Source organism: Oryzias latipes, chromosome 15 (genome assembly GCF_002234675.1).
Source record: "Oryzias latipes chromosome 15, ASM223467v1".
In the NCBI taxonomy this organism is placed as follows: domain Eukaryota; kingdom Metazoa; phylum Chordata; class Actinopteri; order Beloniformes; family Adrianichthyidae; genus Oryzias; species Oryzias latipes.
Window position 1 is genome coordinate 18,561,303 of NC_019873.2, and position 107,446 is coordinate 18,668,748.

The 107,446-nt window shown below is 38.5% G+C and overlaps 7 protein-coding genes across 16 annotated transcripts; 3 read left to right on the forward strand and 4 right to left on the reverse strand.

The window, feature by feature from the left end:
• Positions 1-2,323: 2,323 nt before the first annotated feature.
• Positions 2,324-9,277, reverse strand: ubac2 (UBA domain containing 2). The gene is made up of 10 exons (XM_023963426.1): positions 9,093-9,277; positions 8,634-8,758; positions 7,118-7,237; positions 6,644-6,750; positions 6,308-6,431; positions 6,126-6,173; positions 5,102-5,210; positions 4,145-4,287; positions 3,894-4,040; positions 2,324-3,784 (listed from the first exon to the last, which is right to left on the reverse strand). Exons 1-10 carry the CDS (start codon positions 9,121-9,123, stop codon positions 3,677-3,679), a joined length of 1,062 nt encoding a protein of 353 aa, XP_023819194.1. The 5' UTR covers positions 9,124-9,277; the 3' UTR covers positions 2,324-3,676.
• A 4,116-nt stretch (positions 9,278-13,393) lies between these two features.
• On the reverse strand, positions 13,394-37,054 carry LOC101166329 (dachshund homolog 1). 8 transcript variants are annotated; one of them, XM_023963420.1, is made up of 11 exons: positions 36,205-37,054; positions 30,433-30,542; positions 28,017-28,097; positions 23,401-23,579; positions 21,373-21,490; positions 21,164-21,298; positions 17,435-17,631; positions 16,745-16,895; positions 15,289-15,417; positions 14,980-15,098; positions 13,394-13,966 (listed from the first exon to the last, which is right to left on the reverse strand). In XM_023963420.1, exons 1-11 carry the CDS (start codon positions 36,786-36,788, stop codon positions 13,898-13,900), a joined length of 1,872 nt encoding a protein of 623 aa, XP_023819188.1. In that variant the 5' UTR covers positions 36,789-37,054; the 3' UTR covers positions 13,394-13,897. The 8 variants fall into 8 exon arrangements, with proteins under 8 accessions (XP_023819188.1, XP_023819190.1, XP_023819186.1 ...); XM_023963422.1 differs by having other exon boundaries at positions 14,980-15,062; positions 27,987-28,097; positions 36,205-37,052; XM_023963418.1 differs by having other exon boundaries at positions 27,987-28,097; positions 36,205-37,051.
• An 8,266-nt stretch (positions 37,055-45,320) lies between these two features.
• On the reverse strand, positions 45,321-47,892 carry mzt1 (mitotic spindle organizing protein 1). Its single transcript, XM_004077068.2, has 3 exons — positions 47,540-47,892; positions 47,289-47,434; positions 45,321-45,804 (listed from the first exon to the last, which is right to left on the reverse strand). Exons 1-3 carry the CDS (start codon positions 47,589-47,591, stop codon positions 45,781-45,783), a joined length of 222 nt encoding a protein of 73 aa, XP_004077116.1. The 5' UTR covers positions 47,592-47,892; the 3' UTR covers positions 45,321-45,780.
• Positions 47,876-53,117, forward strand: bora (bora, aurora kinase A activator). Of its 2 annotated transcripts, none has more exons than XM_004077325.4 (12): positions 47,876-47,996; positions 48,224-48,378; positions 48,539-48,645; positions 49,176-49,221; positions 49,327-49,405; positions 49,508-49,552; positions 49,671-49,727; positions 49,802-50,073; positions 50,257-50,419; positions 50,507-51,057; positions 51,142-51,282; positions 52,350-53,117. In XM_004077325.4, the coding sequence occupies exons 2-12, from the start codon at positions 48,229-48,231 to the stop codon at positions 52,368-52,370; spliced, it is 1,632 nt and encodes a 543-aa protein (XP_004077373.1). In that variant the 5' UTR covers positions 47,876-47,996; positions 48,224-48,228; the 3' UTR covers positions 52,371-53,117. The 2 variants fall into 2 exon arrangements, with proteins under 2 accessions (XP_004077373.1, XP_011482673.1); XM_011484371.3 differs by having other exon boundaries at positions 50,561-51,057; positions 52,350-52,611.
• Positions 53,118-53,384: 267 nt separating this feature from the next.
• Positions 53,385-59,858, reverse strand: dis3 (DIS3 homolog, exosome endoribonuclease and 3'-5' exoribonuclease). The gene is made up of 21 exons (XM_023963783.1): positions 59,327-59,858; positions 58,901-59,058; positions 58,551-58,732; positions 58,373-58,446; positions 58,110-58,277; positions 57,828-57,992; positions 57,517-57,630; positions 57,276-57,413; positions 56,992-57,138; positions 56,772-56,888; positions 56,576-56,677; positions 56,249-56,313; positions 56,041-56,125; positions 55,764-55,891; positions 55,563-55,649; positions 55,334-55,490; positions 54,912-55,126; positions 54,647-54,815; positions 54,405-54,563; positions 54,179-54,301; positions 53,385-54,031 (listed from the first exon to the last, which is right to left on the reverse strand). Exons 1-21 carry the CDS (start codon positions 59,543-59,545, stop codon positions 53,963-53,965), a joined length of 2,841 nt encoding a protein of 946 aa, XP_023819551.1. The 5' UTR covers positions 59,546-59,858; the 3' UTR covers positions 53,385-53,962.
• A 176-nt stretch (positions 59,859-60,034) lies between these two features.
• Positions 60,035-76,084, forward strand: pibf1 (progesterone immunomodulatory binding factor 1). 2 transcript variants are annotated; one of them, XM_004077069.4, is made up of 18 exons: positions 60,037-60,503; positions 60,584-60,684; positions 60,888-61,086; positions 61,191-61,310; positions 62,911-63,044; positions 63,830-63,938; positions 64,025-64,144; positions 64,244-64,305; positions 64,493-64,618; positions 64,708-64,806; positions 67,946-68,111; positions 68,580-68,730; positions 69,001-69,091; positions 70,060-70,162; positions 73,293-73,423; positions 74,322-74,406; positions 75,513-75,656; positions 75,909-76,084. In XM_004077069.4, the coding sequence occupies exons 1-18, from the start codon at positions 60,249-60,251 to the stop codon at positions 75,960-75,962; spliced, it is 2,250 nt and encodes a 749-aa protein (XP_004077117.1). In that variant the 5' UTR covers positions 60,037-60,248; the 3' UTR covers positions 75,963-76,084. The 2 variants fall into 2 exon arrangements, 1 of the variants encoding a protein (XP_004077117.1); XR_002291837.2 differs by lacking the exon at positions 75,909-76,084 and having other exon boundaries at positions 60,035-60,503; positions 69,987-70,162; positions 75,513-75,605.
• An 873-nt stretch (positions 76,085-76,957) lies between these two features.
• klf5 (Kruppel like factor 5) lies at positions 76,958-86,650 on the forward strand. Its single transcript, XM_011484372.3, has 4 exons — positions 76,958-77,584; positions 78,376-79,471; positions 80,456-80,515; positions 84,400-86,650. Exons 1-4 carry the CDS (start codon positions 77,423-77,425, stop codon positions 84,576-84,578), a joined length of 1,497 nt encoding a protein of 498 aa, XP_011482674.1. The 5' UTR covers positions 76,958-77,422; the 3' UTR covers positions 84,579-86,650.
• The last annotated feature ends 20,796 nt before the right edge of the window (positions 86,651-107,446 follow it).

Genomic DNA, 107,446 nt, shown 5'->3' on the forward strand with positions numbered 1-107,446 from the left:
CAAACAAACATATTTCTATGTATCTAGATATATCCAACTTGAGATGAATAGTCATTGTTTGATTTTGATATGAGCCTTTTATCATTTTTTTGTTATCTAAGTTGTCTTTTTCAATTAGTATTAATCTTTTTGCAGTGAATTGACCCCCCCCCCCCCCCCCCCCCAAGAAGGTTTATTCTAACAAGCAATTACTGCCATGAAATACTGTAAATCAGGGGGAAAAAACATTTTCCCTAATTTTCTGGAATTTAAGTGAAATAACTTACAGGATTAATAATTGCATCATCTTTTCACCTTAGTAACCCTGTTGCTAATACTAAAGCATCTAAGGAAGACATATTTGGGTAAATGCAGTGTAATGATGTGGAACCCGTTTGAAATGTCCAAACCACACATCTGTCTGTTGATTTGTGAAAATAAATAAAGTACATCATTTGTAACAAGCAGCTAAACCTCCTTTGTTTTCTCCCAAACTTGAGATACAGACACCACTCTGTTTCTATGCAGTATGTCAGTAAGGTCCAGTAGACCTTGGTTAAAAGAGTCACTACTGGTGAACCTGAAATGACATTTAACTGTACACAACTGCTGAAGCTTCCAGCTTCTAGGCACTTCTGGATAGTATATAAAAACACAAAGATGTGTGTGGGTAAAAAAAAACTGACATTGAATTGAATGAGTTCCATTAATTACAGCCATGTACCTCATTATTTGAATTGATTTCAAGAAGGTATTGCAAGAGAATGAAACTCCAGCAACTATAAATCACGACCGTTAAGCCAAGGATTATTTTTGCTGCAGTTAACAGTTTACAAAGATGTTCTCCAAATGAGCCTCATTTTGTCTGAGTTTTAGCTTTGATTTGATTGTATTTTCCTAAAATTTGAACGATTATTCAGAGAATTCTTGATCACTTTAATCTGTTTTTCACTGCTCAATAAGTGCAAGCTGTTGCATGTGACTGGGCTCAGTGACAGTAAAGGTTGGATGAGTGTGGCAGCCTCTTGGTAAAAAACGTGGAGGTTTATATGAGCACTAAAATATGACGAATGGAAAGAAAACCTAAGCAGCTAAAAACAAGCTTCCTGAGTTTTCAGAAATTGGTTGGAGATTCAGGGAGGTTTGGGAATCTTTGGCTTAAAGATGTGCACAATCCTTTGCAATGCTTAACCGCCCTGGAGCCAGACTATTTAGTGGAGCTTTCTGTTCAGTTGAATGAGATCTAGTGGGTGTGGCAGATGAATTTTCCTCCACAGCTCCAAGCTGCTGTCTCCATCTAGTGACCAAAGGGGCGAAAACATTATCAAACTCATTAGTGAGGAAGGGGCTTTAAAATGCCCTCGTGCTATCATAGATGACCCCACCCTTACATTGAGGTGTTATTCCTACCATGACAAAGGTGGATAAAGGTGGAAAGATTTCATGTAATCCATGGACACCAGTGAAGATCACAAATCATTGAAGAAAAAAGGTTCAGAGTTCTGTCTAGTGGGTCTAGATGACCCAACTCCCAACGTTAAAGAGCCTAGGATAGCACAACGGTTATGTTTACACCCATTCATCCATTCTTTATTTTGCAAATTCATCCTTTCATTTAATCAAAGGGTAGTTGTAAAATGGCTTAGAGATACCGATACAATATAACCGGAAAAAACTCAAAATAATTTTAGTAACACTTTAAATTTGCCCAAAATACAAAATTGAAAAACATACCACAGAATTCAGGATCTATTAATTTGTTCCCCTCAGCCTGACTTTGTTTAAAAATCAGTTTATTACCTTCAGCTTTACTCTGCAAAACGAATGTATTTTTAAAATTTTTGCTCTTTAAAAATTACTAATCATCTCTGCTCATACCTAATATTTTTTACATCATATAATCAACCATTGTAGTATAATAGGATAAGAAACAGAAGTATTTAGTAGTATGTATTTTCTGCATGGCAAATATGTACTTTAAAATTATCCTTAACAGTTAAATAAATTTTTCTCTCAACCATTTTTTCGGGCAAGGTGCACTTTTACCTTGATAAAAATCTCAGAGCGCACAACCAAAAAAAAAAAAAAAACTGCAGTCTATATGAACAATACATGTACTTTAATGTCAACAATAGTTTATGTTAATGTTGTTTTTTTTTTTAAATCAGCAGTCTCAGTTATTAGTTGAGAAACTTAAAATCTTACTAAAAAATAAAAATATGAACAATTTGGGGGGGGATATTTTTTCATAAAATAATATGATATGATATATAATAATATAAATAATAAAAGATAATCTATAAAGACTATAAACAAGACGAGCAACACCAAAACAAACACAGTATTCAGTCAGGAAGTCAATTTATTCCACTGATTGTTTGATTTGGAGTTCATCCGAGAGTCGTCCATGCAACAACTTCTTCATCACACCTATAATTAGAATCATCTCAAAAATATTTACACACACAAAGAACTCATTTCAGTGGACATATATTACACGTATTGTTACAGGCAAAATATAAAACTAGCATTTGTCTTTGACATCAGTACACAGTGGCTGTAATATAAGTTCTCTTGCATGTAAGTTTACACACAGTAACTATGTAGTGCATAGTTTCCATTCATTTCTCATCTTGATATTGCATAATAAATATCAACAAACTGTTAAGACTTTAAGAATTCCACCAGAAGTGCTATGACAGCTCGATTAAGACAGCAGAAAGAAACCAAAAAACATCCCCCACAATTGAAAGTCACATTATGTGGCCCTGAGAAAGCCCATCTAACCTGGCTGCAGCTGCAACCAAGTACCTGCACAGGTAAAATGGGTCAAACCAGTTAGATCCATAAAGTACGTGAAACTTATAAAGACTTTTTATGTTGGTTGGGTTTTACACAAACCGGGGGTTGGGCGACCTGCATTCTTTGTCTGTCTGCTTATTAAATTTTTTTACACAAACCCAACCAACAATGTTAAAATCTCACTAAAGTAGATTACAATGTTAAGAGGTTTTCTGTTAGGAACATAGGAATAAAGTCTCCTGGCCAAAAAGGTTTTTCTCCAGTTACCCGTAAAATTATTCAATTTAGACTAATTTTGGGATGTATTGTGCCCCCCCCCACTCCTAATCCTTGCAATGTAGCCATTTTGGACGTGATGTTATATCAAATGAGGATACATAAAACTGTATTTAATATGCTGTTACATACCTTTTTTTTCCTCTCTCGGTGGGACAAAAGCCTGGTGTTTTGAAGATGTAATAGACTGAAATCTGTATGATGTATTTTTCAAAGGAGATACCTGGGAATTGGAGCTCCAACTTTTTTTTCCCTTGAGCAACAACACCCGCCTCCGACAGTAACAGCCAGTAGGCAGCCGTGACGCAAACGGCTTTCACTTTGTGCTTCTCACTTCCCCATCAACCAGCCTGCGACTGGCCTCAGTTCAGGCTGCTTTAGCCAAACGCCGCCTCAGGGGGGCAGCGGCGAAGCATTCAGATTGTCCAAACAAAATCCATCTCTTCTTTTATTCTGCATTTTACTATCCACTATTTCCCTTTCACTTTCCTCAGATTTGCTTTTTTTTTTTTTACTCTGCTTTAGTTTCTTATTAGACCTGCATTCTTTGTCTGTCTGCTTATTAAATTTTTTTATTACATTTTGTGTTTGTTATTCCCCATCTCTGAGCGTTTTTCCTTCAGTGCTGGAGAAGGAAGTTCGTCGCAATATTAATATCATTATTCGAAGCTCTGAGGGCCTCCAGGGCATCGGTTCTGGAAAAGCCCATTTCCACTAACCGTGCCACCTGTGGAACAAAAATGACAGATGTACGGATTAATATTCAATGACTTTGTGCACCAAACTTTAAAAAAGTATATAAACCCAACACGACTAAGGACAAATAGGACACAAACCTGTTCCTCTGCAACAGGAGAATTGTTCAGTGATGGTGGCTGAGGGGACTGGTGTGTCTGAGCCTGAGGTTGGGGCTGCATTGGGGGTCCATTCTGCCCACGGTGCCTCAGAGAAGATAACAACCTGGTCCACTGTAATAGCCCAGCCTACACGCACACACGTGTACACACAACCCCCGCCCAGAAAGGAGTTGACCATCAAGATTCCACCAATGCGATCCCTTCATTTTGCATTCAATCTGTGCACGGACCTGAGGCTGACGTGTGGCGTTCCTTCCAGCCTCGTTATATTGGGCCAAGAGCAGCTGCTGGTCCAGCAGATCCATTCTCTGCTGCCTCTGAATGTCCAGAGTGGCCCCCATCCCCAGAGGCGTCTCATTGCTTGGCTGGGAGCCTTGAAAAATAACGATTCAATATTAAGATACCGTCAAGAAAACTTGCTAATAATACCAATATTTTATGTTTACAACTTCATCTCCAGGAGTTGGAGGAGATGGGTATCACTTCTACAAATCAACCTACATCATTTTTTGAACACATGCCTTCAAACTTGATGGCTTCAAATCCAGGTTGCTGGAACGTTTTCTTTTTATTATTAGGAAAAAAGTTGTAAACTTTGACATGGTCATTTTTATAATAAAGAAAAAGCATGCAATGGTAAAACTATGATAACAAAGTTGCTGTACTGCATTTCTTTACATTACTTTCTTTAAGTTAGTTATATTAATATCAGAAAAACAATGAAAATGATAATTATTGTTCATGATAAAGAGAAAGTTTACTTTGACAGATGAAATTACCTACTTATTCATTATGGTAAGAATTTTGTCCTCATTTTGAAAGTATTTCATAACAAAGCTGAATACATGTCTTGACTGCAAAAATATTTCTTTATTTTTTGTTTTGTTAATATTTTTTGATTGAGTTTGAGTATTTTCATACATATGTAAATTTTAGCCTCCACTCTAATCTAATTTTTAACTCCATCAATTGCTTATTACCTTTAATGTTTTAAGTCTTTCGCACCATGTCTGCTGTACTAATACTGCTGGTACATGTTGAGTTTTAAAAACTTATCCTTTGTTGTATTTTGGTATTTTTATTTAAAAAAATAAATCTTACTCTGTACCAGTCTATGTCATTTTCTTTCAGTAGTATTCAAGACATCTCATTTTGAATTTCTGTTTGCACTCAACAACTGTCCTCACTTGAGACGATGGGCTCCAGAATATACCGGGCGATACGAGACACCCATGCAGGAACAAAGAGAATCTTCTGGACCCACAAAATATTGGAGAGGTACAGCCCGCCCGAGACCTGAAAAGCACATTCAAGAAAATGCAATCTCAATAAAACGAAAAAGAAAAAAAACATCAGTCAGAAGTGATTTTAGCAACAGAGGAGCAAGAAAAATAAAATAAAAAATAAAAAAGAGTCATAGCCAGGCCATAATCTAAACAGAGAAGTATGTTAAAACACATTTCTTTTAAGGATCAAAACCTTTCATGAGAACATGCACTTAATGTGCAATAAATGGTTATTTATTGCTAGCTAGTAAATTGTACGTGAATTGAAGCATCTCTACAAGTATGTTTACGTTAAAAGTCTCAAACAACTGCTGTGCTGAATTTAAGAAGGATTTATTTATTGTTTTATTACATTAGACTACTGGTAAGCTTAGCTTAAGCCCTTACTTGCTTATTAGCAAATAAAAAAAAAATAAAATAAAATCAAGATGTCACGTTTTTTGTTTGTGTTTTGTAATACACAAATCACATATCGAATCAAAATCATGACCCAAAAATTGAGGTTTTAACCGAATCCTGGGGAAAATGAATTGTTGGATCCCTGCAGCACATACATGTAAGAAAGACAAAAATGCTGTTGATTCAGTAAAATTAATAAACAAGAATTGTAAATTCTCCCTAATATTTTTGTATTGTCAAAGTAGCAGCAAAAAAAAAAAAAAAAAGCTTAAAAAAAAACTAGTATGGCAGACCACAAACGAATGACACTTAGGTTAAGCTAACAGGAGCAACTGCTGAGAGTGATGCTCATGACATCCGTTTATGTGGCTGAACTAGCAAACTGTCAACTATTTACGCCGATTTGCCATCAATGTGAAATCTGTGATATTATCGGTGATAATAGTTGAATAACTCGAAGCACATTCCATCATGAGTCATCAAAACTAGTACTTTACAGTAACATTCAGGATTGATGGTAACTCACCAGTCCACTAAGAGCAAGGAGCCACATGAAGGGGCTGGAAGTCAGTAGCTGCATCACAGAAGGATTCAGGGAAGAAGACAGAGAAAGCATGTAACAACTCCAAAAAAAACAAAAAAGAAAAACCAGCAGGAGATAAACTACGATAAACATGCTTAGTCACAATAGCAGAATACTGGTTTTACCTGCAAGCCAACTATGTACACCAGAGATTTGTTGGTGATGTGGATGTGACCAAGTATTTGGGTGACTGGCATCCTGGGGATTGACAGGTAGAAAGGCACGAACAAAGAAAAAACTGGTGCAAGCCTGTCAGGAAAATAAAGAAGGAAAAGAAAAGAAAAGTTCTAAGACGAAGGAAAAGATTATTTGAAACAGCAGTCTTTTTTTAACTGACGCACAATTTGATCGTGCCTTTAAACTCTGCAATGCTCAAAACTTATTAGCAAAAGTGTGATTGTCAATAAAAACCTCTGCTTTTCAGAGATGTGACACATGGATTAGAATTGTAATGAACTCACAGTCCAGCAGGAAGTTCTTCCACTTCATAGTCAAACAGATGCTGAAAAGCCTGAACCAACACAAAGTCTGTGAGGGCAGAGAAACACCAAGTGCCCAATAGAAAGGACTGAAAACAAAAACAGCAAAGAGTCAGATGACAGGAGTAGTGAACAGCATCAAATACAATCATCTTCTTTTTTTTAAGGCAGGTTTGGAGATTTAACCGCAAATAAAGCTCAGACTCATCCTGCAAAACAGTTCTCAATAATAATTTCTCCGCACACTGACTGAATCTGTCATTTCTTTCCAGTTTTGTGCTCATCTTTAGGTGGTTTTTCGAAAGACTAAATCTGCAATGCTACCCAGAACCAAGAACTTGTATCTTTGTCCAGCACTAGAGTTCAAGACAAGGTTTCATCTCTGCCCCAAAAAAGAGAAACTATCCAAAGAGAGAAACTTTAGTGAGGAAGAGCATCCTCCACTTAAACACTCACGGCAAACTTCCTGGTGCCGAACCTCCTCTCAAAGATCCTAAAGTTGTAAATCAGCAGGCTACAGCAAAAGCAGTCCTTAACATCTAGACAGACAAGTCTTCCACACAACAACCTCCACACCTAGAAAACATGGAAAAAAATAAAATGTAAAAAAAAAAAACATTATGGAAAACATAAAGCATATACAGTTCAATTTTCAAAGCATTTGGATGTTTGTGTTCTTTATCATAGTGAACAGAACAAAAAGGTTGAACTAAATAAAGTTAGAAAATTGAAGTACAGATATATAAAAAAAACACCTGTTAAGTAACCAGAATTATCTCTAAAAATGTGGAATAAACCACAAACTAATTGGACCACAGAACACATTTCTCATATTTTTTCTATTACGCTGAGGTCAACATGGTTAACATGGGTTGTTGTGAAAACAAAAAAAATAAAAATAAAAAATACTAAATGAATAAAACTAAACTGTCAGAATCATTTATTGTCTTCACAATTGTTAAATGCAATGAGATTGGAGCAGCTGAAGACAAACAGAAGAGATCAATGTGCAAAAAGTGGTCATGGTGTAAATGAGGGCTGCACGATATGAGGAAAACTCGCGATACGCGATATTAATGATCAATTTTGCAAAGACAATATAACGTGCGATATATGACCATCCGATTGGTCAAATGCATAAAGGGATTTATTTGATTGGCAAAACACTTTGAGCTGGTATAAGATTCTTAAAGCACATTTAAAGTAACCGTTTATTGCTAATTTTTGCCGTCTTTTGTGATAACAATAAATTTGTTATTTATTGTGCAGGCCTAGTTTAAATCATTTGAAGAGGAAGAGGTACATTTTAATAAATAAAAAGAGTAAAGAGCAGTAACAAGTAGAAAGTCCAATTTCCAACAAGGGTATATGTACCTACGTCATAGAAAGTACATAGCTAACCACTTTAATTGTACACAAAACAAACTCATTTAAAAAAAGAAGGGATGCAACCATTGATATATGTATATACACAATATAATAATATATATCAATGGATCCAACTATTTTTTAATGAAACAAATCTCATTGCCGTGTTTGCAGTGTACAGAAATAAACATTTATATTTCTGTTTAGAGGAATATTTTGAAAAAAAAAAAAAACAATTTTTTTGGGTTCTTGTTTGTGCTGCACTATACTTCCAGTTATTCTGCAGTTTCTCAAAAACCAGCTTCTGAAAATGGCAAGTGGAGACATATGAGCTGTTAGCAGGCCATGGATTACCTAGAGTTCAGATGTTGCTGCACGAGTTTTGTTCAGCAAAAGTTGAGGGAAATAGATGCAACGACATCAAAACAATCCTTAAACCTTTTCAGGAGATTCTCACAAATAAGGTGTTTACCTCCCTTTCTTATATTTATTTCTGTTCTTTCTTATCTTTTTAGCTATTTTAACTTATGATTCCATGTTTTTATTTGTTTTTAGATGTTGTGTAAACAGTGCATTTGACAGTGTAGCTCCCAAACAAACATACCTGCTGCTGTTGTGTGAGAGCCTGCAGGTTGTAGATGAAGAGTTCTTGGTATTGAGGCAGAAGGATCAGCATCAGAGTCAGTCCATTGAGGACTAACAGAAGGCTTTTGGACAGAGGAGCCTTGTCTGCAAAAACACAATCGCTTTCGATTAAACCGTGATAAATGGGCTTGCCTAATGTTTGAGTTCATTCCGTTTCCTACAACTGTAGGTAGCACAGTTCACATTAGTGGAACTAATAATAGCCAAAATTCACATTATTGAAATAAAGAATTGAATTAAGAGGCAAATCATCATATATCAGATATTTTCTTTGTTTCGACTAAACACGACGGTTCTAGCTCGGGATATCACATTAAGTAAATTAACGACAACGCAATACTAAAGTAGGCTAGCTTAGCTTAGGTGCTGGAGGAACTGAAGGAAGCGTTCGAGTTAACTTGTCACCCGGTAAACTTACAGAGGCCCCGGGACCCGGTGGTGGTAAACATGGGGTCTATGTGGGCAAAGGAATCCAGAAAATAGCCGATAATCCAGTACCAAAACAAACTAATAATAAAACATTGACATAAAGTTTGTGAAAGAACCCATGCTGTCACTATGACGGGAAGGTGGCAGGGGAAGGAGGTAGCTACGGAAGCCTGACGTGAACAAAAAGTACCTTGTCAAAAAGCAGAAATACGTTTGCAAGGGAAATACCTGTAGATGGCGCCGTTGCTCCGTTCACCAAAGCACCTGTGTTAAATTAAATCTAAAAAATTACTTAAATTAAAATACATGTTTTTTAAACGTACAGAAGTATTTAAAGTTTAAATAAACTGACGAAAGACTCATCAAAAAAAGTTTTTCTTTTGTTTTCATGTTTGATCATAAAACCAATCAATCAAAATGTAACTTATAAACACAAAAAATAGATTTTTTTGTTTGAAAGAAAACAGTGTTAATAATAATAATAATAATAATAATAATAATAATAATAATAATAATAATAATAATAATAATAATAATAATAGGTGGAAGTTCTGGCTTGTTACTGAAGTGAGGGAACAATATTTTATAATGGGAAACTGTCCATAGGAGGGGCCATCCCACTCATGCTCTCAGAGGCTATCATCACAAGACCACCCAGATTACAAGGAGTTGGGGCCCACATGAGGCTGCAGTGCAGGATACCTTACCATACAGATTAGGGTGATCCCACAGCCCCGATCAAATGATCAACTCACATTCTAGCAACAAGTAATCAACAAATCAGAAATGAACCAGAAAGAAAACAAGTATGTATTAGCAAGTATTCTAATTTATGTAACATGGCCTTATTAGATTAATTAAAATATACATCACTATTATAGTCATGATCAATAGAAAAATTGTTGGTTTTGATCTGATTTGAAAGCCCAGAAATGTAAATAGAAAAAACATGTAAAAAAATGTTACATGAGATATCTTTAGATGGAGACACATCAAATGTATTACTCAACAATGTAAAAAAAAAGTTCTAAAATCAAGAACCAAGTCTTTAAATAAAAATATGTAGGAAGTTAGTTTTTACTTCTGTTTTCTTTTTCCTAAACTGCATTTCTGCTGCAATGGAAGCCGAACATTTCAATTTGTAATTTAACTAGTTATTCACCAACATGAGGTATGTATTCATTGGTTGCAATCCACTGATCTGACATCTACAACTTCCCTACAGCTAGGGATTTGTATCTTATTCAGCATTTTATGAAGGCAGATAAGGTACCCAGATTTCTCACTGAATGAAAGGTCATTTTACTAAATATCCAAATCGGTGTCTTTTATTAACCTAAGACAGAATTCCATGACCCTTAAAGTTAAGTCCTAATCATGTTCTATCTTGAGGCATATCATCAACAAGTATTTGCTCTGTGTGTAAAATTAATTTCATGTCAGCTATGCATCCAAGCAGCATGAGGAATGTTGCACGTCTCCAAGTTGTGTGAGTTGGTTTCTGACAAAGTGGTAACAGCATTTTAGTCTGTGAGCAGGATGTGGCTACACAAAGTCCAGATTAATTACTTTTTCTTATGGTCTTCTGGCTTTCTGCACACAGTGTCATATCTTGTCAAGGTCCAGACTTCCTTTGCAGATATCCTGCTCTGTCTTATTTTCAATTGGCTGCCGGTTTTATTCACATCAAAATGTGAGTAACACTTCCTGCCTGGCCATGCTTGCGCCTGAGCCATTTGATCCACGGCTCGTGTTTTGTCCAAGTACATACGAAAATGTTTGGTGAACAGCTGTCTAATAGAGTTGAATTTCCTCATCGGCCACAGATGCAGTTGTGTTATTTTCCATTGGTTAGTTCCCACACATTTGGTTCATTTGGCTGCCTTTGGTCAGATGTGACTGCAAAGCAGAGCTCAGTAACAGCTTGCTAATTGTGTTTCAGACCTTCTCTGTCACTGATGTGGGACTGAGGTCTAAAAAGGTTGCTTTGCCCCTGTTCTCAATCAAAGATAATCAGATTAAACAGTGCAGAATTGTGTGTGTGTGCGAGTTTGTGTGCGCTCACCAATAAAGGGACCCCAGATTTGGAGACAGCCTTGACTCCTGCTGTTTGCTTTGTTCATTAAGAGGAGATGAGCAGATGGTTTGCTGGTCTGTTGTGCAGTGCACACACGCAGACACACGCACACACACATGCAAATACAGGAAGACACATGCATGCTCAGTCCTGTCACCTTAGCTTTATCCTCCATTTATCTTTTCCATTACACATCTCTCAGCAGGACAATGCTACTCATTGAATTGTGAGGAATGTGTGTGTGTATGTGTGTGTTTATGTGACACAGTGACTGTTACAAGGGAGCATGACAGAGGAGAAGTAGCACCGGATGAAGTCACCAACGCTTTCAGTAAGCCAGCCTCTGAGGTGATTTTAGCAAAACCCGGTGACTCATTCTCACACATTTCTGTAAATTCTTACAATTCACTGGAAATATTTTCAGGAAGCACTTGTCCGTGTCAGAGGCTTTTTTAAGTCCCGCTCCACAGTTTGTCTGATTTTGCTAAGGAAACTGAGACATTTTTGACAAAGTTAAATGAGTAGAAACCTGAAGATTAATACGTAAAAAACTTTAAGATAACATTTTGCTGACTCCAGAACAAACTCTAATGCATTCAATTGGACTGTTTTTCAAACGCATTCACACTTTTTGTTTCTCTTTCAATCCTTTAAACTTACACATACTCAGATATTCATTTTAAGATTGTGTAATAACCATCATTTGCTAGACTGTAGTTTGAAAGCACTAAAAATAAAGACTCAGCTTATTATTGGTGCTACAAAAGCCAATGTTTTGAAACACACATATACAACATTTTAAATGACAGCTTGAATCGGGCTGCAGAAATATTCAATTCGATGAACGGCATTCTCAAAATCAAAACAAATTTATATAGAAATCTTGATGCAAGTTGGAAGAAAAATGTGATTGTTATCTGTAATTAAACAGGAGTAAGCTCAGTATCAAGTTTAGGTCTCTTACATCAGCAGGGCACTGTTCTGGTCCAGTTAAGTTTGGGTTTTTGGAGGGTGTCTAAGGTCATTGTGTCCCAGAATTATACCAACTCCTGCTGCTGAAAAGGATCCCACAAAAAGAGCAACTCTTAATGTAGTGTTATTGTTTTATTTTACAGATAGCCTATTTAATTTAATATTTGTATTAAAAAAAGCGCTCTACGAATCCTGAATAAAACCATCATGTTGTCCCATTTACAAAACAAATTAGTTTTGTCACTAGTAAAAAAAAAATCTTCTGAGATCCTTATGGCCTAAAACAGGGGGTCTTCAACCTTTTAACACAGAAAGAGCCATGTGGAGCAGTTTCTTTCTGACCAAAACCCAGCGAGAGACACAACGCCCCACTTAACAGTTAGAAAAATACAAAGTTTTTGTGGCCATTAAGCCATTCATTTGTATCATATACAATATTGAATTATAACAGGATTAAATTTGTCAACAAATGAGAACTTTAAAGTCTTTTAGTTTTCCCAGTACTGCATCCTTTTAATATTCAACCCCCCCGTGTCAAATAAGATCCTCCTTTTGCAATAGATTTACTTGAATAAAAAATTAAAAAAGCCAAATCAAACATGGTCAGACAGTAGATTAAACCTTTTTCTCAGTTATTTAACATGTTAAAAATCTAAATATAAAAGGCAAAATTTAATTAATTAGCATAAAACTACAAACCCATTATTTATTCAAATCATTTGCATGTTTTTTTCAAAGGCAAAGAGTCATAACAGAGGGCTAAAAGAGCCTCAGGTTGCAGACCCCTAGCCTAAAGGAATTACAGAAAAATATTTCCACATTTATAAAAACATAGTGTTTGCTTTGCTAAAGGAGACTCAGAATGATCCACAGTTTAATCAAATTAGAAAGGTTTTACGTCAAAATTCTCTTTGCATTGCAAATCTATTAAACCAAAGGGCACTTTCAATGCCAGCCAACAAACCGACAATCTTCCTGCCAATATGTCAAAAAGGGCATGTATGTTATTTGGAAGAATATAATCGATGCATCCTAATTTTCCACACGTTCACATACATTTCTTTTTTGCGCTATACCAACACAGATAAAGTAGAATTTATTATAAATTTGTGAATAAGAGGTAATGCTGTAGATTAAAAATGTTTAAATACATCTCTAAAATAATATTTGAACAATAAAGTTAAAAAAAAAAACTAAATCAAAAGCATCACTTTAAAAATAAAGAAACAATGAGCAACACAGTTTATGAAAAATGATCTGTATTGTTTGTATTGTCAAACTGCACTACTGCATAACATACACAATAGAGGTCATTACCTGAATGTACAACATGCAGTTAGGATTTTCTTTTTTTTACCATAATAATAATAATAATAATAAAAGTGATCACTATATATATGTACACATCTCTGTTACAAGTTATTTTCATCACCTGTGTCCAAAAAAAAAACTGCACTGACAACAAACAACTATGATCTTTATCATCTAGTAACTATAAACCGTGATTAAAAGAAAACACAGCCAAACACAACATCAGAATAAAGTTCTATTCCAGTTGGGATTTGAAGGTAAATGCAATAAATTAAAGAAGAGAACAATGATTAAAGTTCAGGTGTCACCCTTGAAATGAGGAGGAAGCTGGAGAATTGTTTCCCACGTGCCACGGTGGGTCTGAGCGTGTCTGTCAGCTATATTGGTCATAATTGAAGAGTCTTCATCGCGCTCTGCTCCGGTCTTTCCATTAATCATTCATCTTTCCACTGCTTTAGCTTCTTCTCAGAACAGTCCGGTGGTCTGAAGGAACACTCTTCCCTCTGAAATCCCCCATGCAAAAAAATAACAATGTTACTCAAAACACTCAAATGTTGATTAAAAAAGAAAGAGATAACGCAATCCTTTTATATAAACTGTGGAGAAGGTAAAAAAAGCAGCAATATTCACAAAGAAGCATTATAAAGTTCAAAGTGATTTTTCTGCCCTGATGCCCATATTTGGAGGAAAAAACTTCCTGGCACAAAGGAACAACATCCTGGTTTGCTGTCTGACAGACAATTCCCTCTTAAATGATTTATTACTGGGTGTTAATTATGCAAATGATGTCCAAACAAACTCGTCATGAGGACAATTAAGACAGCCATTAATTAGTGGCCAGTTCTCTTCTTGCTTCACTGACGTTCAATTAAAAATTGCTTTTGAACAAGCACACTGTCTGCTTTGGTGCTCCTGGCAGAGTCCGGAGCAGAGGTGGGCCGGGACCACGCACTCTTTTGATAAGGCCGAGCCAGAGATCGCGGCCGTTTTTCTGTCTGTCAAAGATGTGGCAAGTGGGATTTTCCCATTAAACTGCCCCTATGAAGACAATAATGCAGGCAAAAATAAACATATTAAAATGCCTGTCTCCATTAAAACAGTCGCCCCAGTGAACTGCCTCATGCTTCATTGCATTTTGTTCAATTTCTCAGGAGCGAGCTCCATGTGAAATCTTTCAAAACCCTTCCAGCAGACTGGTCAGTTAGGCATCAAAAGCAGTGAGTAGGTGAAATAATGAAATCTGTTGTCCTAGCTCAGTCAACAGGAGCATAATAAATCTCAGGCAGCAGGTTTACTGCTATTCTTGCCGTAAAATTGAATTTTTTTTCATAACGGAAGAACCAATTCATCACTGCCTACAATAATTCTTGCAAACTCTGTGTAGTGTTTCACAAGCGCAATAGTCTTCTGAGCTTCAGGGGCTCTGTTCTTCCATGAGTAAATATAGAATATCCTTGTTAATCTAAATGTGAGGCTGTCCTCACAGCCGCACACGGATTGCAGCAGAGTTTGTCACCTGGACAGCTCTACCTTGTACTGTCGCCTTGCTGTCCAGCCTGCTGTCGTCGTGGCTGCTCCCGTCCACGTCCTGGGTCACAGCTTCTGTGTGAGGAAGGACTGCGGATGATTGATGGCCTGCAGTTTGGTCATTAATTAATAAAGACCCTTAATTAGAGGATGATAAGCAATCAAGATAAAGTTGCTTTGAAAGTTTGTTGACATTCAAGATGAGGATTAAAATAATTGCTGTAACGTTAGCTGAGGTTTGGAGTCAAATGAGAAATATAATATGTGGAATAAAAAAAAAAGGATTCAGTTTCTGTACCTAAGTGAGTGTTGGCAGTATGCAGCAGGCTGTGCTCGGCCTGATCGCGCAGCTTGACCTCTTCCTCAAGGGCTTCTTGAAGTCGCCTCTTGCTTCTTTTTTCTTTTTTGAGACGCTTTTGAATCAGAACTAAAAAAAGAAAGAAAAAAGATTTTTAAAAAAAGCAATAAAAAAGTTATTTTCTGTGTGGTTTTCCTTTTGATGGTGTTCCTTATGACACTTCTCAAACACCCACTCCACTGAAAATCGTGTTTTTGGTATTTGTAATGTATTCTTGTGGCATTTTTACATGATGGAGAACATTTATAAAGAAAATGAAGATTAAATAAGATTAAAATTGCATTTCTGAGTATTTCTTCATTCAAATTGCAGACGAACAAAGGTCATTTGTAAAAGCTTGAAGCTGTGATAGGTGCTACAGTAAGCAGGCCACCAGCTCCCTGCTCCACTCCATTCTGATGCATCCACTGGCAGATGACTAAATAAATGCATGTCTTTATTTTCCTCGTCTAAGTTGGTATCTGGCTCAAAACTGTACGGCTGGATAACTCCAATATTGCTCGCTATTTTTGTTGCACCACTAATGTTAGGTTGGGGTTGTGAGGGGCTGAAAGCTTGCGGGAGAGAGTGCAAACAGATGGAGGATGGGAATTGAGGACAGGCTCACTCAGCGCCTGCAGTCCTGCCCCCATATTAGAGGCAAATTTCTGATGAACAACTCTTGTTCTACAGAAACTATGTCCTAAAAAATGACACAGGTTTTTTGATGCTATTATTATGCTGTTTTTGCTAGAAAAACGGTATTATCATGATGTAAAGACCATGGGGAACACTTTTACAATAGATTAATAGATGATTGGACTGGGACTTTAATATCTAACGCTATTTTAAAAAAAGCGATTAAAAAAACCTTTTAGAGAGTTTTTTTTTTTTAAAGTGGCTTTATTTGTTTATTCATTTTAAATCCTTTCTTCTATTTTAGTTTGGAACAGTCACAGCTGGAATTTGATAGGTTGGGAATAAACAAGGAATTTTAAACTGCAAAAACTATGTGACATAAAAGAAGCTCTTCTCCACCTGATGTAACATCAGGAAAAATGTCCTTGACTGGAATTTGTTCTGACGCTACCTTTTGTAAACTTGGCAAACTTGATTTAGTTTGACGCTCACTGCCAACTTAAGCCTAATTCACCTCTGCAGCTGCTTTGAGGGCTAATATACAGTGGGTGTCCTCACTTCCTTATCTGATTTCCAACTTAATGGACACCCTGTCAGCTCAGAAGTGGATTAAACCAACCTTGTTTAGCAGCACAGCAGAATTGTCAGAGTTCAGGTGTTAAAACACGTGCTGCGCCAGTGTGGATAAATTCAACAGACAGCACAAAGTTTCTCGTCATCGTGTGGCGTCCACATGAAAAACAGTTTTTTTTCTTATCTTGTTGAAACTTTGATGCACCTCTATTTTTCTGCTCCATGCTCAACTGTCTTTCCAGGGTTTCCCTGAGCTCCCTCTCTCGGACAAGCTCCATCTTCAGCTCCGTCCTCTCCAGCTGGTCCTGCTTCTCCTGCGCCCGGGCATTCTCTATGGCGACCCTCAGCAGGCCCTGCTTGGAGTCACACAGGCGCACACCAACAGGTTACATGCTGGACAGGAGCCAAGAGGTGCTTCATCAAAGAGACGTGTGCACCTCAACAAAGGCACTGTGTTTTCCAGATAAATGGACAAACTAAAGCATCGGCTTATGGTAATGGGAATTAAGTACGGTAAATACTCCCACTGTGGAAATATCCGTTACTTCTTTGGGCAATATTTCAGTTTATAGTTTGACTTTTTAATGCCTTGATGAAAGTCAACGCTGATCCTTTAACAACAGGTTTAAAAAAAAAAAACAGGAAACTGCTAACACATTGAGGTCACATGAGGTTGTTTTCCCCCCTCCCTGTGAAAATCTGAGTGGAGAAGGATTTTATTGTGACTGCGTTACAACAAAGACGAGTAAAATCTGAGAAACAGGTCAACACATGCCCAACCCAATTACTCCAAATGTCTGCTATTTACCATTTCAGGAAATCCCAGAGGGCGGCTCATCTCTTTTCCTATTCATCTTAAAAATATGATAACAATAAAGCCCCAGCAGAGCCTCACCTGGATGTTTGTGAGCAGGGTCTCTATGGAGGACAAGCCTTCCGGGAAGATGAAGGGAGTGTGGTGAAGACCTGCTGGGAGCTTCTGTCCTGCAGGGTAAGATACCCTCTCGCAGCTCTCCTTGCCTGATGGGAGCTTTTGGTCAACTTGTCTATCACAGCTCTCCCTGGTAGACTGTGCAACCAAGTAGCTGTTATCTGGAGGGCAGAGAGACAGTTTGAAGTCAAACAGTGAGGCTGAACTACACTCCTGACAGAATGCGTCAGGAGTGTAGTTCAGCCTAAACTACTTGCACACTCCTCAGAGTAAAAACATTATAAATGTTCATTTAATTTAAAAAGATCAAGTTTTCACACAAAGGAGGTTCAAAATTTAAAAAAATAACTAAAACTTTGAATTTCAAAAAGAAAAATCTTTACAACATTAATTTTTAAGCAATAGTTCAAGATTCATTACTTCTTCTTTTTGCAAATTTAAAATTTAAATTTCTTTTCACACATTCTATATATTTTACCTGGTTTTAGGTTTTTAATTTATCTTTGCTCTACATCTTTCCAAGCTTTTCTCAAAAGCATCACAGATGAGAAAGTTTTGTCTCATTGAGAGCTAGGATCTAGGCATAAGGAAATTATTTTTAGAATGAGTCAAAATCCTTTGACTCTTGACAATAGAAAAACTTGTTTTGAGACTCAAAAACACTCAAATTTCACAGAAATCTTTGGTTTAATTTTAAGAATGTTATTTCTAAAGTTTAGGAAATGCTGACAAGTCGTCATCAATTTGGACAAAACTTTGGATTTATGTTTTAGGAATAAGTGCTAGTTTACGATCTTATGAGAATTAAATAAAATGGGCCAACTAGTACGAAGATCATATTTTTGTTTTATTCACATTTTGATCTAAAATTAGTCTTTTACGCTTATTACACTTGTTTTGTGTTGCTGTAATTAAATTGAACTACAATTAGGTACATAAAAACAAACAAAAAAATACAAACCTTTTGCTTAGAACCAGCAAAAAAGTACTTATTATTAGGCTATAAAACATTTCAAGTGATTATATCCAAACGTTACCTTTTTTAGCTTATTTTTCCCTTTCTGAATGCTTGTGTGGAACTCTTTGTTTTTATTATATATTACAAGATTTCTTGTTAAGTAAAAAACACTTGTTCATCTTATTACTTCCAGGTGATTTTCTGTGTAAGATTGGAGTTCTTTCTTTTCTTTACAACAATCCCAACTTTCCGACATAAATCTCCTTTCTTCTTAAATTAAAAAAATAAAAATCACACAAAATTTGGCTATTAAGACACTTTTAGCAGGCCATCAGGTGTATTAATAATCGCAGCGCATGCAAACATGAATCATGACTAAAGTGTTATGCTAATTTTTAACTTTGTGATCCATTTACAAACTCCATGTCAACATATTCAGCCAAGCAGAACAGGTGTGTGCCGTGCCGTAACTGCTATGTGCAAAGATAAGTTTTAGTTTGTTTTTTTTAAATGTGGTTACCCTTTATTAGATGGCAGTGTGCCTATTGATTATGCGTCACAGCTTGACATCTCCCACAAAAGCAGCTAAGAACCTGCATTATGGATGACCATCTGTTTGTAAACCTGAGAACTCCATGTTCCCTTATTGGCGACAGAGATGAAGATTAGCTATTTTCTGTTTTACTTTTTTTTTTCCTCCACTGCATCAGTCTGTTCTCCACTCTGCATAGCGGCTGTCATCTGAGCCGCTGAGGACGGAGACGTCCTGGGAGGCCGACGGTTATCGGAAGCAGAGACGAGCGTGAAACGTGCGGTGCGATATTTGCTGCTTTTCTCTCCGTCTGTGACAAATGACGCTGTTTTCTCTACTTAGCTGACCACAGCATCTTCGGCTCCAAATCTGCCCACCTCCCCTGCTCTGCCACGGCCCCACGTCTTGGCAACTGTCACGTTCAAGGTGTTTCACAGATGAGAAGCAATACCTCCCCCTCTTCTCCCCTTTTCTCCCTCTTTCTTGCTAAAAGCATTGCTCTGTAGAGAAAGGTAATTAGCAGGTGCTGGTGAGCTCAGCGGAGGGCATCCAACTACACTCCTGTGGCTCACACACACACACACACACACACACTTGAAGCCGCTGAAGTGCACAGTCAGCAGCGTGGGCTCCCAAAGCTCTTTGGATGTGACTGATCCTTTATTGAGTTACTGTTTTACGCCTACTTTACTTCACTCTGTCTCACACACACACTGTCACACACATACCCACATGGTTGCCAGCTTGTTTGATCATTTACCCATCTTCCTAAGCAAGGTCACTGTCTATTTTTCTCTTTTCTCCCAACTTCATCCACCCACCCCCCCACCCCCCTTCACTCTTATCCCTCTCCCACCCATCCCCAAGGCTAATGAACTTCACCACGTGAAGACTGCCAGTCAGCGGAAGCGAAGGAAAAGGCGACGGGGGAGAGAAGGAGAAAGACAGAGAGAATAAAATTCTGCTGATGTTTGGTTAATGGGAGTGAGATGTCAGGGATGGCCTCTGATCTTTGCTGCATGGAAACATTGTTCAAAGACCACTGAAATAGCATACACAGCTAAAACGGTCACTCTCTCCCACATATGCACACACACACACACACACACACGCACACACACACACACACACACACACAAAATGATTATCCTACAATGGATTGACAGAATGACAGCTCTTTGAAACTGTTCAATCCACGATAAACCTAGCCTGTGATGTTCTAGGTCAAATACAAAAGCCTTCAATTCAGCAAATGTACATGTCTTTCATTTGCATGCAGGGAAATCAATGGGGAATCAATCGCATAAGTGCGACGTGGAAGCCGCTGTTGGGACCATCACTTTTGTCCGTACGCCTACTGATGTTCAACTTTACCTCAGAGGCCTTTTGTGATTTTTCTATTCAATTACTGAATAATGGGATTTCCTATTAGAAAACAGGCGAGCGCACGAAAACTAACATGCAAACATCTCTCCCGGCTCCCTTCCTCTTTCTCTCGCCGTGTTTCTGCTGACTGTTTGTCCTTCAGCAGTCCTCATTAAGCTAATGCAAACCTCCCTGACAGAGAGAACCAAACTACTGACGTTGCAGCGCCGTGGCAACGTGGGCCCTAACGACAGAGAGGTGGTCGTTATGCAGATTAGGTCCAGCTGAGAGCGCGGGAGGCCGCCTGGCTCGTTAGGCCGCGGCCCGGCAAATGGCTCACTCAGTAACACTGCTTTCTTGTCTAGTGAAGTCCTGTTTTGTGGAATTATTTGTCTTTGCTCTCTGTCTGAAACCAGAGGGAGGGGCCCGGGCAAAGAGGAGGGGCGGGGTCAAAAGGCGAGGCGAGGTAAACTTTTTTGACCTGCCACCAGACTTCATTAACTTGTTGTTTTTTAAGCCAAAGGGATGACTCAAATGGATGGAAAGTGAACGCTTGTTGTTCCATATTGACAGCTTTTGTCCAAAGGAGATTGATTTTTTCTGAGAAGCAATCATTACTCATTATTATTACAAAGTGATTAATGACTGTAGGAAGACGTTCTGAGAAAACAGCAAAAAGCTGACCTCTAAATTGAGGTTAATATTCTAATTCAATAAATGTAAGTAATGTAGACAAGTCATCAAAACGGCAGAAAATGAAATTTTTTGATCTGTAAGCTTTCTTGAGTCAGAGCAGTGCTGCAGCAAAAGCCAGGCAGCAGTGATGCATTTGTCTTACCCCTGTCAGAGTGGCTCCTCTTGTTCTCCTTGTTGTATTCCACTGAAGTCACATCAGCCTCCTTTGGTGCCTGCATCAGCCCAGGAGAGTGTCCCAACATGCTGTGACTTGACGACAGGACGTCATGAAGGGAATCTAAAGAGAACTTTTTTTTTAATTCAACATTTTCAGGTAAAATAAGGTAAAAGTACACATGAGTCAGTACACACGTGTGGATTCTGCAGTCCGTTCTGTCTGTGACGGTGAATTTGAACTGCTGCTGTGATTTGATGACATCTGAGCTTCCTCTAGGGAAGGAGCAGGCGAGGGGCTGCCCTGCACTCGTTCCTAATTATCCACAAAGTAGGTTAAAGGGCACACAAGTTAGTGTACTTACAGATGAAAAACAAATAGGGACAGCACTAAAAAAAATGTAAGTGGTGTCAAGGAAGGCATTAAAGGTTTATTTTATTCACATAAATCTATTTTTAATAGATTAATTTTTTAATAATTTTATAAATATACTAATTTAAATCTTTAATATGTTTCAATAAATATAAAGTTTAATGCATTTTCATTTATATTTAATCCACAACTCTCAATTACACTTGGATGATGCAAAATATGGTGCTAAATTTCCCAGAAGCCATTTCACCTGAGCTCAAAAAGTGAAGGACTGCTTTTCTATGTAATTCAACCCTTTGAATTTTTGTCTTTCAATACGTTTTAAAATTAATGTCAACAGATTCAACTCTAATGTAATACAGGTCATTATTATCATTTTTATTATTATTATTATTATTATTATTATTATTATTATTATTATCCCAACAGCAGAAATTTGCTATTTTGTACATTTTAGGAGTAACTTTAGATTTTTACCATAATTTACAGTGAAAATGTTATGAATAATTGCAAGACCTTTTGCCAATCATCACGATTGATTAAAGTAAAGATATCACTCCACCTCAAGCTGCTTTGGTGTGGACTCAGGACTTTTAGCAGTCATAAAAGTGTCCTATTGGTTATGTAATATTGAAAAATGTAAAATAACTACCGTATTTTCCGGACTATAAGTCGCTCCAGATTATAAGTCGCATCAGCTCAAAAATGCATTATAAAGTAGAAAAAAACACAGATAAGTCGCACTGGACTATAAGTCGCATTTTGACGGGAAATTTATTTGACAAAATCTGAGACCAAGAACTAATAACTTGCACAAACTCAGATGACACAATCATAGCAGACTGTTTATCTCATAATTTCACAGTAATTCTTTCTCATACTTATTTATTTATTCCTTTCATGAAGCATCATTGGCCAACTAATACTCTGTTTTCAGCCTGTATTTGTAGAATGTAGTCATTTTTATTGCATTTCTGAATCTATGAAATCATTGGAAAATAGAATATTATGTTGTTAGCCTTCAAGATCTTACTGTAAAAAAGGTTTGCTGATTCTCTATGTCACTTAACATACTCTTAACACTTAACATACCTCATACATCAAATTTAGCCAGGAACATCATCTCTGTTCCTCACAAATGAACATAACAGGAGTATTAACAATGTATTTATTTCAATTTATTTCTAATATAAGTCGCTGCGGAGTATAAGTCACACCCCTTGCAAAACTATGAAAAAAAGGGCGACTTATAGTCCGGAAAATACGGTACTCATATATCATAATGGACAAAAAGATCTCTGTCTGAAAGCCAAATAAAAGACTTTAAAAGACACATGAATTGGGAAAATCTAGTCCTAAAAAGAGCGATCCATTGTAAAAACATATTGATTAAAATTTACTATAAGAGTAGTGCTTGAACCTTTATTATTCTTGTAACGTAGTTATTTTTTACCCTTCTTTTTACCTCTTTATATTAATATTTCTGGGAAATTTTATTAATTATTATAAAATGTTAGAAAAGGAATAAGTGTTTTTTAATTAAAAAAACAGGGTGGCAGATTTTTGTCATGCTGCTTATATCCCATAAAAGTGTAAAAATATATCAAATTGATGTGAAAGAAGCTGAAAAAACAGTTTGTGATACCCGCAGGCAAACATTTGCTGGATTTTAGCCATAACTGAATCCTAATTCCTTTATATAAAAAGAGAAAAAAGTAGTTATCATCATTTTGGAAATTATGATTTATGCCCTGGATGTTGATGGTTTAAAAAGTTTTTTCTGGAACAAAGGTGAGTGTTCCTGAGACTTCCAAGAGTTCTGGCTGGCGAGGCTACTGGACTTAGGAGATCACCTTAATGACAGAGGTGGGAGCCCTGCAGCGGGAGCTGGCGCTCAGCTGGGCCACGTTCGCCATGCTGGCCAACGTGCTTAGTCGGTTCATCTGGCCCATCGCCATGGAAACCGAGGCCGGCGCCAGGCTGGCCGGGATCAGGGGGTGTGACATCATCATGAAGGGCAACTGATCCAGAACTGGAGAAGAAGAGAACAGGAAGAGCTCAGAAAAATAAGTGTACTTTTCATTTGGTATATGCATCCAAAGCTCACTGTTCTGATCCATCAAAGCTTAATGACCCACAACAATCATCTCTTGAGCCATTTTAAAAATGCTACCCCACGCAGAGCAGCAGGAGTTCGTTAGAAATTGCCTCCAAGTTGTGGGCGAGACCGTTGGCATGGAGGAACCTCACCCTAACCCCCCATCCTGAGGAAAACAAAAATGTACACAAATCTATCGTCTCCAAGTGGATGCATCAGAATGGAGCAGAGCTGGAAGCTTGTGGCCCGCTCACAGATACACTACTTTTCAAGCTAAATTGTTTCATCTGCTCCTGATTCCCAAAGATTTGTTTAGAGAAATAATCAAAAATGCTACTTTGTAATAGAAATGCTTAGTGTATGTCCTCCTATCAGAAAAATGCCACAAGGACATGTTAAAAACATGAAAAACGCAATTTTCATCTGGGTGGGTCAATAAAAATGACACTTTTTGTCATTAAAAATGAAGCTCACTTTGATTTTAAACTGTGCAGAAGTGGGAAGAAAGAAGTGTTGGACAGAACAGGACAAGTTTAGAGAACTGTGCCTAAAAGGGTTCAAACTGAAAACCACTTGTTAAACTGTTTTTAAAATAAAACCAAGATTTTTTTCTTTTAATGTTTATGGGTTATACGGTTCGATTTCTTCACTTGAAACTAAACTTGCACAATGCCGGGCAAACTGTTGTCCTGTCTTTAGGAAAAGCCCCTCACTATCTGCAAAGAAAATCTAGTCCTCTCAAAGTGCGGTAGTGGGATGTTGCAGTGACTCTATTCATGTTACAAACAATCCTGTTAGGGGGAGGGATAGAGTGACATAAATATTTATCATTTAATAAAAGAAAATGCAAAAACAAAAGAAACACAGGGAGGAAGTGGAACAAAAGAAGCTGATGGCAGTCCTGGTGCCGGGCCACCGATGCACGCTGGGTAATTATAAACACAAAGGCAAAAAATATCGGACTCCATTCTGCACGACTGTCACAAATAATAGAACGAGAGGAAGTAAAAGAGCGATGAAAAAGAACAAATAAATGAGGGAAATAAAGAGCGCATGGAAGAAAGGAAAAGAAAAGGAAAACTCTGGAAAAAAAAGGGGAGGTGTTGACTTTATGAGGCGGCCTCGCCGGACATATGTGCAGGGCTTTGTGCGTTTTGGCAGATTAGTCTGTCACTTGCCCAGAGCAGAAACCAGTCGAAACAAAAGATCCGTCTGAATAGAGTTGAATAACCAGATGCTCCGACAATCAACTAACAGCCAAATATTAAGCCTTGGTTGGAAAGCGGCGCTCCACTTTTTGCCCCTCTGTCCAGCCTCACCTGCCTCCATAATTACATTTTTGCTCTCTCTCCCCCTCCCCCTTCCCCATCTCTTCACTTTCGCTGCCCTCCCATCTTTTTCTCTTATGTTTCATTAAAAAACATCAAAAGTCAAAGTGCCTCTCTTATGTTTATCCAAACAAACCATTACTGTAAACAAACAGTTACTGTAAATTTCCCAGAAGATCTTGTTAAATGCAGAAATGGCTGCTCCCCACTCTTCCACAGCCCATAAGGTGTCACACTCAGCATTTGTGAGTGTCTGTGTGTGCATGTGTGTGTAATTTGAGATTGCCTTTGTAGTGGTTAAAGCTCTGGTTGGGGCCTATACTTCCCATAAGGCTGTGGGTGGCAGCGTGAAAAAAAAAAAAAAGACAACAACAAAAAAACACACACACATGCTTAGGTCTGTATCTACTGTATGCCTGTGCTGGCAGTGTGTGTACCCACTTGACTCTGTCATTAACAGTGATTAAGCTTTACAGGTTTATAATGGCTGGTGGTAACCAAGCCACCAAACTGCGCACAGATGCTGACAGTTGTAACCGAATGTATACAGTGGTAAACAATGCCTAATGCTGCTGCTGTTTACTGACAGAGATGAAAAAAGAAAACACTTCAAAGTAAAGACTGTTTTTTGTATCTCTGTGTCATTTTTCAGACACAAGGGCGGTTTCTCCTTTCGTTCTCAGAGCTACAGTGTTAAGCGTATTCCACGCAGACCTCCAGAAGCCCTGTCATCTGTCTAAACCCACTGATGTCGCTTTAACCTGTCGATAACAGCAGGGGCGGCGCGCCCGATCTGTTTGCTTGTCCCCGTTTGTGTTTGTGCGAGTGCACGCGTGCGTGTGCGTGCCCCTCCAAGCCATCGATTGCCCGGCGTTTGTCGTTTGCATTCAGGATAGTGAATTAGAGAGAAGACTATTGATTTGGCTTCAGCTTCTCATCTTATTCATCTCTCCATCATCCCGGTGTGCTTACCCTGCTGCTCTGCTGCTGCACCCTCATTCCAAAGCTGGGGATTAATGCAGTAAAGGCAACAGTTTTTAATAAGAGATGATGAAAACGTATAGCCGCAGCTGAGATGATTTCACTTTTAGCTTTTGGGCCTTCCAGGGACTGAACTGTAAATAGGAACTTACTGCTTACCAAACTTTGCACACAAAAAAACGGCAAAAAATGATTTACATTTATTCCATAAGGTCGGCAATCAAATATATCAAACTTGGCCTTCAGTGGGAAAAAAAAGGAGGATGAATAAACATTTCTGAACTTACTTTGAGGATTTAGGCAGATCTGAACATGATGGCAAAGCTACTTTACCTTTCTTCTGACACTAATGTGACATTAAATGTTTCACAAAACCACCCAACAATTGAAAACATTAACCTGCATATGCTTAGAGTCACGGAGTTTGATCTCCAAACACAGATCAGAAGAAGCAAACCTCAGAAGTAGATGAAGGAATGTAACATAAAAACAAACCAGCAGCCACAGTAGTAAAATAAAATAAAAAAGCACTCCACATCCGCTACCTAACAGAAACGATTTAAGAAAACACACTAAGAAAACAGAGCGGCAGCTGTGCGTGACAAAATCTGATGTGGAAGCCCCACTACAGATAAAACAGTGGAAGTCTGTGATACGGGTGAGAACACAGCTATCTGCAGCCAGGCCTAAACAAAAGTTAAAGCATGCATCATAGATGCGTTACTCTGGATAAAACAATCTGTTCAATTCTTCAGTCTCAGCGAGCAGTCTGTAGTTTTGTCATCTTGTTTGTTTGGATTTTCTTTCTTTATATTACTCATGCCTGTACAGGGTCTTTTCCACATGTACAAATGAATAGTTGTTTTAATAATTTAAAAATCACAAGGTATCCAATGGTATGACTCAGAGGATTAATAAAGGCAGCCTTAAGCTTTCAGGAAATTTAAAAAAAAAGTTGATCTATAATCTCCTCACGTGGACCCCTGTGGCTCATTGGTTCCAAATGCAGTAGTTGCAGCAGTAATTTGGACAAAACTCTTCCCAAACCAGAGAAATCATGGTAACGTTTTCTCAACATTTAGGGACGCTTTATTGGCTTCTTGGGGATTAAGTCAAGCAGAATGGTCAGGGATACTCTGACAAACCAGAAACAAATTTATAGATGCTGAGTAAAAATGCAAGAAAACATATTTAGCTAACTATGTCCTCACTGCATGTTGGAAACCAGGCCTGACGAAATACTGAATCTATTTTATTTAGGTTTACAGTTGAGTACATTTACATTCTAAATTAATTTTAGTTGCTTATGAAACACAATTTTCACTCAACTATTGATTTAAACTGAACAAAGGATGAACTTTTTACTAATAAAATCATAATTATTTCTGTTAAAAACCAACTGAAAGGGGAAAAAAAACAAGAATTGATCTGAAAGAAAAGGGATTAATGGTATTGTTAGATTGATTTCATTTGTTTTTAATTTGATATGAGTTAACTGACTCTTACAGCCAAGCCTCACTAGAAACGAGTCCTCATCTCACATTACAGAGAAATGGCTGCATCTGTCCAGTTAAAACTGGAAAATAAGCTGAACAGATGCCACCTTAATGAACAGATATGTTCTCCTGGAGGGGAAGTTTATGTCTGTACTTTGTTTTCTGTTGTTTTAATCTTTTAAATATGAAACAAATTCAAGTTGGAGAGTGGGTTCCAGCTCACAGTTTTTCACCATAACGGAGGAAAAAGACTTGTGGGAAAAGACCCAGCTCCATGTGTTTTGATGATTTAGTTTACTTAACCCAGATGTTTATTACTGAACTGCAGGAGTGACTCAGCACTGCTCTGTATTGCTTTCATTTTCTGTCTTTTAAAAGAAAACAAGGAGAGCTGATGTCGAATCGCAGTTTAATCAGCCTCAGCAGCTGCTCAGCGCGCTTCAACTTTTGTACGGAAAACACCTTTAAATAAAAAAGATACTCCTCACACGCCTCGAAGTGCAAATAGATTTAAAAAAAAAAAAGATGACACTCACCCAGTCCAGGGTTGTGGTCACCATTCTCACCGTTTGTAGCGCCATGTTGCTGGTTGCTGTGGTAACTGGCTATTGCTTCTAGCTTGATCTTTTTGGCCAGGGCAGAGAGATCTGAGAGAGGGTCGGACAAAAAAAGAGAAAGTCGGGGGAAAAAGAATCAATAAGAGCCAGATCAATGACCTCTGGTGGAGGATTAGAGCCGTGGGTAGGCTGCAGGTTGTCATGTGAAGACAGAAGCCAGCCATTCATCCTGACTGCACCGCTGCACTGGCCATTTAGTCCGCCAGCCAGTCAGCAGTGATAGGAACAAGCCCAGACATTCATCTCACCCACACAGGGATATCACATCCCACAGCACGGCACCCGGGACGACACCCAGCAGCAGCAGCACCGCCACCTTTTAGCCACTCAGGCTTTTTAGCAGGATAAACGAAAGAGACAAAGAGCGAAAACATCTCTTAATAGAGGTTGTACACTTTAAAATAAACTGTAATGGATAGTGACAAAACGCGCCAAAGAGGCCAAAGCCCATTTTAATTTGTGACCTGAACCTCAGAAGATAATATGACCTCTGGGGCGGCCTTTAAAATAGAAAATTAAATATATCTTGCATTAATACAGACAAACACAGTGAATTATTAAAGTTGGGACAAGCCACACAACTGTGCAAACACTAGTGAGGAAACACAAACAAGCCCTAAGTCTTAATTTCCTGATCTTGGATACATCTAAACATCTGAAACAAACGCGACTGCTGAGAGCTTTTTCCCCCCTCAGACAATGGGTGTCTGAGGTGAATAGTTTGTCTGCCCAGGACGTCAGCAGCCACAACAAATTGTTCCTTTTCTTCTCATCTTCTCATCTCCTTCTTTTTCCTGCCCTATCCCCCTCCCGCCCCTTATCCCTTCTCCTAACTTTACCTTTTCAAATGTCAGCATCACAGCGGGACATAAGCCACTGTGTTGCAAGTGCGTATGTGTGCGGGTGCACGGAGGCGAGAAAAAGCGACTAAGGAGGATCACATCAAAGATCTTTCCTGCCTTTTACGCTCAAATGTCCTCTCACTCTCCGTCTCCTGCTCCCCCCTCTCATGTGGCCAGTTCTAATCAGTGACGCTGACATTGCCGCCGTGCCCTCTCCTTTGGTGGAAAAAGACTCTTTTCCCACTGAGAAAGATGCTCTTGAACGCTCGCACAGACACAACACACACATGCACAAATCCACTCACAAGCTCTCCAGCACCTTTGAACAGTGAGAGGAAGCGGAGGCTAACAGAAAATGGCTTCTTTTGAGGTGGGGAATGAAAAGATCAGGTTGCAGCGAGGAGCACAAAGCCAAGGGCAACTTTGAGAGCGGTTAGGTGCCAACAATTACTTTTCTCCCTTTCACACACACACACACACACACACACAGGCTGCAACAGACGCTCCAACACAGAGTTGTTTGCAGCAAAACAAGCAGCCATATGACCTTTCCCAGACGGTTGACTCACACCACTTTCAGAAACAGCATAGTTAAAACTGATTGATTCTTATTTCAGAAACACAGAAAGAATCACGCTCTAATTAAACTCTTAATCGTGTTTCAGTTTTCACTACCTATTCCAATATTTCTTTGAAGAAAGTTTGCAATTGTTCCTATGAATCATCAATCAACATGTGGGTATCCTCCCACAGTCCTACCTCTCTGTGCTTTTGATGCAGAGGAACGTGACAAACTGATAATTAGCTAACACTGAATTTATTTTGTATGAAAATATGCTAAAGTTTCAAAAATAACCCATTTTTATCTTTGCTAAAAATGGAATATGATTTAAAAATAAGGTTTTGTGTCCAAAGACCTATGTGCAAAGTTAAATTGGTAAAAAAAATGTATATGATAAATAATTTTACTAACTAACATTTTAATTACAATTCCAGAGTTTAACCTTTTTTTTTAAATGAACATAATTTGGGTCTTTTTTTGTTATGTTTAATTTTTCCATCCATGTTTACACTTTTAAAATGTGTTTTAACCATCATTCATCTTGTTAGCAAAATGTACATTCCTTTTAGATTCCTTCCTCTGCCTGATATGCAATTCATTTACTATAAACCCTTGTTTGGCTCAAGTCCAGAATGACAAATTGTTAATCAAAGCTAAAAATGTGACCAGTAATATCTGCTGAAAATCTGACTTCAACTTTTAGATGATTTCCTATCAACTTCAAGCTTTAAAAAACTAAGTTTGAAAGCATATATTACTGCATTAACTCAAATTAAGCCAATCAATTACAAACAATAAGGAGTAAAAGTTAAGCAGCATGAACATATCTTTAAAGGATAGAAGTTTGCGACCCCCATAAAAAAAATGTTTACATTTCATGCAAATCATGCTTCACTTATGTTGCATTGTTTCTGCGATGCTTGCATATGCTGAAGGAATACAACTGGGTGTGGGTGGTCACCTGCAGGAGGCATGATCCCAGCATGCAACAGACCACTGTGGGGTAGCATGTGGTGAGTCCCGCCCTCTGTGGCACTCTGCAGCCTCTTGGGCGGTCGTCCAGGCCTTGAACTGCAGGTAGAAAACACAGGAAAACATGATCTATTAGGGCGTTTTCCATGCTGAGACTAAGATGGGTGGCCTGATTAGAAGAAGTGTCCTATGGTCTGCAAACGTATGTTTCTGCTGAAGTGTCAATGAGCAAAACAGAGAAGCCTGACTGGTTCCAGGAAGTTGGTTGAGCAGCAAATGTGTCCTCCCTGTGGATAGGAGCTAGCAAAAAAGGAGTTTCCCTATGGCATCAATAAAGCACCTCATTACCGTTCAGCTTACTCATTCGTTTTGTTTGCTTATTAAATGCTCTCCTTCCTTTTTCTTTCAATCCTCTTCATTTCCTCAATCACTTCTCCTTGACTGCCACGTCACAGGTGTCCACAGTAACGGCTTAAAGCAGATTCACATTGGTTCTGGTGTGTGCGCGGCTTGACTACGCCCGGCACGCTCAATCAATCCTCGAGGAGGTACGACAAAAGCTGTCAGACATCACTTCCACTCTGACTAAACGGTGTGAATGTCCTGACAGTGGAAATGACACGGGCCACATCGGGCCTAATGACAGCCAGCGCACCTCGTCTCCCCTCGCAAGCCGCTTGACATAACATGAGTTTGCGAGATGTTCAAAAGACAGCAAGAAAAAAAGCGGTAAATGAAACTGCAAGGACAATAAGAGCAGAAAAAGGAAATGATAGCAGGTGTAAAATATGAGCCAGAGATGAACACATGTAGAAGAAAAGACAGAAAGGTGTAATAAAAAAAATCAGGGAGATGGACTAGAAGCAGCAGCTTCCTAGCGTGGGGTGTCTTTGAGCAGATTTTAATTAGAATCTAATCCAGCCGTCATTAAGGCCCCATAAACGAAGCTGTCAGTCAGGAGATTAATGGTGCCTCATTTGCATATTGCATATAATTCATCAATTACCCACCAGAAAGGACCAATCCCCTGTTGACACACCCACTGGCTGAAAGGGGGGGTGATGAAGAGACACCAAAAGACAAGAGAGAAAGATTGTGTAGTCACTAAGTGTGAGAAAAAAGGTAGCTTGTGTAGGTAGTGTGTGAGTATGTGCACACTGCTGTCTGTGTGTGTGATAGTGTGTGGGGTCGGGTCTGCGTTTGTGTGTGTGCGCGTCTGTATGAAGTGTTCAAAGGTTAATTTGATGAGCCGATGAGCTCCACAGTTCCTGCCCTCGGTTTTAATGAGTTGTTATTATTGTCTCTTATTATGGGCCCAGACCGACTGGGATGTGACAGCTGACATCAGATATCGTGAGCGCACACACATGCACCCACAAAGACAGCGGAGATGCGCACACACACACGCACGTGGACCAGGGGGAAAAACACACTCAGGTAGTGTCACACAAGCATTCACAACAGGGAAAGACAGACGTGTGAACGCTGACGCCGTTGCGTGTATGGCTGTATTGGATGCATTTGAATTGCAACATGATATTTGTTGGCCTCTGCAGCACACTGAGCTTGACAAAAGCAGGAAAAAGTATTTTTAGGTCCAGAGTTTGAAGGAAAAGCAGCTACCAACACTGAAACACCTCAAACTTGTACAAAAGTGAACATCAGCAGGGAAAATAAAACACACAGAGACCAAAGACGGAGTTTTTTCTTTTTACTGCAGCCGCTTCCCTTTCCCTTGCAACTGTTTATTTGCACTCACTAATTAATGGCCGCTGCGTGTGTGTCTGTGCATGTGTGTTTGTGCCCGCCTTTGTATATGTTGCATTTTAGGGGGCATAAAAACGGGGCCTAATTTTGTGTTTAGTCTGCAGTTGCGTTGATACATCAAAGTGACCCGTGGAGGGAGATATACAAGTGTGCATGCAAGTGTGTTTGTGTGTGTGTGATGTTGGAGAGCACCGGTTCCCTGAGGTAGGATTAATGAAAAAGCCTTTCATGGAAAAGTCATCAAGCTGAGGGGATGGAATGAGGGAGAGGAGGGGGGAAAGAGAGAAAACACTTCATTGTGTGTGTGTGTGTGTGTACAAGGTGTGTAGAAGAGGGGGTGTATGGCTTATGACCTCTTTGTCTCAAACTTTAATTAAAATCTCACCCAGACGTCCTCCCTCATGCCAACACTTTGGCCACACACAAATCTACACACACACAAATTGTTTGATTTTTTTTTTTTTTTTTTTTTTTTAAGAAAGGAACTCCGTACATTTAGTTCTGCCATCTAAGCTTAGCGAGTGTATGTTACCTGAAACATGAAACGCCAAACATGGCAGCTGGAGCTTAGCACAGGTGCAACAGAAACAAAACACAACAAAGATGACAGATCTCTCTCTCCTCCTCACACACACACAGAGGCAAAGAGAGAAGTAATGAAAGAAGAGGAAGTGTTACAGTCAAAACAGTGAAGCAGCTACTGGCTTGGAGGGACTGAAGTGCTGATAGGCAGCAGCTGTGAATAAGAGACGAGGAAAAAAAAACATGGACTTGCTTAAACAAGATTTTGTTTGGAATACATTAGCAGCGGTTTACAGCTCCTGCTCTCCCGTCCCTTCCATCCGTGTTTATCACATGAGTTTTGTATTCGCCGTCACGGTCCGGTCTGATAAATCATAACGTCATCACAGTAAGCAGGAAGACTTATGATGCCGGTTAGAGGAGGCAGGGAAAGATTGATGTCGTGATTTCCCTCCGAGTTCTGAAGCTTTGTGTGCCACTTCTATTAGGAAAACCTCTGTGATGATGTCATGAGAGAAGTAAGCAGGACAGCGCACACAAAAGGATCGTGGAAAAAAGAAAAACCTGATCTCCAAACTTGATACTGTCCTGCATTCCTCTCACACATTCCAGGGTCAAGACGAAGCTGAGAGTCTGTAAAAGTATGTGTGCACGGACTTTCCATTATAACCTGCCACAGAGGAGGAGGAGGAGGAGGAGGCCCTCTCTATCTGGTCGTCTCTATAAAACATCAAAAGAGTTCAGAGGTCAGAGTTGAGCCAGCCGCCCCGCCCTGACGCGAACATTGGAGGCAGTCGGACACCCAGCCTCCTCCTCTCTGAACAGTAAGGATTTTGACAGTGAGTTATGGTTTGGCAGCGGGGCTCAGCTTTTGAGGAGCCCACCTTCCCATGCACACAAACAACACACTCTCACACAACAAAGGATGCCAACTCACAAGGCTGAATTGACCCTCAAACATTGTTTTTTCTTTATGTTGGTCTCCACTTCTGTTAATGTGGCACACTTCGGTTTTTGTCTTTTTAACAACTAAAATCAGAGCAAAGTTTTTAACTAATATAGATAGTGACATGACCTTTCAAGAGTTGTTTTAAATTTAAAAAAAACTTTTATTACTGTTAAAGTGGAAACCTAGAAAAACATTTGTTCCTTTTTTCACAAAAAGTCAAACTTACCTGTTGGTCCTCTTCGGCTAGAAGTGAAAAGGGTAAATATTGGCAAAAAAGATTTCTAATTATGGTATTTGTGTGTTTTTCAATAGCAACGTGTTTACTCCCAACATTGTAAAGTGTACATACAGTATGTTTGTAATGCAATCAGTCAGTTTGACCTGGGTGAGGCATTGGATGTGTGTTACTAACAGAGAATGAAACAATTTCTTTGTGAGGAGAAAGAAAGGGACGGCGGATCAGGTTGCCTCCTACACGCCATGTTCCCTCTGTGGAACTAATGTCATTTTGCAGCTAAACCTGCAAACGCACAGGCGTGACCGTGCGACTCTGTGTGGGTGTCACCTATGCATGAATTATAACCAAAGCATGAATGAAGGTGAAGTGGGCCCTTCTTTATGGTTTGATGACGCCAGGAAGAAAGAAGGGACGGAAGCGAAGATGGATGCAGATCATTTTGGAAAAGTCTGCTGCAAACACAACAAATATATACGAAACAAATGAATAATGAAATAGAATTTCTGTTAGTAATGTTAAACTGCCGGATCTGTTATTTCTCCTCCAGCCTGGCTGGTACAGAGCAGGAATGTAATAAGTGATGACTGTCTTAATCAGTAACAGAAACTTCAGTGAGCCTTTAAGCTACAAGAAAGCCACATCATCATATTCTTGGAGATGCACTTAAAACTTTTATGGTTTGGTAAACTGGCTTTCCTTGCTTTAAAACCATCTCGAGTACCTGCTAGCAAATGCAGTTTCCTCCACTTTACGGTTAACTCTGAAACTTCCAATGTTGGCGGCTGATAGTAATGGCTATTTGACGCCCTCAGACAAAGACTCAGGCAAGTTGTTTGAAGTTTTCAGATGAGTGATGTTTTCAGATCTCATTAACTAAAGGCTGTTTAAGTGTTGTGTGGGTAATTAGAGATGGCAGAGGCTGTATATTTTCAGGGGTTGTATAACAACATTCCCATTAACAGCAGGCATGGAAGAAATCCCAAAGCAGCCAGGAGATGCATCTGGATTTTGTCTTGGTTGGAGGGCTGCAAAAGCTTAGGCACAGGTGTTAATCCACACACATGGAGCTTGAAGATGATTCTTTAAACAGTTTGCACAGTTGTTGTGTATTTCTGGGTTGGCTCAGAAAATATCTTTAAAAGAATTGACTAAAGAACATCGGGATAAATAGTTACAAAGGACTACAGTAATTTAAGTTAAAAAACAAAACAGAAAAAGTAGTTCAAATCTTTTTTTAGGGGATTTATCTGTGCACATCTTGATGCATCCTCTATCTGCAGTTAATGGCAAGTGTAAATTGGATCATTCATGCTCGGAGGAGTGAGGATTAAGGATCAAACAATATAAATTCCCCAAACTAAGGCTAATCCACAACTCCTCTGGATGCAACTCATGCTGTTATGAGCATGTGGTCCGCACAACAGCAGACTGAGGCACCAGGAAACCACAAATCCCAGCCAATTTAGCCCCTTTATCTAAACATCGCTGTGCCACACTGGATTGATGACCCATGTAGTTGGTCACCATCAGAGTTCTGCAAAACAGCTCATTTACATAATCGCATCATAAATACCGAGAATTCATTTAATCATCTCCTCTGTTCTGATGCTCTGGGCTAAAGAGTGTTGATATGATAAGACAGCAAGTTATTAAGGAGGGAGAGGGAGGCAGGGAGGAGAGAAAAAGCAAAGGGATCAGTGAGTGAGTGAGTGAGCATGTCCTGATTTAAACTGCCGCTTGGGGCCAAATGAAAATTAATTAATTTCTGTGAAGAATCAATTTCTCAGAATGACAGTGTCAGATTCAATGTGTGCAAGTGTAAGTGTGTCATGGAGAAAGAGTGCATGTGTGTGCACATCAGAGAGCCACAGATCGCAGGCGGAGATAATGTCACAAACTTTTAAGGGTGTTTTATTATTATTATTACTATTAGGATTACTAAATCTTCAACAGGACTTCAGAGTGTTTACTATGCATTTGAATTATAGTTAGTGGGAGATTCCAGGGGTTACATGGACAAAGGTGTTTTCAAACATCTACATTTAAGTTTTTTTTTTTTTTTAATAGTTGGTTTATCTTTAATTTGGTTGCTTTTTAAATAGATAAACTAGTTTCTGGTCTTAAACCAAGTTGTCATAATGTGAAAACAAGTGGCCTAAAATGATAGGATTTTTTTTTTTTAAATTAAGGTCTTTTACTTGCAAACTCACCTGGTATACCTAAATCTATGCCTCTAGGGCCCCCACTTTTACCCTACCCTCTCTAACTGCCCCACGCCGCCTCACCTTGCGTTGGTACAGTCGTTGTAGAGCGTCTCAAAGTCCTGCCTGGAGATGAGTTTGCAGCGGTTCACTCCGGGCTGGATGGCCCCGAGCCCCCGCAGCACGCGGACCTGCTCCACGTTGCACACCACGGGGGTGATGTCCAGCCGTTTCAGCTTGGTGTAAACGGTGTGCAGCCCGCCAACTAAGTGCTTGAGGAAGACGTCGAAGGCTTGCGGCAGGCAGATGAGTTCCCTGTCCTTCACCGTGAACGAGGCCAGCTTGGCACCCTTCACCTCCACCAGCTTGCACTCGTTGTTCTGCGGCGTGCTCTCCACCGGGGACGCGGTGGCGTACACGGGTTTAGCGCCGCCGGTCACCGCAGCTCCGCCGCTCTTTAACGGGGTCCCGTTGTGCATTAAGAGGTCCGCCCGGAACTGGTGGAGCAGCGCGGGGTGCGCCACCGGAGGAGCCGGGGAGGAGGCGGCGGAGGTGGCCGCAGGTGGCGGAGAGTTAGTAGCCGGAGAGACGGAGCTCGGTGCCGGGTGGTGTCCGAGGGGAGCGGCGGGGAGCAAAGCCGGGGTAGCTGGGGTTGCCATCGTGGTCATGTCGGACAATTATTGTGAGAAGTAAAAACTTCAAAAGTCAACTAGTGAACAAAGTATGACACGCGTGCGCCTGGCGAGTGTGGAGTGCGCATGGAGTCTTTCGAGGAGGGAGAATGCAGAGACAGAACGCCTGCGTGGGGGAAACAGATCACATAATCAGAATGAGCGGAGCTTGTCTCCAAGAGGAGATGCTACTGTCACATTATCATAAGAGGAGGAGTCCGGACATATTCTTGGAGAGACTCGCTGGAAGAGAGGAGGAGAGAGCAAAGATCAGCCCACGTAGACTTGATTTAAGCTTCTTTATGCCAAAACACCTTCACATTAATGCACGTGGAAGGACTTAGTGCGTGTCTGCCACACAATCTGAGATATTCTAGTTCATCCAAATCACATTACTTCAACCAATCTGTGGGATTAGCAGTAAATTATCCTTTAAAGTTAATTTAAGACTTCATTAATGATCCCCCCCCTCCAAAAGCAAACAGGGTATGGGTATGCCAAAAAGACTCCCGAAATAAGCACTTTGCATTATTTCAGTTATTTATGAAGATAAAAATGTTTAAAATGCCACAATTAGGAGTGTTAGGATTAACCAATGAATTGATTCCAACTAGTTTAATCTGTCTGAGGAAAGACCTGTACCATCAAAAAGTCTTTCAAAATGACATAAACTGGTTAAATGGATACTGGAAAATACCGTGTGGACTGAGGCGCGTTTATTTTACTAAAAAATCACAAAGTACATTACAGCGGACAACACACATGTGATGGCCGCAAAAACTGATCAAGCCATCAATCCAGTCCAATGTGTGGAAACACTTTGAATTTTACAAAGTCATGTGACCATACAGTGTGGAAGAATGTTCTAACAATGTTCCCATTGGATTATTTAGATTTGAAAAAACAATGGGACGAATTTTATGAAACTAAAATGTTCTGCATGTGTACTTGTTTGTTTGTACACATATTTAATTTGCACTTCATTATCTTGCAAGAAACGCAAGGAATCTGAAAAACTTTACCTGGACTGTTCAGTACCAGGTAAGAGTCACATGGGTTGAAGTTTTTGCTAAAGATGTCCTGGATCAATAGTTTAGGTCAGTGAATTGGATAGTTCAAAATGAACTAATATCAACTATAATTGTATCGCCAACAAATTATGAATCAAATCACTTTTTAAATGAAGTGTTACTCTCAAAAATGTTTGCATCCTTCAGAATTTTGTAGTTTATTATTGTTATAGTGGATGTAAAAAAAATACACTCAACGTTTTTTTTATTTCCCAAAAAAAGAAAACTGGAGCATTTCCTAGAAGAACCCTCATTTCATCAAATCCACATTTGACGTCATCTCTTTTGCTTTGTGCTGAGATGGAAATCGGAAACTCGAGGTTTCTACTGAAGCTCACGCGGGGGACACCAGCCTTGTTTTGACAAATTGATCTTTTACCTGCTCCCTGCACCGCTCTCTCATCTGCTGCACACATACACACACACTCCCATCATTTACATAGAGCTTGCAGTCCTTTGAAAGTGGCTTTCACGGAACATTGTGTTGATAATGATCTTCTGGGAGAGAGAGACAGATCTCCAGAGACCATCTCACCAAAAGACAAGGGGGAAGAGGATAAAACTCCGACTGTATTCCAACTCAAAGGCCTCGAACACTCTTTCTCCTCCCAACACCCCCACCTCTCTCGAATAAGCCCTCTTGTGTTTTTTAATTGGCAGAAATTAATCTTTAGGATGTAGATGGTAGATTTACATTCATTAAAAGTCAAGAGAGGAAGCCAGGCTTGATGCTAATCAAATCTGCTTAATTATGCTTAACATGAGTATCTCCAGGGGAAGAGAGATGGGGGGAAACAGAGAGAGAGATAGCTAACTCGAACTTTTTACTTTTTGCCTTTGATAACTCCTGCTGAGTATGGCCTTTTCCTCGCCTAAAAGAAATGTCACGACTCTCTCCATCTGTAGAAAACACACAGATAAAGCCATCGGTGCTAAGCGGAGCTGATTCATGTGCTGAATTCCCACCTTAAAGTCTCCAGAATGTTCAGTTTTAACCACACCGCTTTGTAACTTTTAAGGCTTGTGGCACCATAAACTCTGTTAACTTTGAAGAACAGACTCATTAATAGTGATACTCTAGGAAATCATTGCTGGTGTCACCCCTATGTGAGGATAACTTGGCAATCTCCTCACTAGAGACCTCAGTTTGATTTCAATCAGGACCCCCCTGCTGTAAAGGGACATAGATAATCATCACACCTCAGTGTGAGTCTTTTATTTAAAAAAAATAAATTATAATTGTGTTATATTTTGGCTCATTTCAGTCAAGCTGTACTTGTCACCTTTTAGTTTACACAAAAAAAATGGCTACACTATAAAAAAAAAGGCGACACTACATTTTCCAGGTCTTTGTACCTTCAAAAGGCCCATATCAACACTCTCCCATCACCATGTTTGAGAGCTGATGTTGTTTAGTTTCATTGAAGACCGCAAAATCTAACCCAAGCAATGTGGTAAACATTCACACAAATAATTTGTTTTTCCTTTTACACAATGGACAAGCAATTTGGAAGTGACTTTAAAAGCCTCCAGTCATATATAAAACAAATAAACAAAAATAACTGAAGCAAGTTTCTGTGTTAAAAATGTTGCTGTTTTAGTTGAAAATTACACACAATTTCCAAAAAATGTTATCTGAAAATGGTAATATATATATTATTTTAGGGAAATATATATTATTTCCCTAATGTTATCTTACCAGACATTTGACATTTTATTTTTATTACTTTTATTTTGAAAAGATTTAACAAATTGTAAATATTGCTTGGCTATACAAAACCTTACCGCATACATAGGTTAAAAGTTTGTTTTCACCTTTCTTCAAATCTATTTGAACATTTGTTAATCTAACATGACTAAATTCCATACCTGTCGAGTCACTGTGAGGACTACGTGTGATTTAGACAAAAAAGAGTGGTTGGAAGAATAGGAAACTTTGATTTTTTTTTTTGTTAAACTTTTTCTCTTTTTTTATCTTCTATTGCTACAGACTTCATCGGGGAATTATTGGAGTCTTTCGCCTTTGAAGTGTTTTATGTTCCTGAGATATTCTGTGTATCTTCCTTGCATAGAAAGACTGCATTTTCACTGAGTTAATTAATGTTTTATATCTCATGTTTTGTCTTTGATTTTCCACTTTCTTACCAACTTATCTGCTTCCCTTAATTTCTCATATTTAAGAATCATGATTCTCATTGTTTTTTCCTTGTGAATCTACATTATGCTGCTTTGATCTTAGAAATGATTACAAAGATTTGAAAGGTTTGTGTCACTCAAAATGGATTCAAACACTTCATCCTTCAAACATCCAAACTTTCACTGTACATTTCCAATTTATATTTGCATGAGCGTCTGATTCAATCATTTGTCATAAAGACAAAAAAAATGAGAAAATCAATACTGTGTTTTATTTCAAAAGCTAAGCTTTGGTCTTTTCCACATCTCTTTTATGGCTAGTAAAGAGCAGAGGGAAATGTGTAGGTGGTTAGATCAGCCGATGAAGTGTAAATACCACTCAATCTGTTCTCATTAGAGGAGCAAAAACATACGAATCACTTCGCCTCTATTAAAAATGCCCCCGGGGTCTAAGTATGTGTGTGCATGTGTGTTTTGTGTGAGCGGTTGCTCATATATGTGGTTGTGTACAAGAACAGGATGGGGAGGGGGTGACAGAATGATGTTTTGGCATTTGTGTCTGCAGTGGGGATCTGAAATGCCACCACCATCAATGCTGCTTAATTCTCAGAAACAAACTCTTAATCTGAACAGACAATCTGTTCCGACAGGCCCTCTGTTATGATTCAAATCAACTTGGAGTGAAGGGTGTTTATGTGCTCTTATGAGCGAGAGTCATGTCATTGTGTTTTGGTTTGTGATTAGGTGTTTGTGCTCATTTCAGGTGTGTGTGTGTGTGTACAGCTAAGATATCACACATCCATTCTGCGTTGCCCTATGATAATGTGGATTGATTATGGATATGATAATGAGAGGCCGGCACGGCGTCGCGACCTTCACAAGGTCTAATTGAAACAAGCGTTGGTCCTCTGAAGCACTTATCAAGTCACACAGCACATCATTAATCACGCAGAATACAAGCTGTCAGTGAAACACACATGCTTACATGCACACACACCCTTTCGGTTTTTCTATTTTCTTAACATACCCATATCTTCGCTCTTCCTCTCACACACAATGCAAACTGTCATCACAATATGCCTGGCATTGTCCCGTTACAAGGAAAGTGGACAGCTCTTCCACCCTCCATCTCTATTTTCTCCAGGAAAAGACCAACACGCTGTTGGAGTTAAACCTAAAAAGGAAAAAAGCAAAAGAATAGGAGGGCGGATTGTTAAAATATTTCCACAAATATGAACAGCTGCACCCAAAACGCGTCTGAAAATTCAATTAGCCCGAGTTGTTTTACTACCTGCTTTTCATGTGGAGACGAGTAAAAAATAAAGTGTGATCCCGATGTCTGATTAAGGCTGCACCTGTGGCCTATACCTGTTTAACAATGCCTCACTGAACTACTCCAATAAATGAATAAGCTCTGTGTCATATTAGTCATTACATAGTCCAACAAACAAAATTTCAATCTGATAAAAAAAAGTGGCTTGATTATTATCACAGGGAAAACACAAGGGAGTTTGGGTGTGTTGTGCTGACACCATCATCAACTTTGCTAATTGTTATTCAATTAACTGCTTTTGTTAATGAAAACAATTAATACATTAAAATAAGCGAGGAAATATATGATTACTATGCAGCTAAGCAGAGTGCAGCTAATTACAACTGTAAATCAATCAATTTTACATTAATCGTGTTGGAAAATGTCCAAAAGCAACAAAGTCACGAAAAGACATTGAAAGTTTTTTTTTTTTTTTTACATATTTTGATTGTCATGCCATTATTGTGTCTAATGGCTTTTAATGATATTTTCCATAGTTTATGATCCAATTTTCTTGCTCTGAATTTAATTGGGAGCTGCTCACTATCTTACGGTGTAAAACGGTGGCCTGTATCTAATCAAAAGTGATGTATTGGGGGAAAAGCTCTAACAAGGTCACAAAACTCCTCATAGGGCAAAAACAGTCCCTGAAGCTTCGCACTGCTGAACGATGAGGGTCAAAGAGGCTTGGCCAGTCACAGAAATACAATTAATTGATCTCTTCTGTGACAGAATACACACCCACACCTGACGTCTTTGGGAAACATGCTGCTGGATAACTGGATGTCAGCGTTGAACGTCACTTTGGCAAAGGCAGAGACACAAAAAAATTAAAAAAAATTTAATACATACCATTATTAACTTTCTAAAGAACAATGGAAGCACATTTTTCTTTTGATATGTAAATCCTCTTTGACAATTAATGTATTAATAATAGTTGTTTGGAAAAGCATTTTGATGCATGTGTCCTCTGAAACTAAATCCGAAATATATATAAACGAACTTTTTAATCTATGGTAATTGTTTCTCTTGATCACCGATTTCACTATTTTCAAGATTCACTGTTTTATGTTTCAGTATTTTAATTTTAAAATGTTATGTTGTCATATTTTTTTATCATGTTTATTATATTTTTATTGTTCTGTTTGAATATATCTGTGAGTTATAAACTGACTGTGGCTGCCTCTTGGCCAGGATTCCCTTGCAAAGGAGGATTTTAATCTCAATGGGATTATCCTGGTTAATAACAATAAAAAAGTTAAAAAAGGGTGCCCAAAAAGTTACAGACTCCTTGATGTGTCAAAAAAAAAAAAATGAAAGCCATTAATTTAAGTTAAAACTGAGCAAAAATAAGACATTTTGACTGAGAATTTCAAATTTAAAATTAAATTAAATCTCATAATCAGGAAGACACAGCAGCGAGAGCCACACAAATGCAATAAGGTTATCTTTGAAAAAAGGAATAAAGGGTAAACATTTCTGATAAGTTCGGTTCTAAAGGATAAAAAAAATGAAATGTCAAGTTAATTTCTTTTAAAGTTGCAATTGACTCCACCTACAGGTCTCGCATCAAGGCCACAACTCAAGCAGCGTTTAACCATCAAAGCTCATTTGCACCTTCTTTTCCTGCAGGTTGGACTCACTTACCAGTCTTTCATTTAGTCTTTATAAACAGACAGCTGCAGCTCATTCAGAGTTTTTAATGGAATCTGGAGATCTGAACCCACCACTCATATTCTGCACAGACTTCCAGTTAAATATAGAATTGATTCTAATCCCCCTAAACACATCTCTGATCTCCCTGTGGCACACAGACTCAGCGGGACTCTGGGATCTGTAGGAAGCAAAAGCAAAGGCAGCAAAGATGCTGCACACAGAAAGAACCAGCTTCCTAATGAGCCCAGGTCTACTAAATAAAACCTAAATTCAAACTTAAAATGTGCTGCTTTCTATGACTTTTGATTAACACAATACAGTACTTTACCAGCTACTTTTCAATTTTTAAATATTTCATAGTTTTAATGCTATTTTTACACTCTAAAACGTACTTGAAAATGCTGCTATGTCACAAAGCAAGTTTTAGGAATCTAAAAGAATGTTATCAAGCCAAAGTGACAGCACTGTCAGGTCACAATCATGCTCTTTTTGTGCTAATTAATTTTTTTATCTTTTTCATCTTTAATTTCTTCAATAACACTAAACTTGTAAGTAACTGATCATGGAACTTTACATTTTTTCTTATTAATTTTTGATTTTCTTTTTTAATTTTTACTTGAAATCCTGCTGTGCCAATGATTTTGAGTATATAATGGTGAAGATAAGACTATTTTAAAGGTTTTAACAGCTTTTTTTGGTAAATTTAAAGTCTAATTTCAAAGTTTCACAAATGCATGGATTAATTTTTTTGATTGCTTAAGTGCACTTTGTCAGAACACAAGTATCTCCTAAAAGCAATCTTAAAATATCAACAAAAAAAATCCCAATCAAAAGCCAAAAAGTAGGCACAACAAGGTCCAAATTTAGGTTTAGAAAACATAAAACTTGGTGAACCTCTGAGCAGACCAGTCTAATTATTATCAAAATATTCGAGGCACATACCTTAAATACAACAGCTCCACTCAGATCTTTCACTTTTAAATGAGACTGCCCTCATTTATCAAAGAAATAAACCTCAGCCCGGATAATTATCAGACGTTCGAATATAAACACCTTCAGAAGTTTGGATGTGAAGACCTGCTTGCCTGTTAGGTTGATATAGTCATGTGATCTGTCCAGTGCCCTAGTTCAACACCTCTTAGATGTTTATGCATATGTGGACGCTAATCTCTGCAAGGACTGTGGGATTTGGGAATATTTTGTTTAAGAGAGATCAAAGTAACTCGCTTGGATAAAGAGAAACCCTCCAAACAGATCAAACAGACAGCAATGCATCCTGAATCCCACGCCCATAATAGCCAATCAAGCCCTGAATAACTCCAAAAGAAAAAGAAATTTTGTTGTGGCTCTTTCTCCATCAACACCTCTCCGCTCGCCCCCCACTGAGACCTGAGGTTGCTTAAGTTTGTGAACTGTCAAGAAGAAGGACTGCACCACGTCTGTCCTGCACGCCTGACACGGTGCTGGTATCGAAGAAGAGGGAGAGAGATACTGTTTTAAGAGATCAAAGCAGCGATGGGGAGATTTAGACTCGCAGGCCGCCAGTCAAGATGGCGAGACAAAGCAGAAAACAGAAATGCTTACACACACAGTCCTGCACATGCTGGCTCTGCCTGTGAGGAAGGAGTCGGGCTTAACTGTCAGATGGCTTAAGGGTTACTCATTTGTAGACATCTGCAACACTGTACAAACACGTCTCTAACAGGGAAAGCCACACACGCATTACTGAACTGAGCCTGTATGGATGAGGGGTTGGTCATACATTGGCCTGTGGAGAAATGTTCTGTGATCTCAGCATTTTCCCTTGTATGGAAGATGAATAGTTACTCTAAAGACAGCAGAGAAACAAAACAATGGTGTTTGGTTAGACATGTGATCTAGGGTCTCTATTACAGCTAGATCAAAGTTGTTTTATTTTGTCAAGTTTGCAGTATATCTTAGATCCTTTAGGTGGATGAAGTGCAGGCATAAAGGAGCAAGGATTTACAGGATATCCTGCAGTAAAGAATGACCCTTGCTTGTGTCTTTTTTGTTGTGAAGTATGTTGTTGGCTGGAGAGGCAGCCACTCCTCCATTGTTTCTGTATTTATGCATTGTTCTTCAAGTCTGTTCTCCCTTTCACCTGGTCTGACAGGAAAGATTGTTTCCGTTGTAAAATCCAACCAAATAAGGTTATTATGTTATACTGCTGACCCAAAATTAGACCATGACACGTACAAAAAAGAAACTAAAGCCAAATATTATTTTTTTAAATGTATATTACAGTTTTTTTTAATCAGAAATAATATAAAGTGGTATTTGTTTTAAAATCCCAACAATTAAATAAATACTGAGAACAAAGACTAGAACTCCCCCTTGTGGTCACTGATGGTAACATTTTATTTCCCACAATTCCATTGAAAACTTACAGGACCTTCAGAAATAGATTTGTGCCAATAAATGACCAAGAAAAAAAATGATAGTGCAATAATATACATTGAAAAAAAAAATCAATAAAGATTTTAACATATAATGTCCAACATGTTTCTGATATAAAACATTCTGACAGTCAAACCCAACATCCATGCTGCTTAGAGAAAAAACAAAACAAAAGAAGGCTTAAACTTGACAGTGCTGCTCAGATCTGTGTCTTGTGTGTTTGAAAAACAACAAATGTAAGTCATTTTCTTTTAAACAACAACAAACAAATGAAAAAAGTAGAAAACATTTGAGTCACTGTCAAAATGATTGGGATTGAGGCGGGAAAGCTGGTAAAGATCCAGGAACAGGGGATGATCTTATTAAAGTCCTGCACAGATGGGCTCCGATTCCATCTTCAGGTTGTGCAATTCTCAGAAACCTGAAAATAAAAAGTAATAAACCATCATGATTTATTGTTTGAAATGGTGTGGCTGTGGCTCAGGTGGGACACAAGGCAGTCTATTAATCACACAGAAAACAGTTTGATCCCAGTCCCTCTAGATGTCGGTGTCTTGTTGGGCTTGACGTTTACGCACGAGGTACTCCAGATGAAAAGTCTAACAGCTTTCATTTCGGCATGTGGATCATTGGGTTTTGCAGCAAGTGTGTATGTGAATGGGAAAGAAGCTGTAAAGCACTTTGCAAAACCAGACAAAGCCAGTTCTGTAAAAGTGCAAATTGAATGCTGGACTTATGTTAAGTATATTTGAGCTTTTCTGAAGCTCAGAGAAAATTTAATTAATTACATTTTCTTTAAAAAATAAACTCATGTCTATATTTCTATTTACAAACCATAAGGATCTGTTTTCAGGACGTTTAGTAACAGAATTAATTCATCTGTATGCGCCAAATGTTTTTCAGTCCTCGGCTTTTCTCATTCATAGATTTAGTTGCAGGTTTAGCCATTTTTACATAAAAAAAGCAAGATATTATAAATTAAAATATTTGAGTTTACACTTTAAAGCTTAGAGTATCGTTGGGTTGATGTGGCAAGGATGATAAAATATTTAATAAATTTAAATAGTAGAAAATATTCTAAAGAGAAAAAAAAATCAAGTTTAAGGATTCACTAGTATGTGGGCATCAATCAAACAACTTGTGTTAAATAAAAGTCAAAATACTGAAATACTTTAATACCACAGCTCTATTTTCTAATGATGGGACGAGCGACACCTTGTTTACACTCTCCCGCTAACTGAGTCCCTGACAACCCCAAGCTCACACTAGCGGTGCAACAAATATAGTGAACAATATTTGAGCCATCCACCTGAACAGCTTTGATCCAGATTCCAGCTCAGACGAGGAAAACAAAAATGTACATAAATTTATTCATCTGCCAGTGGAGGCATCAGACTAGAGCAGAGCAGGGAGTTTGGCCTAATGGCTGTTGTTTCTATGTCACAACTGCAAGTTTTTCAAACTGCATTATTTGACTTCTCCGGTTTCTTAATTAAGAAATAATCAAAAATGCTGTTTTAATGTTAATTTTCTATTATATGTAATCAATCATAAAAAAGTGCTACAAGAACATGTTAAAAACACCAAAAATGCCGTTCTTATTTTATTTACCTGCAATGATTTCAGAATTACTGCAGGGGTCACTAGAGAGGGAGCAACACTATGTCAGAGTCAACAGTTTGGGAGATGTGTCAAACTCATTAAAGCATCATCAACCCATCACTACTATTTACACTGATATGATGTTTATCATTACAGACTTTAATGTAAAAATAAAAAAACAATGACACTCAAGCTTAACAAATGGTTTCCAAATGGTTATAGAACTCGCGATAACACTAAAAGAAGAAAAAAACACGGACATAAGTTTTGGTCTGTAATGAGATGTGGTAGTTTCTCTTCTACCTTCAGAGACTCTGAAGCTTTTCGGAGCTCCTTGATGACAGCAGACAGAGCTTCAGGGTTGATGCCTTGCTCACACAGCCTCACACAAATGGACAAGGACTCCATATCCAAACCAGTGTTTAGCAGTCTTGAAATCTCTAGCAGAACTGTTCAGGAAAAGCGAAAAGTTTAAAATTAATAGAATGATTTAATGATAATCTTGAAATTCTTATTAAATATGCTAATATGTGCACACAAGTTAAAATATTTACCGTCCATAGTCTCCCGGACTGCGTTCAGGTTAGCATTAGCTGCACTTGCCATTACGATGACGCTAGTTAGCTAGCTAGAACTTGCTAGCAGATACACAACAGCTTATATGTTACCCTGATAAAACGTTGATGAAAACAATTCAATTAAACAACACGGCCGCGTTTAAAATATCTCATATTTGCTTTACTCGGATTCTGACATACGATAAAATGCCGCATTAGCATTTAGCTTGCATCAAAGTTGATGCACCGTCCGCAAACTAGCAGCGGAAATGACGACACAGATGTCGCTATTGGTCCTCAACAACTTTCTGTAACGATTCTATTGGTTGGCTGGCTCCGTGGACGAAATTGAAATAAACGTTTGAATTGTTCTCTTCCTAATACCACTGTGGAGTCGACAGGGGAAGACTTTCTCTTGATTTAGTCGCTTTACAGTCCAAGTCAGATAAAACATGTAAGTACCAGGGGCGGAAAACAATTACATAGTCAGTGTCGGTAAGGATTAAATTATGGGTGTTATGTTGTTTTTGAACTGATTTTAAAACTGTTGTTTTCCTTGCAAGCTAACATCACAGCTAGCTAACGGATCGAGTAAAAAAAATACATGTTGGTTTACACTTAAAATGTTTTTAAGTGTACTTTGTAATACATTTTCTTTATAACTTGAATTTGAATTTTCAGCCAGGATGGGGGACCGTATCGAGCTAGAGATAACTCCAGAGACTCCGGGCAGGCCTTCCATAAGAAACCCCTTTGAGAGTCCAAATGATTACCACCATCTCCGGGAACCCTTGGTTCCAAGCCCATCTGTTTTTAAATCCAAGTCCTGTAAAGCTGTAAGTTTAATTTCTTACCCACAACTTATACTAAAATTGAATATTATTTACACAGTCAAGCTGAAACCGGTTTTTGCAAGTGTGTTTTGCAATTTTTACTTCGAGAAATGTGTCTTAAGGCTGCTGTGTAGTTTTGTCTCATATCTTGTCTTTTCTGTAGACCCCTCCAAGATTTAACTGGTCTATTGATGAAATGGCCAGCCTTCTCCCAGTGCACATAGACCCAGAAGAAATCCAGCGACAGTCTTTTTACCTCAGCCAGACAAGGTGTGTCCTGAATCCCTTATTTTGTTAACAGTGGCAAATCTTTGATTGCATTCCAGTCTTAAATATTTGGCAAATTACAAACTGTAATTAAACTAAGGCTGCACGATATCAGGAAAACTCGCGATATTGGTGATCAATATTGCGATGACGATGTGACTTACGATACATGAACCCAAAGTAAAACATGAAACAACTAATACATCTTTTTCATTTCACTGCAACAGTTTTATCAAAATAAAAGTCAGTATAACTTGATTTATACTCCAAATGATCTTTTACCTGATAGGAGGGAAGCATCTAACATAAAAGGGCTCCATCCAATTAGTCAAAAGCTTAACAGGCTATTTTGAATTTGAAACACTTCAAGCTGCCATAAGATTGTTTAGGCATGTGTGTAAACATTTATGGTATGATTTATTGCACTGTCTTCTGCGATACGCATACTGCACAGGCTGATAACAAGATGGCGATAGCTCTGTGATTTATTGTGCAGATCTAAATACCTAAATTATTTTCTTATTATATTTCAGGACCGATTCTGATGTTGAAGAAAAATTTCAGAGTGCTATTGAGCAGGTTTTGGACTTTAAAAGCAATCTTTTTTTAAAATTGCAATAATTCAGTAGAAGTCTTGTTGACAATTTACTGATTTACTCATGTCTTTTGTCTTGCTGAATAAAGTTTTTTACCAAAGGAGCCATAGTGCCTTCTCCTTGGGCAGCAGCAGAAACTCGCAGAGCCCCTCATATTTATAAGAAAAGTAAGATATCCAACTGTTTGGAATAATAACTTTCAAGTATTCCTTGTTTTTAGTAATATTAATGTGTATTTAACCATTTGTTGTTTTGTCTTGTTGTTTTAGGTCCCTTGTCTGAAACAGCTGCAGAACAGACAGAAAAAATCTCAGGTTGGTGCATGTTCGTATTAAAAAAAAAGAAAAAAAGAAGGGATCTAAAATTATTAGAATTTGTTAAATTTGTTCATTTGCTTTAGTTTTCCATAAACTGCATCTTTTTATCTTACAGTTGGTTGCCAGACGGTCCTTTCGCTGCCTTCAACATTTGATTTGGAAAAACTACTTGGTAAGCTTCTGTTAAATGTAAGAGGAGAATCATTGAAATGAAAGTTTTAAGTCACATTTCTTTCTTATTCTTAGGAGAATATTACCGTAACGATGAGGCTTGTGATGCAGTGCAGGAGAGCCTCAGTTCCTCCTCCTTGAGGAGAAAACTCTTTCTCGATGGACAGTTTAGCTACAGCAGCTCTGACAGCTCCACTCCACCGAGTCCAGAAAGAGCTCATGTCCGAGCTGAGAGGCTTCCTACCAAAAGACAAGGAAGCGGACCGAGACCCATGTGCTCTGAGGGAGAAAATCCAGTTTTTTCTTCTCCTTTGTCATGCGGGATCTCTGCCCCGACTCCTTCTACTGTAAGTTTCAGTGTGTCAAAAAATAGAGAATTGGGTTGCCAGGTATTTTTTTTTTAAATGGGTCATAGGATAGAAATCATGTAAAGCTGTAAAAAATGAGTATCTTTTGCCCCTTTAAATGTTTGCATAAAAATAGATGAAGACATGCATGACTAAAATTAGCTTTACTTCTCTTAAACGAAGGGCCAGTTCTCCTCTAGTCCTATCCAACATGGCTGCATCAGGGACTGTAGCCTTGGCAGTATTGGCAGCCCTCTGTTTCCTGATAGATCATCTCCTGCTGGCCATGGTTCCCCAACAATCTCTCCAATTCTTGCTGATTTTGCACACACTCCTGTAGGCTCAGGTAGAGCATTTCACTGTTTTAAAAATGTAAATATTGCTGGATTATATTTGGCTTTTTATCCTTAATCTGTGCCTGTTCTCGTGTTAGTTGAAAGAAAACAGCGATGCAACGTGACCCCACTGTCTATTCCCCTGGATGTAGATGTCAGCTCCTGCAACGAGAGTCCCTTTGTTGAAGGTTGCTCTCCAATTCGTAGCTGCTCCCCACACCAGCTCCAACATCACAAGGAGCCTCCGCGCGTCTCCAGAACCAAACCTAGAGTCCGTGTCTGGGCTTCCCCTCCACTCATTTCTCCAATTCTCAACCCAAAGCTGCAAGACAGTCAAGAGCCAGAAGAACACCAACATTCAGACTCTCCATCTTTTCTTCCCTCTATGGATTTTGATCCATCCTTCCCTCAGTGTCAGGACCTTCACCCAACTAAAAGTGACAGAGTTTATGTGGATACTGTGGAACATACAAAAATGGAAGAGGATAAGGAAATGGGCAAGGAAGAGGAGGAGGAGGAAGAAGATGAGCGACCCTCGGGACAGCTGACCAGCTCTCGCATGGGCAATGTGTCTGGGACAGAAAGCTCTCAGATGTTTCTGTCACTTTTGGCAGAAGGAAGCAGCATCCGCTATGACTCCAGCATGCAGGTTTTTTAAACAAACATTTGCTCCAACACAAACTGTAATTGTTTAATGAAGGTCTAAGTGAATGTTTCCCCTTCTTTTGTTCAGGTGGATAGCGGCTATAACACTACCTCAGCAGGCACTGCTAGCCTCATTGACGGCCTAGGCTCTGACCTTCAGAGCAAAGAGTCCCTGAACTCTAACATGGTGGAAGAAGCTATCCCTATTATTCGACACACAAAAGTTAAGGTAAGGTCGTGTATAAGACTGTTTTTTTTTCGCCTAAGCTATTAAAAAAAAAAATTGGTAGCAGTGGGATCCCAAGATCAGTCGATGACTTGAGCTACTTGAACAACATTTTATTATTTGATTTTTACAGCTAGTGTGACGCAATGGTACTAATACAAATGTATATTTTTCATAAACTGGAAACTTTATCATACCTTAGTTGAATTACTGTTTGATCTAAAGAAACGTCTGGACCAATCACCTCTGATGTTATAGTAGGATTTTTTTATAACACATTTTGTTAATATGAAAACATAACAAAATGAAGATATTTATAAATAAAGACCCTCTCCAACCATCCTTTGATTTTTTTTTCTAAAAGCATTCCCAGTGTTTTTTTTTTGTTTTTTTTATTTATGATTATGCAGTTTTTAGGCAAAACAATAAAAACCTGTGTAGTTTTCTAAGACATAGATTCTGCACAGCGGCAATAGTTCATCAGTGATTTGCCTCTGAGTTTCGGGCGGAGCAACCCCACCCCCCTTTTACACGTTCTCCTACGAGGTTACAGCCCCCTCACACCCCAAGTGGTGAGAAATATTGGAGCAATCCAGCCGTACAGTTTTAAGCTAGATGCCAGCTTAGATCTATTTGTCTGCAAGTGATGCATCAGAATGGAGCAGAGCAGGAAGCTTGTAGCCCCTCCCAGCATATTTCCTATGTAATAAATAAATCATAAAACAAACCATCTGCTTCACACCAATTTAAATAAATACTAAAAAATGCAATTTTAAGCTTAATTTTCTTTATACATGTCCTCTATCATCAGAAAAATGCCACAAGAACATGTTAAAAACACCAAAATACGATTTGGAGTGGGTCTTTAGCTGGGGAGGCTTACCAGAAAGCATGAAGTGGACTTTTAGCACCCCCTAAAAATGAATTGGCTTCATCTCACCATTATTTGAATCACAGTGAGAACACACTGTGAAGTAAATGCAATTGTATTTAATGTTACTGTTTAATAGAAATTACTTCAAGAAAACAGTCTGTCACGCTTAAAACTAAAAACTGCTTCTTTTTTTCAGGTCTTGTATTCACACCACTGAGTTTTTTGCTTCTCTGCGACGGACTCTTCAAGAGGAAGAAAGTTTTTTTTCCCCCTAAGTTTAATTAAGAGTATGATTTTTTTTTTTGTGGTGAAACTTGAATGTTTTGATGTATTTTTATTGGAAAGGTTAAAAGTGTTTGACTTTTGCAAATGCTTTTTTTGTATACTTGATGCCAGTCTCAGAACTAGCCTTGCTGTAAGATACTGAAGATTATTACTTTACATCAGCAGTCATTTTGTATTCAATTACTGGTGTAAATAAAAGAGGATCAAAAATATTAATTCTGTATTTTAAATTCCACAACGGTAAAATGCTTGTAAAATGCCAGTGTCTTTTTTTAAATTTTTTTTATATATATATATTTAGTGTTGAAATGACAAAACCCTTGAATACCAACTAAGGTGGGAGAAATTTTATGCTTTCTTGATGTTTAAGGAAAAGTTTTTATCATGTTTTTATTCCATGTATGATTGAGAGGTTAAATAATTCCGATTATCTGTGGAGATCATTGATATTTTCCAAGTTCTACAGTAATCATACAGCATTATATGTCAAGAGACATGGAGCAGGGACTTTTTAAAAGCTTTTTTTTAATCCAAGAAACTTGAGAATTTCTTTTTAAGCTGCTCTGTGCCATAGTAACTGATGGTTTTTCACAAATGCTGTGGTGAATTCAAGGGGTTTCTTTGAAACGAAGCGTTTAGTTGATGTGTTTTCAAATAAACTCTGCAGTCCTTCAACTCAGTTCTAGACTTTTTTTTTCTGAAACTTTCTCTATACAAAGTACCGGTAGTTAAAAAAAATTGTTTTTGTGTTAAACCATAAAAAGACTAGTGCGAGCTCTTAACTGATCATGTAAGAAAGCATAGCTAAAATCTCTCAGCCAATTAAATTACAGGATTTAAAATTTTATATTGGCCATTAAAAAAATGGACTATTTAACAATTGAAAGTGAACATACAGGGTTACATATATTTGACTAAGATTAAAGAGAAACATCAATGACTCAGGTCCCACAAAAAGGCCTCAAATACAATTTAATGAAGTGGTCACGGTTAATTCTACTAACCCATTCCGTTCTGCTGTGCTTCTGATCTGAGGCTGTTGGTTTAGTTTGCACAATTTCTTGCATTTGTTAAACATTTTTATTGCACATTTGATCTGTTCTGTGTGCATACATTTTTAGAAAATACATATCATAGTTGCTAAATACAACTACAAGAGGGCCCAATCCAGGGTTTTTGTGTGCCAGTCTCAAGTCTGGGAAAAGGCAGAGCTGCACACTTGAACCTGTTCATGTCCTGGACAACTTCAACATGTATGACAACCATCATAGTTGCTAAAAAACAAACAACCTTTAATGACGTTTGTGCTTTCTGTTATATAATTCCAATTTGCCATCTTTCAGTCCATAAAATTGTCAATACATCAATTGTTTCTAATCACTAAACTGCATTTATTTTAGAGATGTTCAAAATGACTTTGGAAAATGACTCAAAGCCTAAAAAATATTCCAATCATCAAACCCTCCAGTCCTATTGTCCTTTTGTTTCTGAAGTGTCCTTGTCCTGGTGGCCCATGGAGACACTTTAGTGGTCCACTTTTGGTTTTTTGGCTTGAGGTTCAACATCAGGAGCAGCAACACTCACACCTGGGATCTAAAACAAAGATTTCCTTTTCAAAAGGGCTCTTTTGGTTTGAACTGAATCATCAATCAAGTTTTCTAAACTACATTCTTATAAAAATAAAAAATAAATCTAATCAAAAGAAATATTTGTCACTTAGGCTTGCTTGTCTGTTCTCACCACAGGCTCTGTTAAAGCCATCCGGATCTTCTGGTGCTGGATGTTCGAGTCATCCAAACTGATGGTGACCTTAACCTTATCAAATATGTGGAATGTGGTCTGCTCCACCTTGAGAGTAGGACCCTACACGTACACAACAATACATTTTGTGGTGTCAGTAAAGTACTGGATAGGAAAATTCCACGACTATAAATAAAACTATTTAAGAATTGAAATCAAGGTTTACCTCCTCGTCAAAAACTAGGCTGGGACCGGCTTTGTCTTTCGAGTCAAAGAAAACTGTTCCCTCCAAGCCGAACTTCGGGATAAGAACGATGATTGCATTCTTCCTCACAAACAGAACAAATCCTTCTTCATTCAGTATTCCTCTGCTCTTGAAGAACAGCTGAAAAAGGAACATTTATGAAATCGTTAGTCCCATTTCAGAATGGAATTTTTAAGGCTACAATAGAGTTTGTGGATGTTTACCTGAGTGTGGAAGGCCACAGAAGCTCTTTGAGCATACTGAGACATTTTGTGTCTGTAGTTCAGATTGTTGCAAAGGGCCGACTGTTTGTGCTTATCCATCAAATCTGGATAGGTTATATCTGCTCCTATGGCTACTGCCAGCAGGCGGTGCACTATGATATCTGCATATCTGTTAGAGACGCAGACAAGGAGGGATGAGATTTATGTGGAGACAAAAAAAAAAAGAAAGACCCAACATTTTCTGGCTACGATTATGTTTTTGTACCTTCTAATAGGGGATGTAAAGTGGGTATAGATGGGTGAAGCAAGACCATAGTGGTGGAAATCGCTGTCCATCCCAGAGCAGAAATAAACGGCTTGCATCATGCAGCGAGTGGCCAAGATGCGAAGCAGCGTGTTGAAGTAGGAGAAACCGTCCACTTTGGCCACATCAAGGGAGTCGGCCAGTGCTTTAGCTGAATCAGTGTGAATCTCCACATTCTGGCAGAGATGAAAGGCAAAAGGGTTTAAAAAAGCAAAGGAAAGCACAATATAATGATTGTATGCCCTTGGGCGGCTGCTTACTATTAGCAATACTGCAATAGAAAAGATTTTGTTGACAAACTGAGTTAATTTTGAGTTTTTTGAGTTAAACTCTTAATTTTGAGACTTAAACAGATCCAGAAAAAACGTTTATGTAAAACTCACCATGGACTTGGCTGCTTTGAGCAAAATGTCATAGTTGGATGGAGGTGGTGCTGGATGTTTCCTCAGCAAAGCACAATCTGGAAATTCATCATAAATCTTCTGTGCGACTGAGATGTTGGCCAGCAACATGAACTCCTCTACCATGGAGTTTGTCTCCCTAGTAACAGATTTTTCATAGGTGAAGCAGCTTTATTTTATTCACAAATGCAATTGAAGTAAAAGGGCTCACATGAGTTCTTTGGTCTGAAGGTCTATGGGGTCGTGAGTTTCACTGTCGATATGGAACCGGACCTCTAAGGACGACAGGGTCAGGGCCCTGAAAAATGAAAGAATTGAGTTAAAACTCTATTTGCATCGTTTAACTTTTTTTCCCCCAAAATCATTTACACTGCTTTGACATATTTCTTCTCAATAGGCTCAAGCTCCTCACCCGTTCTCAATCCTCTTCCTTTTGAGGATTTTAGCCAGTTTATTCAGACCCCGCAAACTCTCTGTGATGTCATCTTTCTTGTTGGTGTCATCGATCCTCATCTGAGCCTCGGCGTAAGTCAAAGATGCCTGGAGCAAATTTTAACAGAAAAGAGAAAAACAAAGTTAGAATAACTAAAACATTGTTTTTCAAAACTTTTTTTAAAATTTCCTTTGAAAGGAATTGCATAAAAGAGTGTTTTTTTCTTTTCTTTTGGGAACCGATGTGGATACTTTACCTTGGAGTTAATGACACTTTTTGTGAACTGAGTCTTCAGGATTTCTGCATTGTGGTTCATTTCCCAAATGCACGAGAAAGCCAGCCTGGTGTAAACAAAAAAAACTAGAATGAAAGTCTCCATATTTATCGGAGCAGAGACTTTAAATCCAATCACACAAACAAAAAATACTTCATTTCATTTTTAAGTGTGTGTGTTCAATCCTTACCTTTCCACATTTGACCGTAAAGAACAAAGATTGGAGCTGAGAAGCTCAGGAACCATATCAATCCTCTGTTGGACACAATAGTTAAAACATTTTAATTGCTTCCACATGGGATGAGGTAACATCAAGTGTTCTCTGTCATATGTCCATATCTATACTGTATTCTTTTTAAAATGTCAAAAAAAGAAGAGATAAACAACTTTTTTTTAGGATTATAAGCCTGAACTTCTCTTTAAGAGTCTATATTCTTTTTACAATTTCAAGATTCTTTTTTACGGCACACACATCCAGTAAATGTATTGGCAGAAAGAAAAAAATAACTTTACTTACTTTACCGCATAAGTAAACAGTGGTGCCCCGATTAGCAGCCTCTTTGTCCAGAGCATTGCCAGGTCTGATGAAGTGACTGACATCAGCGATGTGAACTCCAACCTACAGCAAACGGCACACCAAGAATTATCAATGTGATACCAACCGCAAGGAACTTGGTGCTGATACCGACAGTATGTGTGCCCAAGATCTGCACCTCGAGGTTTCCATTTTCTAGCTCTCTGCAGTGCAGAGCATCATCTATGTCTGTGCATCCAGGAGGATCCACGCTGCACACTGTCAAATGCCTCAGGTCCTGTCTCTTTACCATGTCCTGCAGGGTCCGAATGTATCAATTGATTTATTTACAAACCCACCAAAGAAAACGGGAACCAAACAACCTGCATTTTGGTGTGAGATTCTCAGGGACAACTAACCTCTGGCGTGATGCCCCATGGCATCTTGGGGAGGAAACTAAGCACATTCTGAGAGAAGGCCTGATGTGGAACATCATGTTCAAGTAACAGCACCGCCTCCTCTGTTCCCTTCTCTCCTGCACTTCCCAGACTGCGGACAAAGTGACCCTAAAGAGAAAAAGGATGGAGAAGTATTTTCTTTATGCTCATAATTTTTAATTACTTGTCAGTAAAGCTCACCTACACCAATACAAAAAACACCATCTAGGTTTTGCAAACATCAGTCTGAAGGGATTCAAGCTCACATTTGGATATCTGGAGTTTTTGGGCCAGCCATCGATTGCCACCATGATCCTCTGGCCTACAAGTGTGGAGGCCTGACGTGTTTCAATGCGAATGCGGGGGATACGGCGGTCTGCAGGGGTGAAGAGATGTCTGGTAGACTGCAGAAAAAGAGAAAAAAAAAGAAAAACACTGTCTGTCAATACATGCTGAATTTGAAATGTATATAATCTTAAACAAAACATATGCAGCAGTTTTACGGACCTCTTTAATTTGCGAGACATTCAGCATGCCACAGAATGGCCTCCAGTTCCTCTTGATAATTCCCACTATTTTTCCTGTGGGTTTTCCGGCTGCTTCTGCTGCTGAGATCCTCAACTGTGCAGATCCACACAAGCATGTCATTAAGACATATAACCTTAAGCTTTATATGTGGTTTAGGCTTTTGTGTGTGTGCTGCATCAGCACACACCAACATAGAAAGAGATTCTAAAAGTAAAACATGAAAGAAATCTAATCAATTTTTCCTAAAAATAATATACACATATATATATTTAAAGAAAAAGAAAAAGCACCGCTTTCTCCTCCTCATCCTCATCCATGTCATCATCCTTTGCAGCGCCATCATCCTGAAGGACAACAGAGGACGGGGACACCCACTGATTGCGCGGTAGCAGCTGTACAGCAACCACGTCCTGATGTACGGCTCTGTTTAGATTCTGAAGACCCTGAATGAGAACCTGGCAGCAACAAAAACAGCAATTTATTGGACGCGTCTCTAAATGGCTTTTGACTGACAATCTTTGTAACAAACATCAAATTTCAAAAACACTTCATGGAAAAGCATCCGAGTGCACCTCTGTGCTTTCTGCTCCATCTCCCTGGACAAATACTGTGGCTTCCAGATAGTTGTCTCTGCTGGCTTTGAAGGTGCCCTGGAGGAACGTGCCACTTTTGATTCCTGATTGGATCTTGGACAGAGGAAGGTGTTCTGGAAACAACACTTTACTGCTTATGATTTCCGCCTAAGAACAGTCAGAAACAGATAAGATAAATAAGAAAACATATGGCACCATAAACAAATAAGTTCAGCTTCCCAATAGTCTGCTACAGTGTTCACCTTATCATCTTTTGACAAAGCCAGGCGATCCACTAACTCAGGGTTTGCTGTCAGGTTCTTCACATATTCATCAACTAGGATGTTAGAAAACAAATATTTGTGATGAGTTATCAGCTAATGAAATATAAAAGCAGGCTTGGATTTCAACACTATTGTAGCAAGGAGGGATGTTAATTACATTTGTACACCACTAGGCTGTTCTCCTCAGCTTTTTCTTTGTTCCCTTGATCGTCAGTGAGAAGGACGACTTTCAGCCCATCTGCTTTCAGATGCTGGCTGTACCACTTGACGGCCACACGGATTGCCCGATCGTTGCGGTCGTTGGCACTTTCCCCCTGTTCCCGTTCAATGTACGTCTCCCTGGTGACAAAATAATAGAAAAACAGAATTTTCATGTTACTTTTCGCTTTACAAAGTGTTTTCAGTCTTTAATAACTAGTAATCTTTGTGTTTGTTTACTTAGTGCTTCCCTAAATTTACTTTTTTTCTCCTTCTCGCTCACTACAAGACCAATTGATATCTTTGTACCTGTGGTGTTCATTGGTAAAAGTGTAGACGAGTTTCTCTTTCGCCTGAATCATGTCCTTTAAGCGCTTGTACACAGGAGCACTGCGGTGCCGAACCTCCTGGAGTACAGTCTGCAGGATGATCACGTTACGGATCACAGGATCTTCTAACACATCGATCTGCAGGAAAAAGAATTGACATGTGAAGGGAATGGCTAATGCATCCAATATACTTACTAGATCTAACTTAATACTTAAATATAAAAAAGACCTTCATCACTACTAAAAACGTAATATGTAGAAATAAGTCTAAATATATCATCCATTCATATTTGTCGTAGCTTTTGGTTGAATGAAACCAACATCAAATCTGAGTAGTCGAATCTAGTTATAAAACAAAAGGCAAGCTAAACAAGATGAAAAAATATTGCTATCTTTATAATATCACCTGGTGCAGCACCACATTCGTGTCAGGGACCACATAGTGAGGATAGGGGCACAGGTTGCTCTCAATGCACGCGTCTGCCTGTAGCACAGTGGACTCCTGTTTGCATTCTCTGCAAGCTTCACTTCCACACCAAATATCATCTCTCAAGTAATGTTCGCGCACTATTTTCATCACGCCGCCCGCCCGTGTCTTCTTCACAAATGTTTTCGACTTCAACATTGTGAAAATAAAAACTCCATAAACATAAAATCCTGATGTTTTTTATCCAACCACCTTACGTGATGCCAAATTTCTTCGCTGCACATGTGTAAATCAACTCAGTAGAACGACAAAAACGTTTCCAAGAGTTTAAACATTAACGCTTGTAAGAAAAGACTGTTCAGACTGTTACACTTTTCTTCGTTCAATATATACAAATTTAAACATTACTACAAAACTATTGATTTAAAACAGCCGATTGTTTTAGTTTCACCTAATACAAGACAAACAGTTTGTAAGGTTTTGGTTGTTCAACTAATTTTTCAATGAAAACAAAGTAAAGGAAGGCAAACCGGAGACAGTTGAAGTGGGTTTAAGTTCAATTGTTTAGCGCCATCTATCTGTTTGGAGAAAGTACTGAAGAGTTTAGCATTGCGTCAATCAGTTGATGGCGACAATGCGCACTTCCTACCACAAGAGGCGCTGTAATCGACGCTTTTCTTTAGGTCACCCATTGGCGGTTACAAGGCTGCTTAGGGCGGGACTCTTAAAAACAAAACAGTGTACCGTAGATTGTAGCCAGCTAGCTGTTGTCCCTCTTTTTACCCGCGTTATTATTATTAAGCATGTTGAAAAATAATGGATAATTAACTCTTAACTAAATTTGCAACCGGTGTGCCTACTGTCTTAATTAGAACAGAACATTGTTTGGCACCTTAGAAAAATGCCTCCGAAGAAGAAGCAGGTCGCAAACATCTCAAGTTCCCTAGACCTGGAATCTGAGGATGTCAGCCTGGAAACCACGATGCCTACCACCGAGGATGTGTCCTCCTCAGACGAGCAGCGGCACGGATCCCAGAAGGTGACCCGCCAGCTCATCGAGAGAAAGGAGCTTCTGCACACCGTCCAGCTGCTGAAAATCGAGCTGTCTCAGAAGAATCTCATCATTGATAACATGAAGGCTGATCACATGACTAAGGTGGGAAGAAGGGGCTTTAAAAGCAAGATGGACTTTTGATCGAAAGAGCTTCTTGGAGCTGAGGTTTATGCTGTTTTTAGGTGGAAGAATTGGAGGAAAAGCTGAATGACGCCTTACATCAGAAACAGGTGCTAACCATGAGACTGGACAGCCAGCTGAAACTTGCTCAGGAGGACAACAGGTTGGAAAAAATAATAATATGTAATAAAAAAAATAAAGAAAAAGTATATTTTAAACCCTAAAACTGTTGCTTTTGCATATTTCAATTCATTGTACACAATTCATTTCTTTGTTCTTTAAATGCATCTTTTGCAGTAGTTATAAGCAACTTATAACATGTTTTCTGCATATCTACATTATAATAATGACTATTGTCATCATTAGGAAGCAGCAGGCTCTGCGTAAACAGGAGATGGAGACCATCTTGCTCAGGCAGCAGCAGCTGGAGGAGACAAACCGCCGCCTGGGCGAAAAAGCTGGAGAGCTGCGGAGGTTGCTCAGAGATCTGGACATCTCCACGGACAGGTACCAGGAGCTCCGCGGCCTCCCCGATGACCAAATCTCCATCCAGGAGTACGTGGCGGTAAGTCCATCAGACCATACCTCCTTTGTTTAATGTCAAAACACCGCTGATGGCCACAGGATCTTCACACGCTGACTGCTGCGGCTTCTTCTTTGTCTTTCTAGTTGCGCTTCTATGAGGCTGTGACTCCCCTGCGAGCGGAGGTGGCTCAACTCACTGCGCAGAAAGGCCGATTGACAGATGAGCTCGACGTGCACAGATCGAACATGAGGACTTTGACAGAGGTACAAAACGCAAACATGAGTTTAAGTGCTTAAAGATAACTAACTGCTTTTTTTTATTTGAATTTTTCTGCTTCTAGAATCATTTCTAACACCTGAAATCCTACATGAACATCCAGCCATCCATTCTCTGAACTCGCTGAATCCCTTTCAGTGTTATGGGGTTGTTGAAGCCTATCCCTGCTAGTGTTCGACAAAGGCGAGGTATCGCCTGGACAGAACGCCAGTCAATTGCAGGGGCACACAATCCCACATTCACACCTAGGGATCACTTCAAATCAACTATCAATGAACTTATGAAGCATGTTTTTGTCTGGGGAAAACCCACACATGAGAGAACACGCAAACTCCACAGAGACAAGACCCAGCTGGGATTCCAACCAGGCCCTTCTCCCTGTAAGAGTGCTAACCACTACACCACTCCATCATGCATAAAAGAAAGAAATCTTACTTGTGTAGCACAGAGCACTACTTCTGATTCCTATTTAGCCAGTTATTGATGGAAATAAATCTAAAATGTTACAATAAACCCTTTCTGAATGTTTTCATTTCTAGATGACTCGTCAGAAAAAAAGGAGAATCATAAGAATAAGAGCAGATTTTGTCTAAAAAAAAACTGAAATCACAGCTAATGTAGATACTGATCTAATAATAAAGCCATATAAAACACACCTGAAACAAACAGACAAACAGCAATCTTAAATTCTGAACATTTTTTAACTTTTTTGACTCGTCAGAGTCAAAATATAGTATTATAGTATATAATACAGTTAGTAGTATTGCTACCTTAAAGTAAATGTCATCATACTGAAGAAAAGTTAAAGAACATTTACAGTATCTCCTCAAAAAAGTTGAAATCATGTAAACTTTAAGGACATATTGAATTTTCCTTTGATTCCACATCAAACTGTCTAACACTTCTCTAGAATCATTTTGTCGATGTAAACAATTATCGCCTTTAAAAAGGGTCTTTTTTTTCATTCAAGGTCTATTTTATTTAACAAATTTAATTGTCTGCCACTTCTTATTTCATTTTTTTGAGTTTTGGTTATCTTTCTTTCATGAAGGTGTTTGTTTTTTTTAGCTACAAATTGCTGATCAAAGTATGAACACACTTTTTTGTTCACTTGAAGCTTCCCTCCTTTGTATACTTTATGCAAAACTCTTTTCTTTGTTCTTTGTGCATTCATGGGAGCATTTGTTATCCTTGTTGCCACATGTTTATACTTAGTTTGGTTTTTATCCATTCTTGAAAAATCCCGATGACTTTTAAATGCAATGTCATTTTTTTCACAACCTTGTTTTCAACTGATGAATGTGTATTTTCTAAAGGAGGCGTTTTTTGTGTCACATATTTGCTATTCAATCATTAGAAAACGGTTTCTTCAGCTGCTTCAATAAACATTTCTGTTTCTGGTTAACATTCTAATCGTAAAATCTTGTAACTGAATCATTGCACAGGATGTAAAACTTTGGTTTTTAGCAGGTGAAATCGAATCCATCTAAATGTGGGGGCAGTTTTGTAGTTTTTGGTTCAGTTTTTGTGAGGAGTTGGTCATTTTGCAGCTGACAGTAATCTGGAAGTGTGTGTGTGTTTCCTAAGAACTACGAGGAGGAGCGCCGTCTGCGCACAGACCTGGAGTTGAGGAGCCAGAGGCTGACCTTGGAGTTAGCTGACACCAAACAGCAGATCCAAGAGGGAGACTTTCGCCAAGAAAACTACCCAAAAATGAAACGGTGTGTGTTTTAACTTTAAACCGAAGTAGATTTGTGGAAGCACTGACACTGCAAGTCATCAGTTAAGGTTTAAATTCACTTATTTGCTCTTTTCTTGTGATGTGATTGACTGAAAAACTTTACATTGTCGTCTCATTGCAGTAGAAAAGCCAGTAATGTCCTTAATTACTCTGCTACAGTTACAGAAGATATTGCAGTATCTGTAATACAGTTTCTAAGGCAGGAATAAAAAAAAATCCTAACTCTGAAAATGCAATAATGATTTATTTAGTCACAAATCTTTTTTTAATTAAAAACTTTTACGGTATTTTTCAGATCAGTATTTAATGTAGGATCATGCAATTTTATTCATGAAAGTTCCACCTTTGTCCTTTTTAAATCACTAGTTTTATTGAAACTTTCCTTTAAATCTAACAAATGTGTTTTTAAATAGAAAATTGGAAAAATAGATAAATATTTAATAGAATCTATTCAATCATATACAATTGTAAACTTGTGAATGAAAATAAGTCAGGTCAGCAATTTAAGTTTAAGATTAACTTTATTAATCCCTGCAGGGAAACTCGGCACTGTAACACTGGAACCTTGCTTTCCTGAAGCCATGTCCAGACTTTCTCTCCCTGATTCTCCGGCCCATAAATGGGGGCATTGAATAAACATTTTTGAATAAATGTATCTTTTATTTTTTAAGTATGTTTGGTTGTAATATATGTAATTTACCAGAAAAATCCCTTCATTTTTAAAAGGCTGACATTTCTTCTTTTTTTCTCCATTTTGGTTTGTAGAGAGCGGGACAACTTTGAAGCTGAGCTGAAAGAGTTAAAGAGGAGATTTGACACCGTCGACTTGGCTCACGCAGCACTGACCAGAGAAAGAGACACACTTAGCAATGAGGTGCACAACAAAAAAAACACCTGATTAAATTGAGTCTATATCTTCTCTGAAACTCCTGGATTTGCTTTGCTCTTTTCGACCTCCAGGTGGCGACATTGCAGCATTCTGTGGCTCTGCTGCAGAAGGACAAGGAGTACCTGCATAGACAAAACATGGAGCTGAGCATCCGCTCTGCACATGGAGAAGACCGTTTAGAGAGACTGCAGGTCTGTGCAGTTCACTAACTAATACAAAAAAAGCATAATGTAACAAGAGGAAATGACCTAATCTGTCCTCATCTTTTTTTTTTTGTTTTGGTTGTACAGGCACAATTAGAAGATACTAAGAATTCCAGGGAACAGGCCTATGAGAAATATTTAGCTTCCAGGTCAAGTTCTGCTTTTTCACATCTATACCTTAAATTCAGGAGTTTTTAACTGTGTTTAAGCATCTGTGTAGCACCACTCAATAAAATACTTATATTTCCAGTTCATCGATGCCCTAAGACAAGTCATCACTTAAATAGCACACTTTCCTCTATAAAGTTGACATTTTGGTGTATTATTCTTCTACAGAGATCATTATAAGTCAGAGTATGAGAACAAGCTGAGGGAAGAGTTGGAGAACATTAGGTTGAAAACCAGCCAGGAGATTGAAAACCTTCAGAGAACCTCAAGAGAGATGTATGAGAGGGAGAACAGGTATCAAGCAGAAAAATCTAAATACAGTAGTCCTCAAAAGAATAAAGATTAGAATGGAACACTGCATTTTTTGGTGGTCTTTTTTACAGGAGCTTACGCGAGGCCAGAGACAACGCCGTGCTGGAGAAAGAGCGAGCGGTGGCTGCAGAGAGGGACACGCAGTCCAGATATGACCAACTTCTGGAGCAGTAAGTAAAAAATAAAACACACTAGTTCTTCCAAAAAAATATATTGAAATACTTTGTTTATGTTGCCTGAGATGAATATATATTCAAGTTTATTTATAAAGAACAAGTTTTTCCAAAGATTAATAAAATCCAGTAAGTTGTAAACAAAAAAGATGATTATTAAACTCTAATTCAGTCCAGGTATTTTAAAAAAAAGGCCAGAAAAGGTGTAATCATCTTGATTTAAAGTCTTTTTTTGTGTTCTCCATCCCTCCTTTGGAGACAGAAAAGAGACAAACGCACAATCACTTGAACCAATATTAGAAAACAAGAGCAATATGTTAGCAACTGTAACAATGACTTAGATATGCGTAGACACGAGGAAAAGTACACAGTGTGCAAGAGGAAGAAGCCCCCAGTTTATCTTAAGACGACCCTCTGAAGTTTTTAGCAGCAGAATGAACCATGAAAATGGCCTAAAAAGCAGATAGGCACAGAAAAGAGTAGGGCTCTCACATTTAGTGGAGCTTCATAATGTTCTTTTAACCCTTTGTCTGTGATTATAAGTCATATGGTGAACTGAGGGGGCAAAAAGGTCACCTTATTCATAAAAAGAAACATATTTCTGCTCATTTAGATTTTAACAATATTTTAGATCAAATTCAAAATCCTGTTGCATTCAAGTGCAAACAATAAACGCAAAGGACCCAATTGCATGTTTTTCTAAATGTCATATTTGCAGTGGAAGTGTTAAAAAAAAAAGTCTGCAGTCTGTTCTGAGTTGTTAGATACTCGAGTGCAAAACAGCTCCAAGCTTCTTCTTCCATAACAAGTCCGTGCAGATGCTTTTTAATCACCTCTGTTTTTTTTGTTTGTTTTTTTGCTCTGTAGTTGAGCTAACAATGTTTGAGTTGGTGTGACTTTAAAAAAGCTTCAGCAGCGATGCCCCTCCAGAACCGGTTCTCCGCCTTGAAAACTGGTTCTATTGTGAAACACAAAGAGCTTCAGATTGGACACTTTACCTCAGGCAGCACTGGAACCGCCTCCGTTTAAAGAGTTCGCACTGACCTTTAGATGTGGTTGTAGAAGTTGTGTTGCAAGAAAAAAAAAACGCACTGAAGTTAAATGGAAGTTCCTTTTGAGTTTTGAAATATGTCTTTTTTTTAATTAAATAAAGGCACAAACAGGTTTTTTTTTCTTCACTGGTGACACGAGATGACTCCATGTCATTTTGCCAAAGGGCTTTAAAAAATTCCAGCTACAAGTGCTGTGATTACGTTTTAACACGGATTATTGGGGACAAATGAGGACAGGTGTAACTATTCGCTACTAAATATTTTATCTGTTGAAGTAATTCTATAGATGGACTTGTAAAGTTTAAATGTGTGCCATAAAAAATAATAAATGTGAAATCAATGCTTGTGTTTACTGAGCAGTGATTTTCCTGTTGTCCGCATGCCAAAATATTTATGTAATTTTGTTTTATTGTGTTTTTTTTTTTTAGGTTTTAGACAGTTTACTATATCTTAAGAAAAGATTTAACTTAAAAGCCCTCTACTTTCTTCATAAGTTGAGTTTCTGACTTTCAACTCTAAAGTATTTTCAGTTTTTTGAAATATGCTGAAGGAGTTCATAACCTTTTTTTGAGTATGATTATGATATTCATTTGTGCTTTTTTGAAGAGCATCCTTCAAAAATGTGTTTCCAACACATAGTCTTTGTTTTTAATGACATTTTTTTTGTATTTTATGACATAATTATAGATATAATTATGGACATATGTTCACAAACCAGCAGCAGCAGCAGCAGTAGTCGTAGTGTCCCTGTCATGAGTTTACTACTGCATACCGGTCGTTTCTCTGAATCCAAACCACCAGCTGTTGGTCTTTCCATAAACCCTCACACACACACACACACACCCCTCTCTCTTGCACTCTCCCCACTGCAATCACATTCCTTTTCTGCGTCACATCACAAGCCAGAAATGACAGATGCTAGCCTCAAGCCCTTAACCCCTCACCCCATCAATGCCCCTATTTTTGGGGCCGAGAATCAGGGAGAGAAAGTCTGGATACGGCTTCAGATGATTGACCTTAAATCTCTGGACCCTTGTTTCCGAAAAGAAACGTTTGCAGTATAGTCATGTTTCCCAAAGCAAGCACCCCGTTGATTCGTTTTTTTTTTTTTTGCTTCACTTGTCCAAACCACCTCTGGATAGAAAAAAAAAAGAGTCTGCGCTTCTGAATGGCAGCTGACGTTTATAAAAGAAGGCATAAAATGTCAACCATGTGTACACGTCTGTCACTGTGAGCCCATGGCTGAGGGCTGCGCACTAAGGATGATGAAATCTTATCAGGTCAGCTGTAATCGAGAGTTATTAATATGATCCAACCATCCTTCGTAGCTTGATGGAGCTTGTGTGTACATGCCTGAAAGCTGCCTAAGGAGGAGCACCCAAAAAAAAAAAATCCCTGCTGGTACTGCTAGGACTGCAGTAAATCATTTGTCTCTTTCTTAAATGAGATTTTCAGTTTGTAGGTTAGAACTCTTTAGAAAGACATTATTCTAAAGTAGGGTTGGGGGAGAGCTCAGGTCGCAAATGATTGACCTTGATGAATAGTTTCAAAGAAATGCATGACGTGGTCAAACCGGGAAATAAATAAAGCAGTGGATGTGAAAACACAAGAATTCACAGGACTTGTAATGTACCTTGTTTATGACAAAACTTTTGCACCTACTGGTTTAAACTTTGCCAAACTAACAGATAGCATTTTTTCCGATTTGTCATTGTGGTTACTTTATTTGAAGTCCTGGTGACAGACATGCAACCTTTAAACGTCTGAAGAGAAAAGTGCCTTTTCCGTTGATGCGTGATGGTATGTGAGGAGATCAAACGGGATGAAAAGTAAGCAGTACTTAGAAGCACAGTAACTTTTAAGACTTGGCTTTCCTGCTTGGTGACTCTTTTTGTAGCTGCTATTGTCAAACTCTTAGGTCCTACTTCAGAACTTTTTCTTTTTTTTTTAAGTTTTGCACTGCCAAACATGTGTCCAACTTGAGCTTCTGTAATCTGACTTCCTGTCAAAATGTCCTAATTTCTTGTTTTTAAATCTACTTTTTTTTAACCATTAAAAAAATTCTATTCTTCCATCTACATTAGGTTTCGTCAGCTCCAGCTGGGCACCGATAGCCGTGTAGCAGAATTACTCAACCAGACGAAGCTGCACAGTTTCGAAGCTGAGCGCGCTCAAATGCTGAAGGACGAAACAGCCAAGAGCCTGGCTCAGTGCCAGGTGGAGTGTGAGAAACAGCAGAAGAAACTGGAGGTACACAGACTACCTGCCTTTTTTTTCTGCACTCTGTAGTGTTCATACATAATACAACATGACGATTCTGTAACAAACTTTAAAAAATGAATGGCACAGTTGATCATTGTATGAACAGAAAAATCTATATTAAGATTATTGTCAACTTTTTTGTAGAAGCAAGAGTTTAATGTGGCGCCTTTTTAAAAATATTCCAATTTTTAAAAGAACCAATGCCTGTAAGGTGTTGCTACACCAAAGGTTGGAAAGTAAAAATGGTTTATTTTTAGTAAGGCTGGTTGCAACTCATAACAAAAAAATTCATTCATTTTGAAAAATGTCACTTTTCCTCCTCGCTCAAGATGGACGTAATAATCTAAAGGAATCTTAAGTTTTGTTTTTGCTTAGTATCTAGAATGACATCAGCCATTTTTTTACTTGTGCGGTATCGAAGTGTCTTTTTTTCCCTCTCTTTCTTTTGGCCCACAGCTCCTCACTCAGGAGTTTTATACGCTACAAACGTCGTCTGAGAAGCAGGTGGCGAAGCTTCAAGCTCAGAACGCGGAGCAGGCGTCTCGGCTGGAGACGTATGAGAAGCTGGAGCAGGAGCTGGACCAGGTCACCATGCAGGCGGCTGAAAGTACGCTCTGAAGTGTAGCAGCCAGTCCGTCAGGCTCTTAACTATAAAGACAGAAAGACAATAAAAAGCTGACAAAGACACACCTTGAAACATTTAATTCAAGCTTAATCATGCAATAAAAAAAGAAAAAGACTTCACAATAAACTCAGATGAGAACGCTTCCTTTTAACAATTAAATGTTCTGAAATCTTTTGCTGGTACCAACTATATTAAGAAATTCACTTTTCTTTGAACAGTTTGAGAATGTGAATTTTGCATTTTTGTTGCCAGTTGAGAATGACGAGGAGGCAGAGAGGGTTTTGTTCTCGTACGGTTATGGAGCCAATGTTCCAACAACGGCCAAAAGGAGACTAAAGCAAAGGTAAAGTATGCAAAACGCTCCTCATTTTTCCTGTTTATCTATGAAACAGTACAATTTATAGTAAAGACATTTAATGTTTACAATTTTCTCCTGTAATATTGAGGTTTTATAAATTAATGCAAACATGGAATTTGCTTGGCATTTACAGCTTTGAAAATAAGTTCAAACTAAAAAGTACTAAATAAAGATGAAAAATAAAAATATACCTCGACTCAAAACAAAGCAAAGAAACCCCTGTCATCTAATTTCTATTTTCTTGGCCAGTGTTCTTCAATTTTAAAATATTACAGATTGTTTCACTGCTTTTTAAAAAGGTTAATGATACCTTTTTTGTTTTTTATCATTATAGTCTTCTTAGAATTGTAATGTGTCACATGGCTTCTATATTACATTCTCTTTTAAAAAAAGAGAAAATATAAAAGTGTCATAATATTTGATACGTACCGCACATAAATGTACAATTAGATGAAGGGCAGTGCGATGTTACAATGAGTACTAACAATATACTGTAGTTTATTTTTGTAAAGTTCAGAGAAGATGACTGTACAAGAAAATATGACGGCCAGAACTATTAATAATCCAAGTTTGTTAATAGCATGATAGCTGCAATGTGAATATGTGGTGATATCTGTTCATAACCGGTCTATTTATACCAGAGCAAGGGGAAAAATCTAATTTTATCTATACTATTGCAAATATTCTCTTTATATTCAAGATTTTAAGAGGCCTGGTGTTCTTTTAACGTCAGTGCTCCGTTTTGCAATAAACATGCATTTAATTTAGTAATTTTCTTTTAAAGTTTCTGCAATCCTCTTCAAAAAAATTGCTTGGACGTTAACTTTTCTGGAATGCTTGGTGTACAAACCCTTAATTTTTGTAACCTTTAATGTTTTAGGTTAAAGAAAAAAAAAACATTTGATTGGTTGCCACATTTGTATCCATTCCCATACATTTTGGCTGTGGTGCAGCGTCCACCTGGCCCGCAGGGTGCTGCAGCTGGAGAGGCAAAACACATCTCTGCGGAGAGAGCTGGAGAGGCTGCAGACGGAGTCCAAGCAAACATCCGAGGAGGTGCAAACACACATGTACACCCCATACAGTAGATTTACATGGAATAAAGTTTAATTTGTTTTTAATTTGTATAAAAACACTGCAAGTCTATGCTTACAGAAATGATTCTTTCTTTTCACCACAAATCTCCCTCAGTGACCCCGGTTCTGGCTGCCGAACGGCTTCTATCAACATTGTAATGAGTTATTAGGACCAGCGTCTACCTCACCATCACAAAGCAGTCATTACTTTAGAGTTTAAAGTTTAAGAGCTGACAGTTTTTGCCTATCATCAGAGCATGTGTGCACAACTTAAGATAAAACCGAATTTTGAAGGAAAAATGAGTGAAAATCTTGTAACAAGTGGTAGCTTTTCCACAGAGCCATGAAGACGCCAAAATAATAGGCAGCAGGAGCTTGGAAAACTGGTTACAACAAACTTAAAAAAAAAAGAAAATCCATCCTTCATCAATACCTGCTTCATCCTAGATATAATAAAAAGACTTGGTGAGCTTATTCCACTTAACAAAGGGGGCAAAGGTGCTTAAAAGTATCTAAAAATCCCAATGAAAACATGTTTTTAAACTGTGTGAGAAAGCTAGTGTCTGGATGAAACTCATGTATGCACAGGTTGAATATGCAAACTCCACAGATAAGGGCTTTGAATCCAGGAACTGCAATGCAAAGCACAAATCCCACCAAGTATTTTTGTCTACTTTCTGGTTTAATTATCTTATTACGCTTGGGGCGGCCGTGGTGCAGCGGTAGGGCGGTCGTCCCATGATCGTAAGGTTGCAGGTTCGATTCCCGCCTTGCACGCCCATGAGTCGAAGTGTCCTTGGGCAAGACACTGAACCCCACCTTGCCTCTGGTGGTAGGCGGGCGCCTGTGTTTGGCAGCGGAGCGACCACCAGTGTGTGACTGTGTGTGTGAATGTGTGTGTGACTGGGTGAATGGGTCTGTGACTGTAAAGCGCTTTGTCCTTGTAGGAAGAAAGGCGCTATATAAGTATACGCCATTTACCATTTACCATTGAAGACAAAACTTAACTTTTCATTCATTCAGTTTAACATTCTAAACCCGTTTTGTTCCCTTTCGGGGTCATGCAGCCGGAGCCTATTCCGTCCACTCGTGGGCGAAGGCAGGGGACATCCTGGACAGGTCGCCAATCTGTCTCAGGGCCACAAATCACACAGCCATGCACATTCAAACATAGGAGTAACCAATTAACCTATGAAGCATGTTTTTGGATAGTGGGAGGAAGCGGGGCTCCCAGGAGAAAGCCAACGCATGCACGGGGAGAACATGCAAACTCCACACAGAACGGTCCCCCATTGATGTTCTGTTCCAGGTCCCCCAGCCGGGACTTGAACCAGGGGCCTTCTTGCTGTGAGGCAAGAGTGCTAAACACTGTAGCCCCCAAAACTAACTTGCTAGTAATTTTTCAGGGAGGTGTATTGACTTATTTTTAAGAAAATAAATATTGAGTCATTTGATCTTGAAAACGTCTTATTTGAGACAATATTTCAACTGAAAAAAGTTTTTTTTTAAACTTTAAATCTTGTTTTTTTAAGCAACAGTAATTGTGAATGGTAAGTGGTCTTGTTTCAAGAAATAAATTTACAAAATTTAAAGAAAACTTTAAAATGCAATTTGTCTCATTTCACAACAAGAGGACAGAAAGTAAACGCATTTACATCTAAACTTAGCTTGTTACTTTAAGATGATTTGGTCTAGAAATTTAAATTATTGCCTGTTAAAATAGGACATTTTGGGGGAAAGTGTGTATGAATATAATTACTTTAAATATTTAAAACTTTTGTTTTCTTCAAGCAATACATGCTTTCTGTGTGACACATTTCCAAATACCAGAGCAATATCTAAACTTTATCCCAACTCAATATTTCCTGTAAGGGGTCACAGGGATGCTGGAGTCCACTGTATGTACCATCAGGTGAAGACAGGGTTCACCCAGAACATTTCACCATAGTCATACATACTCAGATATATGCGTTTTTTATCTTATTTCAACATTTATTTTGTCTTAAAAGGGCAGTACATCACTAATTATTTTAAGAAATCTTATCAGGGACAAATTTGACTATTTCCATTGGCAGATTTTTTTCATGTATAGTGAGGGAAAAACATTTTATATTGTGTGTGTGGGGGTGTTTTTATATTTTAATGAAATTGCTTTTGAAAAAAAAAAAAAGTCTCTTGTAAAAACTTTTCAAAATGCGACAAGTTCAACCGCTCACCACTAAATCTAAAAACTGGTTTTTGCATCTGTCACATTTGTTAAAGCAGTGAACAATAAAGCCAAAAAAAGCTTAACGGCTATCTTTTCTCTCCAAACAACCAAAAGCCTTTGTTGTGTTTTGTACACCACGTGTCTGAGTTTGTAACAATCAGCCCTGAATGTTGGGTGTGTATCTTTTGTGCGCCTTCGTAAAGTCACGTGTGCGTCACTCGTGCACCAACGCTTCAAACTCATCCCGGAAAAAGGCCGAATGTAATGAGAATGAGAGTTCTGGCAGCCCGTCTCTTTTCTCACCACTTCTAATCTCGGTGAGGTGAGACATGCCAGCCAGAGTGTAGTGAGCGTGGAGGGTTGACTAAATAAGCCGGGCTTTCAGCTGTCGGCTGTGATTGACAGCGACTTGCTTGAAATACCTTATGATTCATGAAGTATGAATGAAAACAGCAGAAATGATGCTTCCCTTTTATTAAAGAGAAGCAGGGTGTTGACCACTCTCCCACCCACACAGACTTACTGTGTAAGTGACTGCTGTCTTTAAGCCTCCCACCCAGTTGAATTCACTACTAGCAGGCAATAAAATGTGTTTAATGTTTAACTTTATCTGTTGATAAGTCAATTTTAAATATCAGGCTGGCTTTGTTGAGGCTTTAAATTAAAAAAAGTTAGATTTCCTGTTGATAAAACTCTTCCTATACTGGATGTTATCTTCGATGACATCAGAGATTAGGATTGACCAGCCATGACTGTTGAAAAATGGTTTATTTACAGAAAAAAAAAATGCAAACCTCCTCCTGAGCCTCTTTTACAGACCTGCCAGTGCGGTTTCCTGCAAGTTTCAATCAATTAAAGAATAATAAATGTGAAATTTCTCGATCCATCTCCTGCTTTACAGTTGTCTGCAGCCAACCACCTGTTGCAGCTGGCCCAGCAGCCTCACAGCTACCTGATCGAGACGGTGAGACAAAAAGATGGCCAGATCAGCACGTTGAAGGAACACATCTCCTCGCTTGAGGAGGAAGTCAGGTACACATGCAGTCACGCTTGCAGATCCTCCTTTGTTAATTACATTTGCTTCATTTATTGCCCTTCACTCGCCATGCCCCCCTGCCCGTGGGTCTCTCTGCTATATCCTTATCTCCTCTTGTTGTCATCTGTCGCTGCGTTATCACGTCTTTGTGCGCGCGCAGGAGTTTGCAACTGCTTTCCTTTGCAGCGACCTAAATCCTGGCCCCCGCTCTCTGTATTTTAGCTTGACAAGCATGCAAATAGACAGGGTGCAGGTTTTCTCTTGCTGCTCACGACTACAGAGCACTCACCTAGGGGCAAGCAGGAGAGGGGATAAAAACTCCTTCCTGAATGCTGTCGAGCTCCTGCAGCCTCCACCCCGTCTGTCAGAGATATTGAAGCTTCCCTGTGGCTGTGCTGAGCTATCTTTTAAGAGCAGACCAGGCTCACATGAGATTCTTCCCTCACACACTGAAACCTGACTGCTTTGTGAAATGCAAATGTTTTACTTTTTTTTTTTATTTCCCCTGATCTTATAGCATAACGAGGGGGAGCTATCTGCTGCTTTATGATGATTTTCTTCAAAGCCTTCTTGTTTGTCCCATAGTCTCAGAGACAGACGATTTGAAGAGCTCTGTAATTCTCCTTAACTTTTTTTTATAGAAATATTGAATCTCCATGCTAAATTTAAATGTTTGTGCTTAGTGCTTTCCCATTTGTTTCTCTTTTTGTTTAGTTATAAATAAAATATTGTTTTCGTCTGCATTCACTCTGATATTTTCTCCCTGAGGCGAAATAAGATGTACATAAAAGAACTCAGAAGTGCTTGAAAAGAAAAGAATTGTAATGGCAATTCCTGTGCCATGACGTTTTCACGTAGGATTTATTTGTTGCCTGTTTTCACATTTGAACCCAGTTCTCTGAGGAAGGAACACAAAGCCCTGCAACAAGTGAGAAATGACATGGCCGCCGACCTGGAGCGACTTCTCAACCATAGAGAGGTAAAATTATCCGGGCTTTTACTTTTAGTCTTTGGGTGCTGGATGTACCCATTTCTCTGATTATGTTATTTTTATTTGTATTACTTTATTTATTATGTCATTTAAACTGTCAGGTTTTTATTTCTTCATGGATTACAGAAAAGAACTTGCAAAGAAACACGAAAAGCTCCACATTTTTTAAACAAAAGCTATGTTAGTCAAATGCATTTCTTTTTCCTTTTCTACCATTATGTAAAGTCAAAATGAAATCAACTGTCAATCATCGGTTAATGCAATAATCAAACAAGGCAACTCAGTGGTACGTTCTGCTGTGTTTGAAATGAGTCATCTCTTCCTCTACCCAGAAGCAATTTTACCTTTAACAGCTGTTCATGGCTTAATGACCAATTTCCGTGGAAACACTCAGGATCACAACTTAGTTTTGTTTTTACTTTTATTGTTCTTATGGTTCTGAAAAATTGACCAAATCTTTGTTTGTCTTTTTATGGATGCTGGAGCTCAGATATTTGCTTTCACTCTACAACAATTTAATTATAGAAAAGAATGTGTGAAATCAACAATTGGTCATTTTTCCAAAGAGGTTGGACATGATTATAACTCTTTTTTAAAAACAAAAACAAAAAACAAACAAATCCTAAGTAAATATTGAACAAATTCTTTCAAATTACATGAATACATACCCATGTGTGTGTGTATGTGCGTGTAAGTATATCCCCAAGCCAGCCGCTTGTTGTATAAAGTAAGTGCACTGTCATAGACAGCTGTTCTTCATCTTGGCTGTTTGGGATTCCACCATGGTTGCATGTGTGTTTGTGCGGATGCGTGAGTGCTTGTGCATGTGTGTGACATGCCAACGCTCACGTCCTGAGAGGTGGTAAATAGAACAGCAACACGGTTCTCTCCTCTGTCCTGCTGCTGACACTCCTACAAACCCCTTTAGTCTATTAAACTTATTACAGTTCGTCCCAAAACAGATTTTTTTAAAACAAATATTTGAAAGGGACGGTTATAAGAGCTGGAAGTCAAATAGCAGCGTTTGCACTACACTCCCAAGCGTTTGTTCTTTTTTTTTTTATTAAAGATTGTAAAACAATGTGTGATTCCAGGAGTTGGCGATGATGAAACAGGTTCTGATCAGCATGCAGTCCAGACAGGGCCCTGCTGTAGACCCGCTGGCAACTAATAAAGCTACCAAACCAATCAACAGGACTGCTGCAGAGTCACCGAGCAAGCCCAAACCCACTGTGTTTGTGAGTTTCTGAATTAGCAACACCCTCTTCTGAGTCACTGTAGCTCAACCTGATCTGACAAAAGTTCAGACAATGGAGCTCCTGACAAATTATGGATGGCTTTTTTTGTCATTTAGTCCATTTGAACCTTTCAGCACTATCAACTGAGCAAAGATATGCTTTTGAGTATGTCGTTGAATCATGAGAAAAATCAAATAGGTGCGCATGTGTCTAGAAAAAACACTGACTTACACTTTTGTCTTTTCTTTTCAGACTAAAAAGGATGTTCCTGACTGGTATCAGAAGCTGAAGCAGAAACCAAAATAAACATTTATTAATACTTTTGCTGACCAAAAAATGTTTTAGTTTTTAAAGATTTATTTTATTGTAAACTGCTGTGTTTTTCACATCTCAACTTTTAAACTCAATATTACAAACATTTGCTCTTGTCTGAGAGGTTTGTTTTCTTCCTTCTTGCTCAAGCATTGCCCAAATGATGCGTGAAATCAGAGACATTACCTTATAGAAAGGGAAAAGAAATTGCCAAATGCCCCAAAATGCATTTATCTTCCTTTCTTGTTGCCAGTCTATTTGGTCCATCTATTCTTATTCTCATTTTTTTGTTGGTTTTCATGTATTGCTTGCTACAGATCGCCAACACAGCAGGAGCCTTAACCTTTGATTTGCAGAAGCAGAAGCTCCTTTCGCTTTAAATATAGACATAGTGGGCATACCTTTATTATTTCGGAGCACGTTCTTATTGGTGTCATATTAAACTCTTAGCGCATGGCTCCTAATACTTGTTTCATAAGCATAAAATTCCGAAACAAACCAACAAATTATAATAATTTTTTAAAGAGATATTTATAAAACAAACAAAACAATGAATGTAAAACAGGTTCCAATATAATCCACATCTTAACATTTGGACCAATTCAGCTAATACACTACTTATACACATTGGATTAAATGTGTCACTCAAATGTGCCTTTAGTGTAAAAGTTTGTGTTTTTATTTTTTTTTGTTTCTTATTATTTTGGCAACTCTGACACCCCACCAAATAAATTTAAAACAATAAATAAATAAAAGGGCAAAATGAGCTTTTAAGACCTTTCAAACTGAGCCACTGAAGGCCAAAACATTGAACACTATATAATTTTAAAGATGCTAATATTATTTATTTCAAAGTGTTTCTTACTATATACTTTAGAAAAACGCATTGGATAGTCTATTTATTTATTTATTTATTTATATTTTAATCAATGTAATTAATTAAAGTTACATTGTATTTGATTTAATGGTTGGGGTGGTGTAACATTTCCCCAGAATGTGTGTTGTTTGCAATGCAGTCCAGCACCAGTTGTTTAGATATTTATAGTCTGATGTTACGTTGGAATCTATCCCGGGTTAAAACAGGAGAAAAAGGAACATTTTGCCTTTTAGAAACAGGGAGAGTTGATCATCCAGTCCAGCACACGTAACTACACGCTCGTTAATTAGACGGGAAGAAGGGCGGTGGCCGGCGCGTGAATGATCAAAGCGTTTTTAAACGCTTTGTGGGCGGGGCTCATACTGTATTTACGCTGGACGGCTCCGCCCTGCAACAAGAGATAGAAAAGTGTCTGTAGGTCGGAGGAATGGAACAAGTGGAAGGAGATGCTGCCGACGGGCACACGTTAGTGATTCCGCCACGCGCACTCCGTCGCCGTCTCGCGCTGTAGCATCCATCCTCCATTCTGCGTAACAGGACGCGCGGTGGGTCATTCACGCTGCTGCGTCGGAGCTTCATGGCCGCAACACTCACGATGAGCGGCGGCGTGCTGGAGGACGCCTTCTACCCTCTGCAGAAGCCGTCCCTGCCGGCCGGATTCCCGCTGGAGGACTCGGCGTTGTTCGGCTTGGATTGCAAGATCCCCGAAATGGATAAGGCTGGACATGAGTACACGCAGGTAAACGTAGCCGAATTCACTTGTATTTTTTTGAATGGGCGTGGCATCTCGGTTTAGGTCCCTCGCTTTAAATATGGGCCTCGTTGCGGGATGTCAATCAGCGCGTTATTTTTGCGCTAATTTGGGGGAATCCGCGAGCAGCTGGAGGGCGGCCGAGCCCGCAGACGCGCTCGCCGCATGTTTGCTGTGCCAGTCAGCCAGTTGGCCAGCAGTTGTTGGTGCCCTCCTGGCTCACAGCGTCATACCGCGATGACGACAACTGACTCCGGACAGATTAGAAATGTCCCGGCAACTCGCTTCTCAGTTTGTGGAAAACTTGTACAGCAAAGGAGATCAGTATGGAACAGCTGGTGGGATCAGGAGCTTGAAATATCACCCCATCCCCAGACTGCTGCTGGCTGCTGCTGCTGCCGCCGCTGCTCTGCAGCGGACGGGGAGACTTGGGTGTTTCCCCATTCTCTTTCATCTTGCTGCTGCATGTCCTATTGCATCTCCATAACAGAAAGTTATTCTCATGATCTCTTTGTCTCATAGGCATCCACCGTCTCCTCATATTAGTAAATGCATGATCTTCTTGGAGTGTTGGCCTCACAGAGGGCAGGTTTTTGAGTTCAGCCTTGCAGCCAGAGAGGGAATGTTGCAGCCACCTATTGATGACTACTTGATAAATGTTTTAGTAATGACTGTTCTATCAAATGCCTAAGAATAGTTTAGTGGAAGCTAATGAGAGCCTCTTGAGGAAACAGCTTTTTCTTTTTTTTTTTTTTCAATTTTGCTTTTTTTCTCTTCAGGCAAAATGTGAGATGGACAGATACCTCTCCCCTCAGCCTCCCCCCTTCCCAGCTCACGGCGACACCCAGCAGAAGCTGAACAGAGACGGTACGCCATCCGTAGACCAGTTCTTTGCTGATGATCCCAGCGGGGCTCCCTACACCCTCAACATGAATCTTTACCTTCCTGACATCGCTTACCTGAGGATGGGTGTGAGTCAGCAGGTTCGCACCCCTCACCAGAACCACGCTGGGCTGGCGCAAATCAAAACAGAAGCCGCCCCTTCTTGCTTCTCCCCCAATCTACAGCCACTCTGCCCCAACGCTGCCCCTACTAGTGGCTGCAGAACATCCGGCCACAACGTTTCCATGGAAACCTCAACCATAAACATGACACTGACAGGTTTGCCAGACTTCACCAGTGTTTTCACCCAATCAAGAGGCAACCGGGGAGCGGATTCGGTGCCTGAAGTGTTTGTCAAACAGGAAATGCCGTCACAATTTGAGCAACATGGCCTCCATCATGACAACAGCAGCCCACTGTTCCAGCTCCTGAACTCTGGGTTGGATCATCAGAACAATGCCATGGAGGTCCATCATCATCATCATCAGCAGCAACAAATACAGCATAATTCCACCACGCCAGTTCACACACCTTTTCATGATCTGCCGGTTGCTTCCTCTACTTCCCAGCAAGAGCAGGCTGTCAAGCCTGCCTACCACAGCATGGCCAACGGGGTGTACTCGCAATCTCACACTCAAGTCCATCCTCATTTCCTGCAACAGCAGGTGCCGTACCTGCCGCCCTCCCCGCCAAGCTCGGAGCCAGGCAGCCCTGACAGGCAGAAGGAGCTCCTCCACACCATGTCTCCTCCACCCTCCTATGCCGCCACAATTGCCTCAAAGCTAGCAGGCAGTCCTCCTGGACTTGCACCCGGCACTGGACCCGGCAACCTGTCCATGTCCCTCGCTTTAGGTCCCAAGCAGGTCCAAGGGCCGCCTGCGGTGCTTAGCCCCCAAGTCCCCACAGAGTCCCCAATACAGAACCCTGTCCGCTACAACCGGAGGAACAATCCAGACTTGGAGAAGCGGCGGATTCACCACTGTGATTATCCAGGTTAGCCAAACACGCTGCCGCTGTGTATATGTTGATTGCTTCTCTAGGGGAGTACTTTTTTTTTTCTCTTTTCATTGTGGTCAGGTCAGTGTCCGGTCATGCAGGCAGGTCAGCTTCATGGCAGGCAGATTATTTTCAAAACCTTAACTCTTCTTTTTAAATGATATGTTGTTTTGAAGGAATTTGGGTGTTTCGGTCACCCTATTTCCTACATGCTCCACCCAAAGTATAGCATTATGAGATTGCAAATAGTTTGTCATAGTTTTTCCCTGAGCTGAGAGATCTAAAAGTATTTTGCATTTACTATTGCAACTTAAACGGTTGGGACACCTCAGTCTGCCTTCACGCTGCGGCTTCTAAATCATCACAGGAATGATTGTGGAATGAACCTTGTGTGCGGGGGTGTGTTAATTACATAGATCTTCTGCTTTAGTCATTTGATCTTTCTTCTTTTCCCACACACTAGCTGCATGCATACTTCAGATTGCTCATTCAGGTTAAGGTGCTTTGGGTTTTTTTATAACTGGCTCAAACACAAATATGAAAAACCCTCAAACTGTAGCTATATAATGTGCAGCTACTTGCAGGACATGTAATGTCAGTTAGCCTGTGGCAGCATGTAAAATAAGCTTAAGCAGAGCCCTCCGATGCGTGCTAGCACATGCCTAACTTCTTGAAGAGTTAGATGAAGCAAATCCATCATTTCCACAGGTCAGCATTTCACACAAGTGTCTGCTTCTTGCGTTGCTGCACTTGCTCGGCCCTTATTGTTCACTGAATTGTGTAATAAAATCTCGTCTGTAGGATCACGCTTGCCTCACAAAATCCCATCCTTTTCTGCACGACACACAAACGTTCATTCCAAAAGGCTTCTGCTCTTCATTAGTTTAAATTTCTCTCATACCACAGTGGGTTTTATTGGGTGAGTACATTTCTGACACATGCAGGTTATTTGGCCTAAGCTGTGTGTTTGTCTGTTGTCAGGCTGCAAGAAGGTCTACACCAAATCGTCCCACCTGAAAGCCCACCTCAGGACCCACACGGGTAAGATGTTCCTCAATCAGAAACTGATTTTTATTTTAATTATTTATGTTTTTAAAGAGACCCATCAAAAAAATGAAGCTGCCCCTTTGCACTCAGATTTCAGTGCCTGCCCTGGCACTGTGTTGCTAGGCAGAGTGTTGTGTTCTTGGCATGTGTGTGTAAATGTATCCTACCTCATTCCCATCCCCTGCCCAATATACTATTCCATCAAAACAGGTGGAAGTGACACACTTCTGCCAGGGGGATGACTCTCAGTATGTGATCAGTGCAAGACATGTGGTGCCATCTTTCTCAGAATTACCAGATCAGGAATTGTTTAAAGACATTCTTGCATGTGCACTCACTCCTCAATCATTCCTCCCAGTGTACACTTTTTCCTTTTTATACATCTCGTTTTTTTACATCTCGTTTTAACCAAGTTCCATTCCGATCATCTTTCTAATATATAAATAAAGTGGCCTTTTATTTATAAATATGCTGTTTTTAGCCAAATTTAAAATACCTTTTTCATTTTCTGCAGAGCTGTAAAAATTCATTAGAAACTTTGGCCAGTCTGTTGGCACAAAGTAAGCCCGCCTTCCTTTCCCATCATCCCTCTTTTTACATGTCTCCTGCTAACTTACAGCCCCCCCACAACCCCAACCTAACATTAATAGTGCAACAAAAATGGCGAGCAATATTGGAGCTATCCGGCTGTCCAGTTTTAAGCCAGATCCCAGCTCAGACGAGGAAAACAAAGATGCGCATGGATCTATTTTTCTCTGCAAGTGGATGCATCAGAATGGAGCCGAGCAGGGAGCTTGTGGCTTGCCATAGTAGCTTTTACGTCACACCCACAAGATTTTTCCAACAGCATTTTTTTGTCCAACTCTGATTCACAACAGTTTGAGTAACAAAACACTCAGAAACATACTTTTAAGCTTAATTTTTTAGTTATATATGTCCTCCATCATCAGAAAAACACTCAAAACATGATTTTCATCACAGTGGGTCTTCATCGCCCCTTTCCCACTTTTGCGTTCTGGTTTTCGAATGAGCAACGTCAACAAACAAGCGCTTAGGTGTTGGGTCCTACCTCGCCACAGCTAAGAAAATAACGCTTCTGTTGATATCTACACATTCCTCGCTCATCTGGAAGCCAAACGTACAAACTTTCTCTCAACAGGAATGGGTTTTACTTATAAATCTGTACGTCTTGTTCCGAACATGGCTTTCTGTGGGCGTGTGCGTTACAGTTCAGCATTAAGAACATGGCACAACAATTAGATCTGGCGTCATTCATGCTGCAGGCTGATTGTGGTTATTGCAGTTATTACAGACCACAAGATGAGAGCACAACACATAAATGGTTGTGCAGCAGCAGCTACATATCCTCTCAGCTTTTTTTTTTTTGTCAGTCTTGCTTTGTTATTTACATTTTGCCCCCCCCCCACACACACACACCATCAGTTCTTTTCATTCATCTAATCATCCTCTCCTCTGTTTTTGTGCTGTGTTTTAACCTTCAACCCTCCCTGCACCCCCTTCCCCCCATTTATTTCTATCTTTGTCTGTTACTCTTTCTACTTCTCTTATTCAGCTGCTTGAATGCACAGGGATACACACACATGCACAAGTGTGTACACGCACACTGCATTTCCTCACTCACACACCTGTCAGTAATCTGTATGAGATGATTCCTAATGCATTTGGGTCCCAGTGGGAGTTCCCACTCTAATCTCCATCAACATCCATTACCATGATTGTAAGTGTGTCAGTTTGTGTGTGTGTGTGAGGATGGGTGTGAGTGGATGTGTATTCATTTCTACCCCCCCCCCCCCCTTTTCTTCTTCTCTCATATCAGCATCTTTTCATTGTCTCTCCTCATTGTGTTTCAGGTGTGTTTGTCTTTTATTTTGTCAACCTTAATTTTCTTTCACCTTTTATTTTGGTATTCCTGGCACCCCCCACAGAGCTTCCTGTTCATACAGTCGGTTCAAAACAACACAAACGATGAAAGAAAGAAACATTTTTTTCGTAATAATCGTGCATTACGTGTCACAAACCAGTCTTTTTCATTATTTTTTTGTAGCACAAGTATCACCATTGCTAAGAAAATGTGTACATCTTCAAATACTTCTAGTCATTTGAAAATATTTTGACTTTTATTTTTATGCCTAAAATATAGGACACCATCAGTGACGTAAATCCATTGAAAAACGTTCTGTCCTCATTTACACTACTTTCTTTTACTTGTTCCTTGCTCAAGGGCTTGTGTTGCTCTACCTCTCTGTAATTCCTTTTAGGTGTTCCATTAGATTCAAGTCAGGTCGCATACTTGGGCATGTTGTTGTTTCCCCTTTTTTTCTTTCTTTTCCAATGTGTAGGAACTTGTGTGGTTTGGCAGCGTGCGAGTCGCCTTGTAAAACCATCATTTTTATAAGGATCACATTTATCATTAGAACATAGAGAACTGTAATGTAACCAGTAGTGCTTTGACTCATGCTTCCCAATATCATCACACTCCCACTTCTGTGTTTCACTGTAATGAATTAGAGCTAAAGAGCAAAACCTGTTGGCCTTGTGTGACCCAGTAAGTACTCTTCAGGCTTGCTTTTACTTTGACAGTCAATGCAGTTTTGATTTTATCTTATGCAAATGTGCTCTGTTAGCATAGTGACTCGCATCGAAAACAAATAATCCTGAACTTCTACTAAGGACAAAAAAGTAAAGAAAAAAATAGTTAGCATAAAAGTTCCAGAATTTTGTCCAATTCTGATTTTTTTATTTTATTTTAACATTTAAGATAAAGGGTATAGCCCCCCATTTCCTCAAAGAGGTTAGTTTGAGTAGTTTTGCCACTAAACCAGCAGAATGAAGGAAGTTGATAAGATTTAAAAAGCGGAAACAGATCTGCAGGTGATGCCAAGCGTGCAGAATCCCTAATAGTTGCAGTTTGTCAAACTGCTTTTTTTACACTAACATAGAAGTACATCCTGTAGATATGGGAACCAAGCTTGACTATAAATCAATGGCAAAATATCAATTTGCAGACTTTCTTCAAACTTTTTTTTTTGTTTTTATACTTGTTGGGTCAAATGTACAATGAACAGCATTATCCTAGATAATTATGACTCTGGTTATGGCTCTGATTGCTGTCGTGTGTTTGACACCTAAACATTATTTTCCTTTATTAGTCACTTTTATCATTAAAATAAAAGGTATTTTTTGCATTTGAGCTCAACTGATGAAGAAATGTGTGCATTTTTCCTTGTGGTTGAAAGATTAGTCCAGAGAAAACACTTAAAGTGTATGAAAATCTAAATACTTCAAGTTGTTCACATTCTTTGCCTCAGAGGAAAATCTGAGTTTCATGTAGTTTTAAGCAAGATTCAACCCCCCTGTCTTGACCACAGAACACACTGGAGGCTGTGTCAGGCAGAGTGACCTGATGGATCAGATCTGCAGTAAACCACCTGCAGCGTTAAATACAAAGTGTCAGACAAACAGGCTAAACCATTCAGAGGCACGCCAGGAGCAAAAGCAGACAATACATACCTATTGCCGTGGGAAACTTGAACAGTGTTTGTGTTTGAGTGTTTAATGAATGCCTGTAAGTGACAACGGCATGACTTTATGTTCTGTTTGACAACAGAAGTTTTCAGTACAGCCTGCTTTCCCAGTTCCTCCACCCAGCTCTGTAAATCGCATAATTCAGGGAATTAACTTGCTTTCTTTAAAAAATCATTGTAATCGCTTTGTGTGAATTGACTCAGCCCCGCTCAGTTGCTAAGTATTGGTGATCATTAGATTATGTAAGACTTTCAGCTTTCCACGTGTGTTTTCTTTGCTCATCTTAAGCTGGCTGGTCTCGCTAAGACCTTCTTTTTTTTTTTTCTCTGCAGGTGAGAAGCCGTACCGCTGCACGTGGGACAGCTGCGACTGGCGTTTCGCTCGCTCCGATGAGCTGACCCGACACTACAGGAAACACACGGGCGCCAAACCCTTCCAGTGCGCCGTCTGCTCCCGCTCCTTCTCCCGATCTGACCACCTTGCCCTGCACATGAAGAGACACCAGAACTAGCACCATTTGCACACACTAAAGTCATCCCTGAACAAGCACTATCCTGACTCACGTCAAGCACTCACTCAGTCTCCCCAGCCACAATGTTGCAGAGTGGGTTTCATTGACAACACAGCTCCTCCTGGTGCTGCTACATTGTGCTCTCACACTATGATTGCTGAACAATATTTTGCAAACCAGAGTGGGACAATTAAAAAAAAAAAAGAGGAGGAAAGGGACCAGATCCTGATCCCACAATCTTCAAATAGTCTTGGTTTGGATTACTTTGGACAATTACAAAGAAGGCACATGATTAATAACAAAAAAGGTAGCTTCTAAATGCATTTCCAGTCTATGTGGACTCTTTTGTGTGACTGGAATGTAAGCATTTATACACCTTCATCAGTCATTGTTGTAACATAGATTATCTTCGAAACTAGCCAGACAAATTCCATGTTTACTTAATATTTGTGTGTTTCTATAACTGGAAAATCCAGATTTAAATTTGTTTTGTTTTTTTACTAAATCCTTAGGTTTGCACTAGAATCAATCATCTCTCAGCTTTTTTTATTTTATTTTTTTGAGCGTGCATCTCAAACACCACTGGAAAGTTCATGATTACTACAGAACTGGATCGCCAAACTGTTCAGATATAAAGATTTGAAGGTTTTTTATCATCTGGAGATGCGAAAAGTAGAGGGAAAATGGAGAATGTTGAAGTGTAGAGAGGGAGAATATTTTTTGATTTTACAGGGTAGAACTGCAAAGTCACAGAAAGACTTGGACGGATACTGAAGAGCAGCAATTAAGTGATGAATTATTTAGGTCGTCTTTTTGATGGATTTCCATCCACAGAAATGCTAGCAGGACCCATCTAAGTTAAGACAGAGTGGGCTGTACTTGATACACATGCTTGAATTAAGCCTTCAGAGTCATATTTCTGAACAAATGTTTTCACCCGGCGGTTTACTTCCTTTAAATGTTTTAACCAAAGTTTCATCTGAATCATCACCACCTTATTAAGTGCCTCCTTCTGTGGTTCATGTGTTTCTTTTCTGTGGTGAAAGAGCTGGGATTAGTGTTTTTTAGGCAATTTGAATCGCTCATGGTGCTGTTTTTTTTCTCCCTTTTTCTTTCAAATTAATCTCCGGATTTGACAGTAAAACAATAGTTTGAAGTTCATTGTAGTGCAACTTCTCAGCTCTGGCCACGTCCCAGACATCCAAGTGTTGTGTGAAACATTTGCATATAAGAAACAGTCTCTCCTTTCTCTTTGATTCTTTAAACAGCTAACTAGCATCTTGGCTCTATCAGTCAATCAAACATGGACCAGTGCTCTGTTAAAGGACAAGTTCACTTCTTTTACTTTTGTGCTAAATTTGAGCAAAAAACTCTTCTTTTCTTTTAACTTAAATACTAACATTTTCATGAAAAATACAAGTTCTCAACTTCTTTTTTATTTTGTAGCCTCAAAAGCATTATTTTTTATATAAATAAAACTATACACCTGTGTGCTAAAGCTGATCAAAATTTGAAGAAGGTGCTCACATCTCACCAGATGTGTTCATTGTATTGGGTCTTAATGTTATTTTGTACATAGAAAAACAATGGCGAATCTGTCCTTTAACGTATGTCTGAGTGTCCGTTTGATGGTGTGATTTGGCCTGCAACTATAACTGTATTTGTTCATTCACTGCAGGTAGCATACAAATAATATAGCACTGTAATGTATCATGGTAAATCTATTTATTTGATTGTGCAAATGTTGGGGTCGTATGAAATCAAAACACCTCCCCCTCCTCAAAGAAATATGCCTTAATGTAAATATATGCACTGTAAATATTTTTTTTTTTTATTTTTTTGTAAACAAAAGGGCAAAAAAAGGAAATAATGCCCTGCATCAAAGCATATTGGAGCATTTCCCCTCTTTGTTTTCTAGTCCAAATTCATTTTAATACTATTGTTTCATACACTGTCCTTCCAGCAACTTTTTTGTAGATTTTTTTTTTCCTTCATGGTAAACGTTCCAAAGACAAAAGTTGTTTTTCTTCAACTGAGTGAAGCGATTGCTAATAAAGTCAACTGACACCTGACAATGTGGTCTTTTTCTGAAATCAATGGAAGATAAGATCCCATCTTAAAATGTTCCTACACGTGGCAATGATACTAATGGGTGCTGCAGCTCATGTTCCCTCTGTAAATTTCACATCAAAGCACAGACATGCTGTGCAGATAGAAAGTGAGGAGCCTAAGGGACTTTAAAACATGTCTCATCAAGGACTAAATAAAACAAATGACGCATAACAGTGTTCATCTTTTAAAATCTAAAGCAAGGATCCTGTGCTTGCTCAGATCCTCTGTTCCTGGGATTTTCTGTGGTAGCTCTGACATATTTTGAAAGGTCAGAAGAAGCACAAGGAGATAAGACAGTGGGATGTGGAGGAGAGGTGAAGCACTCTCATCCAGGGCCTGTGAGTAACCTGCAGCACCCTTGCAGATCAACAAACAATAGTCCTTTGATATCCCAGCAAGAGACAACGGACAAGAAAATAAATCTGACCAACACTTGAGGACCGGAGGGGAATCCTACTGCATTGCAAAGCGTGTTCAAACATGCGCGCAGCACCATATGTTCTTGGTTTAAGCCATAAATGTAACCCAGGGTCTCTGTTGTAATCTACCTCAGATGTCAGAAAAGAGGGAGGCAAGAGAAGGGGAGCAAGTGAAAGAAGTGAAATGTAGAACAATCTAAACAAAAGAATCTCTGGGGGGACTCAATCAACCACTTCCGTCCTCCTACATCCCCTCTCCGTGTCCTCCTCCGCTGTTCTTATTTGATTTCATTTCTTTCCCCTTTCTCTTTGTCTTTCCATGCACCGTATCCCCCCTCTGCTTCACGGGGGGAAAGTGTTGCATGGAAGTCCAGGGGTGCAGCTCCGCAGGTCAGAGTGGAGGCTGTTCTCATAACCTGCTTCACTCCTCATCTTTTCTCCCCCTTTTAAATCTTTCACTCCTCCTCCTACAGCTTCATCTGTCAGAAGCCAACCAGACAATTCATGTCAATTCTACTTTCATTGTTTAAAACCCTTCACAAAGTTACGAGAATGAAACAGAATTTTTGGTATTTTTGGAGTCTCCAATATTAACAAGTAAATACATCAATTCATGGGATTGAAAACACCCACACAGTTGTGATGAGTGAGTGGGAGCTACCGGTTCATGTTTGGGATCAACTAAATTAATGTCACACATCTGGAAGAAGGCTCCTGCCTGCTCCACCCTCTGCTGTGCTGCGTTGGTGTGATTCCCAGTTTCCCTTTGTGTGTGTTTGTGTGTGTGCACATGTTGGTATAAAGTTTCCAGTGCACCTCTCTTGGAACAGACCACCCACTCAGAAGACCAATAGAGTGACCATGGGGGGAGACCAGATAGACACAGACGCACACTTGCACATGTGCAATGCCGTCCAAGATCAACTCTTCCCAATATTCTCAGAATAGAAAATGTTGTTATCAGAGATGGAAGAGATACCACAACAGCTGTCATGCTGACTCCAAGTTCAAGATAACATCAGGATCTGAGGAGGGTTTTCTGAGCAACATGCTACTCTGACTAAAAGAAGAAGTTGCCTCAGGTGAACTACTCAGCAGTTGGGAACCATGATTAATAGTTGAAAAATCAAGCTTTCATGTTCGATTTGTAAGAAATGACAGAGAACTACTTATACAGTAGAAGTCACTGCAGGTGAACTTCATTGTTTTCTTTTTTTGAGTGTCCTCTTCAGTTCTGGAACATCTGTGGGAAATGTGCTTTTTCAGATGGGCCATTCAAAGGGAAGACATATAAAGGCCACACTTTTGATGATTGCATGTAAGCACACACTCACCAGCTACTTTATTAGGTACACCTTGCTAGTACCGGGCTGGACCCCCTTTTGCTTTCAGAACTGCCTTAATCCTTTGTGGCATAGATTTAACAAGGTACTGGAAACATTCCTCTGAGAGTTTGGTCCACATTGACATGACAACATCACACAGTTGCTGCAGATTTATCGGCTGCACATCCATGATGCCAACCTTATGTTCCACCACATCTTAAAGGTGCTCTATTGGGTTGGGATCTGGTGACTGTGGGGACCATTTGAGTACTGTACAGTGAATTCATTGTCATGTTCAAGAAACCAGTCTGAGATGCTTCCAGCTTTGTGACAAAGCGTCTTATCCTGCTGGAAGTAGTCATTAGGATATGGGTACACTGTGGTCATAAAGGGATGGACATGGTCAGCAACAATACTTAGGTAGGCTGTGGCTTTGATTCCATGCAGGATGGATCCATGCTTTTATGTTGTTGATGCCGAATCTTGACCCTACCAACCAAATGTGGCAGCAGAAATGGAGACTCATCAGACCAGACAACATTTTTCCAACCTTCTATTGTCCAATTTTGGTGAGCCTGTGTGAATTCTAGCCCCAGTTTCGTGTTCTTGGCTGACAGGAGTGGCACCTGGTGTGGTCTTCTGGGCCTGCTGCCCATCTGCCTCTAGGTTGGACGTGTTATGCATTCAGAGATGCTTTTACTTAAGATGTAACCAGTGGTCATTTCAGTTACTGTTTGCCTTTCAAACCAGACTGGCCATTCTCTTCTGGCCTCTGACATCAACAAGGCATTTCTGCCACAGAACTCCCGCTCAGTGGATATTTTCTCTTTTAGACCCTTTTGAGACGTTTGTGCATGAAAATCCCAGTAGATCAGCAGTTTCTGAAATCATCAGGCCAGCCTGTCTGGCACCAACAACAATAACACTTTCAGAGTTACTTTTTCCCCATTCTGATGATCATTTTGAACTTCCCCAGTTGTCTACATGTCTACATGCCTAAATGGGTTGAGTTGCTGCCATGTGATTGGCTGATGGAAAATTTGCATTAACAAACGGTTGGTCAGGTGTGCCTAATAAAGTAAGCTAATGATTGTATGTTTTGGGGGGTAACATGGACACAGGTAGGACTATTGTAGGGTTTAAAAGATGTGACACACTGCACAATCAACGCACAACCAATTGTCTATTTGAATTTTTGTTAAAGAAATTTCTGTCAACCTTTTACAATCAAACTGTATTTTTTTCCTCTTCAACATGATTGACTTCAACATGATATCAATACGTTTCGGTTTGAACTAATTTCATTTCATTTATTCAGCAAATTAACCATGGGGCATGCCCATTTATGGGCAAAGAAAGGAGGCAAGCGTCCTGACTTTTTGTTAAAGTTGAAACAGAAAGCGGTAGATTTTTTTGAACTGAGGGAGTTTTTGACTTTTCCTGGTAATCCCCTTTGTAGGCTGAGATTAAGACCAGTCTGACAGGACTGGTAAATACATGGGAAAGGTGTGTGCTTTCTTTTACCCAAAACTGTTTTGGAACAAGGAACATATTGGTAATTAAAGCAAATTATTCAGTGCAAGGGTTCAAAGTTACTGTAAGGAAGCTCCGGTAGCTTTCCTCAATTTTCTGATTCCCATTTTCCCTCTCTATCCACTACTCTGTAATCATGTGAGTTCATGTGTGCGTGGGTGTCTTAGATCCTGAACAACCTGCTCGTACACCCAAGTTTGATCAGCCAACCAAAGACCTAAGCCTTGAGGTTCACTTTGCCTGCCATCAGGTTGTTTCTGCATGTTGTTGGAATCAAAACAGCCTACATCCAGCTGGTTGTGTGTCTTAGAAATCCTTTTTTCACCATGAAAAGAAGAAATCTTTAAACTTCATTGTGGACTCTGAATTATGCATTGTGGATAGCCCCTCTGCAATGCCAAGTAAACTCTAACCTAGTTTTAGTGGGAACAGACTGTGACTTCAGTCTGCCAGCAGCTAAATGTAATAGTTGGTTATTCATAATGTATTATTTTGGTTGAGTACTTTTAACTGTTGGGTCCCACTCTATATAGATTTTTATTTTGGCAGGATTTTGTGTACTTTTCTGTTAATAATCCTAATTTAATTGAAATAAATTGCTGCCAATGAATTGTCTGTTTTACTTGTGGTTTATTGAAGAAATTCCCGTTATGTTTTTAAACTAGTAAACAGCTCATTTTTTCTTCCACCTTTTTTCTTATTTTTTACTTTTATTTATTTATTTATGAAAAATTGGTGGTTCTAGAGTATTTGAATAATTCTTTTTCAGAGCACCAGAAAAATAGACATTGGAGGTGTCAAAATTCAGTAATCTTAATGTAAATTTTAATGCAATGTAATTGTATTGTAATCTGTTTCATGTGCCATTTTTTTCTTCTTCAGAAATTGCTGTGTCTTGGCCAGATCTCCCTTCCAAAAGAGGTTTTAATCTCAACGGGACCTACCTGGTTAAATAAAGGTTACATAAAATAATAAATTAATTAATTAAATAATTCAACCAAAAAGACAGAGCTGGCGATTACTTAAGAAAAAACACCTATGTCCCATTAATTTTTGTTTTCTTTTATAGTTAAATTGTGGTTTTATGACAGTTTTGAATGTAATGGTCATGCTCAAGTCATCCTGAGCCGGACTAAAGAACTAAAAAGAAAGTAAAAACGTCTTAAAGAAAAGAGGAAGAGTTCGAGAAAAAAGGAAAGAGCTGCATTTTCTGAGAGTGAATACAATCATTCCTTTTCACTATCTTTCTCTCATGTTTGCTTAAGTAGTCTTTTTTCCTCTAAGATCATTTAAACAAACAAAACAAAAAGACTACAGGTATTCATTATCACAAAACAACCAACCTTTATATCTCATGGTACATATGGACAATACCAAGTACCTCTGACTCCTTCCACAATATTTAGGGGAACATGTCAAGCCAGGATCTGAAGGGGTTTGAGAAGTTTACATCCTTACAGCATTTATGTTTGTAAAAAGCCAACAAAAAATGCCTTAACTAAAAAGAAGTTGCTTGTCTTTAATTCCTGGCATTAAAAAAAATGCATTCTAAATGTTGACCCCACCAAAACGGTTTCAACCCAAGCCTTTTTTCTTTGACAAATGTTAGAGGACATGGGATGTAAATAAATCAAAAAGTTGTGGTACCAAAGAGTCGTGCTTCCTAGAAAACCGTAAAACTTAGATAAATAGAAAAAGCTATAAATAAATAGGGCCCAAACATCTAATAATACTATTTTCAAAATCCCAAACTGGAAGATACTTACATATTTGTCTACATTTTATAGTTAGAATTTTTTATTTATTTATTCTGTTATTTATTCCGTTGTTTTTTAGGAAGTTGTCTCTGCCTAAAAAGTTAAATTTTGATGAAATTTGTTTGCATGCTTTTATGAAGAAGAAAAAAAAAGCAGAAAAATGAGATCACAATTTTACAAGTGTATGTGTCCCAACAAATACACACATATCCTGGTTGTCAGGGAGTGGAAACCAACTGTGACTAACAAGAAAAAGATTACTGGACAAATCCTAAAAACCATAAACCAGAAAGAGAGTCATAGGTCATCATATTTCCAGGAAAATGACTATTTAAGGAGAAAAAATTCTGATAACAATTGATCTATTTTATCACAAATTTGTCGTAAAAGCTTTGACTCGCTGATTCTCCCACTGTATGTATTCAAAGAACAACTCCATTAGGTTTTTTTCGTATCAATCAAAATATCTTTGCACCTGCAAAACACCCAGGGAAACACCCTAGAAGAGGGCCTTAGGAGAGTACAACAGAAACCTTTTGCTTTCACACTTTATGTGTGGAGCCAGAGACAAGAGATCATAAATGTGATTCAAGAAAAGAAAAGTATTGCTCTCACATATTAAAGTTAAAGCTGTTGACTGTAAACTGCTGGTGTGTACTAAAGACCTCCTTGATCAAACAGGTAATGATTGCCACCTGATTTCTTGAGTGCTTTATGCTCTGAGAGATTAAAAGTGAATACAAACATAGTCTGGAGTCATAGTTTGGTTAGTCATACTTTACATAGCTGGAGTCTCACTGGTGCCTACCATTGTCAACCACAGAAAAAGAAATGCCAATATTTTTTTAGTCAATTATAGTACTTAAAGATAATAATTTACTTAGATTTGAATTTGCTGATCTTTATCCTATACTTTTTCGTTTTTACTTACTTTTGATCCTGTGCTTTCCAGTTTTCAAGTCAAGGCCAAAACTTTTACAGGGCAAAAAACAAAAAAACAAAAAAAAAACATACAGTAATGGGCCATAGATTGGTTGGTAAAAATGTACTGTTGGTGATGACATACTTCAGCTTTAAAACACTTTTCCCTTTGCCTAAATTGATTTGTTCTGTACCTCTGTAAATCCCAAAGGGCCCCATGAATTTACTGCTGTAGAAAACACACACTCGTATGAAACGTGATGAAATGTCAGCTTGCTGTTGTGCTGCTGAAATACTAGTAGGAAAATGAAGGTAAGGTATTTTCACTGAGAGTTCTTCTCACATTCACATTTTTTCCAAAAAGTTGCAAGATTTGAATTGAAATAGAAGCTTGGCATCATGGGAAAATTAAAGTTCATTGTGTTTTTATTTAGTAATCACTACATTTTGGGGCCACCTTTATTACCGACAAAAGTTTTCTTGTTTCTCAAATTATTCAGAACAAATTATGGACAAATTTACTTCAGTTCAATGCTTGCTGTAGTATTGTCCCATCATAAGGGGGGAGGTTTGACCCACAGTTTCTTTTTTGCTTTAAACAAACCAGTTTCAGGTTTGTCACTTTACTGCTGTATGACCCAGTTTCTGTAGTAAACTACAAGGAAATGGTGCTTCTAGCATAATCTGGGTCACTTCATCATTTATTTATTAACAGCAACAAGTCGACACTGTGTGAAATGCAACACCAATCATCATACCTCCACTTCCGTGCTTCACAGTTGGCATCTTTTATCCTCTGCAAATGTTGAATTGTGCATTGCGGCTAGAAAGCTCCACATTTTTCGAAAAGTTTCAGAATATAAGACACAGCTTTGTAAACGTTTTTAGAAAGAACTTTTTTTCTTTTGTTATCAACTCTTTCAATCAAACCAAACCAGTTTCATTTACTCCAAGCAGTTTGTTATCATTTTTTGGCATGTCTGACATTTAAGAAATATTTTGCATTCTGGAAAATATTGACAGCCCTCCTGTTATTGCCTCTAATCACAGCTGGTTTCTTGCCATGGAAGCATTAGAACAACAGAATGATCCAGCAGATTGTCTTTCTCAATGCTAAAAATGATTTAAACCACCTGTCTGAAGATGACCATCGTTCTTCGTAGTAAAGCAGTTCCTTAAACAACTCCTTTTTTTTAGATCTTTATGATCTCATTTCAATGCTAAGGTCACAGCTTGGGGGTAAAATTAATTAAGTTATACCAAGAACGTTGTTTAGTTCAGGAAATACTTAACACAGTGAGCATTGACAAGTGCTTCTGAGTAGCACTTGAATAAGCTCTAATAAATTAGTTTATTTTTAGTTTAGTTTTTTTATTTCAAACACAAAACAAATGACAAATCAACACAGTGGTTTAAAAAGACATAAAACATTACAGTGTGCTTGAAAAGGAGTATACGCTATTTACAGATGGGTACAAAACATTCACGGTACAATTCTGCATGGCAACTGTGCTAAAGTCACATTTTTTGTTTAATTAATCGTTTCTGGCCTTATACAGTACTATTGGTGACTTCCTGTAGGTTTTTTTAAATACACGTAAACTTTCGGTTTGTTTTAAACCTTCATCCAATCCATTCCATAAATCCACACCACAATTAGATAAACACATTTTCTTTTTTGTTGTTCGAATGCACTGCTTTTTGAAATTCAGTTTTTTTCTTAGATTGTAACTCCCGTCTCTGTCTTTGAACATTTGCTGTAAGTTTATTGGAAGTAAGTCGTATCTGGCTTTGTACATGATGAGAGCTGTTTTCAGTTCACTAGATCCCATATTTTCAATAAACCCAACTTTAAAAATAGTGTTTGTGTGTGTCCCACAGTCCACTCCATGAACAATTCGGACAGCTTTTTTTGTAAGATATATAAACACTGTAGGTTTGTTTTATAAGTATTTCCCCAAACTTCTACGCTGTACTGTGAATATGGAAGTATTATGGATGAATATATTAGCAAACGTGCTTTAGCGTTTTTCCCAACACTGCTATGCTTTTAGCAATTTTAGCTCTGACATGGTTTATTTGTGGTTTCCAGTTTATTTTGTCGCCCATAATTATTCCAAGGAACTTGATTTCAGACAGTCTTTCCAGAACATGGTTATCAAAGGCAACTTTTATTTCTAAATCTGCAGGAATGTGGCGATTTCAGAAAATCATGAATTTAGTTTTGTAAACACTGAGTGAATGTTTATATTTGTCAAACAAATGTTTTAGTATCCCTAATTCTGTATTTACTGTTTTTACAATTTCCCTGAGATTCTCCCCTGTACAGACTATACTTGTGTCGTCTGCATGTAAAAAGTATCTGAGTGCATTTGATACCAAGCGTATGTCATTAATGTTAAGGATGAACAGTGTGGGACCTAATATTGACCCTTGTGGAACTCCACAACTTAAATTTAGCAGGGATGATTTACAGTCATCCAGTTGGACAAACTGCTGCCTGTTATTAATGTAACTTTTAACCATTTTAATGCTGGTCCTCGTATTCCATATGTTCCAAGTTTGTTTACTGAAATGTTATGATCAATAGTGTCAAAAGCCTTTTTCAGGTCGATGAACACTCCTACTGCGAACTCTTTATTGTCAGTGCCATTTATAATTTATTCGGTTAGTTGCGTAACCATGGATGTAGATCTGGTTTTTATGAAACCATATTGGTTGTCGGATAATAGTTTGTGTTTTTCTATAAAACCTTCCAGCCTCGTGAGGAACACTTTTTCGAGTATTTTTGAGGATTGGCAGAGGAAAGACACTGGTCTGTAATTTCTTAGTTGGTGTTTGTCCCCTGATTTGTGTAATGGAATTACTTTGGCTATTTTCATTTTTTGTGGAAATGTTCCTGTTAGAAAGGATAAATTGCAAATATAGGTTAGCGGGTCAACAATGGAATCAATGACCTTTTTTTTATCACCATCATATTGATTCTGTTACAGTCTGTAGATGTTTTGTTTTTGAATTTGTTGACGCTTTCAAGGACTTCTTGTGCCTCGGCGTCTCAAATAGATCGAGTTTAGATTTCTTTTTATGCGATGTATGACAGTTTCTTTTTCTGATATTTTTGAACAATTTATTTCGTCGGCTAGCAATGGCCCTATTTTTACAAAATATTGATTAAACTCCTTTGTCATGTCCTGAATATTGTTGCACATCTCATTTTTACCAACTAGAGAGTCTGGGTACTTTGTTTTCTCTTTGTGTTTCCTGATGACACTGTTCAGTACTTTCCAAATTTCTTTAGTGTTTGATTTATTTTTTTCTAATATTTTTGTGTAATAGTCTTTTTTGTATGTTCTCATGATACTGGTTAGTTTGTTTTTATATTTTTTGTATCGCTGTTCTGCTTCAACAGTTCTGTTTTTTAAGAATTGTTTGTATAAACTGTTCTTTTTTTTGCATGCGTTTCTCAGTCCAGTTGTCATCCATGGGTTTTTATTATGTTGATTTCTATTACAGGATTTTGTAAGTGCACATTTTTTGTCATGTATGGATGTAAACTCCTGCATAAATATTTCATAAGCTGCGTTGATATCATTGCTTTCATACAGTTTTCCAGGTTTGTGCTTGTAGTTCTGATTTAAATGCATTTATTGATTCCTATGTTAGTTTTCTTCTGTAAACTATTTGCTTTTTCTCTTTTATTTCTTTGCAAATGCAGTCATAGTAAGCAAATACTGGGAGGTGGTAGCTGATGTCTGCCATTAGTAGTCTGCTTTTTATTCTGTTGTCTAGGCAGTTTGTGAAAATATTATCTATCAAGATTGCGCTGTTTGTTGTTATTTTGCTGGGTTTGTTGATTAGTGGATAAAAGCTTAAACTGTACATTGTATGTGTGAAATCTTCTGTTTTGGTGTGATTGTTTGGGTTCATCAAATCTATGTTAAAATCGCCACAAATAAATATGACCTTCTTGGAAATGTTGGCAAACATGTTTTCAATAGCACTTGTGAAGGTTTCCATGTCCGATGCGGGGGCTCGATATACGCAACTGATTATGATGTTACTCTGTTTCTCCATACTAATCTCTACGTATATATATTCCATGACAACATCAATACAGCCCGACATTTTCTCCACAACTTTGTGTTTAAGATTGTTGTGTATATAAAGAGCCAACCTCCCACTTTGCTTATTTTTCCTGTTCACATAGTGAAAATCATAGCTCTCAAGCTGGAAGTGTAAGCCCTTTTCTGCCTTTAGCCAGGTTTCTGAAATTGCAATTATTTTGAAAGGTTTGTTAACTTTTTGCAAGTATTCTTCAATGGTTTGGTGATTCGCGTATAGGCTTCTGCTGTTGAAAAGTATGATTAAGAGTTCGTGATTAGGATTTGTGTTTCTATTGTATTCTTCTTCTGTGTAATAACTGCAGTGGTTCCTCACAAAGTCAAAGAAATTGGCATCTGGGTCAATGTCTACATTCATAGTTGTGTATTATTATTTTTTTTGTGTTAAAGAGGACTGTACTTTTGCCATTTTCTATCAAAATTGATCCAGTTCTTCCATTTCTCTGATTGCAATTACTTTTGTCTGTTCAGGTGGGCTGTTTAGTTCAATGAAAACTTTGCAGTTTGTTGTCCACGTTGATTGTATTTATTTTTCTTTTCTGAGAAAACGTGCTTTCCGTGCGATGTCAGCATTTTTCTTGGTTAGATGTTCATTCATGTAAGCGTTCGTTCCTTTTAGTTCTTTTCCTTGCTTTAGGAGGGCATTTTTATGCTTTCCATTTGAAAATCGCATTATTATTGCTGGGGGGGTATTTTTCATTTTCTTCGTTAGGGGATGGCAGGCTTCAATGTCGTTCTTGTTGATTGCAATGCCTTTTTTATTTAGGAATGCTACCACTTGTTGTTCCACTGAATCTTGCTCTGCCTGTACTGCCTGTAATTGTACTCAAGTACAATTTTTTCAAAATAAAATCAATCATTTCTTCATTTGAGATCATGTATTAAAAGGTTTCCAGAACTGTTAAACAGACTTTTGCAGGTTTTCTGGAAGTTTTTTCTGTTTCCCACTTGAATATTTCCCACTACATTCATCAACAATGCTTGATATAGTTTATCTGTGGTTACCCTTCATATGTTGCTTTGTGATTGTAAAATGTTTCATTAGGTACGTTTTTAGAAAAAAAAAATGCTAAAAGATAATTTACTGATGTCATCCTATTTTATAAAGTTACCCTGCTTCTGAAGCACTCATTTGTAGCTGTTTAACCTAACACAACCTTATCTACTTTTGTGTCAAACACCTTTTTGTGTTTACTTTTTTTTAAAGTCAATTATATGAGAACAAGAATTAATAGTACAATACCCCCTCTTGTTTCTTTTTTTGTGTTTGAAGCATCCAAAACATGTAGAGAAATCTGACCACTTTGCTAAAACATCTAAAATGTGCTTCTGCCAGAAGTTGGTGGTGTAGGATCCAAAATTCAGGAGACCAGGGTTGGTGACAAATTTAAACATTTCATAAATCAACCACTGGCCACGACGATCGGGAAAAAAACAAACATGAAGAAACAAAAATCAGAACGGATGACCTGAAAACCAGACACTTAAATAGGCTGAGAGCAATTAAGTGAAATGAAGACAGCTGTGGATCAGGATGAACCTAAAACTGGAACTTAAGTGACTGACAAAGGGCAGCTCAGAACACGACCAAAAATAACTTAAAAACCAAACTAAGCCACAGAATTCTAACAGCTTCCTTCAATTCAATTTTATTTATGTAGCCCAATATCACAACACAGTTGTGTCAATGGGCTTTCTTAAGTATGGTAAAAAAAATGTTGTTGGTGACATATAAAAAGTATAACCTTTTTTTTAAAGCTCCGTCCTTCTGAGCTCTTCTGTTTTTTTGTTACTTCATTGTTGTAATGAATTGCTTAAAGGAGAATTAAGCCAAGTCCTTAGAGCCAACAATTTCATTATTAAAAAACATGATAAGATCCTTGAAAAAAAATCCTTATAGACCTAAACTTGATCCTAAGTAGTGTCCTTTTTCAATGACAGAGTTAGTAAATCCCAGCTTTTCCATATTGAGGTATCTGTAGTTTAGTCCAAATCATTTTGAAGCCAAGTGTCTAACTCTATAATTGTACCAATCTCTTTTAAAACTCAAACTTTTATCCTAAGCAGCCGTTAGAGAAGCACTTAGCCTAATTTGGCAAAATATCTGTCAGTGTGGACAGTTAAACAAACAAACAAACAAACAAGATGAGGCTTTGTCAAAAATAAAAACTGTATATGTTTATATATTTTATATTTTAAATCTGTGTATTTTGAAGTAAATTTGTTTTGTGACTTTGGACATCTCTTTCCAATGTGAAATAACCCAATAGAACAGCATTTAAAGAACTTTAGGAGACATTTGGTGTTGATAATACAAAAAAAACAAACCTTCAAATAAAAGGTTGGCTTGTTAATTATGCATCACTAAATAAGTTGCATATATATTTTAAAAATCATTTAAAAGTTTGAAAAATTAGGAACTGTCACACCAATTACTCACCAACTTTTGTCTTTGTTTCTTTTATTTAACAAATTAATTTCAGTACTTCTATGATTTATATAAAAAAACATATTTTGTGAATGTCTACTGTCTTCATCACTATTATGCCTCTGATTTGTTACATAACTGCATTGTAATGTCTTTCGCAAACAAAAGTTAATGTTTTCCCATATGATTCACCATGACTCACTGGTCAGTTCACTCAATTGTCAGTTAATGTCAGCTGTTCAAAGAAATTATGACAAAGCATCTAAAAGTATTCCCTGTCCTCACAGTCATTTTAGAAATCATTAAGGTGAAACTTAAGAAACTTCAAGGCTGTTGAACGTCTTTGTAGGTTACTTTTTTTTCCTTTAATGTTTTTTTTTTTAAAGAGGCTGACGTGAAAATCGTCAACCTGGAGGGCTCAGTAAAAAACACCTAACAAGACAAATTGTCATTTGTGTAAAGGAGGCTGTAGCTTAAAGCATACTATAGCTTCCAATTTTATTGAATGTCAGTTCAGTAAAATTAAAGTTGCACCAAAATAGTGTCATCGACTGCACTGTGGTGTCGTGGATGACACTACAGTGAGAGGGCCCAGGCTCAAAAGCTGGCTGGAACCTTTTTGTGTAGTGTTTGCATGTTCTCCCCGGGCATGTGTGGATTTTCTAAATAGTCCTTTGGTGGGAATGTGAGTGAGTGTGTGAGATTGTGTGGCCCTGCACCTGTCCAAGGTGAACCACACCTTTGTCCAACAACAGCTAGGATAGGCTCCAGCAGTCATGTGATAACAAAAGCAATTCGGTGGGTTTGGAAGATACCGATGGTTGAATGGAACTGACATATAGGTCAAAAGAAGGACTGAACATCCACTCTGGCAGCTATGAGCTGACTCAGGCCTTGTATTTATATAGTGTATATTTGTTAAATATTTTGCACAGACGTTTATAGATCTCTCAAATGCATTTTAGATTGTTTTTATTGGTAAAAATATGTACATTTCATTTAATTCAGTTCTGAAGTTATAAAGTGATAATACATACTTTTTATTGGTTAGATCCACTATCATCAGGCTGAGCTGTTTAGTGTGGACCAATCAACAGTGTTTGTTCTTTGCATTGCTTTTAATTTTTTATGAAATAATCTTTAATTTGATAACATATTTTTATAATAACTTTTTTGGGGGAAATAAAAACAATAATGTTTAGTTGTGTGTACCAAGTTCATTTTCTGTGACATGAACAGGACAATTCAACATTTTTCTTCTCATATCTGTAGGTCAGTGAAAAAGAAACAAATGATTAATTAGCTGAAAAAAATAAACAGCGGGTTTGATATATATTTTTATTTTACGAAAACAACATAATCTAAAAGATTTTGGAACTGACATGTTTTTTTGGACATAGCAGTGAGGGTGCAAAAATCAGTAGTACTCTTCATGCATACAAGGAAATTTACATTTCTAACATGACAAAAAAATAACAGTAAAAGTAGAAAATCTCCCATTTAAGTATGTTCAAAACCTAGAAAGATTAGTAAGAAAGAAATTTGAAAAAATTGATTTCTTTTATCATTTCTTTTAACTTATATTAGTGCTATGTTAAATTTTGAAATTGTTGTGAAGCATGTGTGCAAAATGTAAAGAAACAAACAAAAAGTAAACTAACCTTTTCTTCGGTCAAATACATTTAACTTTGAAAGTTGTTCCCTGAACAAACCAGCACTCGGCTAAGCTCACACCTATTTTCAGCTCTGTCACAAATGTGTATTTGCAGTGAGAAGGAGTGTCCACTTCAACTTCCACCATTTTTACAGGAACACAGTGGATTGTTACAAAAGTGAGGCTCTGCAGTACCTCTTTCTAATGGATGGGGTGCTAAAATTAAACACAGTGACGATTTAAGTTCAAATCCCAAGGCAGTAGCTGCACAAGTGTCAAACACACATGGATGCAAACAAGCAGCATCTTGTAACTAAGTTAGGCTCATAATTCTCTGTGAGTGGTTCCAACATAACGAAAAGGCAATCAGAGCTTGCCATAACCCGTCTGACCAGATTTAACCTCGTCTGTTAAAGCTTGTGTGTGTGAACGTGAGTGCTCGACTCATCCAACAGGTCACGTGGATGGACAGCCACGGTCCTTTTTCTCTACACCTTTTTCCCCCTTACTTCCTCCTTCCCAAGTGATGTAAGATTATCGTGTTATATGATGAGGGCTTGTCTCATGTCTGAACCCCCCTGCTGCAGCTTCCACCTACACACCATGAGCGAACACATGGCTCAGAAAAGCTGCGAATCACACATTTCCTACATCTCGGCCCCCTCCTTCCTTCATTTTTGCTCTCCTTTGGCAGCTGTGCGTCATTTGAAGTATTTTCTATGAAACCTGGTATTCATAACTGCTGGTTATGATTCCACCCTGGAGTCCTACTAACATCATAATAGTCTAATCTGTACGGTCTTGACCCGCCTCTGTTGTTCAGATGTGACCTGAGTGGGAGAGCGAAAGGCTCCCTTCGCACACACACAGCTGGGAGCCATTGTTTCAATGAGAGAACATCCATCTATCGATAAAAAAAAAAAAAAAACAGCTCATGAAAGGAAAAGACAGACGAGGGAGCCACCAGGAAACATGACGGTTAGGTGTTAGATCCACTCACACTCATGCCACCTGGTTGGAAAGCTGAGAGTTTCTCAGCACCTTTGTGTAAAGCTGTTATTAAAAAAAAGCCCCGTTAGCAAGTGTCAAAAGTCTACCAGTGGCCTTATCAGGGCTAGCCTCACATAACTCAAGTCAAAATTAAAATTTCTAAACAATTCACCTTCAGGCACTCAAAGCAGTGTTGCAATACAACACAGAAAATGTTCTAACTGGGGTTAATCATTGTACATCGCATGCAATCAACTCCTTTCTTTGACAAATAAATATGTAACCAGCCACACACAAATGCACTGTTAATGAGAGAATTCTCTTGTTTTCAGGAGATATGCATGAAAGGATGCTTTAGCCCAAAGGGGTATCAATTCACAGGTGACGCCACACAAACCTTTGCAGGCAAGATGTCAAAACAAATCCATAAATATAATCATTAGATCACTGATTATCACTTAATGGCGTACAGCAGGTGTGTGTGAGCGGAGTTAAGGCTTGATTAAAAGAGCGTGGGCTGAGAATGTCATAACCTTACACACATAGGATGGGTGGAGACTGCAGACATTGTGGAGACAGAAGTTATACACTTGGCAAGGTGTTTTCTCATGAAACACCATTGTGACTCGACTTTTGTGTTTCAGATGACTAATGTTTTATTGGAGCATGGCTCTGAAAGCCGTTGGTGTGTGTTAAATTCTCTCGTTTCCTTTCATTTGCACACTGAGAGAAAAAAAGATCCATTCATTGGAAAGGTGCATGTGATTCATTTGGCACGTGTGAGGGCAGGTGAACATATCAACACATAAACCATGCACGTGCCTCAAAACTGGCATGGATTGGGTAGAAAAAATTAGAGGCTTTGAACAGTAAGCCATGGGAGGCACACTATACCTGAAAGAAAATCCCCAAAAAGCAAATAGGTAACAGTTTCTGCCCAGAGGCAAATTATTTTTGGCAAATTATCTCACCGTGTAGAATAGTTTTGAAGTCCACTTCAATATTTCTTGGTAGGAGGTTGTCAGACACAATTTCTTACAGGTGTGAGAAATAGCAGTTAGGGTGCAGACTTATATTGTTTTCATTTCTAGGAATGAATCATTAACATTTTTTTCAAAAAGTGCGCCATGGTGGTTTTCATAACAAACTATGATTAAATATCTTCAAAGCAGATAGATAGTGCTCTTAGACCCTTTTAAATAGTCCAGTCTGAGTTCAAAGCTGGCAAAATGAATCAGAAAATTGCTAAATAAAAAATAACAATTAGCTGGAAATCATTGGATAATGGGACAAACAGACATAATTACACTTTTTATGGAATGATCACCGCCCACTGGGTATGGACACACATATTTAATATATAAACCATGGCTATTTTGAAATTAACATCTATAGATATGTACTTTGCATCTGATACATGCAAAAAGACCATCTGATGGTGTCTAAAAATGGAATCCTTTTGGTGAAAGTATATTTGTTCACACACTCACTTGTGGCCAATGAGTGTGTAAATAATGTCACATTTCACAACCCAATGAGAGAATCAATGTAATCCAATGTCCACCAAAAGATTACTGTCCTAGAAATTGACAGAATCAAGTTTAAAATGTGGCCACGATGTTTGAGATGTGATGAGGGACATAAAAATGTATTTATCTGCAAGATAAATTATTTACAAAGCTTGTAAGTTAAAGAGCAAAGTGTCCCTATTAGTGTGACAGCAAAAAAGTTGCTGTAATGCAACTGACTGAGTCTACTTTTAGCTTAAACACTGGTCAAACAAGAAAGCTTCTGTTTTCATAAATACCTTTTTAAAGCCTAAATGTCACCTTTACCTATTTCCCGTAACTTTTTGCCTGCAGCAGCAAGAGTGACGTCAAAATTGCTCAAGCAAAAAAATTAAAATTATAACAAAACAAAGTTTTTAGAAACATTATTTTAAAAAAAACACAAAGAAAAGTCTTTTGGCAGCAAAAACTAACAAATGACATGTTAAGATGTAGAAACAATAATGAAAGGAAACAAAGTAAAATCATTTCAAATTGGAAATAAAACCTCTAGCTTGAGAAATGATCCAATAAAAAAATAAATAGATCTAAAAAATTAAAACCTGTAAATCTGACTGAGAAAAACAAGCAGCAAAGAAAGAGAGCAGTATCAATGAATTTGCTAAAGAAACTGGAGGTTGAAGTTTTTTTTGTTTTTGTTTTTTTACATCAGTAGGTTAAGTGGAAACAGGTGTGCTAATTGCCAACAAGAATCAGGTGAAGGGCAGGGGATCAAAATAAAAATACCTTGACTTACCATGAAAGACAATTATTGGAAATGTCATAAATTATGTGAGGTGTTTATTATGCTTGCAGCACAAATGTCAGCAAAACTCCAGAAATTCTTCAACCTGTCAACACCCAACTGTTATTAGCAGTTACTGAAACTCCTAAAGTGAATGCAATTTCGGTTTAATTTTGTCTTTTGACAGGTATGTTTTATTTTTTGGAAAAAAAATCCAAACAATTTTCTGTTTTTTACTACTGTTATGTTTGACTACGTCTCCATTTAACCAAAGAATCTGCTTTAAATGTTCTTTCAATGCTTGCATGACTTTCTGTATCCACTGCTGAAATACTAAAAAAAATTACTAACTCCTTACATTATTAGGAAAATGTTGCCTTCATTTGTAAAAGTATTCAGTATACTGCACTAAACAGCAGATTCTAAGATGTGTTGCTTTGTATTTTCAATCTTTTTTAAGAAAAAAAAACTTTTAAGTAACTCTTAAGACAAAAAAATTGATGTAACAAAAACTTCTTTCACAACCGCTTTTTTACAGCTCAGAGGATCAAGTTAGTATATCAACTCACCTCCACTTGCCCCTTCATTGGGGCGGGTCTCTTTAAGAAGAGGTTTTAAAACGTTCAGTTATTTACTTCTGGGAAACAGAAGCCTGTAGCATGATGTAAAGCCAAAAGGAATGCTCCAAAATGAGAAAAAATGTAAAGAAACTACAAGTGTCTTTGAAGGTGTTTCTCAACCACTAAATCAATTCACAGCATGGTTTTTCCAAATTTGACACATTTTATAGTTTTAATTTAAAGTGTGCTTACAGGCTGCATGTGATTTTGAAATTTTACAAAAGATACCACCTTTCCCAGTAACACAACCTTTATAGATGAATGCATTCAGTGGACTCTGTACAGGGGGGAGCTATACCTTCCTCTTTACATTCACTAACAACATCGTACATTCTCGTAACTTACATTTTCCTGAACAAACATGCCAGTCTACCTCTACACAAACATAGATGTTTGTACGCCTGAATGATGTTCGAAATGTGTCTATGTTAGATTTGGTAGACATGTATTTGTATGTGAGGTAGCTTGTGGTTTAGTTGTCTGTGTGGATGTGCATAAATAAGTGTTTGTGTGTGTTTATGCAGACAATGTGCATGCCTATTTGTGTTTGCATGGACATTTGAGTATGTAAATGTGTGCTGTTGTGCACAAAAATACAGCACTTGCAAAAAGTAGTCTTTTCAAGTGTACAACAAGTATACTTAGTCTAGGCTACTAAAAGTGAGCCAGTATACTTGAAGTTTACTTTTTATATACTATGTACATATAGATATCGATATATAGATCTATATATTGTAAACTGAAAATGTTCCAATTTATTCTGAAGTAGTATTCAGTAATAATAATCTTCCTACACTACATGTACATGATAAATATTCAAGTACTTAATAAAATAAACTTCAGGTGTAAATGATAAATGGCATATACTTAATTAGCACTTTACTAGAAGGCCCAAAGTGCTTTACAGTCACAGTTTCATTCACACACACATTCACACACTGATGGCTCTGCTGCTGAACACTGGCGCCCACCTTTAACCACCAGGAGCAATGTGGGGCTCAGTGTTTTGCCCAAAGACACTTCAACACATGGGCGGGCAGGGCAGGAAGCATACCTGCAATATTTCGATCAGAGGTTGACCGCTCTACCTTAGCATCATAGCTGTGACGACTACTTTTTGCTAGGGGTTCTGAAAACAGTTAATTATGACTCTGATAATGTAAAGCTTTAAGCTAATTTTTAAAAAGTTTTTTCTCTCTTATATCTGAAGTTTTGTTTTTCTGTGCCCTGTACCCTTTTCCCTCGTTCTTCTAATCTATGCATGTTCACCGTTTTTTCTGTCTTGTCCGAGACCTCCAAAAACAGAGAAAGAAAATGATTTAATAAATAATAAAAAAATATATGGTTTAAAACCAAATTTAAGTTTTTAAATATGGGAGGGGTTTAAACAAATATACACCTGGTTTGGCCAAAGACTATGTTGCAGAAACCCAGTTGTAAAAAAAATTGTTTTTCAAACGTGCCGTTTGTTTCATTAGTTTCAGGTTTGCTCTCAGTCTGGTTTCTTGTTTCTATGTCAGCATGTTTACTGTTTTTCGGATAAATTTCTTGACACAGAAAACCCCAATTGATGACAGACATTTGTCTAATGGAATAGTATTAATAAAGTGATAACTCACAAGATCTTTGTACTTCTCTATATTTACAATTTTTTTCACATCTTGTTATATTTCATTCTAATTGACCCCATAATGAAAAACTTTTCCTTTGTTTTTAGCTTTTCATTTCCAGCAGTGGAGCAAAAAGTTGAGAGCTGAAGGCCTCTTGTGTTGACCACATTTTACAGTTACAATAACGGGTTATCAATCATTGGGCACATTTCTTGTTGTCATGACAGAAAACAGAAGAATGACAGAGTGGGATGTTAAAGAGGGGGGATAAAGGTACATAAAAGGGAAATAAAGGTATTGAAAAAGTAAAACTCATCCCAATCATGAATGTAAAGCTTTTTACTGTGGGTGTGTACATCATCAGGTAGTGGTGAGCTGAATCAAGTTGAAATGCATTTTTAAGAAGCAAACAAAGTATGAGTGTAAAATATTCAATTTTTATACACTTTGAACAAATTAAAAAACATTCTGAAATGTGCTGTCCCCAACTTACCCCCTTCCTCATATTACCTCATATTAGGGTGAGGGGGTGGGGGGCTTAGCCTGCAATACGCCTTGGGGGGGCTACTTGGTAGTGGTCCCCCCCTCCCATGGTTGCTGTATGGAGTGGGCCCCCCCCTCTTTCGGTTTTATTTGCACCTTAGACATGTGGGGCCCTTGGTAGGGGATGTGCTTGGACATCACTGCCAGCAAGCAGCAGATGTCCTCCCAGCACCCTACCCGCCAATTTTAACCGCACCTTAGACATCAAGGGCCCCTTGGTGTGGAGGGTGAGGGTACATCACTGTGAGTAATCAGGAGATGTCCCCTCAGTGCCCTACCCGCCAATTTTAACTGCACCTTAGACATCAAGGGCCCCTTGGTGGGGAGGGTGAGGGTACATCACTGTGAGTAATCAGGAGATGTCCCCTCAGTGCCCTACCCGCCAATTTTAACTGCACCCCCCTTAGTACACACCCCCCTCCCCCCTCAAAATATACATTCCGACATAAACACACACAACTGCACACACAGAACCCTCTCAAACACACATACACACACATTTGCAAAGAAGGTGGGACCTAGGACCATCTGTTCCCTACCCCT

Bases quoted from the DNA above. Each gene is read 5' to 3' on its own strand.
- ubac2 (XM_023963426.1), bottom strand. From the start codon at position 9,123: ATGTTTACCACCACCGGGTCCCGGGGCCTCT. The intron at 4,288-5,101 runs GTGAGGACAGTT...TTATTTTTCAAG, and splicing joins TCTGGAGCCCATCGTCTCAA to GCTCCCAGCCAAGCAATGAG. The intron at 4,041-4,144 runs GTCCGTGCACAG...GTGTGCGTGTAG, and splicing joins ACGCCACACGTCAGCCTCAG to GCTGGGCTATTACAGTGGAC.
- LOC101166329 (XM_023963418.1), bottom strand. From the start codon at position 36,788: ATGACCACGATGGCAACCCCAGCTACCCCGGCTTTGCTCCCCGCCGCT. The intron at 30,543-36,204 runs GTGAGGCGGCGT...TTCTACCTGCAG, and splicing joins AACGACTGTACCAACGCAAG to TTCAAGGCCTGGACGACCGC. The intron at 23,580-27,986 runs GTGAGTGTCATC...CTTCTTCTCCAG, and splicing joins TGACCACAACCCTGGACTGG to TTCTGGATCAGTTGCCCTTC.
- mzt1 (XM_004077068.2), bottom strand. From the start codon at position 47,591: ATGGCAAGTGCAGCTAATGCTAACCTGAACGCAGTCCGGGAGACTATG. The intron at 47,435-47,539 runs GTAAATATTTTA...TTTCCTGAACAG, and splicing joins AGTCCGGGAGACTATGGACG to TTCTGCTAGAGATTTCAAGA. The intron at 45,805-47,288 runs GTAGAAGAGAAA...TTTTATTTTCAG, and splicing joins AAGCTTCAGAGTCTCTGAAG to GTTTCTGAGAATTGCACAAC.
- bora (XM_004077325.4), top strand. From the start codon at position 48,229: ATGGGGGACCGTATCGAGCTAGAGATAACTCCAGAGACTCCGGGCAGG. The intron at 49,728-49,801 runs GTAAGCTTCTGT...TCTTATTCTTAG, and splicing joins TGATTTGGAAAAACTACTTG to GAGAATATTACCGTAACGAT. The intron at 50,074-50,256 runs GTAAGTTTCAGT...TCTTAAACGAAG, and splicing joins CTGCCCCGACTCCTTCTACT to GGCCAGTTCTCCTCTAGTCC.
- dis3 (XM_023963783.1), bottom strand. From the start codon at position 59,545: ATGTTGAAGTCGAAAACATTTGTGAAGAAGACACGGGCGGGCGGCGTG. The intron at 56,314-56,575 runs GTAAGTAAAGTT...TGTGTCCAACAG, and splicing joins CTGTTTACTTATGCGGTAAA to AGGATTGATATGGTTCCTGA. The intron at 55,892-56,040 runs GTAAAGTATCCA...AATTTGCTCCAG, and splicing joins AAAGTGTCATTAACTCCAAG to GCATCTTTGACTTACGCCGA.
- pibf1 (XM_004077069.4), top strand. From the start codon at position 60,249: ATGCCTCCGAAGAAGAAGCAGGTCGCAAACATCTCAAGTTCCCTAGAC. The intron at 63,045-63,829 runs GTGTGTGTTTTA...TTTGGTTTGTAG, and splicing joins AACTACCCAAAAATGAAACG to AGAGCGGGACAACTTTGAAG. The intron at 63,939-64,024 runs GTGCACAACAAA...TTCGACCTCCAG, and splicing joins GAGACACACTTAGCAATGAG to GTGGCGACATTGCAGCATTC.
- klf5 (XM_011484372.3), top strand. From the start codon at position 77,423: ATGGCCGCAACACTCACGATGAGCGGCGGCGTGCTGGAGGACGCCTTC. The intron at 77,585-78,375 runs GTAAACGTAGCC...TTTTCTCTTCAG, and splicing joins CTGGACATGAGTACACGCAG to GCAAAATGTGAGATGGACAG. The intron at 80,516-84,399 runs GTAAGATGTTCC...TTTTCTCTGCAG, and splicing joins CCACCTCAGGACCCACACGG to GTGAGAAGCCGTACCGCTGC.